The 143,698-nt window shown below is 48.7% G+C and overlaps 2 protein-coding genes across 3 annotated transcripts; both read right to left on the bottom strand.

The window, feature by feature from the left end:
- Positions 1-17,578: 17,578 nt before the first annotated feature.
- LOC107544161 (fibroblast growth factor-binding protein 1) lies at positions 17,579-18,322 on the bottom strand. 2 transcript variants are annotated; one of them, XM_087817034.1, is made up of 2 exons: positions 17,792-18,322; positions 17,579-17,758 (listed from the first exon to the last, which is right to left on the bottom strand). In XM_087817034.1, the coding sequence occupies exons 1-2, from the start codon at positions 18,320-18,322 to the stop codon at positions 17,579-17,581; spliced, it is 711 nt and encodes a 236-aa protein (XP_087673160.1). The 2 variants fall into 2 exon arrangements, with proteins under 2 accessions (XP_087673160.1, XP_016077431.1); XM_016221945.2 differs by having other exon boundaries at positions 17,579-18,322.
- A 10,027-nt stretch (positions 18,323-28,349) lies between these two features.
- PROM1 (prominin 1) lies at positions 28,350-108,320 on the bottom strand. The gene is made up of 25 exons (XM_016221946.2): positions 108,266-108,320; positions 103,119-103,536; positions 80,462-80,517; positions 72,402-72,607; positions 63,740-63,860; positions 61,474-61,537; positions 60,517-60,606; positions 55,957-56,171; positions 53,991-54,065; positions 51,034-51,097; positions 48,062-48,221; positions 45,499-45,651; positions 44,275-44,398; positions 42,871-42,974; positions 41,201-41,285; positions 39,512-39,658; positions 38,833-38,904; positions 37,817-37,909; positions 36,094-36,147; positions 33,779-33,859; positions 33,591-33,659; positions 32,576-32,668; positions 29,678-29,793; positions 29,193-29,216; positions 28,350-28,705 (listed from the first exon to the last, which is right to left on the bottom strand). Exons 2-25 carry the CDS (start codon positions 103,333-103,335, stop codon positions 28,660-28,662), a joined length of 2,529 nt encoding a protein of 842 aa, XP_016077432.2. The 5' UTR covers positions 103,336-103,536; positions 108,266-108,320; the 3' UTR covers positions 28,350-28,659.
- Positions 108,321-143,698: the final 35,378 nt, after the last annotated feature.

Below are 143,698 nucleotides of genomic sequence, written 5' to 3'. Positions count from 1 at the left end.
TCAAATATCACTTTCCCACTGAGGCCTACCCTGAAAACTCTTTCTAGAATTGCAACCCAAGTCCTCGCCTCCCTTACCCAATTACTCAATGCTTTATTTTTTATGTACTTACCGGGACAGTATAATTTGTTTATTTTTATGTTATTTATTGTCAGCCCTCCTGCACTGGAATGCAAGCTCTTCAAAGGCTTTGGTGTGACTCTTGTCTGTTTAGTTGTCTAATGTACCCCAACTTCTGAAACAGGGCAGAGCACATAGTAGGGGCTCAGTCAGCCCTGGCTGAGTGGATAAATGAAGTCCATTGCCGGTGTTATCAGTTGTACTCCCTGTAGTAAGTATTGAGTCCTAGTCTCCTCATCTCCAGCATGCTTCCACTTTTCACTTTGTCACAGTGCTCACAGTTCAGCTTGCTAAGGCCCAGGCAGTATTGAAAGCACGTTCTATATACTGTCTCATTTGATCCTAAAAATAATTCTGTAAGGTAGATACTAATATTCTTGATATTTCGATTTATGACACAGGGCTAGAACATAGGTTATGACACAAGGCTTCTATTTGATTTTTAAATTTTAGTTTGTGGTTGGGTGATGGTATTTTCTCCCCTGCAACAGTTAGGGCATTTACATTGTTCAGTAGTCAAAACAATTCAGAAAGATCAACATAGGAAAGCCTTGTTTCCTAGTTATGTACCTTAGGGCATATTCAGCCACTCACAGCCGATTTCCTCACCGCAAAATGGGAATAAATTTTCTCTCTCATAGAATCGTTGCTTGGATTAAATGAAGAGACCTGGCCCAGCTGGGCGTGGCTCAGCCGTTGAGCGTCGACCTAGGATCCAGGCGATCGGGGTTCGATTCCCGGTCAGGGCACATGCCCGGGTTGTGGGCTGCAGCCGATCAATGACTCTCCCATCATTGATGTTTCTCTCTCTCCCTCTCCTTTCCTCTCTCTGAAATCAATAAAGATATATTTATAAAAAAAAAAAGAAGAGACCTGTGTAAAATGCCGAGCTTGGTGCGGTTCCAGTGCTCATATTCAATAGGCAATAGCAGTTTAAACCATTTCAGTATAGCTTCCACCACCGGGGCATCCGTATATTCTAACAGGCTTTTTCCTCTGGGCCCAAAACATCTAAATGGGCCTGGTGGGGTAAAAGGAAGGTCTCATATACAGACCGCCTGAGATGGACTTGGGCTCATGTCAGATCCCAGGAATTCAAGAGCGTTCTCCCGGGTTATTCTGCTTGAGCAATGCGGCCAGACGTAAGGAAAGAAGCGTGGGACCCTTAGACCCACTCCTGCAAAGCCTCCAGTCTAGTTAGTGCTGCATGAAGCAAAGTGGGAATGAGGCAGAGAATGCCAGGATAAGGTCTGCGCCTTGGAAAAGGGCTTCAGGGAATTACCTGGGCTAGTCTTCTGCTTTAGGTAAGCGGGACATCCATGGCCTCCGTTATACAGGCGTCACGGTCCATTTTGGCTAAATGACTTGGCCTCGTAGGGTAACGCAGTGCCCAGGGGATAAAGCCCAGGTTTCTGTGGGCACTCGAGGCAGCGGACCCACTGTCACACGTTCGGATGCCTACCGGGGTGGGTGGTAGGCGTGATGACACAGGCAGTGGGGACTGTGGCGAAGTGGGGCAGCCACATCTGCTTCAGCCCACTGTTGCCATGTCCCTGTGGCATTGCTTCATCTTCAAGTTTTTAAAGAGAATTGGAAATTTTTTAGAGATTTTGAAATGGGAGCAAACAGATTTGGCTGTGGTATTTACCTAAGAGTGGGGTTGTATTTATTGTAGAGGGATTTTTTAACAATAATGACAACAATGACACTTGAAAATAATTACTATTGTATGCCAACTATAATAAAAATTTTTAAAAAATAATGTCCCGTGTCTCCTTTTGCTCAGCTGGCAAAGGGTTGGTTCTGGAAAGCACACAGCACATTCATCATCAGAACATCCAGTGTTGAAAGGACATTGAACGACGCTCCAGGTAGATGAACAAACTAATTCCCTTAATCACAGCAGTTGCTCAGTTGGCCACAGGAAAAGTGATGAAAGCAAGTGAGTCACTCCTGGGTCCAGGGAGAAGTTGTGTCAACCCTGCCCTGAAGGCCTGGTGGGCAGAGAGGGTGGATGTCCTCACAGATGTCTTCAGGCTCAAACATTAGCAGTACAAGTTTGATCACTTAGTGTCCCCTCTCGATTCCGTAAGCAGGGAAGCTCTTCTAATCCAAGAACGCTCTGTGGAACAGTGGGCCACCAGTGGGTTATCTTTAAATGGCATAGCACTTTGATTCTTATTGAAGAAAAAGCAGTGATTAGCTCCAGATTCAAAAGTGTTGATGGATGGATCTATGAGCCTGACTTCAGAAACACTACTCTGAAGCAGTTACCAACCAATGCCAGTGATGTCGGACTAAAATAGGAAGAGCAAACCTTGAATCCATAACTCAGATGGAGCTGCCAGCTTGATTTCTCCAACTTCAAACAATCGGGATTGGTTGAGGGGAAATCATCTGCTAGTAAAACCTTTTTACAGTTGTTTTAAGAATATGCTATTATTGTAAAATGATTTTCTTGCTCAAAAAACTAACAGGTTGGGAATTCATTGTATAACTCTGTGAAAATGCTTTTGTTCTAGTATCTATCTGACAACTGTAATTGAAAAATAAAAATTATTTAAAAAAAGAAAGAAACCAAAACCAAACGAATAAACAAACAAAGTCTTTTTTTGTGTGTAGGAGACAGAGCATCTCCACCATGTCCCTGCCAATAGCATGAGCTGTGAAAGGAAGGGACCCTGTCTTCCCTCTCTCTACATTCCTGAGGCTTGGGCCAGCTCCTGGGTCTACCAGATGTTCAATAACTGTTTCAATGAGATGGCATTTATCACCCATATGTTGGGTGCCTCTGACTGCAGATCTTGTTTCTGCTCTGCAGCAATGTTGAAGCACAACTCAGCACTTTTTACTGAGAGGTTTTTAGGGAAAATAGGGAAAAAGTTTACCTTACAGAGCATTCAGCATTTCACACCTTAATTCCCCAACAAACAGCCCTCATCCTGAAGATTTAGGGACCCTCCAAGGGGCACCTCATTAGCACAAACCCAGTTATGGAGAACAGGGGCTTCTTATGAATAACAAAGATGTTCCTTTCACCTCTATCAGTGAGAAATTCCAAAAACTTTAGGAGCTCTGTGCCAGGAACCAAGAACAAAGACCAAGTTATTATTATTATTATTATTATTATTATTATTATTATTATTATTATATTACTATCATTATGATTATATCACAGCCTCTTTCTACCATCTCCCTTCCAGCCACATTGCATCAGAGACTCTGCTCCTGCTCTGTCTTTTCCCGGAGGTCCACAGGCCACTTCACTCTGGTCTCTGCTCCAAGATCAACTGCTCAGGAGGCCATTCTGACCACCCAGGCTCTCTAGCCCTTCACTCTCCTTGTTCGTCTTTGTAGCAATTATCACTGACTGACATTTTCATAGTCAGTTTTTCATTGGTTTATCCCTCATCTCCATCCTCACAAAGAATATAAATTCCATGAAGGCTGATGTTCACCACTGTGGACCCATTGCATCTGGATCGGTTCCCGACACAGGGTAGGAGTTCAAGAAACATGAGTTGAACGGGAGAGTAGATATTTTCCCAGCTCTGACAGATGGGCAGTCTTTGGATCAGATGACCTGTTTGATGCTACTGGGGTTGAGGCAAAAGGCAACTTTCCAGCTTTGCATTTCAGTTGCGGGGATAAGGGTGCGGAGGCCTTTCTCATTCCCTTCCTTTCTCACTTGCTAGGGGAGGCAAAACTGCAAAGATCTCTTTTTTTGCCTCTCTCAAAAATGGGTCTTTCTCACTCCAGGCTGGCCAATTGCTGAGCTCAGCAGGGAATTTCAACCCCAGCATTCCCTTCCCCCAGGAGGAGTTCTCTTCCTGTGATCTCTTGTGCCTTAAATCAGGACCTAAAAAGAGGAGACACTTAATGCTTGATAATATGTAAATGGAAAAATAAACAGGTGAATGACCACATGAGTAGACAACACCGCAAAACCCTACACACAGGGATCAATCCGTCGACAGTATTTGCGGGAACAGGTGATTCAGGATCCACTTCTCTGCCTTCAAATTCTCCACCAGCTCAGGTTTCTCCTCCCCTCAAGTTTTGCTATGAGCGTTTTCAAATATGAGAAAAACTGAAAGAATGTACGATAAACTCATTGTATACAGACACCCTCCATCCAGGTTGAACAAGAGCTGGCATTTTGTCATTTACATTATTTCTTTCTCTTTTCTTACGTTCTATCTCCTCTTGCCTTTCCCTTATGCCTTCGGTTCTTTTCTCTGTTCTTTTTTTTCCAGAACTATTTGAAATTAAGCTGCAGACCCTCTGATTTTACCCCTAAACATTCAGGCAAGTGTTTCCCAGTAATAGTAATGTTCTCCTACTAACCACAATTCCACAATCACATCTGAGAATATTAACAATAATTCTATAATCCAATTTAATACATGACCTGTAATAAAACTTCTCTGGAGATTTCTCTCAAGAACATCTTTTATAGCTTATCCCCACATCTTCTTTTGAATCAAGATCTAATCAAGTATGAGACATTGCTTTTGGTTACATCTTCTTCCTCTATTTTAATCCAAAGCAGTCCCTCCTAGATATTTTGTCCTTACTATTTATTTTGAAATAACCTAGGCCAGTTGTCTTCAAGAAAATGCTACATTTGAAGTTTGGTATTTCCTCCTGATGCCATTTATGCTGTTCCTTTAGCCCCTGTATTTCCTGCAAACTAAATGAAATACAGCTGTACTGGGCAGTCAGACAGACATGAGCAGAGTAGGAATGATAAGCCAGGTACGGAAGGCCATCAGGGTGGAAAGTCTGGGTGACCATCAGTGGACAAGCGTAGGTTGGGACCTCCCCCCTAGGGTGACCTTTCCTCCTCTAGTATATTGATGGTCATGCAGTTTAACCCCCCTGGCCTTTCATATCAATGGCCATATGGTTCAAGACCCTCCCTCCAACCTTTTCTCCCTTAGCATGTTGTTAGTCATATGGTAGACCCCCTTAGAGGAGGAACAAGGGGGGCAGAGAGTAGCCTCACAGGACTCCCAAACAAGCCCTTGCAAGACCACCACTCCCTTAAATATTAAGCCCTCAGGACAATGAGGTTCTGACCTGCATCAAATAATCTTAGAAGCAAAGCCTCAGGTCTGTTGATCATAGAGACAGAGTTTTGGTCAAACCAGAGATAACATCTAGGCTTCAGTTGTATCTCAGCTCCAGGCCCAGAAAAGCAGCAAGGTCAGGACCAGCTGCAATGACTGATGACACCCTGCCCTGACTCTGACCAATCAGTGGAGACCCCGACCCTGAGGAGACACACCTGGAAAGCTGATGAATAGTCTATTGAGATCCTCCCTTGAGACCTCCAGATAAAAGCCCTTAAGACAAAGGACCCAGAGGGCATGCTCTCTCTATCTCTCTTGAGCATGCCTATGCCTCTCCTCCCCCTTTCTACCCTCAAGGGATGTACCTTGGCTTTCTTTCTTCTAAGCTCCAAGGGCCGTTCTTTTGCTTCTGTAACTTGTTTCCTGAGCCCACGCAGCCCAGCTGGCTCACTTCTTCCATGGCTCACTTCTTCTATCCCTGTGACTCTAAATAAACTTTTGCTTGTATTCAAGTCATGGCTCTGAACTCAAGGACCAAGGTCTAACATCTGGTGCTGTTTGCCGTTAACATAGCCACTTGATTAGATTCATATTAAATACTTTATGTCTTAGTCTCCTATTGCTGCTATAACTAATTACCACAAATTTAGTGGCTTATAACAACACAGATTTATTATCTTACCTTTCTAGAAGTCAGAAGTCCAACACAGGTCTCACTGATCTAAAATCAAGGTGTTGGCAGGGCTGTGTTCCTTTCTGGAAGCTCTAGGGTAGAATCTGGTTTTGTTTTCATCTTCTAGAGGACAACCCCTTTCCTTGGCTGGGACCCCTCATCCGTTCTCAAAGTCAGCAACATTGCACTCCCTGACCAGTCTTCTGTAGTCCATCTCTCTCAGAAGGTTCTCCTCTTTTCAAAGGTCATATGGTTAGATTAGGCTCACATGGGTGCTCAGGGTACCATCCCCATCTCAAATTACTTCATTTAATTCTACCAAATCCCTTTTGCCATGGAAGATAACATATGTACAGATTCTAGGAATTGTAACATGGACTTGGCGGGGGGAAGCATTCTGACTACTACAACTTCATAGGTGATACTGTGTATGTCATCATATGAAGGGTCCCTTCAGGAAATTGTCCCTCTAATAGTAAATCTACATTTCAGGGAGGTTAAATGTGAATTTGAGAGAGAAGCAGTTAGCAAAGCTATGTGCCTCAGAACTACCTGGGTGTGTTGGGGACTGGGGTGTACCTGTCAGAGCCTCTTCCCATAGATTCTGATTCATTAGGTGGGAACTGGTGGCTGCCATATTAGGTCTCCTTTCTTCATGGAGAAGTGGGTGAGTCACACTTGCCCAAGTCTGGGACCAATCCTTCAGGAAACAGCTGAAAGGCAGCAGGTGGAAGCTAGTCTTCTTCATCCCCTTCTGAGGTCTGGCCTCTCAAGGACACCTCGATGGCGGAGTCATTTCCCTATTTGTCAACAGTCACCGGCAAGAATGAACATGCAGGTGACAGAATGGGTGAGCTTCCTCAGAGAAGTGGTCCCTGCCAGATTTCCTTCCTTGGGACACAGCAGACTTATTCATCCAGGCCATCTGCATGAAAAAGGGTGTAACGAGACCTCCTTGCAACTTTTTTGCAATATTTAGTGTTGGCTAATACTGTTAATTAAAAAGTAATAGAAAAAGATTCCAATATGTATACATACATAGGCCTCCCCCCCAGTTTTCTCCTCAGATATAATTGCTGTTATTATTTTCTTGTGTGTCCTTCCAGAGATATATTATGTATATATAAATATATTTATGTAGACATGCTCATTTTTTTCTTATACAAACGAGACCATCTTGTGCACACATTGTTGCACAGTGGCCTTTCTTCCTTGCACTTGATTTCACATCAGCACACAAGACCTATTGCATTCCTTTTCCCAATGCACACCTTGCACGGTGACTATGATTTATTTTGTCTCTTCCTTATTCATGGTCTTTCAGGTTGCTTCCAGATTTTGCTACAACAGTGATCATTCATTACCTTGATGTAATTGACTAATCTTGGATAAATGTTGTTTCCCACACACCTGAGTCTATTATAAGGCAAATATCTAGAAACTGATTTTCGGGGTTAAAGGGTTTGTTCATTGACCAGTTTGATTGGATATTGCCGAATTGCTGTGGCAATGATACTACCAGTAACAGAGTTCGAGACTGTCTGTTTCAAAACACCTTCTTTTGTATCCACTCTTAAGCAATTAGAGTCTCATTTGGAGTCGGTTTTAGGAGATGCCAGTTGCCCAAGGCCCATTTATGAGAGTGAGGGAAAGATCACCAGTCTAAAAATCGGAGCTATGATGTCCTAGTTCTCTATCTCTAATTCCTTAAAAGACCTTGGACTAGTTACTTCCCCTCTGTGGGACCCAAGTTTCACATCTGATGACAAGACTTCTGAACTAGAGGAGCGCTGACTCCAGGATCCTGAATCTGTGATTCCCATCTGGTATGACTATGGTCAGTTACCCCAGTGTATAAGAGCAACTCAATCAACAAGCTCTGATGAAGTCCCACTCAGAGCCAAGCTCCTTGTGTTAGGTACGAAGGATTAAAGCCTGAGCCGTGACCTTTTTTTAAATTAATCCTCACCTGAAGACAAGCTTTTTACTGAGAGACAGAGAGAGAGAAAGAGAGAGAGAGAGAGAGAGAAACACCAATGTGAGAGTGAAACATCAATGGGTTGCCTCCTGTATGTGCCCTGACCAGTGATTGAACCCGATACCTTTCAGTGTATGAGACAACATCCCAACCAACTGAGTCACACCAGCCAGGGCAAAACTTGACCTTTTAAGAACAGTAGCTAACAAGCCTCAAGGAAGTATTGAACCACAAGTGTCACATTGGGTGGCACAAACCATAGGGGCTGAGATTGTCCAGAGGAAGAAGGCCTGACACTATGCACTTGGTATCATCAGTGGACTCATAGAAAGGAGCCATTTACCTAAGATTTTTAAAGGTAAGTAGAAATTCTCCAGGAGGTGGTGCTAGGAAGAAAGCTGGGGGCATACGGTATTGTGCAAGTCCAACGAAAATAACAAAACAGAGCTCTGGGACACGGGGAAGCCCCCGCAGCAAATGCAACTGTGTCTTGTCACTTGTTTGCACAATTGCTGAGAAACAAAAGTGAACCACTAATCCCCACCACCAACATTCCTTTCCTGTCTCAGGTAATGGAGACTCTATTCTTTCAGTTTAACCTTCGAATCGCCTTTGACACCCCTTGTTCATGACCCATATCCAGTTCGTCACCAAATCCTATAGAGTCTATCTTCAAAAGTGATCCGAAATCCAAGTCCTTTTTCCCACCTTCACTGCTCTCACTTCGGTCCTTGGTCACCATCATCCATCAACTGGATTGCCATGAACATCTCTTACATGGTCTCCTGCTTCCACCCATGACCCCCGAGTGCTGTTCTCAGCATAGGGGTAGAGTGATTCTGATAAAATGAAAGTTTGATCAGGTCTGTCCTCCAATGGTTTCCCTTGGCACCCAGAGTGAAAGTCAGTCTTTACAATGACCTGCGAGGTCCTATAGAATATGACCTGACCCTCCTCTTTCAGACCGAATATCTTGTCATTCTTCCCTCTTCACTCACTCCCTCTCTTCTCTCCAGCCTACTGGCTTCCTACTGCTCCAGGTATACTCCAGCCTCAGAACCATTGCACTGGCCATTTCCTCTCCCTAGAAAATTCTTTCCTGAGAGAGCAACAAGCTCATACTAATACCATGGTAATTAACCTAGTTGTTCATAACAGAAAAGAAGCAAAGGGAAGGCCAAACATTATAGGCATGTACAGTGGTACCTTGGTTTTCGAATGTGATCCGTTCTGGAAGACCTTTCGAGTTCTGAAACCTTAGAAAACCGAGGGATCTACAGCCAACAGCTAGGCCTCAGGATCTTGCCCTCAGTGGAAGCCGTGTAGAATGTTTGACTTCCGAGGCGTGTTTGAAAACCAAAGCATCGACTTCCAGGTTTACAGTGTTCGTAAACCGAAATGTTCGTCTACGGAGACTTTCAAAAACCAAGGTACCACTGTATTTGGGCAACTTTGCCAGGAAGCTGCAGCTTTGCAGTCCCCAGGGAGCCACTGGTCCATTCCCTACAGATCACTGGGGGAAGGGACCCGACAAGGGGGAGATAGACACATGCCCAGTAAAGTTTGAGGGGCTAGCGAACCTGCTTGCTGTCAGTCTCACCTGGGAACAGGTCATTGGTCAGAATAGGTGTGGCCACTGTAGGCTCAGGAAGTTATGAGATATTTAATCCCCTAAATAAAGGAGTTCGCTCTCTTGGCTCTTGTGTTCTTGTGTTCTTGGTCGACTCCTGGTTTGCTGGGCTCTCATGCTCCTGCTCTCTTGCATTCGCCCACATGTCCCACAGCCATGTGGACCCCACACACAATGGACTAATGGACTGAACTAGCCTGATGCTGAACTGGACCCAGTTGCAACATGGAATGGAAACTCTGGACACTGGCTTTGCTTTTAGCTCTTCTGAAACCCCAATTACACTACTTCCAGAACTGGATTAAGGGAAATGGGACTTTGGAAACCTAGGAGTGTAATTCCACACAAATAAATATCACTCATCCTCCCATGAGAGTCTCAGAAAATTCTTTTTCTCGAGATATTGTACGGACTCTACCCCTAGCACTCAGTAGGGAAAGAAATACCCCACCCATAACAATACGCTTGCTGTCTTCTCAATGACCTACCCTGAAAACCCTATTATAATCGCAACCTGCTTTCACCTCCCCTGCACTCTCAACCCCTCTTATCACGCTCTATGTTTTCTCATAGCACTTATTTTACTATATAATTAGATTGTTATTTTCCTACATTTATTGTTCGTTGCCTGTTTCCCCCAACCCCACCCCACTAGAATGTCAGTTCGATGAAAGCATGAACTTATGTCTGATCATTGCATCTTAATATAGTGCCCAACTCATAGATGGACTCAACACGTGTTTGTTGAATGATTGAATAAATCATGGAATTTTCTGATGAGCTGCTATGAAGATAAAATGGGCTAGACAGTTATCATCAAACTGGATATTTTCTCCTGTCTTCTTTTGTCCTCTGTCAAGGCAACTAGAATGTTCCATTTGACTCTCAGCTGATGTAAATTGGCCTGTTACGGAGTAAGAGAAGTGGGAGAGCAGAGTGGTTACACCAAGAGCTTTGCTCCCCACCTCTGTTGCTTACCATTTGTGTAAATCACTCTCCTTAAACCTAACTTTTCTCTTTTGAAAATTAGGGGCAATGATACAAACTTCCCAGGAGAGAAGATTGAATGTGACAACAATGTGAAAAGCATTTTAGCAGGATGCCTACCATTTTGTAAATACTCAAGACATTGTAATTAATTACTGATACTACTTAACCAAGACATCAGGTCTTCTCTTAGGATCATCTTAAGTGAGGGCCTCAAGGTCAGATGGAGCTCCGGGCTCTAAGGAAACCAGTGGTGGAATTGGTGGGGGTTGCCTGGCAGCCACTCTGGAGGTTCTTGCCCAGACATGCTCCTTCCACTATCTTCACGCCAAACCAGCAATTTTCCCTGGGTTTCCATTTTCTCTTCTGTGCAGTTGCCTCCCTGTGACAACCTTTGCCAGCACAGCAGAGAAAGCCAGTTTGGGTCTTAGGGGAAAAAAATAAAAAGCTGGGCTCAAGGCCAACCTTGTAAGACATGCCCTCTCGCCTGGTGACTCCCTTCCCCTCCCCTTCCCCGCCCCCCTTAGAAATTAAGGTACCTGCCTTTTAAGAGGAGGAGGCCCTCAAAAGAAATGAGATGGGTGAGATGAAAGCAAAGATAGGGTCAAGAGTCAACGAAAGCTGGTAGCGGGGACAGGTAGAGCGGGGGCCAGAAGAGAGCCCTCCTGCACCCTCAGGCCGGCTGGGCTCCCTGCAGCAGGTGGGAACCAGGCACCTGGCGAGGTCAGCGGCTGCGCTGATTGGCCGAAGCCAATGGGGCAACATCAGGCTAGAAGTGGAGCGAGGCCTGGGCATGGGAGGGGCAGGGCAGGCTGCCTTCCTTTCCCCTGCTTTAGGCAACCAAGCCCCGGCTGATGCCAAGTGGGTGACTAAAGCAGCCCCAGGCAGGAGAGGGAAAGGGAATTTAGAAGGGATGATAAAGGTTTCCCAGTCCCGCACCCCTACCCCATTCTCACAATAGCTTTAAGAAATAGGGGCTGTTCGTCTTACCATTTTATAGGTGAGAAACTGAGGCCCAGAGAGGTCAAGAACTGCCAGCCCACTACAGCCAGCAAGTGGCAACGTCAGACTCCCAGTCCACAGCATTTTGCCTCCAGAGGGACTGAACCACTATACTATATATTTTTCAAGGACTATGAGTTTCCATTAATGAAGCACTTTTTAAATGGAAATATAATTGACATATAACATTGTATTAGTTTCAGGTGTACAACACGATTCGATATTTGTTTGTATTATGAAATGATCACAATAAGTCCACTTAACATCCATCACCGCACACAATTACAATTTTTTTCTAGTGGTGAGAACTTTTAAGATCTACTCTCTTAAGCATCTTTTCATTTATCCCAGATTTGCTGAGGGACCTGAAACCAATTTCCCTCATTGTAGGTAGTGACAAGGAAGCCACCCCACACATCACCTCCACCTCGACTTTGGGTCCTTCTTCCCAGAGCTGCTTCCTTATGTCACTGAATCAGCAAGTCAGAAATTTAGGAAGAGCCCGCACACCCACCGCCTCCAGACTTCTGGGGGGCAGAGAGAGTGGTGTCTATAAAACCCTTCTCCAAAATGCCCTGGAGGCATTTCTTGGTGGGCTGGAGGACCCCTCTGCCTCCTCTGCCCCCTGGTCACCGCTGACCCCTGCCGCTCCCCTGAGTCCCAACTCCAGCCCCTCTGAACAAGCCAGGACCGGCCCGTCCTCGCCAGGGCCCTCTGAGTGGGATGTCACCCTGCCCTCTTGACTGCCAGGCTCAGTGGACTCAAGCATTTGGCCTCAGGACCCCTTTACGCTCTTAAAAATTATTGAGAACTCCAAGAACATCTTGTTTCTGTGAGTTATAGCTACTAATAGTTATTGTAGTGGAAACTAAAACGGAGATAATTTAAAGTGATTATTTTAAAACAATAATAAACCCATGAGATGTTAACAGAAGAATTTTTATGAAAACAACTGTAATTTCCAAAACAAAGTAATGAGAAGAGTGCCATTGCTCTTCATTTTTGCAGATCTCTTTCCATCTGGCTAGGTGGATGCCTGCAGGGGCCCCTCTCTGCTGCTCCGTCCAGTCACCTCAAAACTTCCATTGGTCTCCAGGAGCGAGTGAAAAGGCAAATGGCTTCTTAGTGCGTCAGGACAATAGTTTTGACTTTATGGGCCCCTAAACGGGCCTCAGGGACCTCCCAGAAGTCCCCAGATGGGGCCTGGTTTTGCTCTGTCTGGCCATAGCATCCAGCAGCTGCAGCTCGACTCCCTGCTCCCCTCTAAAGTTCCCACGTGCCACTTTATTTCAGCAGCATTTTGGATGAGCCCAGCTTTAGGTAAAACTCAGTAACACAAGTCACCACAAGCCACTGGCCTGACTTAAGAAAGTGGGGGCCATGCGACAAAGAAGTGAGCAGGCTGTGGTCCAAGCACTAGACAGAGGAAGGGAATGGAAATGAGTGTGTCACTGGGTGGAAACTTTAAAAAGCCTGGCCTCTGAAATACATCAGTCTGTTGCATGTTTCAATGTCTCTGGGTCTGTTTTGTTCATCAGTTTATTTTAGATTCCATATACACATGAGGGAGTCAACGGGGGAGAAAAGGGGACATCTGTAATACTTTCAATAATAAAGATAAACACACACACACACAAAGCTAGGCCTGATTTGCCATGCTCCTTTTTTTTTCATGAGTACAGTGACAATGGCACTTCATCAACCCATTCCCTGGGTGAGAACCCCACAGAGGGAGGCCCCTGGACTGGTCTGAGATAGTTGCATGTAGAAGCTTCTGTTCCCATCACCACGTCATAGGACAGAGGAGGCAAGGAGGCTGAGAGGCCAGATCATTTGCTCGAGTGATTCCGCTATTTAGGGGTGGGACCAAGGTCTCCCCAGCTCGGAAAGCTGTCTCATTCATGAGCGAGAGGTGAATTAATTCAACTGCCAACAGGAAGTCACCAGTGAGAACTGGTTGGGTTTCCCGAGCACTCTGTGGACCTGGCATTGTGTCCAGTGCCTGGCATTTTCTCCAGGTGTCAGACCCTAGGACACGGGTGTCTGCAGAGAAAGAACATCAGCTCTGGAGAGATCCAGCAGCTTAATCGGCAGTGATTTCTCAATAACCACATATTTGTGCGTGAGGGACTGTGCTAGGGATTCAGAGGTAAGGCAGACGTGGTCCCTGGTTGCACAGAGCTCACCGCCCAGCCTACATGAGGGACATTCAGCGACCATTCTGTCAACCTTCCTCCTCTCAGCACATTCTCGCATCATTGTTTCCCACGTACATACGAGAAACACCATCATCGCTGCAGGTACCTCTGATTCGGCACCTTGCACGGAATATCCCCAGGTAATTGCACACATATTATCTCATTCACTTCTTCAAACAGTCTGAAGAAGGGGTGTTATCATTGCTCACCGATCCCTTGGGTTTAAACCTGATCCTGCCTCGATTTTCCTCCTCTGAGCAACAGAAGCCCCTACCTGTAGGACGGCAGCCTCGGTTGAGGGAAGTGATGTGCGTTCCTGGGGAATGGGAACAAGTCCAGTCCTCTGTCCAAGGACCTCTCGTCCTTGGCTGGCTCTGGGCTGGGAAGGGCCTTGGGGTGACTTTTGTTGGAAGCTGTCAAGGTTGCTTAAGTGGCTTTTTATCTTGCAAAGTGAGGAAATTTGTACTTAAGCTCTAGAAACAGGTAGCTACACAGCTCCTCAAAGGATAATTTGCTTCCCAGTGTGGTTTGCCCTGCACCTCGCCTAGGGCAGCCCTCAGAGCTGACGGAGCAGCGTGCACAGCCCACGCTGCCTCCCAACTTGCCTTCATCTGAAGCCTCTTAAAGAGTCGATATTGTCTTGAGAATCAAGGAGCCTTTCTCATCAACTCTCCTGCAAGATTCGAGCTCATGAGATGTCGCTCTGGCTTTTCTCACTTAATTCTGAGAAGACATGAAATCACCCTGACCCTGGGCAGGTGGCATATCATGGGTCACCTTCTTACTCTCCTGAAAATGCCAACTCCAAGTTCACATCCCAATGGAATAGCTCCCTGGTTGATCTTTTAAAAATTAGTTACTGCTTTTGTTGATAAAGAAATGTAGGTGAGGAGGTAGCTGGGTGGAGGGCGGTAAAGGGGGAATGGGGGACATCCATGATACTGTCAACAATAAAAAATAAATTACAGAAAAGAAATGTTACTTTGGAACATATGAAATTTCTGTTTTGTGGGTCAAAAGTGGCACCATGTTGGCAATTTCATATGGTTCACCCTAACACAAAGCATAGAGAACAAATATAAGAAATACAAAGAGTACATAGGTCTCCATCCTATTCCAATCTTCTGTCTTCTCTCCCCAAGGCAATAGCTCTGCCAGAGATTTGAAAAACAATTGTATACAATCTGAGACATATTCTATACATATATTAATATATAAACCTATGAAAGTGTGCTATACACACTGTGTTTTTTGTTCTGTTTTTTAGCATTTATTTCTTTAGCCGCATCTCTTAGAATCAATCCCACTAACCCCTCCATGGTTTTCAGCTAGTCCCTGTGGGTAGGCCTGTTGTTTCCAGTGCTTTGCTGTTATAAATAATGCCACAACCAGCACTCTCACCAGATTTAGGTAATTGTACCTAAATCTCTCAAAGGGAAGTGATGAGGCTGAAGGGCTTGTGATTTTAAATTCTGAGACATATCGACAAGTTCCACTCAAAATGGGCTCCACTAATTTACATTCTCTCAACAACATGTTCTTTTTGCTCCTTAGTCTGCACTTTATATTTGTCAATCTCATGTCTTTGCTCATGATTTGCAGACATTTGGGGCCATAAATAGCTCAGATTACTTAACAAAGTTGACCAAAGTGGCAGTGCCCAGGGTGCTTCCACGGGCCTGCTGGCTCTCAGACCCTCCTCCATCCATCCACTCCAGCACAGCCTCCGTATGTGTGGGGTGAGGGTGGGGGGACAGATGCAAACTCGTTTCCCGGACTCCCTCCATCATTGGCTTCAGGTTAGGATCGACCAGTGGAACAGAGGAGGGAAGAAGTTGGGACATTGTCTCTCTGCTTCTGGTGGCATTTCTAGCAGCCTTGACGCTAGTTCCCCTGAGAGGGTTCCTCCCTCCAGTGTCCCAGCCCCAGCTGCGTGCCCTGGCCCCGGGCTCGGTCCCTACCTGCTCCCTGTGTCTCTCCAGCCCTGGGGCTGAGAGTAGGAAGCTCCTGGCTATGGGGCTGCCTCATGGTGCCTTGTTTGTCCTTTTAGCTTTTCTACAGTTATTGTAACTGGTTCCCCGTCTTCAACCACCTCTGTTAACCCTGTGCTTTAGCTTTGTGAACTTATTCCCACCCCCACCCTCTGACCTGGACACTGAACTGGTTCACCTGGCTTGACAGAAATGAGGAGACAGGTCATGTTCTTAAACTGTTGGCAGGAATAGAAGTTTTGCAACATTTTCTTGGCAGGCAGTTTGGCAATACGTTCCAAGGGGTTTTAAAATGTGCGTGCTCTCGCCCTATCTTTTAGAGGTACAAGTTGAAATGTTTATGAATGAAATGCTGTGTGTCCGGGGTTTGTTTCAAAATAATCCAAGGGAGGGGATAATGGGAGCCTTTTATAGGTGAAAGGAGACCGGCCACGAGCTGACCGCTGTCTAAACTGGGTGAAGGAAACTTAGACATTTATTACACTTGTCCCTTTACTTACAAATGTTTGAGTTTTAAGATGATAAAAATCCTCTTTCAGAAGCACAGTGATGGACCTTACAGTCTACTTTCTAGGAATTTTCCCTAAAGAAAAACATTCTAATGTTAAAAAACACAAAGATTTATTTTGAAGGATGGTTCCTAACAGCATTGTTTATCATAACAAACAACTAACAACAATCTAATTTTCCAACAGTGGGGTCTTACCATAACTGATGTTGCTCCCTTCACATCTGCCAGTATCAGCTGTGGAACCATTTTTGGCCACATGGTTTAATAATAAAGATAAGTAACCAAGCACTGAACTATGGTCCAGAAACCCTGTAAAAAGCTTCATGGGCCCGGCCAGGTGATCAGAGTTCGATTCCCAGTCAGGGCACATGCCCGGGTTGCAGGCTAGCTGATCAATGACTCTCTCATCATTAATGTTTCTATCTCTCCCTCTCCTTTCCTCTCTCTGAAATCAATAAAGATATATTAAAAAAAAAAAAAAAGCTTCATGGACAGCATCACATTGAATCCTCCCAACACTCTGCAAAGATGGTAAGATCCCCCCAATTCTGCAGTCAAGGGCTGGGAGGATCAGAGGAATGAAATGACTTGCCTGGGCCCCTCAGACACTGGCGAGGGGCGGGAGAGCAATGGTTTCAAACCCAGGTCCTTGCTTTTTCTGCTGCATGGTTAGTGCCTTCAAGTCATTATTTATGCCTGGAGTATGGGCTCTGGAGGCAGGCTGCCTGGGGAGATGCCAGACTCTGCCTCTTACTCACCCTGACCTGGCAAATCTCATACCTCCCTGCACCCCCAGTTCCTTATCTGTAGGATGGTCTCTAGGATGGGCTTGAGGATGCGAGGAGACCATGCTGGGATCTCAACCTTGGCTGCACATTGTGATCACCTGTGGAGCTTGAACCACTTGCGTGGTTCTGGATTTGGAGTGGGTCACCTTGTGGGATTGACTTGGGATGGGTGGGGAACAGGAAGTCATCCCTTAGATATTTTTTGCACTGATATATGGGAGCCTGCTTATGAATTCACTGGAACTAGACATAGAGAAGCCAAACAATGGTTGAACAGATTTTTGAAAAATGCACAGAACTTTATTATTTTCATTAATTCAGCAGAAAGTGCATTGCACTGAAATCATCCCCTGGCTCACTCAGCTCAAAGAGTGGCCATTACTGCTCAGATATACTAGCTTTGTGGGCTGTGGAAACAATGCATTCAACAACCTCTGAAAATCACACCTAAGGCAATGAATGGAAAGCAACTTCCAAAACTCAAAAACAAAAATTACAAAATCTGTTTAAACAATCCCCTGCACACTCATAGAAGTGTTCATCTTGCAGAGAACTTGGAGAGCTTTACAGCATCCTGGAGGGCTTGGATATGACACTTAATAGACTCTGCTCTCTTTTTACCTCATTAGCATGAATCACCCTGCACCATGGTGATGAAGAACTTGCACCAAGAGCTCCAGGACTCCCCACAGTATTCCAGGGCTACCTTCTTCTGGTTCGCCATGTCTTGGCCCTCTATACACTCAAGATCATTCAAGTCCATGGTCTTGGACTCTTCTGGGCCAGAGAGGGTGTTCTCTTTGACCTTGTTAGGCTCCATGATGGAGGCCTCATTGACCGAGCTCTGCTCCCTGGGAGAGGGCTCCATTGACTCCTGGCTGGGTTTCTTCTTAATGAGAGTAGAGTTTACCAGCTTCAGATTGGATTCTGGAAACTTTTTCCTGCACACTCTGGTCTTCAGGATGCTCTTGGAGTCCCTACACAGGGCCTTCTGAGAGCGCAGGCTCCGGCCAATTTGTTTCCAATAGACGCCCTTTTTGCTCGACTCCAGGCATGCGGTTGGGTTGCCAGTAAAGGAACAGGAAAACTTGTCATCCTGTCGTGTGCAATCGACCTTCAGAACAATGTCCTCCTCCTTCTGGGTGACCACCCATCTGCAGTCGGCTTGGTCTTGGGTGACAAACTTGCCTTTGGTCAGGTGCTTGGGTGGCTGGCTTCTCTGCTCAGTCTGGGGTTTGCCTGGAGTATACGTTTTATCTGTGGTGGCTCTGTGGACACCTCTATTCTTTGCTTCCTTTTTGCCTTCCACCAAGAGCACCTGAGTGGCCAGAAGGAGGAAGGCCAGCAGGATGAGGCTGTGGATCCTCATGTCTTCAGTTTGGTAGGAACCTGTTTGACAAAAGGCAGGTGAGTCAATGCCAAGCAGCATTCCAGCAGTGCAGGGCTGCAAGCTGATCCCCGGCCACCCCACCACATGCTACCCGCTTAGGAGTGAGTTCAAGAATCCTCTGGTTCCTGGAATTACTAGACAAGCAGCCCATCTATTCACATTTCTGCTTGACTGGTGTCTTGAATGTCAAAAACGTCCTACCCTTCCTTCCTTCACCACTCTCTGAACCTCGTTAACTCTCACTCCCTCATTCAGTCACTCATTTGCTCACTCAGGCCTTTATTCACTCATTCAACAAGCATTTGTGGAGAACCCACTATATGCCATGCTCTAGACTAGATGTTGAATGCATCAAGGTAGATAAGAAAGTCTCACATCTTAAAAACTTAGAGGCAAATCATTGGGGATTCTCAATAGCATTGACCAGGATTCTGTCCCAGCTGTGTCCCCAGCTTGATCTTGGGCAGCTCACTCTCCGCCTCTGGGTCTCAGTTGTTTTATCTGGAAATCAAGGCATTGGATGCCATAACTGCCCACTCTTCTCTAGCTCCGGTGTGCTGGATTTCTACCTCACAGTTCTACATGGACTCAGATGATCACACTATGAGAAAGGACATGGTAAATGCCATAAAAGAGATGTTTGATCTAAGGTTAAACACGCATGAGATTTGTACACTCTGAGATGGGTGGGTTTGTGAGGAAGGGCATTTGGGATGAAGTAAGAGCACAAGGAAAGGCATGAAGGAGGGGAGATAATCCCATTTGACTGGGCCAAAGGAACCAGGGTGGGTAGGGGTGAATTTCCACCTGAGCATTTAGACCGTTTTGTAGCACAGTGCTGGGCATGTAGAATGCCCTTTATCAATGCTTTCAAAAACAAATCATTGAATAAACAAGATGACCTTAACTGCTACACTAACCTACGTAGATTTGGTCAGGTGGGCAACAAAACCACACTTAAAAGGAGACGAGAAATAGCATTTCTACACACCTGACCAGTGTCTGATTCTCACCTTGTTAATCCACACAGGAGCCCTCCCAGGCAGGTAATAATAAACCTCTCCAGGTAACAGATGTGACAGTTAAGGCTCAGACTGGCAAATAAATTGCTCAAGATCCCATGAAGGGCAAGTGGCAAAGCTGGGACAGGCAGGCAGAACTTGTCTCTCTGGTCCTTTATACCACTCTTCTTGCCTTCACCTTGCTCTGCCCTTCAAAAATATTGGCAAGAAATAAGAAAGCAATCACGAACAACTCAGCATTGGGTTTGGCTTAATTCACGATGACAAGATGATTCATATCATCAGTGCTCCACTTTAAAAGAAAATACTGATTTTTTTCAAAAAGAGGCTGGCCTGGGAAATGGCTCCGATCTCATTTCCACCCTCAGGATTTGACCTGCTATTGGAATTGAGACAGTGATGGCACATGGGCTCCCAAATGAAGGCGGGTGGGAGGCCAGGTATACCAGATGACCCACTCATTCCTCACGGCATGGGGACTCAGCCCCCGCATGTCTCCATGGGATCCAGACCCCAGGAGCCTGAGGTCCTCGGGGAAGCTGGAAGTGGGGCAGGCAATCACAGGCTTAAGAGAGCCAGGCTCTTACCTTGTTCTGCGTATGCAGGTGCAGGGCAATCCCAGATGCCAGAGCGAGCTTGCAGGCTTACAGCTGTCTCATCTGCAGTGCGAGGCAGGGAAGGCCCCTTTTATAGGAGCCCAGGCAGACAGGGCCTTCAGGAGGCGCACACCTGAGAACCTCTATTCACACTGCTCCCGGCCCCGCCCCTTCGGAGGGAGCCAGCTCCTGCAGGGAAAGTGGCTGGTGTAATCCCATGGGCTTGGGCGGCGGGTTACACTCAGGACACTAGACTGTGTCCTCCAAGCCCTTCCCTCTCCCCCAGCGGCCAGCCTGGGAGCACAGCTCAGACTTGCAAAGACCCTCCTTGATGGGACAGGGACCCCAGCAGCAATATCTCTGGGGAAAGTTATAAACAACAAAAATAATCATAGCTGCCAAATACTATGCTAGGTCCATTTTGCCCAAAGCTCTCTGTTTGTTCTGGTCACATCCACTCTATGATACTGGAAGGTGTGATGCACCCATTTTACAGATGGAAAACTGAAGCATGGAGATATTCAGGGGTTGTCCAAGGTCACACAGCTAAGAGCATGAGGGGCTCAGAGTTGAAACCTGGGACTCCCACATCCATTGGCTGATCTTTTCCTACCAGCCACTCTCAGTAAATCTTTGGTGAGTGAGTGGGTGAGCTGGGGGAAGCCATCTCAGTTTCTGAGGTCCTCTTTTGCTGAGGCGCCTGAAGTTAATGTGTGGGCAGAGGAGCCCCTGGGCTCCCAACAGCTGGTGGACAGCGAGTTCCTCACCTGGACTCTCTGCTGAAAATACTGACCTTCAGGTCACATGTGGGAACTTCATTCTGGTCAACTTTGGTAGGCAGCCCCCTCCCAGAAGTACATAGGTGAAGCCCCGGACACAGCATTCACCCAGCCCCTGTCACAGTTGTCACGCAACCTCTCTGAACCTCTCTTTGTTCATCTACAGTTTGCAGACAATAACAGTACCTCCTTTAGGGTTTCCTACTAAATTACTTATGGGGCTGAGCTACTAACATAAAGTGAAGGGGGGCAGATTTGGTTCATAATGGGAAGTTGAGTTGTATTCTTTAAAAACAGACATAATTTGTTTTCATGTTAAACAAAGAGGAGACTCAGTTCCTCAAAGAAGATGTGGACTTCTCTATATTTTGTCACCTCCCTTTTCATATCTGGGCACAAGAGATTGTACTTTTCTTCATAACTCAGCCATAAAGAAAGCACTACTACATGAATGGTAATAAATGAAAACCAACCTTGCCTTTGGGACCGAGAAAGTAAAGGAGCAGGGGGGACTGGGGCAACCTGGGGGGGAATGGGGCAATCTGGGCAGGGTCTGGCATCTCAGGGTCAGCACTCAGCCCACCTGATTGAGAACGTGTGGCATTGGGGCCGGTATTTTCAGACATCATGATATTTTTTTTGTACATACATTTTTTTTTTTTTTTACATAACAATTGAGACTTCTTGAACTTTTAAGAAATGCCTCAACATCCAGATGTGTGTATGTGGAACTGGGTTGGCATCTAATTAAAATTTTCTAAAAGTGCTGTCCTGGCCCCCAATAAAGACACTAAAAGCCCTAACTGAGGCTGGATTCCGCTCAAGACCCACCTGTTGAGAATTCCAAGGTCACAGAGCTTTGGATGTTGACTGGTTTACTCAGTGGTTCAAAGAGTCTTTTGGTAAATGCCATTGGAGGTGGCCATTCCCCCAAGCTCCAAGCCTCTTATAAAACTGGCTCGTGAAGAGATCCATCCTCATCGTCCTGACCGCCACCTTATAGGACCGTGACCGCCCCAGATAGGCACTGACAGTGCGGAGTTTTAGGAAGTTATTATATGCAGGCAAGATAAGGCAGCTTTGTCCCGCGGGGGGATAGAGATCAGGGTGGCCTCTGAAATAATGAGAAATTCAGCTTGATCATCAGGACACAGCCAGGTTTTGTTTTTTCTGAAGGAAGATGGCAGGTCAGAACCAAAGCCTATTTAGAGGAAACACATGGACTCCGGGGCCTTTTCCGAGAACTGTTTATCTATCTAAGCTTCAGCAGGGAACCCAGAACTTCCCCCACTGGCTTCCCACCTTCAGCTTTCCTGTGATCCCATCCCAACCTCGGCCTTGATCTTTCTATTTCAAGCAAGGGCACACAATTTTAGACCAGGCTATGCAGACCTTTCCCTATTGTCTCAGCCTGTTATTCCAAACTCATTTGCGCGCACACACACACGCTCCAATCTGCCCCGCCCAGAGCTGGTTAATTCAGCATGGTAGTAAATAACTTTACGCCTCTCAAATGCAATTTAAGCACCTCTTTTATTGAACTCTCACACATCAAACCAATATTCCCCCTGCCCAGGGCCAGGTACCAGACAGCTAGGGATGTCCCTATGCCCCAAAGCCCAGTGCAATTATTCAGACCTGTCAATCCCAAACTGTTCACTCTGTCTTTCCTCACCTCTCCCTTGGAAACCCCAATAAGGGCCGTGGCCTCAGCTCACCCCTCCCTTGTGATTCTGCCTCCTCCTCACCAAACTAGATGCTTCCCTCGTGGCCCCGCATGGCATGGCATGCCCCCTTCTCTTGGGAAACGTAAGTGATAAGGTTTTCTTTCCACGGCATTCGCCTCTCCTATAGTCCCTCAGTCACCTCCATGAATTAAAATCTCAAAGGTACATTTTTGAGACAGTGATCCTACACAACCCTCGCCTCCTGGAAGTCAAAATATCATAAGATACAGAATATTAAAACATGATCAATCTGTCCTCTGATGTTTTCGCATCTTATAAAGAGTAGTTGGTGTGATCATGGAGACTTTTAGGGAACAGGGCATAAGCTGCCCCAAACAGCAAAGAAAACATTTTATTACGAAAGTAGCACTGAGGAACACAAGTAGAGATGTGTGGAGTCCTTATAGGCCAGGGCATAAATAGATTTTCTATTTGTAAGGCATAATCCAAGAAAATAGAGCTGGGATTTTGGGAGGTCTCTACTATTAAAAGTATAAGTTTGACAATAGTGTTTTGGTGTATTTCTTGGGTCAAGGTGGCAGGTATGGCAGTTTTGTTATTAACTTATGAACTGATAAGTTAATAAAGTATATGTAAAGATTGGTGGTATGTGTGTAATTAAGGGGAAGAGCTGCCTGTGGTGGTGAAGATCAGAGATGCAAGGCAGGAGGTGGCGGTGGCTGCAGGAGGTGGTGGCTGCAGGAGGTGGTGGCTGCAGGAGGTGGTGGCTGCAGCAGGTGGTGGCTGCAGGAGGTGGTGGCTGCAGGAGGTGGTGGCTGCAGCAGGTGGTGGCTGCAGGAGGTGGTGGCTGCAGGAGGTGGTGGCTGCAGGAGGTGGTGGCTGCTGGAGGTGGTGGCTGCAGGAGGTGGTGGCTGCAGGAGGTGGTGGCTGCAGGAGGTGGTGGCTGCAGGAGGTGGTGGCTGCTGGAGGTGACAGTGGCTGCAGGAGGTGGTGGCTGCAGGAGGTGGTGGCTGCAGGAGGTGGTGGCTGCAGGAGGTGGTGGTGGCTGCTGGAGGTGGTGGCTGCAGGAGGTGGTGGCTGCTGGAGGTGGTGGCTGCAGGAGGTGGTGGCTGCAGGAGGTGGCGGTGGCTGCAGGAGGTGGTGGCTGCAGGAGGTGGTGGCTGCAGGAGGTGGTGGCTGCTGGAGGTGACGGTGGCTGCTGGAGGTGACGGTGGCTGCAGGAGGTGGTGGCTGCAGGAGGTGGTGGCTGCAGGAGGCGGTGGCTGCAGGTGGCAGTGGCTGCTGGAGGTGGTCGCTGCAGGAGGTGGTGGCTGCTGGAGGTGGCGGTGGCTGCTGGAGGTGGGTAGGAGGGGAAGACACTGAGGAGTGGGAGCTCTCTGCCCCGGGGGCCGAGGGAGTTGACTGATGTGAGGCAGGGTGTCCCGGGCTAGCAATAATCTTCATTGATTTCTAGGGTGGCACAGCAGTAGTAACTTCTACCAGGTTTCCTTTAGCCATCGGAGGGGGGGGGGGTACATTTTGGAAGAGAGCAAAGAGTAGACCGGGATCATGGGCCAAGCAGACAGTGAGCTCCGAAACCCACTAGGAGTCCTAATTTCAAAGGAAGAAAAGCCAAAATATGTCCTGGGTCCAGTTCGTGCCTTAGGAGAGGCAGTCCACGGGCACTGCGAGGGCAAAGATTTGAAATCAGGGTGAAGCTGTCTCTAGCGCAGGGCTTGGGGTCTAAGGCGAGGTCTTGGGCAGCTGCCATCTGAGGTGATACAGTCTCCACGGTGAGCTCCTGGGCCAGGTGGTGTCGTCCGGGCCGTGGGACCAGAGTATCCTTTCCAAGAGGGCCCCACTCGAACTGATGTGGGTCTAAGCATTTGCCTTAACTGAAACTGGCTTATTTGGAGGGTTCAGGCCTCTGGATTGTACCCCAGAGAAAGCACTTAAACCAGGAGTAATAAGACCCATGGTCTACTGAATGGTGTCCAGCTGCTCCTGATTAGTTTTTATTTTTGATGGAAGGGTAGGCTTTGAATCAGTCCCAAGTCACATGAGCAGCTAGCTTGCCTGGCTCTGAGACAAGGTACAGCTAATGGGTTTCAGAAGATTCTGTGCCTTTCAATCTGCCCTCTAAACAATATTGGGTGGCAACAAGATAGAAAGTTTATAAAAACAGGTTAAGGCCTGGGGCAAAATAGAAATCTATATAGAGGTTTATTTGCCAGGCTAGAATATTAAAACAAGCTGTTGAGGAGACCATTGTGTCTCTCAGTGACACCAGTTCTCTGGGAACGCTCAGGGCCATGACAGCTCCATTGAAAACTTCCCTCTTCCAAGAGCCCAGCACTGCGCCCTGTGGAAGCCCCTGCCTGCAGCATAATCAGTCCCTCTCCCCTCCTCCTTAAACAAAATCTTTTCAAATCCATATTTCCAGGAGGCTAACCTCCCCCCCCCCCCCCCCCGTCTCCTGTGTGCACCAATTTTTTTTCTTTGTGTATCTTCCACATTAGCTCCTGGTGATCCAGAGTGGCCTTTGACATGAGTCGCCGCCTCCTTTTCTGGGGTGTCCCAATCAACCTCAGAGGGGCTGGGGTCTACCTCCATGAGAGCAATGTAGGCAGCTCCTGACTTTCCAACAATTTTGTTCTAAGGGGAGGATGTTAGCATGTTGATAAGCAGGGGTACTCAGGAAGCCCAAGCACACTGGCCAGAGATTTCCAACCACTCATAAGCTCAGGGGTTTCAGGGGTTTCAGGAGCCAAATGTTATCCCTTCCTTTCTTTATTCATTAAGCATTGGGCCACCAGTCTTTAGGGATGTGATCCCTCATGCCACACTGAGTCCTGGGACGAGTCATGGGATCATCAAGGCAAGCAGCAGCAAAGAGATTTGTCCTTGAAGCAACCTTAACATCTGGGAAGTCACAGCTTTCCAAAAGGAGGGCACCTTACACCTAGCTTCTGACCAGGAAGGTGGGCCTGCCTGGATTTGAAATCAACTGGGTGTCTCCAGAGGGTGGTAATTGCCAGGGGACCGATAGTCAATGTCAGCCTCCAATGGACTGGTGAAGGGGACCCTCACTTGCCAGAGATGGTTGGTCCACCAGAGTAAGAGAAGGGAGCAGACCTGGGGCTCACTGCCCAGCGCCATGCCCAGCATGGTGGCTCCTGCTGGTGCTGCCAGGCGAGATGACCCTCAAAGCACTCAGAGGGGAACCCTCCCTGCTACCCACTCCCTCCAGGAAGCCTCATGAGGCTGTGACCTCTCCTAGGGGCCTCTCATTGCCCCGAGAGCCAGGTTTGGTTTAATAACCTGTTCCTCCCTCTTCTTTGGACTTCAGATTACCTGAAAGCAGGAAAAAGCTCACTCACCTTTTCTCAGTAATCTATTTTCCTAATCTATTTTCCTAATCTAATAACTGCCATTCTCCATTAAGACCTGAAACTTCTGCCCGGCTGGGCGTGGCTCAGCGATTAAGCGTCGACCTAGGATCCAGGCTATCAGGGTTTGATTCCCCGTCAGGGCACATGCCCGGGTCGCGGGCTGCAGCCGATCAATGACTCATCACTGATGTTTCTATCTCTCTCTCTCCCTCTCCTTTACTCTCTCTGAAATCAATAAATACATATTAAAAAATAATAAATAAATAATAAATAAATAAATAAATAAATAAATAAAACAATCCTCTGAGTGATTCAATGATTTAATGTCTTACACACTAACTTGCACTCCCCAACTTTTAGGACAGATTCTTCACAGTTGAGGATTTTGCTCAGGGAGGTTCAGCACCTTGTCGTTGTCCCAGGTGTGTATGATTGGGAGACTTCTGTTCCCCATTTTCAGGGGCATTGTTGACTCCATATCGCCACCATGTGGCGATCTTATCCCGAAGACCTGATCAGAATACGAAGTGTTTTTCTTCCCCTTTGAATATTCCCATTTCTTTTCTACTCAATCGATCATGTTGCTGGTCTGATGGCTGGATAGACCGTGTTAGCAGCATTGTGGACTATCTACATAGCTAGACACGTGAGATGTGAGCATTAATGCAGCTGGTCCCCAGCGGTGCTGCGACAATGGCCGCCCACTTCTCTGCCTGCTCCTCTGTGATCAGAGCAGCAATCAGTGATCCGAACACAAATCTCTCATATGTGAACAAAGGGTCCTCACTGCCCACCCTGCCACTGCAAGTCTGTGTACAAGGTACTCTGGGAACACAAGGACCAGGGTGGGGCACGGTGGGGGGCTGCAGAGCTAAGAGCTGAACTTGACCAGTTTACGATTTTCCGCCCAAGCCTTCCCTTGGAATTTGCAACCCTTCAGTAGACACCAGAGCTCCAAAAAGGGTCACATCAGAGTTTCTGCCAGCGCTATTCCTGTTCAAGGGGCAGACAGTGATGCTTCCTTCTCTACCGTCCTCCCTGCCCTTTCCTCTTGGACCCGAATGGAGACTCTTCCCAGGACATCACATATATAGACTGACTAGCCTTTGCTTGAAGCCCCACTGACAAGGAGGTCCCCGCCTCACAGAGAATCCTGACCCGCTGTTTACTGGAAGCCTACAATGGTGTGGCACTGGCTCCACTCTGAGCCTGCCAGGGCCAGGCATCATGCTGATCATCACACCCACCGATGAGGTGGGGGCAACCCCCTCCCCATTCAGCAGAGGGGCTGAGGCTAAGGGAGCTCGTGTTCCTTCTCAAGGGGGAGCCACACTGGCACTGAGGTCCACACTTCCTCTAAAGCATGGTGGGGAACCAAAGGAGCTTAAGACGTGAGCTCTGCTCACAAGTGTTTGAGATCTTGCTGGGAGAGAGCAATGAAATAAATAAATGCTCATTTAGAAGAGAACTGAGAAGTGGTGGAAATCACCGATCGGACCCAGGGGGTGGTGGCGGCAGTTCGGGGAAGGCATGAGGGCCTACAGAAGGCCCTACGAGGGGAAGACAGGAGTGGAGACGGACATTTCAGGCTGATGGTGGGCATCGGGGCTGGTGGTTAGCCCTGGAAAACTCCACCACAAACACACTCTTGGCACCGGCTCTGCCTTCGCCCTTCCCTCTTGCACAGGTTACGTAGGCACAAGCTGCTTTGCCAACAACCTGTGGTTTGCAGTGGGGTACAGCTGCATTCCTTGAGCAAAAGCTATTTTCTAAATCGACTAAGGCTTTTCCTTTCCGGTGATTTGCAATATTGCTTGGCCAAGTTTACTGTGTTTTGGACTCATCTGGAAGGCTTGTTAAAGTACACATTCCTGGGCCTCACCCTTGGTGTGTCTGGGTTGGAGTCTGAGAGTTAGCATTTCTAGAGCTCCCCAGGCGATCCAGTTGCTTTGGGCCTTCAGGCCACACTCTGAGCAGTGCTGACTCACATTGCATTTCATCATCAGAAAACACTGGGCACCTGTCTGGTGGTTTTAGATTGAAATGTTAGGAAACGGTCTGTGCCAAGCCCACCCTGGCCTCTGCTGCCCACGTGCTGAGAACCAGGAGCTGTAGGACTGGGGGACCTGGACCCGGCCGGCCTGAGCACGTAGGAGCTGCGTGACGTTGGATCACTCGCCTCTGTCAGCTTCAGGCCATTCGGTTTATATTAGGAGTAAAACTGCTGACCTCATAGGGATGTGGGAGGACTCTATGAGGGGCAAGTGATAGGCACGGAGCCTTCATAAGAAACAAATGTGAAGGCAGAGGCAGAAACTGGAGTGCTAAGTCTACAAGCCAAGGAACCCCACGGACAGCCGGCGGTCATCGGACTCGAGGGGACAGGCATGGGACAGACTCCCCCGCAGGCCCCCTCGGGGAAGCCAGCTCTGGTCACATGTTGATTTCAGACTCCCGGTCTCCGGAACGGTGAGAGAATAGAATCCTGTTGCTTAAGCCATTCGGTTTGTGTACTTTGTCACAACCACCCTAAGAAAATAATACAGTGCCTTACGTGGTAACTACAGCATAGATATATTTTCCAAGAAGATCAGAGTCAGGTTTCGGGAATCATTCTTTTACTGTTCACACACACCTGCCATTTGCTGAACTTCCTCCGACTAAAAGTCTAACTTCCAGTGCAATGAAATGCGACACAATTTGTGTCTGGTTCCAAAGGCTAAACCGAAAATGAAGGAAGGGGCTACATATTTAAACTTTTATGGAAGGTTCAGATGATTAAAGCCAGGCTTCCAAAGGTGGGACACAGGCTCTTCCTTCTTGGGCCCACGAGTGTGTGTTTCTTAGGGCGTCGCCAGACCTACAAGCTCCTGGAGGACAGGCTTCTCGTCCAAAGTTTGGAGACGCTGTAGGTCAAGAACAGTGCGGTTGGATCTGTTTACCAACTTTGTTCATAGAGGCTGAGCGGCGTAACACCTATGCAAACCAATATTACCCTTCTGCGTATTTAACAAAAATAAATACACCGAAAACAGCGCGTTAACTCTAAGAGGAAATACTGACATCGTAGGTTAGAAAGACAGATGCAAATGGTCATGTGAACACTTGTTAAACCTACAAAGGGAGCAAAAAGTGTGCCCTTTAAAAGCCAAATCTCAGAACAGCTGTTCCATATATTAATACAGCTAACATACCCAATCTGCATGACTTCAGCAAGTATTTCTTCAGCACCCATGTGCCAGTTCTCAGCATTTATTCTTACGGCGATGTATCTCTTGTTGTTATGTGATTTTAAGATGTTACTCATTTACTTTAAAGTCCAGCGCATAATAATAAATGCCCCCCCCCCCAGTCTCACAGTATGAACATGGTTTAAAAAAAGAAAAGGCTTACTTTTTCATGGATATCGTTTCAACACTATAAAATACAAAAAAAAAAGAAGAAGATACAATTATTATTTTTTTAATTACCATCCTAGCTCAACAGCTGCATCCCCTCACATTTTCACCCTAATACGACGCTGACAGAAGCAGTTCAGGAGAAGTACAGGTTGAGGAGGAGAGTGACATAAACACGGAGCGTGCAGCAGGGCGGGGGGTGGGCCGCGGGGTGACAGCGCAAATGAGCCAAAGCAGTTATAAGGTCAAGTGCCGAGTCTCCGCGACAGAACTGCAAATAAGAAATAAGAAGGCTGGTTAGGAAGCTGAGATTAGGCAAGAGGGGAAAATAGTTGAAACAAGCCTGGGAAAATGGGTACAAAGAAAACGTCTGAACAGACACGACTCAGTAGTTTTACCCGCCCCCCCCAAAACCCCACCAGCGAGTTTCATCCCAGCAGCGAGCAGGCCCCGGCCCCAGAGCCGCCTGCGTGTACTCACTCCTCGTACACGTCCTCCGAGTCCATCCGCCGAAAGTACTTGGCCAGCTTCACGGCAAAAATTATAGCTGGAAGCAAAAGTATGGTAGCCTTCCCCATGCCGAACCAAAACAGATTCTAGAGGCAAAAAGAAAACCCCGAGGAGTAAATGCATGAAGGTGGAAAATGGGAAACGGCAGTTGCTTAGGGAGAATAAGTCCATTTTGCAAGTTTTTTAAATGAGCTCTAATTTCGTTCATCAAAACCGCTGATAAACTTGCTAGGAGCCAGTCACTGGGTGAAATGCTACAAATTATTATAACTCATTCACTCTTTTTAAAAACCTTGAAGAGATCCATTGTGCTTATTTATAAACGAGTAACAGAGGTGGCAGGCGGGGGAGCCGGGGTTGTTTCCAGGGCATCTAAAATAGCTGCAGACCAGCCCCCTTTGGTGCCAGCCGCGAGGGCATGGACAGCCGGCCGGCTGAGCTCCCGTCCACTTCGTGAGTTCTTGGATGTTACGGTGACTATGAACCTCTCCTGGCTTTGTTCTGCCTCTGAACACTGGACAGCAGCTTCTTCACTCCGTGACATTATTGTGTGAGGAAGACACAGCAACGCTTGGTGCGTACTTAGCCCTCAACAAACGTTCCATGTTTAATTTTTTTTTAACTTTTATTTTATTTTATTGATTCGAGAGAGAGAGAAACATCCATTTGTTGTTCCACCTATCCACCCACCCATTGGTTGATTCTTATATATGCCCTGACCAAGGATCGAACCCGAAATGTTGGCATGTCAGGACGACACTCTAACCAACTGAGCTACTCGGCCAGGGCAACAAACATTCCGTTTAATTTAACCAATCTTTAAGGTAGCTTGTAGGCTGGATTCGATCCTGTTTGTCTAAAAAGCAATGTTACAGACGACAGACAGGTGGGGGCCTGGGGTGGGGTGGGAGATAGGGGAAGGGGGGTAAGGAGTAAAATCAGGGACATCTGTAATACTCTCAACAATAAAAATAAATAAATACAGTATTTATAAAAAAATAGTTGCCAGTATCCCCAAGTCAGATTTCATCTAGAAACCTGAATTTATGTCTTTTCTTGAAAAGTCTGAAGCTGGATCTCATAACACTGAACCTTTCTCCCCATAAGGCATCAGCTGGAGCTAAGGGGTGGTTCTTCCTTCCAGAGGGGTGTTGCCTTCAGTTTGCCACGACCACACCACTGACTTTTGCAGGGGTGACTGCCAACATTACATAAACTTGTTTACCAATCAGAACGGACACAGCTGTGCACCTCCAGGGTGACCCTGTGCGTGCCCTACACCAGCCAGGGTCTGACACTTCTCCTGCTTTGTGGATCTACAACCGCCAGGTCCCAGGAGGGTTCCAGTCTTCATGCCATGCCCTAGGCTGATGCTGAGTAACCCTAGAGCAGCCCTGCCCAGCAGGACAGAGCGGGTAAGAAGTTGAAGGAGGGAAGCACCTAGGAAGCCAAGGATCAGGGTCTGCATGACTGGGAATGTCAGGATCAGCTCCATCCGGGTGCAAAAGTCCACCCCCAGACAGATGGACATGTGGACAGGGAGATGGACAAATAGAGCAATGCGGATGCACAGTGACAGGCAGCTGTCAGTTACCCTTCATTCATTCAATTGCCTGTGCCAGCAGCACACCAGATGACAGAGACACACCAGTGAACACACAGGCTCTGTGTGCATGGAGTGCAGAGGCTAGTTTGTGTGTTGCGGGGGACAAGTCTTCATCATAGAACCACACAAACGCACAACTCAAACAGCAATAATGACTCTAAAGGAAAAGCATGGAGGTCTACGTGAGTGTAGAAGAGGGAGTTCAGTCTAGGTGGGGAAACCAGAAAAGGCTTCCTGGGAAAAAAAGACATGCTTGAGCTCAGTCCTGAGCTAAGACAACAGCTAACAGTAGTGAATTTATTGAGCGTGTACTGTACCAGAATCGTGTCAAGGGCTTTACACGTAACCTCTCACTAAACCATCACAAAAACAACATTTAGGTGATAAAGCTCAGAAAGCTTTAATCGTTTTTTCAAAGTCACAGAGTTCAGAAAGCGTAGACGTGACATTTGAAACATGAGAAACATAGTCCGTTCTCAACCATTATATTATACGACCTAGAGGAGTTAGCTGGGCGGAGTGTGGGTGTGAAGGGAAGGATGAGAGAGAGATGAAGAGCATGTGTCATCTCTAGTCCAGGCAGATGTCATGGCATGTGCAAAGGCCCTGAGGTGGGGAACTCAAGATCTATTTAAAGAAGTGAAAAAACCAAGTATGTCTAGAGCATAGCAAGAAGGGTGATCAGAGTGGCCTAGATGGGCAGGGACCCAGTCACACAGGGCCCAGAGCATTCTATGAAGGACCCTGATCTTTATCTTGACAGCAACTGGAAGCAATAAGGAAGTGAGAGGACTGGCTCATGGAGACAGTCAGTGTAGACTGCAGAGTGAATAAACTTGGTTAATTGGAACTGACCATCCCAATAGTAGCATCTCAATGGGCTTTTAAATCACAAACAAAATTAAGTTCGCTGTAGCTATGGGCTCATATACATATAGTGGCACTAAGAATACTTTTGAATATTGGCCATCTGCACACCAATGGCTATTCTTTTCCAATTATTCTGGACAAGTAGTTTTCTTCATGAGGGTCTCCTGCCTCCTGTAAATATAATTCTAGGAAGGAGCAAAGCTATGCAGTTAGGTCTTTGGCTTTTCTGGTGAATTAGGTATCAGAACACATTCATTTACATTTTAGATCTAAACATAACACACCCAAGCAGAAAACTATTTTATGTTACAGCGTGTAGTACAATCTCAGCGGGGAAAAATAAAAAATGATGAGTTTGTTGTTTGTCCCTATTTTGAAAGGTGAATTCTTACCATGGGTTCGACAATGTAGTTGCACAGGAAGACGTCAACAGTGGAATCTAAAGCGGTGGCCACGGGTTTGCAGGTTGCAATTTTCTCTGTGATCTAAGGGGGAAAGAAACACAGGCAAACTGAGCCAGAGCCACAGAATCCACGAGAACCAGACACACTGTGTTCCTTCCGCCTGTTTTCACGGGAAGGATCTCTCTCTCCGCCGAGGTACAGAGCTGGCAGCAGATTGCTGTGGGTGAGATCCACGATGTATAAAAGTACGTGTTTGAAAGCAAGCCCCTGGTTCTTGCTGAGCCCTGGTTTCCAGTTTCCTCCCTTGTCATTTGAAACAACAGGACCCATCCTACTGGACTCCTAAGGGAATATAAAAAGCACACCTGCCCAGCAAAGTGTCTCAGTCTGAGTCTCTCACCTGACCCCTTTGTGGTCTGACAAAGGATGTGGGAAGAAAATGGAAAGTTGGTTAACTAATAAGTGCCCACTGTCGAACAGGGGCCAGCACGCTTTCTCTATACAGGGACAGGGAGGGAACATTTTAGACCTTGCAGGTGAGACTAAGGTGTACTTGTCCCACGGGCCCGACTCTGACATGGCAAAAAAAGCCACAGACAATACACACAGAAATGGGTGCGGCTGTGTGCCACTGAAGTTTTATTTATAAAAACAGCAGTACCTGCTGGCCCTGTTTTAGAAGGCAGAAAACAATGCACTCCTTAAGGAGGCGAAAATAAACAAGTTTAATGAATCCCAGACAGATGCTCCAATCCCATTGACGTAAGAGAGCTACTTTTGTTCGTTCAAAAAACCTTGGCGTATGGACAATAAGATGCGCCATTTCTTTCCTGCATTGGTTGGCTCACCTGTACCTTACAAGGCAAGTCATGTTAATAACCTTGTGTCTGTCCAAGTTCAAACTACATTACACAGTCCCTTTATAGGCGTCACTGTTACTTTTACAGAAAGCGGGGAAGGGGTCACATATTATCCTTATGTTCATAAAAGATAAACTACTTACAGCGATCTTGAGCCACTGCAGATAATATTTAAAATATCCAATGATTGTATTCCCATACTTCTTACTTTCCTGGAAAGAAATCAGAGTAGGAAAACTGTTAGGACGACCATACCCTGCTCCACCGAGTCATGTAGTTACGGTCACACTCCCACTCATTGGTATATTGATTTTTTTTCAAAAAATCTTACTTGAACAACAACAAAGGAAAGGTTGTTTTTGATGAAGTCCTGAGCAGAATCCAAAGAGGCAATGATATTTTTCACTTTTACCTGGAAAACACAGCAACAATTGACATGGTATCAAGGAATGAAAGGGTTTCACTGGACAGTTTGTGTGTCGATGTGAATGCTAGCAGCTCAGTCCCACACACCACAGCTTGCTAGTTAAGGAGGCGACAGAAGCAGCCCGGCGCTCTGGGGCCAGGGGGCAGGGGGCAGGGGGCAGGGGGCAGGGGCCAGGGGGCAGGGGCCGGGTGCAGAGCCAGCACTTCCTTCGTGCCAGACTCTGGGCCAGGTCCATTATCTGATCCGCATCGCCACAGGCCCACGGGACTGAAAGGAAGGGACCGCTATGCCCCTTCACAGGTGCGGGAGCTGACTCGGACTCTGCTTCTCGCCAAGCGGACAAGCTAAAGACCTGGAATCGGAACCCAGTTTTTTTTAAAGGATGGTTGCATTGGATTTTTTTTAAATGTTTTTATTGACTTTTAGAGACAGGGAGGGAGAAGAAGAGAGAGAGAAAAACACACATGAGAAACATTGATCGGCTGCCTCCTGCACGCCCCCTACTGGGGATGGAGCCCGCAACCCGGGCATGTGTCCTGACCAGGAATCGAACCTGGGACCTCTTGGTTCATGGGTCCACCCTCAACCACTGAGCCACACCAGCTGGGCTGAACCCATCTTTTTTCACTCCAAAGTCCACACTCCTTGCACTGTCACACAAATAAGGAAAAGGCCACTGCCAACCCACATGGCAGCTTGGTGCAAATTAGAAGAGGCGCCCAGAGACCCCAGGGCACACAGCCTGGCCAGTGGGTCAAGGGCTAATCTCCGCCCCCACTGGCCCCCCATCCCCCCGTAGCTGCACATGGCCGCCCTGAATGTCGAGGTGCACTGGGGTGGCACAGGACCTGCACACAGTCACCAGTCTGTCTCCAGGTTCCCTTGGCATGGGACATACTCTTGTGAAATGGCAACAGTGACTAAAGGTACAGGGATGGCCCCGGAGCAGAGGAAGCCTAATAGTCTTCAGAGGAACTGAGTCAGGACCTTGGCACATCAACAAAGAGGCAGGCTCAGTGCTGCCCAGGGAGAGGCCCGACTGGCAACCTAAGGCGCTCACAGCTTACGGGGGCGGGGTGGGGGGGGGAGACCCGGTCAAACGCGGCAAGAATCCTGTGAGGAAGGTGAGCATGGGAGCCCCGAGGAAAGCTCAGGGGAGGACAGGTAGTTTTCTGTTGTGGGGCTGACCTCCAAAACCTTCTTGCGTAGCCCAGGCCATTCAATGAGAAGCATTTCCTGAGCTGCCTGCTGGTATTGCGGGCACAGCCCCGGGAGCCCGGTTTCCGTTGCGGGAGTGTTTCCAGCCCGGGCCCCTGCGGTGGGTTGTATTAGCTGCCCGTGATTATCGACACCTTCCCAGGCCTGGCTGCCAGCGACGGGTATATACCTCCCCACCCTGCTGATGGGCTTGTTTGTGGGCCATGCTTTGGCCAGTGGGAGGTAGAGGAAGGGGCCTTGTGCTGGTTCCAAGAGGTGGCTTCAAGGGCCACCTGTGTCCCATTCATCCCTAGATTCCTGTCCTGCACTAGGAGGACATGAGGTGACCCCGGCAGAAACCGCTCCTCCAGTCTGGGTCTCCAGGGAGGGCGATGTGTGGAGAAGCCTGCACTCCGCCCAGCAGCGAGAGTGACCGTCTATGGTCTGAAGGCGCCGAGGCCGGAGGCTGTCTGTTAAGCAGCGCTCTCGGTAAAAGTGACGGGCGCATCCTCTAAGCCTGCATCCCGCACGCCAACGCACAGCTTTCCTTTGCCCTAACCGCGTGCCGAGACGGGGTCTGCATTGGTGCATGTACTTATGGAGAGATAATGGTAGGAAAACCCAGTGTGGCATTGAAAATAAGTGGATAGCCCGAATGGCATGGCTCAGTGGTTGAACATCGACCTATGAACCCGGAGATCGCGGTTCGATTCCCAGTCAGGGAATATGCCCGGGTTGTGGGCTCGATCCCCAGTGGGGGGCGTGCAGGAGGCAGCCGATCAATGACTGTCTCTCATCATTGATGTTTCTCTCTCTCTCTCCCTCTCCCTTCTGCTCTCTGAAATCAATAAAGATACATATATATTTTATAAATAAATAAATAAAAATAAAAAATAAAATAAGTGGATAACTGGGATTTTTCAAAAAAATATCCCAGTAGAGTACCTGGAAAACCAACATCTCTGAAAGTCTGTGAGCTTTTACAATAAGACACATGGTAGAAAAAGAAAACAAATTCTTACCACCAATCCACTGCTTTTGTGTTGAAGGTCCTGAATGCGTTGGTGTAGAGCTTTCTGGTAAATAAACAGAGATAACATTCTCCAGCTTATTACATGAAGCAGCAAAGCACATGCTCTGTGTCCCCCATCCCCCAAGTCGGCCATCAGATTCAACTTCACTCTGTAATGGTGTCATTCCGGAAAAAACACCAGCCTCCAGCAACCATGTGCCCCTCGCATACCTCTGGCGTGGGAAAACTAGAAAATCAGGATACATATTCTAGAGCCTCAAGGGGCAGCACATCACAGGCAAGGCCATTCTTTAAAATAAAGCCGCCCAACAAGAGTGGCTTGATTTGTATGGTTTAGATCAGAGACTGACAAACTTGACCAGCGTGGACCAGATAGTAAAGAGTGTAGGCTCTGTGGGCCATACCCTGTCCAAACCACTCAACTTTGCCCTTGTAGCCAGGAACAGCTACAGATCATCTGTGAATAAGTGAGCACGGCTATGTTCCAATAAAACTTTATTTGTAACAACCGGCAGCAGGCCAGCTTTGGCCCACAGGCTGTTGTTTTCGGGGCCAGAGTTTGCCTACCCCTGGTTTACACTGTGGGTCACGTGCACAGGACAACTCGCCTATTTGCAGACGGGTTGCTCCTGCTCTGAAAAGGCCAAGGAGCCATGTCTACTGGAAGGAAGGCGTTTAAGGAACACGCAAAACCCAGCTTCAAATGTTAACAAATTGGGGCCGGCATAAACAAGTGAGGCAGAAACCTGTGGTGAGCACAGCACAAATGTTAAGAAGATTCAATAGGAGGATTTGTGAATACAGGGATGAATTAAAAAGTTAGAAGAGAAAGAAGAGCGATGTAAAAACTAGATCTGGAAGCTTCTGAAGTTGAGGTCAAGTGAGCTAATACGCTTCTGCAAACCTGAGAGGCTGGTTCTGTAACCCTGTTTCCACACAGTCCTCCCGACAGCTGCAAATGTGACCCCCCAGGTGTAATAATAATCCCTCCTCTTTACAGAGTACCCCCGGCGTGTGAAATCCTTCATCTCCAGGAACCGGTAGCAGCGAGGCAGGAACCGGTCCCACCGTTTCTAGACGGGGAGACTGGAAGCTACATGACTGTAAAGAGGCAGAAGCAGGATTTGAAACCAGATCTGCCTGACGCCAGAGCCCCTGTTCTTTCTCTGCTACAAACGGCCTTTCCAGCACCCGGGGAAGCAGCCCGAAGACGGTGAGAAGAGCAGGCCCGGGAAAGTCAGGCAGCAAGGCGGCCAGAAGGGAGGCGAACAGAGCTAGATGGAGGCGGAGGGGAAAGGGCCTACCCCTGACCTCACATGTTTCTTGGCAGGTGTTGGAGGAAAAGAATTTGAGAACAAGTGAGGGTAAGTCCAGAACGGAAGCCTCTGCAGGGCAGCCAAGCGCGTGGCTTGGGGCAGGCGGGCCAAAGCGCTGGCAGTCAGCACACAGGGCCTAGCACCCCAGATTTCCTCTAACCCTCCGCACTCAGAGGGACACGGGAAACAAGCAGAAGGGGAGGCTGAAACTGAAAACGTGTCTTCTGGAAAGCCCGGGGAGTATCATTTCTTTTTATAAAATAGCTCAACTTCTCAGCCTGAGGCCAGTCGCATCGGACCCGGGACATGCCCACGCGTTGTCAGGCTAAAGGAAAGCCAGCCGGGTGAAACGGGCCGCGCTCGGGTCACAGTGAGATGCCAGAGGTTGACCGTTACCATTGGCGACTCCAAAGGCAGGACTTGGCCGTGGTAAATCGTTTTAATCTTCTGCACATTAGTTAGCATGGTCTTTTTGAGGTTTCCTTCGGGCTACAAAGAGAATAAAATAAACAAAGATCAACAGCATTTTTCCAGATGGCAGAGCCCTCTCACTCCCGGCCCTGCTGGTGCCAGGGCAGCTATGGGCGTGGGGGCTGCGGGAAGGCCGCGCCCACACCAAGTCACGAACCGCAAATTGTCAAACAACCCGCGCTCGGCCCTTCCTGAGCGCCGGCTGTGTTCCCGCATGCCCACGGCCCGCAAGCGCGCGGCTATGGAGTCACTGCAGTGCCAACGTCCCCCTTTTGGAAAGAGGAAAGCAAGGCTTGACGGGGCAAGCTTTCCTTAACCCCCCCGCCGGCGGTGTCAGCACGTGGATGCGGGACAGTCCCACCGCCCCGCCCTGCAGGTGAGGAGGCGAGGGCACAGGGGGGCGTGTCTTGCACCCAGCTGTCAGTGGCTGAGTGGGCATTTGCATCCGGTCTTCCTCCGGAGCCCAGGTGCCCCATCGCCACGTTCTGCTGCTTCTCCAAAGGGACCTTCTAATCGGCAGCAGCCGGCGGAGCAGCTGGTGAAGGGGAAGTCAATGGAGGCTCGGATGGTGCGTTTGCCTTCCCTCAGCCACCTCTGGTTGGTGATGCCAAGGACCGCAGGGAACCCCCCTCCGTGCCCCCAGTCACCATCCCCGACACGGCAAGGAAAAGGTGGGCACGTGTGTTCGGCAGAGGAGGGGTTGATGAGGTGAGAGCAGAGCCAGCGCTAAAGCAGTCACGGGGAGAGCTGCGTGCACCCTGAGGCCGCCCTGGAAACCTTCCCCAGCCATGTGGCCACGGCTGCTGGCGGGGACTCGGGGCGCTGCTTGTAAAGAAGGGGTTCCTTGTGGTGTGAGGAACCTCTTCAGTCCCTCCCGAGAGTCACACTGACATTTGCCCTCTAGAGCGATTACAGAATTTAACCGGATGCTCTGAACTCACCACCTTGTCGGCTTTTGCTTTCAGACCATCCGCAAATGTTAAAAGATTCACTTTTGTGAGCGGTTTAGCTGTCTGGAAGAGAGATGAAAAACGGTGTCATGGCTGTGGGATTTTTAAATCTTAACGACGTCTAACAGGCAGCAGGGTGAGCGTGGTCCATGAAGTCCGGCGGGGAACGCTTGCACAGGCGACACCCGCATTGTCCTTTAGACACATCGAACCATGCTATTCAACCGCACAGACACGTGAAGTCTGAATGGCAGGCGCTGTCACAGAGACGAATCTCAGGAACTTTGGGCCACGTGAAAGGGACCAGTAAGGCCATTAAACACAAAGGTGTTAATAAACTGCCTGATCCCATTCATGTAAAACGCCCAGAATAGGTAAACCCATGGAAACAGAACACAGATGGGCGGTTGCCAGGGGCTGGGAGGGGGGAAGAAGGGCAACTGCTTCGGGGAAGCGGGGCTTTGTTTGAGGGCGACGAAGGTGCCCTGGAGCGAGACAGGTGGTGGTTGTGTCCCACTGTGATTACACTGAACGCTCGTGAAATTGCTCACTTAAAAACAGCTGCTTTTATGTTACGTGAATTTCATCTCAGTAAAAAAATAAATAAATAACAACATACTTGCGCTCTAATGTTCCCCCCAAAGATCAAGCGTGAACACATGGGTCATACCTCAGTCAAGTAAGTGTTGAAATCTATTTTGTCTACTCCCGAGTGGCTGAAGTCCAGGAGGTTTCTTCTTCCTGAATCGTCCAGCAGGACCATGTTGTCAAGCTTCACCTCCCATTCTTCAAGGCTATTGCTGATGTTCCCAGTATTCTGGGGGATTAAAAATCAGGAAAGTCATGCCCTGGCCGGTCTGGCTCAGTGGTTAGAGCATCGGTCCGCAGACTGAAGGATCCCGGGTTCGATTCCGGCCAAGGGCATATCCCTTGTTTGCAGGCTCAACTCCCCAGTCAAGGTCAGGGCACATGCGGGAGGCAACCAGTCGATGTGTCTCTCTCACATCGATGTTTCTCTCTCTTTCTGGTTCCCTTCCACTCTCTCTGAAAAAGCAATGGAAAAAATATCCTCGGGTGAGAATTAAAAAAAAAAAAAAAAAAATTAGTAAGTCCATTCTTCTCCAATGATATCACAAAAGAGCAATAAAATTGCCCGGGACAGCCCTGGCCGGTGTGGCTCAGTGGGTCGGGCGTAGTCCCTTGCACCTAAAGGTTGCCAGTTCGATTCCCAGCCAGGGCACACGCCTGGGTTTCAGGCTCGATCACCAGTAGGGGGCATGCAGGAGGCAGCTGATCAATGTTCACTCTCACATCGACGTTTCTCTCTCTCCCTCTCCCTTCCTCTCTCTCAAAAAATCTTTAAAAAAAAAAGTTACAGCAGACAAAAAACCCACCAAGTGCAATTGACTGGCCTTTCTTCCCGACTCTTCTCTCCCTCCCGCCCCTTCCCTGCCTCATTCCTTACGCCTTGTGCGGAGCACTACGTGAGGAGGTGGGGTGCGAAACAACATCCTCAGCCTCCAAGACCTCGAAGGGAAGAGGCAGTGTCACAATAAAGGCACAGGGACTGCACCAGGACGCCGAGAGGAGGTGGCTTCTGCTTGAGCCTTGAGGAGCAGAGATGCCACAAGGGGCCAGGCAGGCTGCATCCCAGGACTCAGGGGGCCAGAGGCTTGCGTTTGGGAACAGGGAGGATGCGCTGGGGTTGTCCTAAGAGCCAGTCAGTATTTTCAGGCAGCGAGTGGTGCCCAAGTGTCCTGGGTCCTCTCCACCCTACTCGTCCTGGCGCACGGCCTGATGGGCAAATGTGTGGAGGGCATTTATTCTGGGCTTAGTTATAAAATTACATTTTTATTGTATGTACATATGCAAGGAATATTTAGGGAAGATAATCGATGTAAAATTTGTATACCACTTTCAAATAAACTCCTCACATGTGAAAACTGTTGGGCCATGGTGACGTCCTGGGGCCACTGGGAGCCTTCTGTGACACCTCAGTAGACAAGCTGCGGGGCTTGGGGAACAGCCTCTTTCCTGGTGTCCCTTGCTCTCTGCTTGCACTCGGGGCGTGCAGAAGAAGGCAGGCTCCTTGGACTCGCTCCCGCACGCCTGGAAAGGCTGGGGGGAGCGGGGATGGCCTAGGCTAATGCCCCCCCACGAAAGATAACCGGTCGAGGGAAGGGGCTGAGCGGAAGTGTTTTGGAATGAGACAGAGGTGAGGTCGCACAGCCTTGTGACTGTGGGAAATGTCACTCCGAAGTGGTCGATTTTATGTGAATTTCACCTCGATTTGAAAGAACAAAGAATTGGATTCAGTAAAAAGCTGTGCTGAATTTCAAGGTCGGTTCTAATTACTTACCTTTTGGACGTTGAGGTAGTCGCTGACATTGTAGCTGTTCTCCACCTTGAGCGCGGCGTAAATGCCTCTCTCGTCTTTGCAGTCACTGTGGGGATAAACCGGGCCAGCATGAGCCAGGGAGGCAGTGTGGCTGCCGTCCACTGCCAGTGACGAAGGGAACGGGGGGCTGTTCATGTGCTGAGCCTGTGGGCACGGTGGCTGCTGGGTGTCGGCGCAGGAGGCAGTCGCCGATGGCCACATGAACCCCCCCCGATGCCCACCGTTCCTGACTTCACTCCCACTTTACAAAATGTCTTATTTGGGAACAGATTCAGTAGGGTTGGTGCGTTCTTCTATCTGTCTCTGTGTTCTTGCCAGTGCTGTGAGGCATAACATATTTACACATTGGGAAGAAATAAATTCTCATTTTAAAAACCCCAAAACAACACTTGCTAGAAAACAGGGTGTTACAAGGCATATCACGGGCTTTATAGAAAGGTTCTATCGACCCTCTGCCAGACCATCTCCCTCCATATCCCCAGGGCTGAGCTGCATTTACTAAACACACAGTTGGATGCATATTCTAATGGCAGGATGGAGACATGGAGGGGCTACTAATATCCAGACGGTCAGGGTACTTTGGCTAGAACCTGACTTGGCCTCACCTCTTTGTGCTCCCTTAAAATGGGAAAAATGCCTCCTCTGAGCTAAGAAGGGTCAGCTTCATCTGATGCATATCTCTGCAACCCAAACAGCCACCTCCTGAGGGCATGTCCTTCATGTCCTGTAGCCAGAGCCCTCTAGCCCTGAGAGGTGCCTGAGAGAAGAAATATTCCCATATCCCTAGGAGGTGTGATAGTCTTCTCCAGGGAACCCCAAGTAGGCTGTTGCTGTTGGAACAGAGAGCCTGATGGACTAACAGTCGGAAGGAAGACTAGAGAGTTCTGCAGGAGCCAGAAACACAGAGAGCTTGGTCTTGTCCTCTCAGCATAGGGATAGTTAATCATGCATAGAAATTCCAATGGATTGATAACGTCTGCCTAGAACATTTGCTGTTGAGAGAAATCCTGAGAAGTCTCTGGGCTGAGCAGAAGACCACAACTGATCAGCAGTGTCTGCCATTAGGACGAGGGGCCAGGATGGTGGACGCCTGTGCCACTCGTTTGCTGTCTCTTCTAGAGGAGACAAGAGGCACTGGAATTTAATTCCTCTTGCACAGAGAGGAAGTGGAACTGCCCAAGGTCACAGAGCCGCTGTGGCAGAGCCAGGACTGGAACCCAGGCAGCCCCCTTGCACGCCCAGCCCTCGAGCTGCATGCCATTAGCATGTCTGTGATTTGGACCCATCCACTGAGTTCTTCCTACATGGCATTTACTTGGGGCAGGGTGATCCTTGAACAAATTTCCACAGGGTCCCGTTATGCATTTTAAGGTCCCTTCGCCACTGTGACCTAGTGATCACTAGACAGAGGGACCTGAAGACATCACCATTCCAAGGTGTAAAAGGTTTTCAAGGGAAAGGTCATCTTTTTGGTCTTGTTTCTACTATTTCTTTGCTAAGACTAGAGAATAGCTTAATTCTGAAACTGGAAAATGTTACCATTAACATTAAAGACACTTTGAAAGTAAAATTCTCATTCTGGAAAAACAACATTTGAACTAGCAAAGAACACATAATGCAATTATTTATACCTGTAAACTTGTTCAAAAGTGAGATTAATATCCGATTTGTTAAGAAACATGCCAGAGAGATAGTATTTCCAATTCTCATTTAGTAAATACGGTGTGTCCAAAATCTAGAACAAATTTTAAAAGTTTTTTTAAAACAAAAGACAGTTTTACACTGACATATACACATATAATAAAATGAGTATTCTGTTAAATATATTTTGGGGATTTCCATGTCATGCCTCTTTCCTCATTGATTTTCCATTTAAAACGAGAAAATAACAGTGTCACTGGAATAAATTAAACCACCACTGGGTAGCATCAACAGGAATTACTGAAACTACTTTGGAAAACACTACTTTTTAGTAAAACAAACACATTAGGAATGAGAGCACAGACGATTATCAGAGTAGCTAAGAGGAAGCCACGGAGCGGCTGAGCCAGCTCCTCACCCTCCCCTCCAGACACAGCGAACCAACACTCGCAGGTCTCCTGACCTGCGCCTCACACGGGCCAACTAGGTCACGGCTGCGTATGTTTCAAAATATGCCCTACTTTTTAAGAATTCTTTTTTAACGATTTAACACAACATGGAAGATAATAAAGTCTGGCTTGATGTGCTGTTGCTATTTTTTATCAAGAGCCCAAGTGGGGATAATTGGACAAATCAATGCTCTCAATTTAATTTTCTGCAACCAACTGAATACCTAAAGGACCAGGACGACAACTGGTTAGTTTAATAGTCATTCGCCTGATTTTATGGCAGATCCAAGGTGGGAAATATATACAATAAAACAGGAAAAGAAAAATACGTTTAAGAAATTAGAACCTGGGGAAGAACGTTGGAGAGCCAACGTTAGAGGACAGGCACGGGAAGCCAAGTGTCCCTCTTACCTAACAAAGGTAACTGGGACGTGGCCCCGGCCCGCAGTGGTCGGTGTAGCGGGAGGGAGGCTTGAGCTCCGCGTCTGTCCCGCAGACTTCTGCGGGGCAAGCAGCCAGGAGGCGTGCAGTCTAGCCTTCCTTTCGCTTCAGACCTATGGCCTGGAGCCACCCGTGGGGGCAGCTGTCACCTGGGAAACTCTTTACAGTTCAGACACTGGCTTCCTGGAGTACGGAGGAGCCACGATTGATCTTCTGACATTTCCAGTCACATTTGAGAACTGCCACTCAGGAAAATTTTCTTCTCCCAAAATATTACCATCCCCGTTGGTACACATGCCTTAACTCCTGTACTGATTTCCCTTACAAAATAAATAATACTAATGCCAGATATTTTGCTCTGACAAATAGCAGGAATATCAACTTACTGAATGAAGACCAAACTGCTCCTCTTTTTGCATGGCTCTTGGAGAGACCCACAAGATATGGGGAAACCCAAGTTTTGGCTCAAGCTGTCCCATCATGGTCACACAAAAGCACCCTTACCTGGAATAACTCCTTGTTTCGGTAAGGTTCACAGACCAATTTTTGCACATTTCCACCAACGACAAAAGAAAAAACCACAATGATCATCACTATCCAACAGACGAGGAAACTGATTCCGACCCCTCTGCGAAAAAGAGAAAGTTAAGACTTCTACAAGGAGTTATTCAATATTCACTATTACTGACCAGTAATTACCGACTGCATATTCGCTGCACCTTCGGCTGTGTGCAGGTTAGGCGGGTTAGCCTACCCAAGAGTGAAGACAGAAAGGGGTAAGCACTGTGGTCGTTCAGTCCTAGGCACACACCTATTTAGGGAACTCATGGCTTATTCCTGGTCCACCTGCAGCCAGCACCATGGTTCAGTCATGGGCTCTGAGTTAGTTGAGCGAACCAAGGCTTTCTGCAGAGGACACAGTGAGTGGGAAGGTTCTGAGGCAGCAGATGTGCCCTTAGGAGTCAGAAAGGGGCCAACACAGCTCTGTATCCAGAGAGAGGGCACAGAGCGTGGTGAACGGCAGCTTGAGAGGCAGGTAAGGGTGTACTGGATAGGGGCTGGTGGACCCAGAGAAGGGGGGCTACTGAGGGGCTTTAAGCCCAGGAGAAACGCGACCCTATTTCTCTCTGAAGAAGAACACTCTTGGCAAAGCATGAAGGATGGGATGGACAGGCAACCTCTGTTCTAAGTCAAGTTTCTGGAGTTTCAAAGGGAACAAGCTGGATGACTGTACAGAACAGTGTCTGATAACAGATCAGTCTTTAACAAGTATCTGGTGAGTGAACAGATGGATGGATGGATGGATGGATGGATGGATGGATGGATGGATGGATGGATGGATGGATGGATAAATGGATGGATGGATGGATGGATGGATGGATGGATGGATGGATAAATGGATGGATAAATGAATGGATCGATGGATATGAATATAGGAAAAACACAACGGGAATAAATAAAGGAAACTTGGAAATAGCATTCATGATAGCTGCAAACCATAAGCAAACTGCGTGTTTAAGCTTGTCTAGCAAAGTGCAGCTAATTTAGAATTGTATTTTACATTTTTACTCTTGACGAAATTTCCCAAAATTGATAAATGTATGATCACACCACACACCACTGGAACCCAGTGCTCAGCTCAGAGGCCACAGGCTCCGTGGACCACCAGGACCACCTGACCTCCTCCGAGTCCCACCCCTCCACGTGGCAAGGCAGAACAACACTCACACCATGAGGAAGATGCCTCCAGTGTTTGAGACGCAGCCTCGTCTGGTTGGGGTGGCATTCGGGTCATAGCCAAACGTGCCACACACTAGGCCCAGGTAATAGAAAAGTATGATGAGTGTCAGCAAACAGCAGACAATCAGGCTACCGAGCCACCTGGCGAAGCAAGCACAGTGCTGTTATAGGTGAAAGAGGTGACATCGTAACGCAAAGCTGTCGCACCAGGGCAGGGGCAACTGAGGATAATACTTGTCAATGAAACATCAGATGCCTCCGTTAATTCCTCAGAGGCGATGAGAAACGGTGCCTTCCCACCGCTAGTCTTCCAGCCCGCCCGACAAAAAACCTTAATTTTTATCTTGGCTTAGAAGTGTGCTCACTCCAAGGTCATGGGATTATTTTCTTCTTTGCTTAACTTCCGTGGAACTCCTAAGTGGGGTTTACTCAGCTTCTCCTGGGCCACTGGGAGCCGTGAGCCCTAAGGCTTTTATGTTCTCTCAAGGTTCCTAATGCTGTATGTGCTCATTAAAAGATCACAGTTAGTCAACAATTAAGGAAACACTGAGCTCTTTCCCCAAGTCTTTCTCTAAAATATCTTGTGGCTGCAGGAATAGTAGGGGGGAGAGGCACTGTGTTCTGTACAGAACCAGAAATTCTCTACATGGTGAGTGCATTGAATATTTTAGAATTTTGCCAGCATTATAAATCAAATGCCTGCAGAATGCAAATCTCAATTTTGTAATGGTCCTGTTTGACATTTTAGGATAATGGATCCTCAATTAGGTCTTACTGGCAGTCCTGGAATGTACACAGTAAGCTTTCCCAGCAGCTGAGGGTAAAAATGCTTTCCAACCTCTAAAGCACTAAAAAATAAAGAATTTACTTGTGAGACAAAAGCCTGCTGCTAAAGCTTTTCATTCAATTAAGAGCAATCTTGATAATTATACTAATAGCCACCTGCATTCATTCTGCGGTGTTTTGTTCCAGATCCTTAGGGACACATAATTCAATAAGCCATGGAACGTGGCCTCAGAAATCTTTTACCGTTAATGTGTGTCTCATCTGCCGAGTCAAATTTCTTTTAAAAATGAGCTGATGGTCTCTGGGCAGGGGGAGCTGACATGTAAACAGATGACTGTACCCCTTTCCATTTGTGAAACTCTATGAAAATTGTAAGTTCACTGAGAAAGGGTCTATCTTATGTTTGTCCTGATACCCACTGGGGTGGCCTAGCCCCACGGTAGGAAAGTTGTTTATTGATTCCAGGGAGATAATGAAGAGAACAGTTAGATGGGGGTCAAAAATGCACCTCTGCCATGTTGTTGCTCCCTTAAGGGAGTCGCTCCACTCCCCTGAGCCTCAATTTCCTACAAGACGAAGCTATAAAGAGCGCACAACCCAGGGGATATTTGTGTGTATTGTAGGAGAAGTCACCCGTGCACCGCTTGGTGGGAACGCTGTAACTGTTCCCTCAAGGCTAGTGATTGCTGTTATGATTGACCCTGTGCCCTTGCATAATAAATGACCCGAGTAGGAATGAATGTCTCTGGAATGTCCTTGAGTCTGGGCACTAAGAACAGTGCCAGGGGCAGGTCCTGGGGCTGAGCCTTTGGGAGGGGGGAGTGCTTCTCAACATCTCTCCTGATGTTCTAAATACCTCAAGTCTCCAAGTCCTTTCCTCCCTCGCACTCGATCTGAGATGTCCACCGGCACCTCCCGGGGCCACACCCCACCTCTAGCACTTTCTAGTGGGTCAAAAAGCTGCTTGCCTGTGCTCTTTGAACAACTGACCAGGTTCAGGGATGCTCTTTCTGTAAGTGCCAGCCTCTCCATATTTTTATTTAAACCAATGATGGGAAGAATATTACCCAAATGCCCTTGTCCTTCTTAACTTTTTTTAAGTTTTAAAATCCTGATACACGTCTTAGATAATCATAACTAAGATTCTGGAAGCCACTAATGACATCAAAATTGCAACTAATTAAAAATTTGGCTCAAGAACTTCCAGCCCTCAAATTAAATAAAAATATGGAATGCTTCCTGAATTTGCAGGTCATCTCTGCAGCGACTATGCTCGTGTCCTTCCTAACGCTTCAATTTCATTTTCTTTTTTTAATTTCCATAATATATTTACTAATAAGGTTTAATGAGCTGTGATTTTTTTCAGTTACAGTCTATATCCAATAGTGTTCTCTATTTGTTGCAGATGTAGAACATAGTGGGTAAACAGTCACATACTTTATAGAGTGGCCCCCCCAACGAAGGGATTAAGAAGTGCAAACTGGTAGTTACGGAACAGTCACAGAGATATAAATTACAGCACAGGGAACACTGTCAACAATATCGTAATAACCATGCCTGGGGCCAGGGGGGCGCTTGAAATGTTGTGTAGTTTCAATTTTAGCGCGTGTCCTGACGAAGGGGACACTTCAGCTTTCCTAACGAGCGTAAACTGGGGTGAACACATCAGGCCGTGGCCCCGTGGTCCCACTTGCCCTCTTACGATTCCCCTTGCTGTAGTGTCCCCCTTCACCGCGGCCGGCCGGCGCGGTGGCCTGGCGCTCACCTGTACGAGTCGTACTCCTCCAGCGTGGGCAGCCTGCGGCGCACGTAGGCCTCAGCGGAATCGATGGGCTTCATGTACTGCGACACCATGTCCTCGATCGCAATCTCTTCCTTTATAGTTTCGATATTTGAACCAAAGGTATTCAAGGTACTTTTGACATCTGGAAACAAAAATCCTTCAGTCATGCATTTTCAAACCCGGGGGAAACAGAGCCTTTGTTTGGGGACCCAAACAGAAGAGCCTGAACCACTTCTCCTTCCCGCACGGGCCATATGCTTCCAACACGAGGTTCAGTACCGAGCGCTGAGCAGCCAAGTCCATCCAAAAGCAATCACTTAATGCAGCAGCAAGCTGTGAGCGCGGACCCTGACGGCATGGTGCTCACATCAAGCCAGAGTTTTCTTCTGTTTATTTTTTCAAAGGTCAGGTGATTAAGACACACTGTGCGCCTACCCGGGGCCAGGCACTTTCATGGGTGTTGGCCTAGTTATTCCGCCGAGGCACATATTCCTGTTCCCACTTAATCACAGCGACCCTGGGGCGCATAGAGGAAATACTAGCCCATATGTCTCTTTCTCAGAAAGCACGAGAAATAGAGTTTATCTAACTCTAATGCTTCTGTTAAGGGATTTCAGGAAAATAATTTAATAGCATAATAATTCCTCCTTCTAAGAGGTGGCGTTCAGAATTCTCCAGGGCCCATGTTTTGAACAAGTGGCTCCCGGGGGTATCGTAGTTAAATTTGTGTGTGGCTCATACAAACTGAGACTCGTTAAAGTGCATCTGTGTTTCCTACATGCAAACAGCAAGGGGTCAAGCAGTTCTCACTAACATCCACCCTGATCTTTCAGAGACGGGGGAAATGCTAGCTTTCTGGAAAGTGTCCACAACGACAGGTCCTGAGATAAAGGCAACCTGGGGTGCGGGGTGTTACCCCGTCCAACACTCACACAAGGTCCGAAGCTGGTTTCTTGACGTGGGCATACCGAGGACATACAAGTCGGTTAACAGTCCCGATCCTGAAATCTCCCTGTGGCAGCCTAGCCAGGATTCACAGCCCTCACAGTGCCCTCCTGGCGAATTCTGGGTGGGGCGGGCAGTGTGGTCCAAAACGGAGCTACATAAAAATGGCAGGAACCTTTCTCAAAGTGTGTTGTTCACAAATATACTCAGTCTCAACAGCTCGTAGGAGGAGACTATCACTGTGCAGGGGCTCAGTGCATCCTCCAAATGGCTTTTGTGCCAAAAGCCCCCAGGATCCTCGAAGCGGTGACTCCATGGGCCTCTTTTTTACCTCTGGGATTTCTGGGAGTCTGAGTAATGAGGTCTGTGGACTCCCCCTCTCTTATGGACAGGTTCCTAAGCCCAGGATCAGGCCCCATCTGCTTCTCAAGCTGTCCTGCCCTGTCACACAATACAGCTCCCCAGCCTTGTAAGTTCCAGGGACTCTGTACCTGCTGGTGCCCTCTCTTAGCTAATGCCTTCTTCAGGCCTCAGAAGTTGCTTCCTCCAGGAAGCCTTCCATCACCCTTGCCCACCTTGGATCCCTTGCAAGTACCTCGACAGGTTACCAGAGTGTAACAAATGGCACCTGTACCCATGTCGAGCCAAGGGGGAAGCAGGGGTGATGCCTTATTCATCTTCCATCCCAGAGGCCAGCAGAACCTGGCACACAGTAGGTGCTTGAAATGTGTGTGCAAGACAGGACTGAATGAGTGATCAAAACATGGGAGCTAAGAGTTTCTATTTGTTTTGGAAGGACATGAAAATAAGCAGTTAATATTCCGGCTGATGGGGTGGCACCTGCCCGGACCTGGGAAAACTCTGGCTTGCGTTTGGGCAATGATGGTGCGTGCAATGGGCCTCACTCACGCACTCACACTCGCTCTCCGCACACCTCGCTGTGCCAGACTTACAAGGGAGGGCTGCACGACTGGCAGAAGAGGTCCAGGAAGGGGAGACAGAAAAAGTAAACACAGATTAGTGAGCACGTGGCTATCAGACGTGCGGCCTGTGTCAGCGCTCAGGGCTAGCGTAGGAGAGCGGGGACTTGGCCTTTACCATTGGGATACTTTCAGGTGGCACCCTAGATGGAACAAAAGGGAACCCACAAGACATCCAAAGCACTCTGTAGTAGGAAAAACTTTTTTTACCAAGTCTTAGTGGGTTGAAAGAATACTATTACCAAAAAAAAAAAAATCAAGTACCTCTAACAATATTTTACACCACTCTGTCACCTGCTGAAAAGGAGCACTGAGAAAATGATTTGTTTAAAAGAGAAGCTGGTTTTACACAGCTTCAGAGGTTTCTTCTCTTAGCAAGTCGCCCAGGTTTATTCCATTCCTGCACCAAGAACTGTTTACACCGCATGCTTTCTCTGCAACACCCTAACCTCAATACAACATGATTCAATCACTCGAGACTGGTAGAATTTGCTCAATATCAGTCTGTCTCCAAAATTGTGAGCAACCTTCAGAGCCTAAAATACCCTTCCGTCAGCATCAGAGGGCAAATAAACGTCTTCTGCTAAGACAAAAAAAATCCTCATACATAGGATTCCTAAAAAAAAATTAAAAAATTTAAAAAAAAATCAGTTTTAAGCTCTTTTAGGAAATACAGTAATCTTTAGCTTTTTCCCCATGTGGCCTCCAAGCTCTGGCTGTTGTCGGCTCTGACAGCTCACACCGAGGGCTCGTCACCACCCCGTGGCCCAAGCCAGGCAGCTTCCCGCCAGCAGGGTGACTAATGTTAATCCAAGGTCAATAGGGGGATTATTATTTTTTAAATCGATGTCAGTTGTGAAGGTAGCACTATTGAAAAGTTCTGATATTTGTTTAATTTTCTAGGTTTTAGTGAGAGAATATTTTTTAAGAGGGAAAAAGAACAATATAATTCTTAATACATTTCTTTGTGCTAACTGTCCAATTCTTAACAAGGAGGGATACAAAATTATTTCAGACTGTGACTCTCACCTGATACCATGTCCGTGGTTTGTTTTTCCATCGCCTCAGGTATACTGTTAAAGGATTTATAGCCCTGAAAAATTGTTCAAAATAAATTGATGTGCAGAGTAAACAGAACAGTTAACCAGTAGTTTATTTAGTACAGAGTAAAGAAGCAAAATTAAAATATAACATTTACCTTAAGGCAGAAATTATCATTACATGGTTGTTTAAAGTCTTTAAAAATTCCCTCTAGCTGGGACTTTTAAATTGTATCGATCAAAGATCACGCTAAAAGTTTTAGTTTTTAACTTTTAACCATGTTAAAAGTTTACACGCATCTGTACTATACATACCAGTGTTTCTCAAGTGGGGGCAGTTTTGTCCCCCAAGGACAATTACAGAGTGAAACTGGCGACCTAGTCTCACAGAAGTGCCCCAAAATGCAGCTTCTAGAGAATACAAACTGTCGTGAGGCTAAAACAAAGATGAGGACAGCCGTGCCCGGCTAACTCACTGTGGGGCTCTCTGGGACTCTTCCTAGTCACTCACCGAAATCTCCAGCCTTTTCTCTGGAAGCGGTTTAGTTTGTGCTTGTTTATGTCAGCTGGTGCATTTAGCTACCTGCCTGGGGACACTGTAGCGACTGTAACCTGTTCAGACTGAACGTCTGTGTCCCCCTAAAATGCAAATGTTGAAATCCCAACCCCCAAAGTGATGGTATTAGGAGGCGGGGCCTCTGGGCGGTGGTTAAGTCAGGAGAGAGGAGCCTCGTGAATGGGATCGGTGCCTTATACAGGACCCCAGAGAGCCCTCTCGGCCAGGTGGGGGAAAAGATCACGCTAAAAGGACACCGTGTCCCTGGACAGGTTGGCTCAGGGTTAGAGCGTTGGCCTACTGGACCAAAGGGCCGTGGGTTCGATTCCCGGTCAAGGGCACGTACCTCAGTTGCATGTTCGATCCTTGGCCCCGGTCTAGGCTCATGTGGGAGGCAACCAATTAATGTGTCTCTCTCTCACATCGATGTTTCTCTCTCTCGCCCCCTCCTCCCTCCCTTCCACTCTCTCTGAAAAAATCAATGGGAAAAATATCCTCGGTGAGGATTTCCAAAAAGAAAAAAAAAAAAAGAGCCCAGCCGGGTGTGGCTTGCGGTTGAGCATCGACCGAGGATCCAGGCGATCGGGGTTCGATTCTTTGTCAGGGCACATGCCCGGGTTGTGGGCTTGATCAATGACTCTCTCATCATTGATGTTTCTGTCTCTCTCTCCCTCTCCTTTCCTCTCTCTGAAATCAATAAAGATATATTTAAAAATAAATAAATAAATAAATAAAATAAAATGAAATGAAATAAAATAAAATTAAATAAATAAAATAAATAAATAAATAAATAAATAAATAAATAAATAGATAAATATAAAGACACAGTGAGAAATGACTGCCCGCAACCTGGACAGGGTCTCTCACCAGGACCCGGACATTTTGGCCCCTGAGCTCAGAATTCCAGCCACCAGGTTGTGAGAAACACGTCTGCTGTTTACAGCAGCCAGCCTACGATGCTCTTCACAGCAGTCCCGTCCAAGTTACCAACTTTGTAAGATTTATGGGGCCGGCCAGGTCCCGCTTTAGCCTGGCAACACTGAAGACATAAAAGAGTGCCGACTGTCCCCACAAGGATGACTGGGCTGCCCAGCGCCCTGGGGCTTGTGTTGCTTCGCTGCGCTCCTGACCCCGCCGTGTGTATCTGCGTGCGGGCTCGCGGAGGTCACCCGTTGTAAGAGGTTTAACGGCAGGAAGGAGCCTTACAGATCAATTCCTTTGATCTAACAAACCAAGTGAAACCAAAGACGAAGTGTTTCAATGACTTGTTTAAGGGGATATGCACTTGGTTTATATGTAGATGAGTTTAATAGATATGTGATGATATTTTTATACCCTACTAAAAGATGTATGGTCAAGAAAAAAACTGTTCTCTCCCTTTCCTATAGCCCAGGACAGTGCCTCTGAATCCTAACCTACAAAGAAATACCCCAGTGCACTCAAGATCTTGGTGGAATGAAGAGCCGCCACTGGCAGGCTCTCTTTCTGGAAATTGAGGCCATAGTGGTCCCCGCCTTTCTTAGGGCCTACAGTCCAGTGGGAACACCTGAAAGCAGTAATTATCATCATGAAGAACTTCACAAAGAATACTTGCAATGCTGTAAGAATGTACTAAAAAGGGTTTTGACCTGGTCAAGACATCCGAGAAAGGCCTCATCAAGAAAGTGAAGTATCACCCGGCCCACATGGCTCAGCAGTTAAGCATCAACCTATGTAGGATCCAGGAGATCACAGTTCGATTCCCGGTCAGGGCACATGCCCGGGTTGCGGGCTCGATCCCCAACGGGAGGCGTGCAGGAGGCAGCCGATCAATGACTCTCTCATCATTGATGTTTCTATCTCTATCTTTCTCTCCCTCTCCCTTCCTCTCTCTGAAATCAACAAAGATATATTGAAAAATATATATATTTAAAAGAAAAAGTGAAATATCAACCTTAAAGTAGGCAGCGCTTAGCAGTCCAAGTACCTAGGCAAAGGAGAGGGAGAAAGATGCTGGTGCTGGGCATAGTGACAGCCTGTGCAGCAGGCGTTGCGGGGGGTGGGACACGCACCACCACTGTGGCAGACCCATGGGTAGAGGGTGGCGCAGCTGGTATCAGAGTCAGCAAGGGGTCCAGCACTGACCATCAAATTCTGAGCCCTGGGAAGGTGAGGGCGTGTGTTTCTTTTTACCTCCTTGGTCCTAGCATGGTGCTTTGCACATAAGAGATGCTCAGTAAAAATTTCTTGAGCTGGAATTATGAGCAAAATTACCAGGAAGCCAACAGTCATCACTCACCCTTCTTGGTAATCGCTCTGCAGAATCCCGCTGCTTTCTTGCTGTTACCTGTTTTCTTATGCATTCGTCTACGCTTTAAAATAAGCTCCTGTATATTTCCAAAAAAACATACCTCTTGGGCCAGGCTGTATAAATTTGTTTGAAGAACTTTATCAATATTCTCAATTGGCTTATTCAACGGTGGGAGCTGGAATGTGTAAAATGAAACAAGGCAAGGTGGTTACCCTCCAAATCATTTGTCATCTTATACCCAAGCTCCAAGACCTCTGTATTATAGGGTGTGATCTAAATTTCTTTTGCACAATAGAGTATTGTTTGGGGAAAACACATTCAGCTCAGAATAGCCTGTGTTAAGCATCAATTTTAGATGTTGGGGGGTCTCTTGCTGCAGTCAGGTGAAAATGAGGGACAGAGATTTAACACAGATTGGGCAGATGTGACCTCACAATGTCAGGTACTGAATATTGTTGGATAAAGTGGTAAACTAACTTTTAAAAAACACATTTAAAAGTAATACAGGCAGTGGTTACGCTGGTGCATGGTCTGGAATAAAGTTTTCATTTTATATCAGACATGGACTTAAAGTGTTCTCTCTCTTACCAATAAGGGGGACAAGTGTCACGGGCCTACCAACACGATGCACCAAGAACACACTATCATTTTTGTAATGTGCTGACAAATACGCATATTTTAAATCTAACCATGAGGGAACATCAGACTAACACAAATCGAAGGCCGTTCTATATAGTAAATGGCCTGTAATCTTCAAATAAGTGAATGTCATAAGGAAAAGGCAGACTCAGAAACCATTCCACACTGAAGAAACTAAAGAGACGTGACAGGCAAAGACCACGTGTGACCCGGGACTGGGCCTTAGACTGGATCGAGGTAAAAAAACAAACACAGTTGTAAAGGGCATTTTTAGAAAAACTGGCAAAATATGAATCTACACTGTGGTTTAGAGGGTGGGATTAGGTCCGTGTTATATGCCCTAACTTTGGTAATTGTGTTCATTGCTATATAAAGTTAGGAAACATTTAGGGGTAAAGGGGCATAATGCCTGCACCTCACCGCCAAGCAATTAAGAAAAGGGCAAAATGCATATTACTTTATGCACTTATGTGATAATACGGACAGAGGGACGGGAGGAACATGACGCATAAACGGGTGAAATGAGATGATCGAGCATGTGGAGCCAAACGTTGGCGACTGGTGGGTCTGCGTAAAGGGCGCAGGCGGCGGTTCCTCGCACCGTTCTCGCAGGTTTTCTGCATGCTTGAAAGTAGACCAGAATAACACGTTACCTAAGAAGGACTAGGTCTCAATTAAAACGCAAGTGTAGATCCTGGGCTCTAAAAAACTGTCTAGTGATGACAAAAGTGACTGTACTAGATACGCAGACACAGATGCTGGATGCGAAGAGTCTGAGTAAAACTGGTTCATGAAATGTGAAAGTGAGAAAAACAGAGCTAAATTAAAATCTTGTTCTATATCAGTGTGAGCTATATCTATATCTATATCTATATATCTATATATAGATATAGATACACACACACATATATATCACAATCTCGATCAATTAAAAACCATAAGGAGACATGATTATTTTGTCTGTATCATCTTATACCCAAGTCCTGGAATATATAAAGTTCCAGAACTTTATATATTCAAGTTGCTCCAATTTTTTTTTTTCCTTCCTAATTTTCTCTTTGGGAATATGAGAAATTACTTTATATTTAAGCATATACTATTTAAGCCCATATACTTTATAGGTGGCCAATGTACTAGGACCATCATTTCAAAATGTATTTTAACTTTAAAGGTCTACACAAATGCATTCTGCTTCTTTTTTTAATTTTTATTTGAATTTACTCTATGCTGGGTCAAATCAATGGCAGACGGCTCTCAAGGGGAGGTCTCCGGCTCCGCCTTCCCGCGGCCGGGGCCATCGCGGCGTGGCAGCTGGCTCACCGGGAAGGCGCGGAGACCCGGCCCAAGCACCCGCGAGGGGCACCCGCGCGCCGCCCCGCCCGCCGTCCCAAAGACGCTGCCCGGCGAGCAGCGGGTCGCCTCCTCACCCGAGCCGGGTCGGTGCTGTTGTCCAGCTGGCCCAGGGTCGCTCTGATGTCCTCGCACTTGTCCTGGGGTGGTAAGGAGCACACAGGGTCGCTGAGCGCCTGCTCCAGGTCCTTTTTCACCTCCTGCAGGTCGGTGTTGATTTTTGCAGTCGCCTTTTTCGCCTCCCCTAAGCTCTTGCTGGTCTTCAACAGGTCGCCTTTGGTCTCAACGATTTCTGTGGGCACATAGTCCGCTTCAGAACAGAGGCATCCGCGGGCTCATCTACAGAGTCCCCACAAAGGACCTTGGGGTGACGTTGTAAGTGCCACTGGGGGGCTCCCAGAGGAGCCTGCTGTGAGGGTCGGTCTGAGAGGGGCACACAGGGACGTTGCTGGCCTCCTCTGCCAGCCACGCCGACCAGCTCCCAGCCTTCCCACTTGGGGAACGTGATGGGGACATATGGGTGTGGCATGAACGGGCCACCATTCGGGCAGCAGCCTCAGGAGAAGGTGTCGCCACCCCAGCATCGCCCGGCCTTGAAGACGCCAGCCCAGACCAGCTGGCATCTTCACGCCCATGTAGTTTTAACCCACATTAAAAACAGATCCTGCCCACGCACATGGTGGCTGTGGCGATTTGAAGAGCCGGACTTAAACACAGAGGGACAGCGACGAGCGCGGGCTGGGGCTCAGGCGGGTCGAGGTGCAGGCCCGAGCTTCCCCGAGCGCCGCGTCCCCAAAGCCAGCTCCTGAGTGTGCTCAGGCAAATTCCTCATCTGCAAATGGTGGGACCGCCCCATGCTCCTCGTGAAACGTGGGGATCAGAACGATCAGACTGAACCTCCTCGGTGGCAGTGAGTTCATGTTTTATTTTGGGGGCCCCGCAGTCTGGGGCACGTTCTTCTACTAGGAAATCCCTAAAAATTGTTTGCTCCCCCAGTTTCCCTGGGGCGCAGAGCTCCGCATGCATGATTAGGGAGGAAGCAAATTACAACTCTTTTCTGCTGTGACTTTCGGCCCCAAGTAGCCCCAGCAGGAAGAGACGGGAGATTTAAATTACAGGGCCTTGCTCTCCCGAGTGACTAAGTCCTCCAGGCTCACAAATCAGACGGCAGAGCTGCATTTGGGTGTTGCTAGGAAAGGGCGAATGTCCTTAAAAACTCATTCCCCCAACTTTCCTGGGCTCCCACGTAAATTTGATTGCTAAAACAACAACAGCACCACCACCACACACACACACACACACACACACACACGCACACACTTTAATGCTTCCATGTTGTGGAATCAAAAGTAGTTTGGTGCCCTGGCTGCTGCGGCTCAGTTGTTTGAGCATCGGTCATGCACCAGAAAGAAGGTCACTGGTTCGATTCCAGGTCAGGGCACATGCCCGGTTGTGGATTCAGTCCCTTTATGGGGGGTGGGGGCGTGCAGGAGGCAACCAATTGGTGTTTCTCTTTCTCTCTCACTCTCCCTTCCTCTCTCTCTAAAATCAATAAAAACATATTTTTAAAAAAAAGTAATTTGAGGTCTTACCCCCCAGTTCTGTTACTACCTTGTAAGTGCACCCCTGGAAAACTCCTTCACCTTTCTCAACCTTGGTTTCCTCATCTGTCGTTAGGAAGCTGGTCAGGCCATCTCCCGGTTACTAGGAGAGTCTGTAGTTATAGCAGGTTTGCCCTTAGGAGATGGCATTGCCCATTCCCCAGGTTGGCACCTCAGCACCTTGCTTTGATGAGAGTTGGGAAGGCTTCCAGGATTGGACTATATGACCATGGGGCCCAAATTCTATCTCCTCATCTGAAGAGCAAATCTTTTCTTTTAAATTATCTTTATTATTGAAAGTATTACAGATGTCCCCTCCTATCCCCATGGATCCCCTGCTTCAAACTATCTCTTCTCTTAAATATGCTCCAGTTGTATCATAACAGTGTTAGAGACTATAACAATATTTAAGATTTTATCAAAGAGTCACTCTGGGCCTCAGTTTCTCATCTCTTCCACCTACTTCCCAGAACTATGGGCAAAGAATGGAGCTGGCACACACTCACATCAGAGGCTAAATAAACGTATACCATAGCAAAGCAAGGAACAAAGGACACAGCTGCGACTAGAAACACACCACAGAGAGCAAAAGGGCATACGAGACACTTCACATCACACAGCACACACCTCGCATCTTCACGCCGTGTGGTTTACCACTTTCCACTCTGACTTCAAGGTAAGTTATTTTATAGCAAGAAACAAACAACAACAACAACAGATGATGGATGATAACATAAATGGATGCCTGGGGAATGTGTCCAGCTGGGACCGTCTACAGGCGTTCTGGGCTACGGGCACATTCTGTTATGTCCCAAGGACTAGAGGTATAAATATATATATATGTATTTTCCAAGGGCTTCAAAGCATTTTATGTCTATAAAATAACTAATGGGTTATAACTCTGGGAGTCATGTCAGGCCTGTCAAGATCACCTGTATTATGTATCTAAAGTCAGTGAAGAGAGATTTCAGATTCTCCACTTTAGTTAACATTATACCAGCTCACAGCACATTTCCTTCACAGATCCTGGCATGCAGCTCAAATATGATTTGCACAAATAAATGTGCATGTTTTTGCTCTCCCAAAAGGCTACTAAACACATAAGCCTGCAGAGAATTTTTAGAAAAAATATGGCTGAAGCAGTTTATTAAGCACATTTTAAAAAGCCCTGGAAACACCCGAGGCTAAATGTTCACTTATTTGGCCTGACTTAAAAATAATAGAACTTTAACACTAATGCATGAGGCACTGAAGAGAAAAATAAATGTGTTTTCATTGCTTTTAATCCAGAGAGAATTATAATTCAAACATGAATACTTGGGTTAACCATAGGGCAAAAAGTCAGGGTCCACGCCAACCACATGGCATCTTTCATGCACTTTTTTTTTGACATACAGATGGCCAATAGACATACGAAAAAATGCTCAAAGTCACTAATCGTCAGAAAAGTGCAAATTAAAACCACAGTGAGATACAACCTCACACCTGTCAGAATGGCTCCATCAACAAATCAACAAATGACATGTGCTGGCAAGAGTGTGGAGAAAGAGGAACCCTAGTGCACAGTTTGTGGGAATGGAAACTGGTGCCGCCACTATGGAAAAGAGTATGAGTTTTCTCAAAAAATTAAAAATGGAGCTGCCATTTGACCCAGTGATCCCACTTCTAAGAATATATCCTAAGAATCCTGAAACACTAATCAGAAAGAATATATGCACCCCTATGTTCATAGCAGCGCAATTTACAATAGCTAAGATCTGGAAGCAGCCCAAGTGCCCAGCAGTAGATGAGTGGATGAAAAAGCTGTGGGACATTCACACCATGGAAGACTACGCAGCTGTAAAGGAGAAGGATCTCGTACCCTTTGGGACAGCATGGATGGACCTGGAGAGTATTATGCTAAGTGAAATAAGCCAGGCAGAGAAATAAGCCGGTCACGTGATCTCACTTATACATGGAATCTTACAAACAAAATGAGTTGACCATCCATGAACTCTGTCCAGCCCCTTCCTTCACAGAGTTTGGGAGCTGGACCTTGGCTGACCAATATCCCAAAGGCACAGTGCATGAGTGGTGGGGGGGGCAGGGCCTCTTGCTGTGGCCACACCGGCTCTTGAGTCCACAACCCTAACTCTTCCCCCAGAGCGGCACTGTGGTCTTGCTGCGGACGGCACGGAGCACCCTACATCTTCACGCTCCCGAGCGGACCCAAACGCCATCTAGGCTGGTCCAGGCAACACAGGCTTCAGAGCCAGGCCGGGGTCTGAATCCCACCTCCACCGCGGCCCAGCTCCCTGCTCTTGGACTAGACACACCGTCTCGGGGCTGTACTTTCTTGAGTTGGTAAAATGCGGGGGACTGCACCAGCCCACGGAGTTGTGGCCACCTGGTACACAGCATCTGGAAGGGCCTGGGAGGTCTTTTTTATTATTCATATTGCAGTCAAATATTTCGTTTATTAAGTATATTCGTTCACTTATTCCATCGACTGTGGTGATTTCGAATATATTATACATATTTCCATTTTACAGAACTTGTTCTTTTGGGGAAAAGGAAAGAGTACTCAGTAGACCCTGAAGCGTAAAATCCCACAGGCTACTAGTCTTGCTGTAGGACAAGCCAACAGGCTTTCCCGGAGGGCCTAGAGAGTAAACATTTCAGGCTCTGTGGGCCACCGGGTCCCTGCTGTAACCAACTCTGCCACCCTAGTGTGAGAGCAGCTGCTGATGACAGCCAAACAGATGAGCTTGTCTGAGTCCCAGTAACTTTATCAACAGAAATGGGGGGCGGGCCCCTAAAACTCCACCATTATTATTTCAAATGGCTGGTAGACCACCAGTATGACAACTATGACACAACTATAAAAAACACCGTTATGACACCAGGTGCCTTCGCCTGGCCTGCTTGCAGGAGCACAGGCTGTGGCTGTCGCCCTGGCCGCCTCTAAGGGAAGCCACGGGGAGGGACCGTGAGCCTGGAAAGCCGAGACTTCCCGACGGGACACTGTCCGCCGTTTCTGTCTGTCACAGCACTCACCTTCTGCCATGGCCTTGACGCTATCAAGAACGGGGATCACTTTAGGCCGCAGTTGTTCCTGAATTCTGCCTCCAAGTAATGACTTAACATCTAAATCAAAGAGCACAGGGAGCGTGAGGGTCCGTCCACGCGCTTCTCCCCTCCTCCCACTCCTGCTCTGCGCAACGCAGGGGGTCACGCCTGGGCCTCTAGGCTCTCCCGCCGTGAAACCCCATTTTTATTCTAGACCCTGGTTGGGCGTTGACGCTTCGCAAGGTGCCCGCCTGCTGTGCCCCAGTGAGGAGTTAATCAGCAGAGACTCGTCTTTCATGTACTAGGAACACGGCATTTATCATGAGCTGTGACTGCCTGTGGCCCTAGTGTCTCCAGCCAGACCAGGGTCTCAACAGTGGCACTGTCACTATTAGGGGTGGACAATTCTTTGCTGTGGAGGCTGCTTGTCTTGAGCATTGTGGGTTCCTAGTGGCATCCTTGGTCTCTGCCTGCGGATGCCGGTAGCCCACCCCCCCCCCCACCTGGTTGGGACAACGAAAAATGCCTCCAGGTGTTACCAGTTGTTGCCTCGAGGGCGGAACAGCCCCAGGTTGAGCACCCTGAGCAAGGCTGTGGGCCGCAGGGCCGGGCGCACCACCCTCTATTTCTGAAGCCCCTGGGCTTCTCCGGGGCCTGGCTCTGTCTTTAACAATGAACCTGACAGACGTGCATTTGCTCCCTCACGTGGGACACGAGGTACAAGCCCCTGTGACTGCAGGAAAGCAAAGCACTGTCACCATAAATGCCAGGTGCTCATCCCGAGTCACACGCTGCAGTGTCACAGACTCTAGCGGATCACTTTTCTGTTTTTCCCTCTTTCACACAGAAATTGTAGAAACAGCAGATTTTACCTGGGAGGTGGCCGTAGCGACTTCTGGCCAAAACAGACAAAAAAAATTCGAGGCAACTTTAAATTTTACTCACTGTCTAGATCTGAGAATGCCTTTTCCTTAGTGGTGGTGTACTGGTCCAGCGCATAATTGACTTGCTAAAATAAAGTAAAATAAAATAGTAAAATAAAATAAAATAGAATATACAGATGATGTATTATAGAATTGTGCCCCTGAAACCTATATAATTTTATTAACCAATGTCATCCCAATAAATTCAATAAATAAAATAAAATAAATAAATAAAATAACATGTATCTTTCTCTTCTAAAGTCCAAAGCCACAATAAAAAGAGATATATTGTACAAAAATTATTCCAAACCAGAACATTTTAATAAGAAAGCAGGCTCTTAGAGATGTTTACATTTTCTGACACCCAGACTTCTTAAGAATACTCCAAAGCTTATTGGCTTAAGACACATGATTTGTTATTTCTGAGGATTCCGTGCATTGGTCGTGTGGCTGGTCTGGTTGGGGCCGGCATGGCTGGGGACACAGGGACCCCTCTCTCTCTCTCTGTGGCCTCTCGCCTCCCAAGCATGCAGCCTGGCTGTTTTCACACTGTGGTCCTGGCAGTGAGAAAACAGGGCTGGAGGCTGCGGGGCCTCAGGAAGCTTAAGGTCAACGTCTGCTGAGTTCTTTTGGTCAATGCAAGTCACAGAGCCGGCCCGGGTTTGAGGGGTGTAGACGGATCCAGCTCTGGAAGGGAGGCTAGGAAGAATTGGAGGCCGGCTATAACCTCCCTCACTAGGACCTCTTTCCTGGGCTGCTCCGAGCTGCCTCGAGGGGCTGCTAACTCGTCCGTCTTTGCAGCAGCTTCCCCACGCCCTGCACGACGCTGCTGTTATTTTAAAAAACTGTGGCCAATCTCTTCGGTGAAAACGTGTGTCATTACCTAACTTTTCATTTCTCCAATGACTTGTGTAAGGAGAAACATCATACTGTGCTTGGGGCCAGGTATGTTTCCTCTGTAAAACAACGATACACACTCTCGGCCTTGTTTTTCACCGACTTCTTAAAAGCTCTGCATATATTCTGAAGTAGACATGTTTCCCCAAAAGTCAGAACAATTTACTATCCTTCCAAGTCTATGAAAGCAACCCTGACGTTCACCAGCCATGATCGCTATGTATTTAATTTTGCCAACATTTTAGGGAAAAAAGGTTTCACTTTGGAGTTTTTACAGTGACAGATAAAAATACTATGAACTTTTATTCACAGATTGGAGAAATGGAACACCTCCCTCTCTGTATTGCTATAAAATTAGCTTCTCTAGTCTCAGTATTAAAAGAAAGCCTGCATTCTTTGCTGTTTCAGTTCTGACCACATATTTAAAAACTAGCACAGTACTTAATGCGTCAGTACTTTTCAGACTGCACACGCTGTGTGAGGAGCGCCGTAGACCCCGACGGGCCCGTTGCTAGATCATAGGAGCGCACGTCCTCCCCGGGTGGGTCCCCTCAGCTCAGCCACCTATGCTCGCGCTGGCTTCTGCTCGGTCATTTTTAAAACAACGTTCTGAGCAGGCAAGACATCAACATGCTACTGGGACACAGGGAAAAGGTGCCTTCAGGCCGTCATGTTCCTGTCCCCCAAAGACAACCTGTGTGTGTGTGCGAGCTGTGTGCCCACTCCCCAGTCTACACAGACATTAGCAAACGGATGTTTGTAAAGAACAAAGGCTTCATTACAAAAGTACCTTCATGCCAACTGCAGAGAGTTAACTGTCCCGCCAAACAGAAGCGGACAATGGCACCCAAAGGGTTTTCTTTTGAAAAAGAAATCACGAGACCCTTAAAACGCTTAAGCACGTTGACAATATGTCCCATATTTTATGTCACGCTTAATAAAATAATATAAAATAACACCAATTTTGAATCATGTTTTTGTACTCTTTCGGAAATCACTTGCTAGGCCTTTGACTACATCTAGGATAAAAAAAACTTCTGCTATTTTGCCTCTTGAAGTACTGAAATCTTTAAACATAGAAAAGATTTAAAGGGTTGTACAATCCCTTTATTATCACATAAAAAGCATTATTTTTTTTTATTATGAACATATTGCTCCCTGTAGCTCAGTAAGAAACGTTCAAGTAACTGACAGTAGAATTAAATTATCTTCATTAGATCAAATAACATTAAAACCAATAAATAAATAAATAAATAAATATTAAAAGATAACACCTGTCTACATTTATTCACTGGGTTTCCAGAAGGTCCCAGTGAAATTTCACATATATACAGGAACTCGGACAGGCCCCAAGCTCCACGCATCAGGGGCACACAGACAGGGGTTCTCACCGATGAAATTTGGTTCAGGAGAGTTCTCAGGTCCTTGAAATTGCTGTCTGCCAGTTCCCGAGTCTTCCCGATGTGGGTCCTGAGGTGGTGGTTGGCTGCAAAACCATACAGGATACCGATGCTGCAAGAAAAGCCAGAGAGGGGGAAGAGCATCTACCGTGTGCCCGCAGAGGACTGGCCGGGGGCAGGGAAGAGGCAGGGCTCCTGAGCAGGGACCCCAGAGGGACAGGCCCTTCCTCCCCCCCCCCAGACCCAGCCACTGCTGCAGCCTCTCCTTTGGCCCAATACCCCCTAATCCACCCACCAACACGTGGGCCACAGAACAGGACCCAGTCTGCCCCGAGAAGACACACTGCTCTGTTAAACCCTGGACCGTATAAATGGAACAATGCTCGAGATAAACTGCGAAGGTCCTTAGTAACGGACAAAGCTTACAAGGCAGTGTGTGCACCAGTCTCGCTCTGTACAGATGTGACTGCAGGTACACAGCCTCCTGTGCAGCACACACACACGCACACACACGCACACACACGCACACACACACGCACACACACACATGCACACACACCCCTCTGCCCCTCAAAGAAGACTGTCGGAAAAAATACCAAAATGATAAGGCTGCTTTGGCCTACCAGCTTTGGTTTCTCTAACTCTTTTTGTTAGTTTTCTTATAGTCCGGGTTGAAAAGCAACATGAGTCACCTCAGCCTTAAGATGCTGCATAAAAGCTGCAAACAATGAGGTCCTGCCACGCCATTCCATTTTACATACGGCACAAAATCAGTAAAGACTCAAAATCACTGTACGAAAGGCTCTCCTACATAAAAACACATAACATTTTTCAAGCTAAAAAATGTATACATTTAATCATTCTGAGGGCTTTTAATGATGACTAGTTACTAACAATCTCCTGACAAATTAATTTGACCCGTCGGTTCGTTTTGATTAGGTTCGTCCAAGCCTTAATTAGAAATGTTACATTTAAAGTTGCTCATTACCAAGGCTTTGTGGGATCGAGCCACTAGGTGGCAGTGAAGAATTACGTAAACTCACAGCAACGGACCATTTTACCTACAGAGGCAATAACAAAATAGTTTGCAACCATTCAAAATAGAAGGTATGGATAGAACCAAGCTTCGATAGAACAGAGTTTTGCAAATAATGGGCAAACTCTGGGGGGGACATTCTGAGGTAGCATCTCAATACCTGGCTTCTGTACCAGAAGCAATGTCTTAGGCTTTATGCATTCATATATTTACAGGTTGGGTAGCCAAGTGTCCATCTTTGCATCAGAAGTTCCGTGTTCCCAGGAAACCATGTTCCCTGGGTAAAGGGAGACAGTCATTCACCCCATTTACAGTCATCATTCATTCCAAGGAGCATGAGCTCGTTACTGGTCTCACCTAAAACATTTCCCCACAGCAGTATCACATGGGACCATGAGGCCTCCCAAACTAATCCAAAAAGTCTGCAACACACAATAGTGAACAATATTTCTCATGTTTAATGAGTTCCAGTGGAATGTGTACTAGAGTAGAAATAGGATTTTGCCACTATTGCCATTAACTCGTACTGTGTGAGCTTGAGGCCACTCTCCTCCTGTGAGCTTCAGGTGGTATCACAAAATGGAAAATCAGATTAAACAAGTGCTTCTCAAGCTACAAAGGAGAGGGGTATTGGATGCCTAAGATTTTTTATTTTTTTTTAAGTGTGGGTCCATGCTGATGGTCCTCTTTAAAAAATAAATGTTGCCCGGCTGAAGCGGCTCAGCGGTTGAGCATCAGCCTAGGATCCAGGAGATCGCAGTTCGAATCCCAGTCAGGGCACATGCCCGGGTTGTGGGCTCGATCCCCAGTGATGGCGTGCAGGAGGCAGCCGATCGATGGCTCTCTCTCATCATTGATGTTTCTATCTCTCTCTCCCTCTCCCTTCCTTTCTCTGAAATCAGTAAGATATATATATTTTAAAATGTTAACAATATTTTGTGCCATTTGGAGCACCTTATAATCCATTTCTGTCACTCTTAAGTCTGCATCAGTATTTATGGGGCCAACTTATACCACAGCAATAATAGTTAAGTGAGGCACTCATGCCATCTAAAGCCAGATGACCCAAAATAATGACTTTGGAGCAGTGTGGACAGAGGGAAAATAGTTGAGTCATTACAATGTATTTGGAGCTTTATCATGGTAAGTTTCAGACATCCATGATACATCAGGATCACCACTGTAATACACCTGCCCACGACACCATTCCATAGTGGGGGCCCCTGCTCTCTCTCCCCAGCATGTCCAAGTTATCTGTCATTCATCATTGCTCCAGACCCGTTGTGTCATATAAGAAGTCAAAGTGAATTTGGGAAACAAACAGCAAGTCCAACTTCTCTTGGCCTTCACTGACCACCCCTTCCTCTGCCCCATGGAACCTCCTTGCCTTGAATTCCTAGAGGGCTCTCCCGAAATCCGGATTGTCTATTTCTCACTTCACACTCTATTTTGTCTTTATTTTTTCCTGTTTAATTTCCCTAAAAAGAGATGGAAACTGCTTCTTTGTCAGTTTTGCATAATGCAGGGTCTCTTACCTGTGGTGGGTGCTCAATGAAGGTGGTTTTAAAGACTAGACTTTGTTTCGTTTGGTCCATTTAGAAGATTAGCCATATGTTTGGAGTGTCCAAGTCAGAAACTGTCTTTGTTCCTTTATTGAATAAATGCCTTTACTCACAAGATCATCAATCAGTAAAATGAGTTGCAATACGACACTGAATTTCAATGCCACGTACGGTATTTGAAAAGACCCACATTTCTGCTCATCAACTATGGATCCAATTAAAATGAAAGCATTGGTCATTTTTTTTAAAAATTGTATTAAACAGAATTCTGGAATAGAATTCAGCAACTGTCAAAGCTGATTTTCAGGCCCAAACCACATTGTAAATTTTATATTTTAATTAAGCATGGAAGATTCAGACGCCTGCATGGGCAAGCAGGGAGCAGGAAGGGCAGAGTGTGGCAGAGACATGGGAGCTGAAGGGGGAAGGGGGGGGCAGCTGCTCTGCAATCGGGGCTCATGCTCCCAGGACGGCAGACTGGTACTGCAAGGTCGCCACAAAAACCAGGAAATCTGCATTCTCCCAGTTTCTAAATACTAGCAACTAATCAAAGAAAAAAAAGAAACTTTAAATATCAGGGAAACCAACACCTCCGTTTGTAATCTCTAATTTGAAACTTCTATTTAAACACAAAAGCTATCAAAAATGCACTTTTTTAATGCAGTACAATAAAATCTCTTGAAATTCCTAACAGGAGATGGGCACTTTAATTTTTATGGCGTGTTAGTAGTATATCTTCTGTATCTTATAATGGGCAGGCTGCTACCATTGTGATGAGCCCAGTTACTCATAACTGGAAAGGAGCAAAGGGAAGGTCAGATAGCACAGGCACGTGGTTTGTGCAGCTTTGCCAGGAAGCTGCAGTTTAACACTCCCCGGGCCTGTTCCCCACAGGTCCCTAAGGGAAGGGACTGGACAGGGGAAGGATGCTTGCCCAGGAAAGTCTGGGTGACAGGGGAAGGTGCTTGCCTGCCCGCCAGACCTGGGAACAGGTCATTGGCCAGGTACGACACAGGCGTGGCCACCGCGGGGGCATGAAATTTGAGATTCTTAATCTCCTGAACAGAGGAGCTCTCGCTTGCCTCTTGCGCTCTGGGCTGCGGGACTCTCACGCTCCCGCACTCGCCCACACGGCTCATGGCCATGGGGACCCCACACAACGGACTGATGGACGACAACTAGCCTGATGCTGAACAGGACCCGGCTCGGCCATGGAACGGAAACTTTGGACACTGCCTTTGCCTCTGGCTCTGCTGACCCCAGCTGCACCTCTTCCAGGACTGGGTTAAGGGAAATGGGACTTTGGAAACCCAGGGATGTGATTCCACACAAATAAAGCTTCCTACCGCACCTCACCCTCCCGTGGGGGCCTCGGGAACGCTTGCTCCGGGGTGGCCCAAGAACCCCACTCCCGCTAGCAACAAAGAAAGACCACCCACGCATTATTCCAATAACAAGACCAATTTTCTCACATAGACACTTAAGAGCAAATACTTAAAGCTTTTAAAGTGTAAGGCTAAACCTTTAAAATTTGTAGCAATTTTTTTTCTACCAATTTCTACTGGCTTAATGAAATTAGCCAATGAAAGCCAAATAAATGCTTCCAGTCTGTAACTGATCCCTTATTTTTTAAAGATAATTGTTAAACTTTGGATAACTAGCCTTCTCGTTCAAATTAAGAGAGTCTTGTGATTTTCAGGCATGCTAGCTCAGTTTCTTTTCTGGAGCCTTGTGGCCTCCGAGCCAGGAATTGACAATCACCTCCTTATGAAAAACGAACTTGGAAAAATAGCCACCTTCCTGAGAATGACTGGGATTCCATTTTCACCATGGTAATTGGCAAGAGCTGATTTATCGACTCAGGAACTTAGAAATATGCTGGAGAAACAGAGGCATGGGTGTTCCTTTTTGCTGTTTATAACCTTTTATGAAATTCTGAAAAATTTAGTGATGACAAGTACAGAGGAAAGAAAGAAAGAAGAGGAAACTTGGCTCTTTCTGGAGCAGGGCACATCTGCTGAAACCGTCTGCAGCGAGAGGTGGAAATTCCATCTTCACCGACGGCCACAGACTTAGGCACACACGTGGCCGCGCCTGGAATTCCGACACGCGGCTGCCTCTGGAAGAGCTCACACAGACGCTGAACACATATATTCCACATGTGCTAGGGGGCCTTTCTCCCTAACATCTATGTCTTTCTCAATTAAAAAAGAAAAAGATCTAATTGTTTTTAAATAAAAAAGGGTGGATGAAAAGTCAGAGCACCCAAGGCCAATTTCAAAACCAACTTCATTGTAACACTTCCTGTAGAGACACAAAATAGAACGGAGCCTGATAAAGGGCCAGTGAACAACCGTGCCTGGGTTTCTGAATTAAAAAAAAAAAAAAATCGTATATAAAGATTATTGATCAACAGTACCCAGTCCCTGCTGAGGTCACTGCAGGCCAGAGGCTAAGAGCCCCCCTCTCTTTCCGCGCCCTAGTTTTGTTCCCACACGTTCCCATCATCTCGCCTGCCGACTCTGTGGACATACTCCCTCCTCCCCTCTATCTAATCATATCACAGAAATGTTTGTGCTCCCCCCAGTCTTCACTCTTCTGGGCTGATTTTGATTACTTCTAAATAACACATAGCCGTTATTCAACCCATGATGTTGAAGAGACTTACAAACTACAAGGGGGTTTTAAAAGGAAGACATCAATTCAGGGTGAACTATGACACATAATTAATTATACGTAATGCAAATAAAAGTCCAATTTAAAAACAGAAACCCAATACAGAATCAATTCTTCATTCAGAAAAAAAAAAAGAAAGCGTATTATTACATACGTAAACATTTATTCTGAAAACCTAACCCTAACCTTAACCCTAATCCTAAATTCAGCCCTAACACTGAGCCTAGCAGTATACCAAAGCTCAACTCTCAACCTAACCCTAACAAAGAACAAACAGAAACCAAAGCCATTTAATCAGGTGAATGAGTAACTACATGCTATAAAAAATATCCCTCAATTACATCATACGTATTTGTATCAAATGAAAACTATTCAATTGTTCTTCAGTGATCACAGGAAGGGCAAGTATTTCCAAATGACATGTTCTCATCTGAGCGTCATGTTTGCCCTCCAGGGTGTGCTAAGGGGGAGAAGCTCGGCTGCCCAAGTCTTTGCATGAATAAGGGCCGCAGGTTGCAGCCCTATAGGCCTGGCACAGGGTCGGACAGGCCTGTGGACTATAACTGACATTTTTCTGGTAGCTGGGGAGGAGGTAACAGCTGCAGGGCCCGCACATTCCTGAAAATACTTCAAATGCAAAGCAGACAGACAGGGACACCTGGAATTAAGTTTGTCTTGATCCTGACTTGCCTTATAGAATTACATGTGAGTAAACAGATTCAAATTATTTATAGAGACAGAGACAAACAGGGAGAGAGAGGAGGGAGGGAGGAGGGAGGGAGGGAGGGAGGGAGGGAGGGAGGGAGGGAGGGAGGGAGGGAGGGAGGGAGGGAGGGAGGGAGGGAGGGAGATGCCCACAACCCTCATCTTGCAGAGAGAACACAGAATAACCCTGGTGGCCAAATAAGGGTGCATGAATCAGCTAACGCCTGTGCTTGGATCTAGTTCACAAGTATATTGTTAAAGTCTATTATTTCACTATTTTCAGCAAAAGTATGTCTTTGTTAAAAAATATTGCTGCCCTGGGATACATGGTCATGCGCTGGCTTTTGGTCTTTGTGGGGCTGTTTTGATTGCTCGGGTTTAATTTTTAGAGTAACTCGTACAGCAGGTAATGACTGAGCACAGCAGGGCATTCAGAGGGGGCAAAAAGTCTCACCTGCAGGAAAAGCGAGTTTCCTTCCTTCCCTTTCACAGCCGCCAATTTCTGCCCCACAGGCAGGTGCGGTCGCCGGGCCGCGGCAATCCGCCCGCACGTGCTCTACGCAGACATAACCAGGGGCTTGTGCCTCCCTCCTTTCCGGCTTTCATTGCAGCTGCCCTGCTCTGCCCGTGGCCTGCAACCTGCTCTTTCACTTCATCTCACTTGGGGACTGTTGTATCAGCACGTGACGAGCTGCCCGGTCCTTTCCGAAGGGCGTATTCATTTCAATAAATGGACACCCCAAAGCGTACATCACACCCTACTGATGGCCAACTCAAGGAGCATTTCTTCTTGAATATGCATCTAGAACTCCAGCTGATAAGCCAGCTTAAATTGTTTTTTTTTTAATTTTGTTTAATTCTGTTTTCTGCTAACATTCCCAAATACTGGTTACTTAGAAAAACTTGGGGAAAAAATTAATTTTTAAAAAATTCTCACCGGAGGGTATATTTTCACTGATTTTTAGAGAGAAAAGAAGAGAGAGGGGAGAGGGGAGAGGGGGGAGAGGGGAGAGGGGGGAGAGGGGAGAGAGGGGGGAGGGGAGAGGGGGGAGAGGGGGAGAGGGGAGAGAAGGGAGAGAGGGAAGAGAGGGGAGAGGGGAGAGGGGAGAGGGGGGAGAGGGGGAGGGGGGAGAGGGGGGAGGGGGAGAGGGGGGAGAGGGGGGAGAGGAGAGAGGGGGGAGGGGGAAGAGGGGAGAGGGGAGAGGGGGAGAGGGGGGAGAGGGGGAGAGGGGGGAGAGGGGAGAGGGGGGAGGGGGGAGAGGGGAGAGGGGGAGAGGGGGGAGAGTGGGGAGGGGAGAGGGGGAGGGGGGAGGGGGGAGAGGGGAGAGGGGGAGAGGGGGGAGAGGGGAGAGGGGAGAGGGGGAGGGGTGGAGGGGGGAGAGGGGAGAGGGGGAGAGGGGGGAGAGTGGGGAGGGGAGGGGGGAGGGGGAGAGGGGGGAGAGGGGAGAGGGGGAGAGGGGGGAGAGTGGGGAGGGGAGAGGGGGAGGGGGGGAGGGGGGAGAGGGGAGAGGGGGAGGGGGGGAGGGGGGAGAGGGGAGAGGGGGAGAGGGGGGAGAGTGGGGAGGGGAGAGGGGAGAGGGGGAGAGGGGGGAGAGGGGAGAGGGGGAGAGGGGGGAGAGGGGAGAGGGGAGAGAGGGGAGGGGGAGGGGGAGGGGAGGGGGGAGAGGGGGAGAGGGGAGAGGGGGGAGAGGGGGGAGAGGGGGGAGGAGGGAGGGGGAGAGAGGGGAGAGGGGGGAGGGGGGAGGAGGGAGGGGGAGAGAGGGGAGAGGGGGGAGGGGGGAGGGGGAATTGAACCCAAAACCTGGGTTTGTGCCCTGACTAGGAACCGAACCTATGACCCCTTGGAGCACAGGAGGATGCTCCAACCAACTGAGCCACACCAGCGAGGGCAAACCTTGAAAAACCTTAATCAGGGCTGTTGAGCGAATGCAGCACTTAGAGAAACGGCCGCGAGGATGCCCACTGCTGATCCTCACTGTCTCTGAGCAAAGTCCCTTGAGGCCTTGCATTAGGCATGACGTCAGTGCTTGACTTCTGTGGCTAAAGGACAGCGGGCTGAGCGAATGAGGAAATGAGGAATGATGACCGACTGTCATGAGCAGGGGCCAGTGTCACAGAGCACAGTCCTCAGCCGAGGAATGTGATTTGGACTCTTAACAAAACGCCACCATCCTGAAATAAAGCAGGGCACCTCACGTGGCCAGCCAGCTGGAAAACTTTTGCAGCAGGAGCCACAGGAGAAACATCCTAAATGGTGACCTGTGTCCCAGACCTCAAGAGAGGGTAGCAGCTTAACTGCAAATTTAAGAAACTTAGACACATTGTCAGGAAGCTAATTCCATTCTACAATAGTCTCCAATTCCCAAATTCGGGAACGGTGCCCATCCTTTAAGATCCCTTTGGGCGTACCCGGCAACTAGCAAATGCTTTTCAAGATGAACACACAGCGGAGGGCTGGCTCAGCACGTAGGTCAGGAAAGCTCGGGTCCAGGGCCGACGTCTGCTGTGCTGACGGCTTCCTCGGCACCCTGGACAAGCCTTTTTGTTCTCTCTTTTTCTTCTTTTTTGGGGGGGAGGGAGGGTTGCTTTTGTGTAACCTCATTGGTTTAATAGTAAAACACGAGCCATTCCTGACCCGCCAGGGCCCAGCCAGCGGCCGTCGGGTCCTACTCGCCTCATGAGCACGCACAGCGCCAGCAGGGAGGCCGCGTAGCACTTCCTCAGGAAGGCCCCGTTTCTCCTCTGCCGCTGGTGCATCTCTCCGCCGCACTTCCTGCGGCAGCGGCACACGCCGAAGCAGAGCCCCACCAGGGGCATGACAGCAATGAAGAGGAGCCCCACGGCAGCGCAGAAGAGAATCCCCATCTCATAGTGGATGACCTGAAAGCCAAGCAAAGGAGACAGCGTGTGCGTCACAGGGCAGGTGGAACACCCCACGGCGCCCACGGCCCTTCCTTCGCCTGTCTGCCCAAGCGCAGGCCCCAGAGGCCTCTGCGCACATTCCCACCGAAGCTCCTTCTTGAAACAGAGGGAGCAGAGATCTGAGTGATCGGAACACGGGACCAAGCGGTTACTGTCCTCTTTCCACTCCCAAGGAAACGTCTAAATGCAGGGCCAAGCTGCAAATGGGTCTAGTCCAACCCCAGGACGTATTGGGTTTACTTTTAAGTGGTGTAACAGATGTTGGCAGAAATACTTGCATAAGGAAGAATCTACGCAGAGGGTGCTTTTCACCAGAAAAATGACCAGTAGAAGTTATCAAGAATGCAAAGCAGTTTGGATTGCGTCGGTTAACGGCAAGTTCATGGTCAGTTACAAAAGAATCTGGGATACATTGAAATTTAGAAAAAAGGCTCAGACTTCCTGAGCCGGGCACGGCCACTCATTGTGCCATCCGCATACTGGGAATAATAATACATACCTTGTAAGGTCATTGTGACCATTGCAGATAACGTAGAATTAGCAATAATGTGCCAAGTAAAGTACCAGGCAGGGGGTAGACACTTAATAAGTGGCATCACGCATTTCCCATGAGTCTGAGCCTGGCTGCCCACACCTCAGACAGCTCCTAGATTCCTAGCAACCGGCACAACATGGTCCCAGATACAATCATGGGGCCAAAATATGTTTTCATCATCTCTCCTGACCTTATTCTGGGATAAATAAAAACCAATGCAACTGTTTAACTAAACTTCATCTCATTGCAATTCACAGGCAGTTACTTCATGTTTCCACAAAGCAAGACATTTTCAAAGAGTGGCAGAAAATTAATTACAGGTTGGCAGTTTGCCACTAATGGGCCAGCTAGTTAGCAACAGATCCTGAAGCCAAGCTGAGCAAAGCGAAACAAAACACAAGCGTCGGTCTGAGGACCAAAGGTGATGTTTGGGAGAGAAGGCTGAGCTTGAATTCAGAGACGGGCTTTCAACACCGGTAGGGGCTTCTGGTTCCCTGAACTGGAAAATGTTACAGTAGCACCAACCTCATAAGCATATTGCGAGGGACACATGGTAAAATGAATTAATGGGAAAACAACTAGCCAAGAGCCCAGCACACAGCAGATACTCAGTCCCTATCAGTTAACTCTGCGGGCAAATGCTTAAGAGTATTCAGTGGGGGCACATGGCATTTCAATATTATCTTATCTATTTGATATAAAGGTTAAGATGCTAAAAAGAAAAAAAGTGGTTGAATGTTGCTGTGTTCAGCAAATACATGGTCCTGCTTAAACTAAGGCCCACCCGCAGGCAGGAAGAGTCTTTATTTGGGGGCGCTTTTAACACTCCCTTGAGGTTTTCATGTCGTTGGCCGACTGAGAAACCAGCTCTAGACACCCCGGGCTCTCATTTATACATTTTGCTATCATTTCCCAGCAAATAGTCTAAATTATTTACTGTTTCTCAAGGAATTTAAAATCCTTTCTGCATCTTAAGAAACACTGAACCCAAACCCAGGAGAGAATGTGTACTGAAATGTTTTAAATATCCTCTCCTTAGCTCCAAACACAAATTTTATCTTTGATATACAAGCTTTCCAATGTGACTAAATATCAGGTCAGACGGCATAAGCACAAGAGGTCATTTAAAGGACCTAAATGACATTCTGAAACACCAGGATTGCTGGAGCACTCCACGGATTGCGTTGAAAGAAAACCAGGACCTGAATTTGCCGAGATGGGCCACTTTTCTTCCGTGAACTACTCCAACTGAAGGAAGACTAAAGACGATGGCAGAAGCAAACGGAGACTCATGATTTAGAGACCATCAGGGTGCACGTGACAACAAAGGATAGAAAGTTCTGGCAAAAGCGCTGCATCGTCACGACTCGCTGGCGTTAGAGCGACAGGGAAGAGCGGACAGGGACTGTACCTTCAGAGCCAGCACCACGCTCTCCGGCTGTGGAAGCCAAGGCGGTTGCGGATTTGCGGAAAGCATCGGCAGCGTGCAGCGAGAAAACAGAAAAGTTAGCTGCAGAGAAAGTCACGCGAGAGGGCGATCGGCACACGCAGGGATGCAGAACTGAGCGTTTATCAGGGGAAGGGTGTCTGGGGTAGAATCAGGCTCTGGGCCTTGCTCGTGAATTCGCATTTGGATTTCTGGAGAGGCCTTTCGTCGGTAGGCTAGTCAGCTAAGGGCAGGGGAGCGGAGGGGAAAGGCACAGATGCCCAGCACGCCAGCCACGCGGACTTCGTGAGACAGAGAAGCAGCGCTGCCGCGGACCCGGGGCCAGAGGCAGCGCCCCCCAGCGTGTCCTTTCTGAAATGAAGTTCGGATGGCGCCATTGCCTTGCTTAATAGCATTGCACGGGCCTCCGCCACAATTAGCTCGGACTCTTTTCTCGGTCCAACCTCATTTAACCCTGGCATCGTTCCCCCTCTTCCTGACCACTGCCGTCTCCAGAAAGCAACTGCTCTCTCCCCTTCCTCGCTCTGGGCTCCCTCATGATGCCTCCTTGTCCAGGATATTGTTCCCATCACGCTTCCCCTTCCTCCAGGAAGTCCGCCTTGATAGACTGGGCCTGTGTACCTCCCTCCTTCGCGCTGCCTTAGTCCTACACGTGCCCTTTCACAGCGCTTACCCCACTTAGGGCCACTGGCTGTCCTGCACGCCCCAGGGGACTGAGAACAATGACAGTCACACCCACCATTCTCTCCCAAGTGCCCAGCCGGGGACCTGGCACCCAATACTTGCCCTTTCAGAACCAGATAAACTGATAAGCTGAGGGAATAGGAGCCACTGCCTCAGGCCAACACTCCTAAGCAGTGGTCCAGCGACAGGGACTGGTCAGCGATGAGGAAAGACCAACCCGCAGTGAAGCAGAAATTTGTTCAATTTTTAAGACGATCCTTTTTGGGGGGAGGGAGGCAAAATGCGTGTGAAGTGAAGCAAAGTTATTATGATTGACTTAATAAATGTCCTTATGTAGCAAAATAAAATTAGGTGGCTCTATGTCGTTCCCCAGATTATCTTTTTGAAACTGTCTGGCCCAAGAAATCCAACTCCAGAAACGATCCTTTCAGATGGCAGATTTTCAGAGATGGCAAAGAAAAATGTTTGTGATACTAACTTTTAAGTGAGGTATCCAAAATGTTGGCGTGGGCAGTTTAGATACCTTTGCCCTCTGGGTCACATGGGGCATGTTGAGTGACCCCAGCCCCCCCTTTCCTGGGTGAGGGCCCCACAGGCTGGATTCCCCCCAAGCTCACTACCACGAGCACTACCCAGTGGATGTTAAAAACACTGACTTCAGGCTCCTCCCCTGAAGTGGGTGTCAGGAGACTCGGATGAGAGCACAAATCTGTCTTTAAAATGGCCCTGCCCGGCCAGGTGTGGTTCAGCGGTTGAGCATCGACCTGGGACCCGGGTTCGATTCCCAGTCAGGGCACATGCCCGGGTTGCAGGCTCGATCAATGACTCTCTCATCATTGATGTTTCTATCTCTCTCTCTCTCTCTCCCTCTCCTTTCCTCTCTCTGAAATCAATAAAGATATATTTAAAAATAAAAATAATAATAATAAAATAAAATAAAATAAAATGGCCCCGGTCATGCTACGAGTAGGTAGGTCTGGAAGCCGGCTCTTGGCTCCCGGGGCTGGTGACGCTGGGCTGCAGACGGCGCAGAAGAGCCCGTGAGCTGCACCCGTCAGCTGGCTGCTCCTGTTTAATTCCCGCTCCCGCAGCGGCCTGGTCTGATGCCTGACGGGGAGCCAACAGCCCTCAGCAGCGCCGGGTGCCCTCCTACCCTCTCCCTGCCCCTGCTGGCTGTCACCGATGTGCGATGGAGCAGTTTGCATCCTGGCTCCACCGCTGAGAGTCGGTGCTTCCCTGCTCCAATTAGTTGCCACAACCGTCACCCAGGGATCTTTTGAAAAATATCAATAACCAGGCACCCTGGACCAACTACTCAGAGTCTCTGGGGTTGGGTCTCGGCGCGGGTACAATGCTACTCAGCCGTGGTTACCTTAGCGACAGGACAGGGACAAGCAGAGACCCTATTTATACAGTTATTTCAATGTAAACCTGAGAAACAGTGAGGAGCAGCCTGTGTTGTGCATCATTCGGTTCTAAGTGCTTTGCGTGCACTAGTTAACGCACGTGAAGCGGGTTAATTCATGGGGAGCCCTTGGACCAGAGCCTGTCCGAGTAATGCTCAGTGGGTAACAACGAGAAAACGTAATAATCGATGCGCGTCAGCACTGTTCTCGGCTCTGCCCCCCGAGCTTCAGATGATCCCCAGCCGAGGGCTCTCCGCTTTCTCGCCAGACGCCTCGGAGCCGCTACAGGACACTCTCCTTCCTTGGGAGGGAGGGCGTCTTCCTACAGGCAGCGCTCCAGGGCGCTCGGAGGCCGGGAGATATGGAAGCTCACCTGCCAGAGCATGTAGGGTGGCTTTCAAACATCAAACCCACCCGAAGGGTCGCCTGATGCCCAGCAAGTGTCAAGTCGATATCCCAGGCCGGTAGCACTAGTGAGGTCGTGAGAAGCGCCGCCCAGGGAGCGTCAAGGAGGGGCGAGGCAGTGGCTGAGGGACGATGGCTGAGGAAGACACAGCCAGGAGGCGGGAGCGGGGATGCACCATGAGCACCGGGAAGGGGACTCGGGAAGTCGCCCGGAGGACACTCGCATGCCTGCCAACAGGGATGCGCAGAATAGAAAAGATGGCAGGGGGTGGGCTTGCCGGCACAACCATCCTCTGTGAAGGTTCTAGACCCGGGAACCACATCTGGGTCACTGGTGGGAAGCGACAGTAAGTCATCTACTTAAACTGCCCCAAGCCGAGCGCTCTCTGAGCACTGGAGCTGCGCTCTTTCGTTTAACTGAGCGGCCCCCACTTGACAAGCGCGAGGCCGAGACGCTATCTGCAGACACCCCACATGAGCCCGGGGGTGGGCGATGCTGTTTTTCCCCTTTGTTTACGGTCAGCCAGCATGTGGGCAATATGGAAAGGGCTCGCCCACCCTCTCTGAGCCCCGGGGATGGATTCAGCTCTGCAACGCCGGCTGTGCTCGGCAGGGCTCGTTGCTGAATCCTGAGCACAGCGCTGGGGCGCTGCAGGCCCAACGCCCCACTGAATGGCCCAGCGAGTTGCCGTGTGATCTCCGCTCAACGCCCCTGCACATGTCTTACCCCACAGCCGCCCTTCCCCGGCTGCCAGCTCCCGGGGGAAAGGGCATCCTGGCCCTGTCTGCACCCCTCCCACGCACTGCTCCTAGGGAGTGCTCTAAATGGCAATTAAACGAATACATGAAACAAGAGAGAGAAAGTATTAAAAAAAATGTCATGGAGGAGAAGGGGCCAAGGGTCATAACGAACTGCTTTTAACTTTCAGCTGACGTCCAGAAGGGAGGCAGTTAAGTGGAACAAACGGTCTGCGCTGCGGAGTGCCCTTGAGTCCCGCACTCGGGGTCTGCTCCGGGGGAACCCACCCAGCTTCCATCAGACTAAAGCCAACCAGAAGCTTGCCTCCCAAAGTGCCCTCGCTTCTGTGGTGTCTCTGCTCAACTACATCCCTCTTCCTTGGAAAGCTGTGGCCACTGTGACCCAATCCACATCTAGGGTAGGATTCGGTTCATTCATGTGGGCAGTTCAGTCTCCTCTCTCCACTCTGCCCCCACTCCGATGCTTTTTATCAGTTTGCAAAGGTACCTGATGTGGAGAGAAAAATAAAAACACAAAAAACCGAAGAGCAGCAGTTTTACAGGAGCCCCAAATGGGATACGAACCAACCAAGGACTTGCCCCACCAAGAGTCCCGCCGTGGACGGTGGTGGCCCAGCTCCAGGGCTTTCACTGCTGTCTCGATAGCCAGCTTTGCACCAGGAAAGGAGAGAGCGAGGTGCCTGACCCTGCAGGACCGAGAACCTGACAAACGGATTTCACTATTTTTTATTTTCATAGCATTCAATGCAACAAGTACTTGTTTGTTTGTCTTGCTGGCAACCTATAGTCGTCATAGACCAAAATCAAAAGAATGCATCCCTCTGTTCAGGTAGTTAATCGTAGAAGCCGTGGAGTAAGTTAGCGATACCCTGGCATTAAGTAGAGGCGTGCAAGGTGCTTGGATAGTTTCTGAAATATGTCCACCGACCACGGCGAGGTGCCCAAGGCCCTCCCGTGATCCGGCCCCAGCTCACCTTTCCTTCCTCCCCCTCCTCACCCACCCGCTCTGTCCACGAACTTCCTTCTTTCACACCTTGTCCTCATGCCCATGTGGCCCGAGCCTGGAGTGCCAGCAAAGCCACCTCCCCAACTACTCCAGCCTTGCTTGTTCTTTTCGCAACAAGCCCCAAAGGCACCTCCTCACGGGAGAACTTCTGGTCATCATGAATTATATTTTTCTATATGTTGCTCTGTATGTTACGTGTAAATCTACTATTTCCTTCTTCTGCTACAGAATTAGACAGTCCCTGGCATCTGGCTCTTATCTTTTCTTTATATTTCCATTGTCCAGTGTCTGAGATGGAGCCATCGACAATGACGGACTGGATCTTAGAATCCCACAGCATCTTAGCCTCTTGAGACCAAGGGCTGTCTTCCTCACCTCCATCTCCCTTCCAGTCCTAGGCAGGTACACACAGACGGCTCGAAACACATTGTTCAAGTAGGAAGACACTGCCTGACAAACTATCTCTTGAAACAAAGCACCCGTCCCTATTTCTAGGGATGTTCAAAAAATTCTACAGTTGGCCCTCAAACATGGGTTTTCCAATAAATACACGAAGTACCGTAATGTAGTTTTTTGTCCTCATGATTTTCTTAATAACACTTTTTCTAACTTACCTCACTGCAAGAACACAGTATAAATACACATAACGTACAGCATATGTGTCAATTGACTGTATGTCATCTGCACGGCCAATGTGGGCCACGGGGAAGAGAGGGAAGGTGAGAATGGTCGGGCTGTTCAGTGACTGAGATGACGTAGGTTGTGGTGCGAGGAGACAATTCTATTTGTGTTGTAAGTAGCCTGGGAACTTAAACTTCTGGCCTTTCAAGCCCTGTGTCAATGCCTAGATATCCATCAAACCTCTGGTGACTCCCTGACGGGCTAAGGAGAGAAGGTTCATGCACCCAGACCACCTGACATCTAGTACCCAGGCCACCAGGTCACCTAGGAGATCACCACTCAGACCAGTCCAGAGGCCACGAATGCAGGGCGGGCTGGTCTCAAGAATGGGACTTGACTATAACAACTCAACTCTGCACTTTGCTTTCTCCTTTGCAGCACTTCTGGGTTTGGTCTAGCTGTGTTCCAGTTTGCAGACTCTAAAATCCATGGGTATATCTTTGTCATTTATTTCTAGCAAAGCCTCCAGACTGTTTCTGAGTTTGTTCAGCAGCTATTAGTAATTAAGGTTTCAGGGAGTCAAAAGTTATACCTGAATTTTCGGGTGCATGGGGGTTATGCCCCAACCCCCACGTTGTTCAAGGTCACCTTTACTTAGGGAATTCTCCTCCCTTAGCTAAAAAAGTAGCATAATATTTCCTTTAAGGAAATTTCAGTTTTTACATAACCTACTACTTGAAAGGCGAACGTTTCTTTAAACGCTCCTTTTGTCATTTCTGCTGTAGTTCAAATGAGATTTATAAGGTGCGTCAATATTCCATAAAATGTCTTAGTCAAAAACACTTACTAAATTTGCAGATTAAATAATGGGTTGTTTAAAGATTTACTTTCAAGTCAGTCAAAATTTGCTCATGCTTATTTTAATAACAAACACATCGATAAAAATTACCTTCTCATAATCAGTGGAGAGGTCAAACTTCCTTTGTATTATTTTTCTTAAAATACCTGGGGGAAAAGCCACAAAACAATAGTAAATTACTTTTTCAGTAAAAGTTCAAAATGTTTATTTAGAAAATAAAAGTACATATATATACTTTTATATATATATATACACTCTATATATATAATATAGAGAGGTACAATAATTTGTGAATATATTCACAAATTATTGTACCTCTCTATATTACTGTATTCTTAGAATGTTATTGCCATTTCTTTCTTTCTTTTTTTTTTGTTTTTTTGGTTAATCCTGACCCGAGGATATTTTTCCGTAGATTTTTAGAGAGAGTAGAAGGGGGTGGGGAGAGAGAAAGAGAGAAACATTGCTGTGGGAGAGACATATCGATTGGTTGTCTCCACATGCGACCTGCGGGACAGGGATCGGGCCTGCAACCCATGTGTGTGGCCTTGACCAGGAATCAGCCAGGACACTGACCCCTCTCAGAAAAGTGCTCCGGGGAAATGTGCAGGAAGCTATTCGTGTGCAAACATCTGGCAGCAGCCTGGTCCCCGTAGCTTTCCCCCGGCCGGGCCACGTGTCCACACCTACCCCTGCGCTGGGATTTTATTTTACCTTTACAGCAGGTAATCGAGTCTGTTGCTGCTGAGTTTGCCCTTAAATCATTTCAGATTCTTTCAGAGGAACCAGGGGCTCGGGTTGCACAGGGAAGAGAGACTTCGGGTCTCGTGGAGCTCGGTGTCTTTGACACTGCGTGTCTCATGAGGGCTCAGGGCCGAAGGGCCTCCCTAGGAATGGGAGGGGTTGGGGAGCCCCCCCAGGACCTGGCACGGGCATGGCAGCCTTGTGACCACTGGCAAATCCAGGGAGGGAGCAAGGAAGAAGGCAAAAAGTGCCTTCCCGTGGTATTTGGTTTCACCCCTAAGACAGCCCTGGAAAGTTGGCCTGGAGGGTCTTTACAAGGAACGTGGTTTGAATCACATTTTCTGGTCTGTCCTAGGTCCATGAGATGTCACGCACACGCCTGAACCTTGCTCTGTTCTTTGTGTGACAGAAAGCTCAGCAATTGACAGTCACCTCCCCCCAACAGGGGGCAGAAAGTGGGACTAGAAGCAGGGGGACATTTTTTTCTGTGTACACTTTGAGCTCACTTTTAATTTTTAAAAATTAAAGTTTTTTTAAAAAGGAACTTTTAATGACATAGTTTTCTACTCCTCCCCCACCAAAAACAAAACAAAACAACAAACCCATAAAGAAGATATAGTTCTTAACATTATTAAGTTAAAAATTCCACTTCCTATAAATGTTAATCTGATTTTATAATGTCTGGTGTAGGATATGTGACCCGAAGCCATTTTTAGAGTATTTCAGCTTTTAGTATTTGTCATTTAAAAAGGGAAAAAAATTGAAAAGAAATGAGACTGAAATCTGCAGAAATTTAGATGCTGCCCAATAAATAATCATTAGAAAAGAATTAATGAAGTATTCGAGATCTGGAAAAGCCCAGTTTTGTCCCAAAAAGCATTTGGTTTGGATAAAATACACTCCTCCGGTGGTTTGTTAATGCCCCAGAATCAGCTTCCCTGCTGCTGTGTGTCCATCCCTCTCCCTTGGCCAGCTCAGCTCTGTGTCTCCAGACTGCTTTTTACCCTTGTTGATGTCATTATATAATTTATGTAAAGATTACGCAAGCAGATAAAACATGACTATGCAAGGCAAAAATTGTTTACATAAATTCTACGTTGAATGCTTTGAAAAACTCAGTAAACAGGCATTGTTTTAAAGAGATAAAAAGAGCTGTCAAATTCCACGTAGGGGAGGAAACCTGAGAAGCTCAGAGAGAACCTTCACCGGTTTGGTTCAGTGGTTAGAGCTGAGGACTGAAGGGTCCCAGGTTCGATTCCTGCCTGTACCTCCGTTGCAGGCTTGATCCCTGGCCCAGATCGAGCTCATGTGGGAGGCAACCAATCAATGCTTTTCTCTCTCTCATCAATGCTTCTCACTCTCTCTCTCTCCCCCGCCCCTTCCGCTCTCTCTGAAAAAGCAATAGAAAAAAATACCCTCGTCTGAGGATTTAAAAAAAAGCAGCAGCAGCTCAGGGGGAAAACTATAAAAAAACCAGCCTCAGTTTACACCACAAATCCCTGTTAGGTGAATAAAACCCTGCCTGGAAATCATGAAAGTGTGTTGCTGGGAAATTCCTATGAGGAGACTCACACCCGCCAACATTAAGGATGTCAGGGAGGAATCAGGAGGTAAGATTCTCCTTCACTAGCGAGGGGAGCCATCCAGGTGACAGGGGACATTGCTTTTCCCGGGCCACCCGAGAGCTGAGGCTGAGGAGCAGCTACTTCCAAAGAGTGCCAAGCAGGAAAGAAGAAATCGCCAAAAATGTTCACAAGCGCTTAAAGGGCAACTGTGGGCTGACATGTCCATGTGGAAGGCTCTGGAAGGCCCAGAACAATGGGTTTACCTTTGCGTGCAAGCCTCCACTGGGTGCTCATGAGAGGGACCGGGCAGAGGCCTGTAGAACACAGGGGAAGCCCCACTGCTGCTGGGGAACAGGGGGGAGGCAGTCCCTGAGCACCTGGGGAAGGGAAGCCGTCGAGGGCCTGCCAACGTTCCCCGTAAGCTTTCCCCCTCTGCTCCCAGCACCCACTTGGCCAGGTAAACGACTGTCCTGCTTATTAAGCTCAAAACTTCTGGACTCAGTTTTACGGAGTCACAATGTTTTATGGTTTCTTCCTTCTTTACTGGGATTCTAACTCAAGGGAAGAAAAAGATTAGTAAAACAAAACAAAACTGGGAAGATATGGATATTAACCTCCATAATGAGCATTAAGAGTAAAAAGTTAGAACTCCTATTAATTTGGTAGCTTGGTAATGATGCTGTGGATGGTAAGAAATGCCCATATTCCATAGAAATTCACACTGAGGTGAAAGGTGAAATGATATTGTGTCCGAGTTTGTTTTAAGTGTCCCAGCGAAGAAAAACGTCAAGAAAGAAGTAACAAGAGGGTGAAACAAGACAAAATCAGATCATTTTTTTCATCTGGGCAACTGGCACAGAGAGATTCACTATATATTTTTTTCCAGTTTGGGGTAGGTTTGAAGTTTTTCATTGTAAACAATTTATAGGAAGTCTTACTCCCCCAGCACTCTACCACCTAATTCTGATCTTCATCACATCTAACCTACTTTTAATGAAGTCACCAAGTAATTGTTCCTTTGGCCTCTTATGTCTCTTCTACTCCATTCCATTGTATTCAGCACTGTCAGGTTAATTATCTTACAACACCTTTTACTTCTTTCTCCACTGATTATCTGTAAAACCATCTATAACGTCGCCCTATCCTTCCCATTCAAATCAAAGCAAGGCCTGGCTTTGAGTCAGGGTGACCAAATATATATGTAGGGTTTGCCCAGACAGTCTTGATTGTCCAGACAGAACCTGTTGTTCTGGCTTAATCATTACCAGTGTTCCCTTTTACTGTTAAAATGTCCTGTTTAGATGATAAATTAAATGTCACCTTAAATCAGGTGATTCAAGTTCAGATTCCAGATCTGATACTAAATGCTGTGACCTTGGCAATTTATTTAACATCCCTGGGCCTCGATTTTCCCATCTGTAAAATGAAGATAATAATACCCATCATTAAGAAATAATATGTGAAAAGCCTTGAACAAGAGGCCCAGCACACACTAAGCAATAGGCAGTTGCCATAATGGTATCTCCCTCCAAACAAGATCCCTTCAATCAGCCAGATCTCTTTCCTGGTCCCACAAATAGAACCTGACTTGCTCATGACCCCCCTGAGACTTGCCAATGCTATTCACCCACCTACCAAACCCTCACTTTATCCTTCTAAGTTAAATAAAACTTAAGGTCCTCAGCTGACTTCCCTCTTCGCTAAACCCTTCCAACTCATCTCTCTTGTGTGACATTTAATGGTCCTCTGGCGTACGAGTTCCCTGGACTCTTTATTCTCTGTAAACATGTTTTGTTTCCTCATCTGGAGGCTGTCTTTTCCTTAAGGGAGAAAATGTTCTCTCCGCCACGTAAATCTCATCATCTCTAACCAGTTTTATGCATCTGTGGCAAGCGTGCATGCCCTAAACACAACAGCTAAATGTGACCCCAAAAATACCAACCCTCTAGGCCAGAATATTTTCCCTGGAAAAAAAAATCTAGAAATACAAACATGGTAGTGTTCTTAGGGAGTTTCATCTTTGGCTCTGGCTGGGTAGCTCAGTTGTTAGAGTGTCGTCCCAATACACCAAGGTTTTGAGTTCGATCCGTCAGGGCACATACAAGAATCACCCAATGAATGCATGAACAAGTGGAACAAGAAATCAATGTTCCTTTCTCTCTCTCTCACACACACACTTGCTCTCTCTCTCCCCCCTTCTTCTCTATCTAAAAATTGATCAATAAATTAAAAAAAAGATTTTTTTTTTTTTAAAAAGGAGTTTTATCTTCTTTGTTTTTTGTTTTGTTTGGTTTTGTTTTGAACCCTCACCTGAGGATACTGTTTCCATTGCTTTTCAGAAAGAGTGGAGAGGACAGAGAGAGAGAGGAACATCTAGGTGAGAGAGAAACACTGATTGGTTGCCTCCTGCATGCTCCCCGACCGGGGCCAGGGGATCAAGCCTGCAACCGAGGTACATGCCCTTGGCTGGAATCGAACCCAAACCCTTTAGTCCACAGTCCAACGTCCTAACCACTGAGCCAAACTGGCTCGGGCTCCTCTTCTTTGTTTTAAGAAGTTCTGGCACGTCCTTCACCTCAGCTTCTTTATTAAGCCCCAATAGGGATGTAGCTGAGAGATCAAACTCTTACAAACTAAAGCAGAATCTGAAATCACCATTATAGCTGAATTTGGAAACCCCAGCTATTCCAGTGGTACATTAAACATCAGACAAAATGTGATTTTCTTATAGCTCTAAGTCTTTAATTCTGTCTGGTTTTTAAAAGAGCAACCTTTTATTTATTTTTTTTAAGTCTCATTTAGAATAATAAAAAAATCATTAAATCCTCAGCACAGTCAGTCTTAGATAATCTGCATACACAGACCTGTTTTTCTTCTGGCCATGCCTTTATGCTTACATTCTATACGGGGACATAGAGTGATTTTTAACTGCATAAAACCAATACCAAAAATAACCTTGGCCTGGGGGGAAAATCTGAAAAGCAATAGACCAAAATGTAAACACAGGTTATTTCTGGGTAGAGAATGGACCTTTTTCTATTTGTTTCTGTGCACTTTGCATTAACACATACTGCTTGTAAACTGGAAATAAATAAAGGTGTGTCTGTTGTGTTTGTAATAAATGACATTACAAAAAATTATTAAATAGTTTGTTTACTTAGTCATCAAGAGTGTAGTTATTCAACAAAAGCTCCTACTATGCTCCAAGCAGCAGGGACCTAATTTCAGTCAGCAAAGGAGACCACGCTGTGTGCTGAGAAACCTCCCAGGCCACACCCCCCTCCTCCCCTTTCATGCTTCTAACCCTACCAGCTCTTACTTGGCTGTAGGTCTTTAAGGAGCAAGCTGCCCATCTCTGGGCCTTAGTGTTCTCATCTGTAAAATGGAAGTATGAAATTGGATGACCAGATGACCTTCCAAAAATGACAAATTCTCTAAAACCAAACCTAATGCCAATTCACAGTAAACAGATTAGGCAAAGGGTTTCTGTGTAAAGAGCTAATGTCACAGAACCGATACCAAACAGAATGAGACTTTGCTACATAACCAGACAAAAGGCATTTTTCAGAAACAAACGCCTCAAAAAGGAAAAAACAGATGGGAAACAATCAATCTCACAAGTAACCAAAATGTATATTAAAATATGAAGTATGTTCCTTGCAAAGGATTCTGTTTTTAAAATATCCAACACATAACTGGTAGTGGCATAAACCACTCCCTTCTGGAAAGTTGACAATTCTTTTAAAAACTCTGAAAAGGACCTTATCTTTTGATTAATAACTGTATCTGGGGTAAAGAATTCTAAACTCATGACTAGCCCTAGGAAACAGGAAATAAAAACAGGGAAAGGTGAGTCCGCTTCCACGGGTTTCCATCCAACCCCTCGTGAAGGTGGAGGTCAGGGCTGGCAGGGGAGGGTTCGGGGTAGAAGAAAGAAGGGAATGAATGAAGCAAGACGTGGGAACGGATTTACTGCAAGGCCAGGACCGTCCGGAGCGGGAGTGTCTGGAGATCTGTGGGGACACTTTTAAAGAGTCCCGCGGGCACAACAGCAATCTTTTCTGGGAGCGTTCAGTCCTCCCAGAGAGAAAGGAGACAAGGCAGTGCCCAGAAAACGGGGCAAAGAGATTTGGGATTTTGCCAGACGAGAATCACAGTGGGGAAGGGGGGGAGGGGGGCAGGACTGTGGGTGCCCACAGAGGGAAGTCGCGGGGCTGTGGGAGTGCGATGGGGGGGCGCTGAGTCGGAGAAGAGAAAGCGATGAGGGGGCCGGCGGGCCGTGCACTTTGCTGGGGAGGCGGCCTGGGCGGAGGCCTGCAGGGATCTGTAGGTGAAGGAGCAGCCGCCCGCTGAGAGGATGCGGGGCCCCGGGAGGGGGTGCGGCGCCCGCAGAGGCGCCAGGGTCCGGGGAGCTTGGAGATTCTCGGAGCTAGAAGGCCCGCGAGCACTTGCGGTGTCCGAGCGTCTCCACCAATGCATGCGACGATATCCACGGAGCATCGCACTGCTTCAGGCTACGGGACGGTACTGAGCAGGACGACTAACTGCAGTCCCACCCCTCGAGACGTTTAGAGTCCAATAAGCAAGCCAAAGAAATATTTACTATAAAACCAAGATATGGGCTACAAAGAAAAATGAAGCAAGGTCAGGGAGCGGGGACAGGGGTCCTGAATTAGAGAGTGGCCAGAGACGCTTCCTCTGATATCACATTCGAGCAAAGGCTCAAACCACATGAAAAAGAAGCCACGCAGAAGAAGGGTCTGAGCACAGGGAACAGTCAGACGCTAAGGGTCTGAGGCAGGACATCGCGTGGCAGGTTCCAGAAGAGCAGGGAGGCCAGCTGGCGTCACCGTTACGGCCCTTAGGTGGCTGCTATGTACACCGCGCCCCGCCGGCTGTGTCAGTTAGGAAGCCGCTGCAATGGTGCGGGTGATGGGCAGCCTCAGCTGGGGGGACAGTCCTGACCGAGAGCAGCGGGCACATCTGATAGACACCTCACCGCGGCACATCTGGGTTTACCTGCGAGCAAACTGGTCTGTAAGAAGACTGGCCCGCTCCCAGTTAGTGCCATGCAGTACGTGGGAAGCGCTCATTTCCGAAATCGCTATTTATTTCTGTTGCACGAGCTGTATGTGGAATGGCTCTCCGCAGGCGTGCGGCTCCCTGCAACGCGGGGATCCGCTCATTCCGCACCACCGCAGACCTGGCTGCACTAAGCACGGCGTGTCGCCATCAGTCTCCTTCTTGGAAGCCTGCTGCCCAAATCTCATTAGGCTGGGTTTCTGGGTCAGCGGATTTCCAAGAGGATATAAAAACAGATGCAGTGCAGCCTCTCTTCCCGGGGACACAAGGCCAGTCACCTCCGGTCAGGTTTGGAGAGAGCTCTCATCTCAATCAATAAACGTGTCCTATTGAATCAGTGACACCATCAACTTAAAATAGTTAAAAATGACAATTCAGGGATTTATAGATCTCCACACGATGTCATAAATGGTAAAGAAATGCCAAACACCAATAAACAGTTGTCCCACCACCTTTTGGCTCCCGGCGTTGACTAAGGTTTGCGCCCCACGGAATCACTGCACGGAAGCCTGTGCCGAGCGGCTCTCTGTAGACTAGTCACCCTCCTGTCCTGGCGAGGCCGACGAGACTTCCACCTGGACTGCCGCCCTGGGAGCCCTCTCCCTCCCCCTCACCTAGTTTAAATTAATTTTTCAATCCTACTCAATACAAATTTGGCCTTTAGGATTTTAAATTCTTATTCCTATTCTACCTACACTAACAAGGATACGTATAAAATTAAGACAACACAGATAAGAAAGAAGAAAAAAGAAAACCAAGCCCAGGGACAGAAGACGAAGCTCCTGGGCCTGGTTCCATGCCCACAGCGCCGGCTTGGTAGCAGAGGGACATGGGACGCAGGGCCAGTCCTGCGCCTGCTGGCTCCCACGGGAGGCATTGTTCTCAAGTTCCCCAGAAGCCACAGAGAGATCATCGCTCAGGCCAACGGTTCAGGAAAAACGTTAAGATTAGAAAGAAGGGTTTTTTCCACGGGCTCTCACCCAAGGCAAACAGGCGTAATCGACAACCGCTCCAGCAGCATCCCAACAGGGCAGCAGAGGGAAGTTTCAGAAAGCGGGGAGCCGGGACGCGGAGGAGGCTCCCTGGGGATCTCTCTGGGGACAGCTCACAGCTCAGGACAGAGCCCGGGGGATGCGGGACGTACAGCTGAAGACTGGAAAGTGCTAAATAAACAAGCTGTAAGGGCCCACGCTTAGTCTTTATCATTCAGTCCTTCTCGAAGAGGCAAAATTGACTAAGTTGATGGTGGTCCAACTATGTAAGAGGGGAAATCAAAATTGAAATGATAAACTATTAGAAAACACCACATTTCAAAATCTACAGGATGACAAATTGTTCTCAGACGAAATTTTATAGACAAATGCATTTATTAGGAAATGGAAATAAAAACAAGTACTGGCAATATCGGGAGGAACACTCTGTAAGGTATATGATTGTCTAACCACTATGCTGTACACCTGAAGCCAATACAAAATAATATCGAAAGTAAGAAAAATAAAAAAGAAATCACTTGATATTTCTGAGATAAATACAGACTGTAACCAAAATTTCTGGGACTTAACTTCACAAATGCCCTAAGAAGAGAAGTCCATCAGTAAGTTATAAGCCAAACTTTATACAGGAAAAAGAAAAAAAAAAAAAATTTAATGAGATAACCAAATGTTTAACTCAAAAAGTTAAGAAAGAAAATTAAATAGACTTCTAGGTGTAGAAGGGAAGAAATACTAAAAATAGATTGAACAAAATGAACATAATTTTTCTTTTAAAGAGGCACATTAGGAGCTGGTAAAGGCCAGCCCTTAATCCTGAGCCCATTCCTGTTCCAGTGGGAGGACTTATTTATAAAACAAGCAGAACAATGTCTGAAAAGTCACCTTGGAAATGGCCTGAGATCCACTGAGCAATACCTGGACTGAACCTTTATAGCAAACCTTTAATCACTCTCCTTTTTTTCCTTTCTGGACTTCTAGAAAGTAGAGGAACTTATAAAACATCTTCTGTGCCCGGCTGGGCTTGGCTCAGCGGTTAAGCGTCAACCTAGGATCCAGGCGATCGGGGTTCGATTCCCGGTCAGGGCACATGCCCGGGTTGTGGGCTCGATCAATGACTCTCTCATCATTGATGTTTCTATCTCTCTCTCTCCCTCTCCTTTCCTCTCTCTGAAATCAATAAAGATATATTTTAAAAAAAAAACAAAAAAAAACACCATTTTCCGTGAGGTGCAGTGCCCAGTCCCACTACAAGGTGTTGTGCAACAGCCTGGTCTAAATGAGAACGATGCTGAAATCAGACAGATCTGAATTCAAATCCCTGCTCTGCCCACTCACAAGCTGTGTGAGCTCCTCTCTCTGAGCCTCTGTTTCCAGGCATGTAATAGAGAGGTGATGTCCCCCTCACAAGACACAGGACAAGGTTCGGTGAGATATTTCTGCACTGCTGTTGGAGGGTTAAACTGGTATAATCCTTACGGAGTACAATGAGGCAATATCTATTAAACATGCAAATTCACAAAATTACAGATTGACCTAGCAATTCTGTGTCTAGGAATTTATCCTACATACATACTTTCATGTGTATGAAATAGCTAGTTTCTTATAACAGCGCTTGTAACAGCAAAATGGGGAACACTAATTAGTAAGTAATGAACTACCATGCAGCAATAAGAAAAAAAGATCAAGGAAGCTCCTTATGCACTAATTCAAAATAAGGACCAATTTGTATGTTTAAAAAGAAAGTCATGTGTCAAATAATATAGACAACATATTGTCATTTGTGGAGAAAAGACCGTATACACACACATATAGCTGAAAGCGGTGGTTGGGTGGCTGAGAATCAGAAAGAGAACAGACGACGTGTGGTCCTGGGTGTCACTCTGCACCTTTGCATTCTTCGTAGTGTCAGTATTTAAAATTTGGTGAGATACTTTTACAAATAAAAGTGGAAAACACCAATAATTCAACTGAGAAACGAGCAAAGACAAGAACAGGAAGTTTCTTTGAAAAAGAAATACAAAGGAAAGAAGGGTGTGACTCACTTGTGATCACAGTTACCCAAATTAAAACATGACTTTTTTCCTATCACATGTCAACACTAAAATGTCTTAATCACCAGCGTTGGGAAAAGTGTGGGGAAAACAAGCATTCTCAACACTAGGAGTATGAATTGGTACACAAATTAGAGAGCAATTTGGTGAACCGATCAAAACTCCGACCGCACACGCCACGTGCCAGTGACCCCTTTTCCAGGACTCGCCCGTTGGCTGCACTTGCAAAGCTAGTGCATGCGAAGCTACGCGTTCGAGACTGGTCTTTGTCACAGCGTTTGAAAAAACCTGGAAACCCAAGGATCCACTGATACACCAGTGAAATGCGTTGTCTGACCAACAGAACAGCCTTTAGCAGCAACAAAGATGAGGGGAAAGACTAACACCCTACTGCTAGGGAGTGGGGTACACATGTCCCTCTCTTACGCGATGGAAAACCGAGCGCAGCTAGACGAGTGGATTGGAATCCGCGGCCTTCAACATGCATAGAAACCAAACACATAACGGGGAGTTAAATTTCAAAAAGCAGACACAAAGCAATGCTCTCTCCTTACACGGCGAGCACACAAAAACGTGCATGAGAGAGCTCACGCTTCTGCGGCCGCGGGAAGGAGGGGAGGCAGGGGAGAAAACAGGAGCCGGGAAACTGGAATGGGGACTCCAGTTTCATCACTAACGTTTTCTTTCTTTGCTTTCAAACGCTCTCACCACATGTTCATTCTGGAGAATAAATACACGTGGAGGTTTTTTTCCTCTGTACTTCCCTGCATTTTGTGAAGTTAAAAAGAAATAAAACGGATATCTAGAATAATCTATCAGATATGTTAAGTCTTAAAAGCAAGAGGCAGAAGAGCATGTCAAGTAATCCCTTTTGGGAAAAAAGTGTTTGTGTGTGTGTGTGTATATGTGTGTGTGTGTGCGCGCACGTGCACTCACGTGTATATAAAACATCTGTGAGTATCTATTCCCCAGAGCCCAGAACACAGCGTGGCACTTGGAAAGCACTCGCTAAACATCCATTGAGTGAATGAGTCAATAAATGGCTATGTAAAGATCTTGTTCGCAGTCATTACCTTTAAATGTGATTTGCCTTTTATGTACATATATTGCTTTTATATTTAAAAAACCAACTTAGCTTCAAATTATTTTAATAACTACTGAGATGAAAGCAATGGATGTCATCGGACTCATTTGATGATTTGAACTAAATTCAGCACTTACTCCTCTCAGTTCAGGCATCCCCAGGAGCCCTCGTCCCCTTTCGGGTGATGACCCACAAGATGGTCCTCACATCACAGCTGTTCCCTGCCCCTGAGCTCTTCACAGACACTTAACTAGTATTAAGTCCCAGAATCTTGTTGGCTAAAATATTATAATCTTGAGTTTTGCCATGAAAGTAAAAAAGGCAGTAATCCTGGAAATAAAGTTTCAAGTCTCTGAAACATAAATAGCTATCACAAAATCCACGCACTCTGAATTCTACAGGAGAAATGGAGCCACCTGCGACAACTCCCCAGATAGTTGTATAAAGTGAATTTGTAACATGAAGCACTGGGATTTGAAGAAAGCAGAGATGCACTGGCAGCTGACCACAGGGGAATTAACAGAAGTCATTAAAGCCCTGACAATAGGAAGTTTTAGAAGAAGATGTAAAAGCAGAACAACACGCTCTAGAAAGGCTCATGGCCCTGACGGTGTTACTGTCTGATAGCTCAGTGGGATCATCAGGACACCAGTATTTCAGGAGAGTGCACACAGCAAATACTAAACCTTCGCTGAGTGAACTGGGAAGTCGATCTCTATAAAAGTTCAAAAATACTAAAATAAAAGCCAGCAATTATGAAGGATCGCTGGTGTGCCAGGCACAGCTGGCACCGGTAAGTTTACAGGCTGAGAGTGCAATTCAAAGGCAGTGTTAAGCACGCAGGAGTAAAACTGTCTGACTGCAACAGGGAACAGTACAGACAAAGCAATGAGACGGAGGGACCAGATTTCAGAATGGTACCAACTGAGGGATGTTTTCAGAAGTAACTGCTTGTCGGGGGCCCATGGAGGCCAAAAGGCAGCAGAATGAGTTGTCTGATCCTGAGAAGTTAGGTCCTCAAGTCCGGCAGGGGCCGCAGTGAACAAAAACCAGGAACGGTCCGTGAAAACCCCTTAGATCTGTCTCCACAAGCAGTGGCCGTTTTTCTTTTAGGCGCTAATGAAGGTGAGTGCTACATGTAAAAAGGTGAGCGATCATGTGTACTCTGCAAGTCATTTCTCATTTTTTTACTCTTCAGCACATGCGGGTGAATCCGTCCTTAAATGAATGGATGAGGCGACTCGGGGGTGTAAATGTGCAGCAGAGGCTCTGGGATCTAACCCCCACTTCCCAGCTGACCAGGTTACCTGGCCATCAGTTCTCTCCCTCAGAAGACACGGCTGCATACAGTCCCTCCTGGGGCGAGGTGACCACCTGCCGGGTGCCCCCGGCCGTCTGCACGTGTCTTCTCTTCACTGGGCACTTACTGGATGGATTCGCTTGCTGAGTCTGTTGCGATGAAGCACCACAAATAGAGTGGCTCAAACAACAGAAATTCATTGTCTCACAGTTCTGAGGACATGAAGTCCGAGATCAAGGCATGGGCAGAGTCATGTTCCTTTTGAAGGCCCTAGGGAAGGACAGTTCTAGATCTCGCCTGGCTCCTGGTAGTTCCTTGGCTTGAAGCAGCATAACTCCAGTCTTCCCATGTCATTCTCCCTGTGTCTGCATTGCCTCCAAATTCCCCCTTTAATACGGATATTATTCATGTCAGATTAGGGGCCCACCCTTCGCCAGTATGACCTCATCTTAACTAACTGCATTTGCAACAATCCTGTCTCCAAATATAGTCACATTCAGAGGTACCGGGGGTTAGGACTTCAATGTGTGAATTTCTGGTAGCGGGGGAAACAGTTCAACCCATAACACTGGGTTTATTCCCAGGCTTCTTTCTGCCTGTTTATGTAATTAAGTAATTAAATATTATACAAACTGAAGAAATAAGAACATAAAAAAGAATGAGCATTGAAAACTAAGTCAAAGGTTCTATTAAGACTTGATAAAAGCCAGTCAGTGAGATGAAATTACATGTGGGTAAACCATAAAAGCCCAGGGAGAAAGCAACAAACTACAAATCTAGAACACTGAACTCCAAGCGTCTTGTTCCACTTCAAAGAAATCAGAAGAAAGAAACCAAAAATAGAGAGGATGCATTTTGGGTGTGTGCTGTTTATATCAGAAACATTAATCGTAAAACTTCAAACAATTAATTCATAATAAAAATAATTTTAAGCCCTTGGCCCTACATCAAAAGATTGGCGAAAGAATGCTTTAATTTCATTGTTAAAAACATATTTATTTTAGTCAACATCCTTATGGGAACAGACAAGGGGAAATATCCAAAATATATTGCTAAGTAAAAGATTTAAGTTACAGAATATGCAGAGTATCCCATTTTTTCTTAAGAGTTTCACTATATTTGAAAGCATGTTTGCAAATGATTTTGATCAGATTGGACCTATTATGAATGAATGAATGAATGAATGAATGAATGAATGAGTGAATGAATTAATGGATATACAGTGATCATCAGTGCTGCTGCATTACAAAAAGAGAGAAAACCAGACATATGTCTCCTGACACAAATGTGCGATACCATCTATAAACTGTTTGGACTCAAAATGAACGTGCACCTGATCTTTATAAGTACTAGTTTTCAGGAAATGCAGAGGACAGAGGGACATGTTAGGAACATCATGGTGATACAGTAGGCAAACTTCAGTCTATAGAAAATGCCACAGGAAAAGCACCTAGGTTCTTCAACAAATAAATTGCAAGGGGGAAAAAAGACATGGAGGAGCATCCTATAAATTCAAAAGAGACATAAGGAAACATGTCAATCAATTGCAAAGTATGGGTGTTATTTGGATCTTGATTCAAACAAACTGTTTAAATATTGCGTTTATGAAACAATTAAAAAATGTGAACATTTTCTGAATATTTATTATATTGAAGAACTATTGCTAAGTTTCTAGAGTATAATATAGTATTGTGTCTTTATTTTTAGAGACACATACTGAAATATTTACAGATAAATGATAGAAAGACTGGGATTTGCTTCCGAATGAAGGGGGTAAGTAGGAAGAATGGGTAGAGGTAGGAACAGCAAGACTGGTCTTGAGTTGAAAGTTGCTGCAGCTTGAGGAATAGGTAAGTGAGGATGCATCAGACTCAATAATAAAAAACATGTTTAAAAGACTTGGTTGATATATATAGTCCCCAAAAGTCTTCATAGCAGCACTGTGCATAATGGCCCTTCTATGGAGTGAACGTCTGTGTCTCTCCCAAATCCACGTTAAAGCCCCAGCCGCCTGTGATGGCATTTGGAGGTGAGTGGCAGAGAAGTCCTCCAATCTGCACCCTTTTGATTGGCCCATCGTGATTAATCCCCCCTCTGAACGGCCACGAGCTCACTCTTCAGACCTGGCAGTGAGTGTGACCAGCTGCCCTGCACCACAGCCCACTGTGGAGGTGGCGGTCTCCTCACTCAATGTCAGCCTTTGGCGAACAGAGAAACCCAGTCGACGCCATCTCTGCCAACAGCACCGGGCTGCTGGGTAGGAGCTCAGTGCATATTTACAAGACTAAAATACAAGCACTGGAATCGGTCAGGGTTGAGTCTGGTTTCATTGTTTTTCAGAAATATGACCTTGGGCACATTACTTAGCATCTCTGAGCTGCTGGCGAAGACTAAAGAACTATGTAATAGGTTTGCTGGGTGGAATCATGACTCCCAAAATGAAGTGTCTAAGTCCTGACCCTGGGAACTTGTGAATGTGACCTGATTTGGAAAAACAGTCTTTGCAGATGTAATTAAGGACCTTGAGATCATCCTGGACACAGGAAAGGTCCTAAATCCAATGACAGCTGTCCCTATAGGAGAAAGGCAGAGGGAGACGTGAGACACAGATGGTGGCCCTGTGGAGACAGGCAGAGACTAAAACACCTGGAGCTACCAGGAGCTGGGAGAAGCAAGGAAGGATTCTACGCTAGAGCCTTCAGAGGGAGCATGGCCCTGCCAGTGCCTTGACCCTGGGCTCTGGCCCTCGGAACTGTGAGAGAGCAAATTTCTGGGGTTTTTTAAGCCACCCAGGTTGTGATCATTTGTCAGGCAGCCCTAGGAAAACAATACAGTGAGGGTCAAATACAAGATCAGTGCTCTAATCACTGACCTATAGAGACTGGGGTCAAATAAATACTTATTCTTTAGTCCATATGATCACCCAGACCTGAGGTTAATTTAAAAGCTTCTAAATGAATATAGATTGTATACATTTGTATTTTATTTAACAAGCACTAATATAGTACTTCATCTATATCAGACATCGTTGAAATTATTTTATAAATATTATTTATGTAAATATTATGATGACCCAAGAAGTATGATTATTATTATTTCCACTTTAGAGAGGGAAAACTAAGAGTTTAAGTAACTTGCCCAAGGTCACAGAGCTGGTAAACATCAGAGCCAGGACTCAAACCCAGCCGCGGCTGCTGAACAGGAGCTCCGCCCCACTGCTCAGGTGCGAGGCTCATTCCCAGGCCTAGACCCCAGCCAAGCAGAGCGTGCCAGGCCGCCCGGGGCCATCTCTCCGGGAGCTGTCCATCCTCTGTGGCACTGACCCACAGCTGCCCTGTGCAGACCACACTGTACAGCTACCTCTCCAGGTGCAAATTTTCAGATTTCTCAACCACTCAACTCCAACGGACAAGCCATACTTAATACCACGCTGACTTCATCCAGCAGCTGCTGGGGTAGCCTCTTTTTATTTGCATTTGTACTAATCTTTCATTTCCTGCATGTATTTGAAGTCCTCCTAATCGCTGGAGACCAAGAAAGCAGGACGTTTTCCTTCTTATGTCTTTTTCAGGACAGGCACGCATTTCCCAGAAGGGCACACCTGCCTCCTTGTTTGCTTATGGGAAAGGCAGGAGCCCATTTCAGCAGGACTTTGCAGACAGGCTTCTGGGAATGTAGCCGACAGGACCAGGTTTTTACTTTAGCTGAAAGAGCTGGACTGTGAGGAGGCAGGTATACAAAGGAGGATCAGAGGAGTCCCCGTTACAATCTGCAGACACCTCTGTCACCTCCCAGCCAACTCCCCCCCACACTCACAGTTCCCTGGGGACGTGTAAAAGCAGGTTGTACAGCAGGTCTCCATGGAGGCACCGAGGAGCACTGGGGAAGGGCCCCAGTGTGGCCATCGCAGGGCCCTGGGTCAATCCCCAGCTCAGCCATTTACTCAGCCAGCAGCGTGTGTAACTTTGGAACAGTCCCTTCACCTCCTGAGTCTTACTTTCCTTACCAGAAAAATATTAAGTGGCAACTGTGAGCCTGGACTCTAAGCCAGTCTGCCTGGATTCAGACCCTGCCTCTGCCAATGAGCAGCATGGGATCCTGGTCTGGTTAGCTGGCTCTCTGCCTGAACTTCCCCTTCTGTAAAATGGGAACAGCACCCAGCACATAGAGGGTAGAGTTGTTCAGATCCCTGAACGTAGGCACATTATAGCTGTTTGCTGCTATAATCGGTAGGATGAAAAGAGATGGCAGCTATGTATGGCCCAGCATGGCGGGGGGGGGGGGGGGAGAGGAAGGGGTGCACACAATAGATATTAGCTCTTTCCCTCCATGACTTTATATGACCAGGCCCATTGCCAGTATGAGTCACATGATCTAAGAGACAGAGCTGGCTTTGTCTGAATTAAGAACATGCAGGTGTTGGATATAATATCATATCCTGATTCTACGTGGATATTGGCCTAGGCACACTCACTGGGCTGTTGGCCTGGCCACGCTTCCTGGGAACCACCCCGTGAGTAATGCTATGAGGACAGTGATGGTTGACAGCGTCCCGGTACTCATGGGCCCGTGGTTGGTGGTTGGCTCAGGAAGGGCTGGAATTGGGACTTGGGACAGAAAGAGAAAAAATGCCCAGCCACTGTCCAGGAAGCTGTCCTGAAACTTTTAATTTTAGCAGCTTGGTTCCCTACCTTGAGATTCCAGGAGTGGGGGGACCCAGAAAGTGGGGTAGGGGAGGAATGAAGTGGCTACGTGCAGAGAGGAGCCAGGTGGGAGGGGGAGCATCCGAGAGCATGAGGTCCAGTCCCTGGAGGCTCACCCCTTCACTGAGTGATGAGATCGCCCGGAGTCCTGAGGATAAACTCCTCTTTTGACTGCCCCAGCCAATAGGTTTCCATTACCTGCAGCAGAGAGGGCTCCCAAGTAACCTAAGCCCCTCATGGCATCTCAAACTCCACAAAAACCAAGCTCCCCTCTGCCCTCTTCCCACTCGACCACTTACTCAGCTCCACTCTCACACCCTCAGTCCCAGGAGCAAGTCAGATTAGCTGAAACGCTGTTAGAAGCAGGTCAACCATCCTATAATCTAATTTAAAAATATACCAAAACAAGGCGGAGAATAACTTTAGGGAATCTCTATAAAAAGAAAAGCAGAGGGGACATTTCCGTTGCTTGTTCCATCACAAGGGCTCTCATCTGGGGCACAATTTCTGCCAAATTCATCACAGACGCATCAAACTGAGAAGGGCATTGGCTGTCACCCATGCCAGTAATCTTCTGCAATGCATACTTTTAATGTGTAAAAATTACTCTTTTTTCATAGGAACCCACAGTCAGTTTGCAAGCACTACGATAAAATAAAAGGGAAATAAATGACCCACAAGGTGAGCTGTGGGATACAGGAGAGACAGCCAGCCCTGGAGGCGGGTTTCTCAGTCTGCCACTAGCTAGCCGCATGCCTGAAACATGTAATCTCGTCCTGACTTAGTTTTCCAATCTGTAAAGGGGGAATACAATAAGTAGAAAGAAGACCACCCTCGACCACCATCAGCTACCTCTCAAAGATGCTGGAAGAGTCAATGAGCTACCACTGAACAAAGCACATCTTTCAGCAGATACGGGGGACAGCAGGAGAGGAGAGCTCCTTAGATGTAGCTCCCCTTGCGGACGAGCAAAGACCACTCAGGAAACGCACTGCACCCGAGCCCCGGCTCCTTCACCGGTCCCACTGCTGCGGGGCTCGCCAGGGACAGAGCGCCTCAGAAAGGAACCGCTTCTTGGACCAGGCAACTCCGGGTGGAATGTTCCCGAGGGAGCAGCTGCAAGGAAGCTTGAACGATCCTCCTGGAGACACCTTCGTGTTCCCAGGTCCCCTCCTGACACTAATCTTGCATCAGATTTGGCCAATGTCTCCTCTCTAATAATAATATTAATAGCAGCCCTTTGAGCCTCACAGATCAACACTGTGAGGTGCATTATGATTATAGTCATAGTGCATCTACGAGGGCAGAGTCTCTGAAAATTACAGTGTGGCCAAGATCACCCAGCAGGTAACAGGCAAGAGCTAGGATTTGAACCAAGTCCTTTGGACATAAAGTAGCTCCGCCTCCGCTTCCTCCATTACCTTTACCTCGTTTAGCTGGTTCGCTACCAGCTCCCTCTGGACCCACCGCAGGAGCGTCTCCCTCCCCGTGACTGATGCTACCAGCTGCTATCAGGTTCTTTTCCCCGAACCCGATTCCGCTTCCACCCTGTTTCAACAGGTGCCTGTCGAATGAACGAAACCTCTGCTCGTGCTCCCTTAGCTTCCTTCCCTCCCGAAGCTCCCTGGCCTGCCGTCAGGGTCCTCCAGCTCTGGCCCCCACCTCGGCAGTCTTACTCCATGCACCCCCACCTCACGGGTCCACCGTGAACCACAGTCTCCTCCACCCTCCAGAATGCCGTGTGCCCCCTGGAACACCCTTTCCTCAACACCCCGGGTCATCCTGCCGTCAATACCCTTCCTACGTTGAATGAGTGGACAAAAGACTCCCTTCCTAGGGAGCCCACGCCCTGGACGTGTATCTCTCTCACAGCTTCAGACCCAGGCCGGTCTTTATAAAATCCCCGCACCAGGTTCTAGAGCACATTCCGCCTCTGCGCATAGACCTCCTGGTCTAACCTCAGCCAATCTTTCTTCTCCCGGGAAGTTAACAGGCCTTTGTCTCAAGTCCCAGCTAAACAAGACTTTCCATCTGATATTTTAAGGATACAACATGCACTTCTATTGGAGTTCCAAATGAGAGGAAAAAAAATTTGGTATAACCTTTTGATTGGACACAGGATATAAACCCCCCAGTCTGATGGCATGAAAAGAGGGAGCCCAGTGTCCAGGGCCTTCTTCCTTTCTGCTCCTGCCCTGGGACTTTGCATTCAAACGCCTATTCTCTTTCAAATGAAAGAGTGTACCTGCGGGATATCTTCTGTGACGATGTTACTCCATACAGGACTCATCCTAAAGACTTCTATTTCGGCGAGTGTATAAAGTTAGTTAATAAATAAGAATCCATCTCTTTTTAATTGTTTTTCCATCGTCAATTACGCAGACACCTACCTATGACCTGGCAATCATGAAACGCAATGGCCCGAGGGGGAAAGCCACGCTTGTCTCGTGTGTGTGTGTCCTTTACATTGTAAAGCCCCTGATGGGCACTTTGAGACTATTACAAAATTTAGTAACTGGGTGAAATAACAGACATAACGAGAGTGGGGCAGGGAACCAGCACTCCAGGACATGGACGGCTAATTTCAAGATTACATGCTCCAAGCAGCGCTTCTGAAAGGCGCAGGGCTGCCTGCTCTGTGTGCTGCTGAAACGTTTGAGAACTTCTTTCTCTGAAGTAACAAGTACTGAAGGAGGTCAAGGGACGAGCAAGACTAACCCCCTCAGATTACACGAGGATTTAAATGCTTCAGAGGCCTGCTTCTAGGCTAATAATGATGTTGGAGTTCAAACCTTTAGAATGTACTGGAAATAGGATATCTTTTAACCTTTTAAAATGAAAGGTACTGGTCATTTAAATGAAGACTTTTTAAAATACTGCTTTCCCTGGTAAAATATGTATGAGGAAGCCTTTCTCTGAAATCCAAAGGAAATGAAATAAAACAACATCTGGGGAGAGATTATGGGATTAACTTATTATATGATATGCCTTACACAGGGATCCTCACAATCTTTTTAAGAAGTCGTTGTAAATTCATAATAAACAACTGAATTCTATGTCTTTTACATAAAAAAGGAAGCCAGTAGAAACACTAGTAGGCATGTGTTTATTCAGTAATGTTTACATCAAGCCTACAAATGAAGAGGTATCTACTGAAAATAGTGAATCTGTATTCAAAGTAAATCAATAAACACAGCTTATTTTCTACTTCTGCCTTTCGGATCTCCAAATTAAGTATTTGAAGCAATGACATAAACAGTAAGCAGCTTCCAGGACTTCCTTCAGTGGCAATAGGCTCAAAGTGAAGTTTCATTAAACTGAAATTTAAACTTAACAAAAAATTGGGAACTACACTTAAAATGTTTCAGTTGCTTAATCTAAGACAAATAAATGTAAAATAATCTCAATATAAATGTGTTTTAATGAAAATCCACAAACTGCTCATAATGTAAACAAGTGCTGAAGTTTACTAAATACATTCTCTCTCCTGCCGTTTCTCTCTCTCTCTCTCTCTCTCTCTCTCACACACACACACTAACACTCACAGACACTCACTCACACACTCACACTCACTCACACTCACACACACACTCACTCACACACTCACTCACACACACTCACTCACACACTCACACACACTCACACACACTCACACACACTCACTCACACACACACACTCACTCACACACTCACACATACACTCACTCACACACACTCACACATACACTCACACATACTCACACACTCACACACACTCACACACACACTCACACACACTCACTCACACATACACTCACACATACACACACACTCACACACACTCACACACACACACTCACACACACACACTCACACACACTCACACACTCTCACACACACACACTCACACACTCACACACTCACTCACACACACACTCACACACACACTCACTCACACACACACTCACACATACACTCACACATACACACACACTCACACACACTCACACACACACACTCACACACACACTCACACACATGCCTCTTACAAGGGGACCAGCCAAGGGAAAGGATAAAGAGCACTACGGATTTTATAATGTTAGTAAGCACGACGGTGGTGAAACCTTGGTGGCTTGAAGAACAAGCTTGGGGTGGCCCTGGCATTAAGCCAACGTGAGGTGCCAGTTTAGGCCGAGCGGGGCAGACCCTGCCGCAGGCCTGGTGAGCTTCACAACCCCATTGCTGGGACACGGGCCCCAGGGCACCGAGTGCGGCCAGGAGGGCAGCGGTGGTGAGAAGGCCAAGGTCACCGGAACAAAGAGGGAGAGTGGGGAGGCCGATGCCCTCCTTCCTCACCAGCCCTGCAGGGAGGCACTGCACTCAGGTAGAGGCTGGGCCGGGCTGGAGCAATGTCAAAATTGAAATGTGGTGGGCGGAGAATTAAATGTTTAAGCCATGAGGTAGTTATGAACTTCTCATTTGATGACAAAGAATTTGCATTTTTACCCCAATTTTTACTTATACTTGAGAATAATTCATTGCGGGGAAGGGAAGGGGAGGGGAGGGGAGGGGAGGGGAGGGGAGGGGAGGGGAGGGGAGGGGAGGGGAGGGGAGGGGAGGGGAGGGGAGGGGAGGGGAGGGGAGGGGAGGGGAGGGGAAGGAGAAAGGGGAAGGGGAAGGAGAAAAGGGGAAGGGGAGGGGAGGGGGAGGGGGAGGGGGAAGGGGAGGGGAGGGGAAGGAGAAGGGGAAGGAGAAGGGAGGGGAGGGGGAAGGGGGAAGGGGAAGGGGAGGAGAGAGAGAAGGAGGGTAAAGAACTGTAAAACCAGCCCGGCCGGGCGTGGCTCAGCGGCTGAGCATCGACCTGGGGTCCAGGAGATCAGGGTTCGATTCCTGGTCAGGGCACATGCCCAGGTTGTGGGTTCGATCAATGACTCTCTCATCATTGTTGCTTTTATCTCTTTCTCCCTCTCTTTTCCTCTCTCTGAAATCAATAAAGATATATTAAAAAAAAAAATGAACTGTAAAACCAATATATCCGCAGTTTGACTTCATCTCTTGCCCTCGCACTCCTGACAGCCTATTTAACCTGGGACAAGTTTTCTTCACTTCTCACTACTTCCTGCTCTTGTGCAAATCAGTCACCCCGAACCTCCCGCTTCAGAACCCGACTGCACTCTCTAGGGGCCGGTCGCCTGGTCACTAGCACCAGGCTGAGCGCCCCACCGATCGCTTCACGAGGTCACTTACCCTCTGGGAAAGGGTTGGGCTGCACCACGTACAGGAAGAGGTGGACCATCGGGAAGAGAAGGCCAATGGGCCCAGGGCTGTAGGAGTCCTTGGTCTCATAGTTTGCTTTGGGCAATTCAAAGTCCAGGCCCTCGGGACGGCCTGGGGACGAGGGCCCCTGGGAAGCGGCTCTCGGGCAAAGTCCCAGCAGCAGCAGGATGCTGAGCAGCAGGGCCATGGCTAGCGAAATGCCCCACGCATGAGGCAGAATCGCCGGCCCCCCGCCTCAGAGGCCCTGGCAGCCGCGGGGAAGCCTGCAGCCCGCGGTTCTGTGCAGAAGGGGTGCCGGCCGGGACGACTGGGTCTGCGGGGTCCTCCGTTTTCTGGCAGGGCTGGCATGTGCAATCTGCAGCGGGGTCAGTTGCTCAAGGCAGCATCCCTGGCAGAGAGAAAAGGGGCGACGGTCACTGACAGCAGCCTGCCTGCCCCAGGAGCTGCCCCAGAGGAGTCTGCGAGGTTTAGAGCAAGCCCATCAGCCTAATCCGGGTGGGGGCGGGGAGCAAAGTGAGGCTGCCTCAGGGCCCAGGGCATGAAAGGTGCGAAGGTCCCTCCTCCATAAGAGACCACACTCCTTATGGGTTCAAGAAGCGCCAGACACTAAAGTTTATTGAGTACTTACTGCATGCTTTATAGGTAGGACCTTGCTTAAGGCATTATCCCATTTTACAGATAAGGACACTGGCGGAGGATTTCTGTGGCTTGCCCAGCATCACAGCTGATTAAAGGTGAGGCCAGAATTCCTAGCCCAAGTCTCTCCCTCCAGAGCCCTCCCTCCAGGGCTCCAGTCAGAGGCTCAGGGGCTCAGAGGCTCAGAGGCCCTAAGCAACAGACTGCAGCCTTTTTCCTCCAAGCCTGGGCTGTTTTCCCTGTCTCTGGAGACAAATCTTACTCTCCCTTTGTGTCTACTTATTTGCTCACTGATCTCAGTTCAAACACCCCCGCCCCATTCACCCCAACCCAAACTGGAAGAGCATGGTCTCAAGGGCAAGGACCAAACTCATCAAGGCTGGACGACATTAGAATTTATCTGTCTCACACGCTCACCAGATAGTCTTGATGGAAACCTTGGTTCCCAAGTCACCACCTGATCAATGAGGGAGAGGGCAGAGGGTGACTGCCCCCCCCCCCAGGGAAAGGAAGACAGAAAACAGGAATCCTAAAAGCAGCTATCAACTCAGCGTCTACTGAGAATGCCCAGTGTGGCCCCTGTTCTCTTTGTGTTTCCACCCCCAGAACTGAACACAAGGCAGGGCACACAGTAGGGGCTCAGAAAGTGCCGTTGAATGTAAAAATAAATAAGCCAAACCAGCTGACTTGTTTGTGCTATTGTACGACGCCAGTGAACAAAACAGAATGTACCAGAGGAACTGGGGTGCTCTGCTGGTTCCCTCCATCCTGGTGTCAGGAACCCAGGATTTTATGTATATAGTAGACATTAACTTTCAAAACAAAGACAAAGTGCTCTTAAAACACACACTGTGAGCGGGAGCATCAAGAAAGTAAGACACTGTACAAGGGGCCAGTGGACTCATTCCCTGCATTCCACCAAGTCAAAGAAGGGGGTAGGACTGTGTGAGCTATTTGAATGATGTGAACTCCTATGGAATCCCCTTAGGTGTTGCCTGTCCTCTAAGTCCTGTCCCACTCCAATTACTGCTGCAAAGAGGCACCAATAGAATGGCCCTAAACTCTTCCTTCATCAGCTCGAGGCTGCTCAGGTCCCCTAGTGGCTCCCAGTACCGGCCTCATTAACCCCAAGCTTCCATGTGTGCTCTCCACCTCACCCACAGACACACCAGGACCCAGTAACTGTTTCCCAAAGGCGATCTCCCTGCAAACAGCTGTCCTCAGGCTCCACAGCGCCCGAGCCCTCACTGCTTCCAGCAGGAAACCAGCGCTCTGCTCAGTCCTCAACCCCTTTCCAGAAAGAGCAAGAGAACAGAGCGGCAGCTTTTGCAGGACCCCTCGTCTGGAACTCTCCAGGGCTGCACAGGGCAGGAGGAAGGTATGAAACGGCGTGTGTGTGGTTGTTTAGGTGGGATAGAGCTACTCTAAGCAGGCAGGCAGGTGTGCACACACACATCACACACACTGCACACGCACACACACACCATGTACATATACAACACAATGACATACTACACATCCCGCACAAACACACCATACACACATCACACACTAATACACAACACACATATGTACACATGTGGGCACACACACAATATACACACCACACACGCATTCCCACACACACACTCACATATTGTTTTCTGCTAAAGGACAGGCGGGGAGCAGAGCAGCTGGAAGGATTAAAGGCTCAGCTGCTAAGAAAGGCTGACTTCCGGGGAATGCCACCAAGCCCCCGCCGGGAGTAGTGAGAAACACAGCAGGAGAGAAGTGGCAGGAGGCCCCTGGGAGAGATGGGAATAAACAGACTTTCAGACTCCGTCCTGAAACAGCAGGAGTGGGAAGTCCCAAAGGAGGTGCTGGGGAGGCCAGAGTGTCAGTGGGTGAGAGAGCACCTGGGCCCCAGGCCAGACATCTTTACACCTTGCTCCAAAGTACAGGTCCCTCTTAAAGTTCAGAATACATTTGAAGAAAATGTTAAAATTTCACTTCGTCTGAAACACTAGACAACTGATAAAAGTCAAGTCCAAAAGGAGACTTTTTTACCCCAGTTTTAACCAACTTTGCCAAAAGAGGCCCGGGCGCTGGCCTATTAAACCACACACACGTAGCAAGTGTGCCTGAGAGCGATTCCCAGAACTGCCAGCATAACCCAGGAAAACCCTCCTGGACCAGCAGCTGCATCCGCCTCAAAGGGGCTGTTTATTCAAAATGCAGATGATCAGAACTAATTTCTAGAGATGAGGGCCCTGAATCTGCATGTTTAACAAGCTCCCCTGGTGAGTGCTTCTTAAGACATCTAAGATTTGAAAACTAGCTCTGTTCCTGGCAGCTGCCTGGCTCATTCAGGCGGCTGTCCCGAGGCACCTCAGGCTTCCCAAACACAACCACAGGACAACAGAAGTAATGCAAACACTGCCCTGCCGCCCTTCTTATAGTGCCTTGGGGGGTGTCTGACTTACTTATCCCTGTGCTCACCTGCGGAGTCAGGCACACAGTAGGCACTCAGTAAGGACTGCTGAAACCAAATGGTGGAGGGTCGAGGGTAGGCTCACAGATGGCCATTTTACCTCTTTTGAAATTGTATTAAGCATTTGTTTATGAGCAGTCCTGTGGCCTCTGGAAGGGGGCTGCTGGCTGGCTTGTGGCTTCTTCCTCCAACACAGGCAGTGACTATCTCCTCACTGGAGTCACGGAGGGAAGAAGTGTTCTACCCTTTTGGAGGCCATAGTTTCTGCTGGGACCCTCACCCAGCAGGCTTTGGAAACTGTTCTGTCAGGTGCTATGTCCTTGCCTAGGTGCTAGGCTGATCAATAAAGTTTTCTCACCATTTGCCTGGTGTATGGGGTGTAGATTCCTGGTTTGCACTCCAAATGTACTGAGTTCAAACTGGGGAAGGGGCCCAAGAGTGTGAATTTGAAGCAAATACCTCCCATGATCCTAAGCCTGAAGTCCAGAGTCAGGCACTTCCACAAACTCTGGTTTAAAAGCAAGCATGGTGACCATCCAGCTTCATTTCTGATCTTCTCTTTTTGATGGAATCTTTTAAAAGGATCTTTGTATGGATGTTTGTCATCTGGGGCTTGGGAGTAGGAGTGGGCGTGATGGAAGCTGCCCAACTTCTGAGCCCACCCGTGTGAGTCTGTGGTGGGCAAGCCCTGCCTCTCATTGTGAGGCCAAACTGTGCCCTGGCAGGTGACTCGGGCTCAGCCAATCAAAGGTTTGCTCCTGGGCTTACGCATGGAGCAGCACATTGAGGCAGAGGCTGTTTCTCATTCATTCTGCGCTGCCAGCAGCCACATTCAGTCCCATCATGGTGACAACCATAGTCATACACAAATCAGGGGCTCTTTTGCATGTCCTGAGGCCTGCTTCCCTGGGCTCCTGTCACTTCTCTGAGCCACCCAATACAATTATCCAGAGTTGGCATCTATCATTTGGAACAAAACATCCCGATCTTTAACAAATCTCAGAGGTAGCTCTAGGTCCCCCTGCAAAACTTATTTCCTTCATATTTTAAACAGTCAACAAAACAGTGGTTTAAAGTTTTACTATTTAACCTGTCTTCTCATGCACTTCTTTACATCATTGTCTGAGACTCACAGAAACAGTCCAGCATGGAATCATAAGGAAGTCCATAAAAAATATTATGAGACACACTAAGAAAATAAAACAAAACTACAGGGCACCACTGTGGAGACAGCGGGGCTGGAGCCTGGAGTCCGGCTTACTGAGCCTGACAGTTGCTTACCTTCTCCACGGTTTCCTGTGCTCCCCTGTGATACGGGGCTTGGAATGGTGGTGCAGGCTTAGGGACAGAATAGGTTCAGCACCTGGCACACAGCTGGCAGCCAATAGAGGCTCTGTACCCCTCCTGTGAGCAGCAGTGCTCTCACCCTGACGAGACAGGGCAGCTCCAAGGATATTGAAAGAAAACTCACAGTGGGGGAGAAAAGTAAGTAGCTGAAGCATCTGAAGTTACCGATAGTCAAGTCTGCCAACCACACACAAAAAATGCTATTTCATATAGTTCATCCTAACACAGGACCGCAGTTGTCGGTTGCAGTGCCGGGCGGGGGTGCATTTAAGGACCCCAGCCACACACCTGATCCTACAAGGGCACCCAGCGCCGCAGGACCCGGGTGGGCGCTGAGCGAGGACCGGGCAGCAGCCCTGGGGCTGCAGGCGCCACCAGTTGCCGCAGGAAGCGGCCGCTCCCCAGCCTTTCCCGCTAACCCGCCGCCGCCCTCGCCCGCTCCCCTCCGGGCCTCTCCAGGCTGCGGGACACAAAAGAACCGCGGCGCCGGTCGGCGGGAAGACTCCCCGGCTCAGCCCCCGGCGGGGGGGCGCCGAGAAACTTGGCTGCCCGCGCGCGGGCTCCGCAGCCCGGGTTGGCGCTGACCCGGGTCTACGGGGAGAAGGGGGCCCCCCACCCAGCGACGGATCCCTCGCCCCTCGGAGAGAGCTTTCGGGAAACTGACCTCGCCGACTCCCCCTCGCCGCCAAGCTCTTCCTCTGGCCACGCTTCCCTTTGTTGTCCCGCCGGCTCCGTACCGCCGGGGGCGCCCCAGCGCCGAGTTCTGGATCCCGAAATCGCCGAAGGTCCCCGCGCGGTGCGCCCACGGGGGCAGGGGGCTGCTCCTCGCGGGGTAGCGAGTCCCTCGCGGAGGCGGGGGCGCCCTTGCGCTGCGCCCCAGAGCCCCCCGCTGAGGTCGCTGGCACAGCGCACTCCATTGGGCAAACCGCAGAATGGTGGCCCCTTCCCACGCCCACCGGGAGGCTCGGTGCCCAGCGTGCGCCCGTCCGGCGCCACACCAGCACCCCCTCACCGCGGAACAGTTCCCGAGCCCCTGATGCGCCCCCCTTGGTCTGCTGCCCTTCCGAGACCGAGCCCACGGCCTTGGGGTCTGGGTTCCGATCACGTTCCTGCTCCCACCGCCTGCTCGCGCCCAGGACCTGGGGACCACAGCGGCGGGGTCCCCTCCAGTGGATGGAGAGACGACTCCCCAGGCAGCCCGCAAAGTTTGCGCGCCTACGCGCCCTAGCGGGGCGCCCAGACCACAGTCGCCCACCTTGTTGCAGCCCCTCTGGCTCCCCGGCTGCTCTGGGGGTTCCCATCACCTGCAGGGGTGTCGGGGCGGGGTCTCGGGGCGCTGGGAGGCAAGGGGTGCAGAAAGAGCCGCTCAGTTCCCCGTTCCCCGCCCCCAGCTTTCTAGACGGGACGCGCTCACCGCCGCAGACGGTTCCGCAGATGGTTCCGGGCTCCGGCCCCGGGCTCCTCCGGGCGAGGGGCGGCCACTCGCTGCGCGCCCCTGTCCAGCTCCCGCTTTGGCCAGCGCTGCCCTCACCCCTCGCGGGCCTGCTCTCCGCCCCGGCTCATGAATGATTTATGTGGGGACCACCGGGAAGGCTTCCGGAAGGCTCTGGGAGGAGACAGCAGGAAAGGCGTCTGCCCTGGAGGCGGAGAAGGCCAGGGACCCGGGGACCTCTGCTCCCCCAGGACGGGACCTGCGGGGAGCCGCCTGTATGTCTAAGTTTCCTTAAACGTTCTCACCTGCCCCTGGACAGCTGCGTGGGCCAGGTACCTGGTGGGGACTGGGCTGGGTGTTTCAACAATAGCTAAGCCCGGGGTTCCCTATGCACTTCCATTGGTCCAGAAGGCAGTGTCGCAGAGATGCCCCCGGGCACCTCTGGCACTGGGACTGCAACCCTTTCCTGAGGCAGGAGCCCTGCTCACCCGCTCCCTTTCTCACAGCCCCCACCCTCCTGCACCCAGGCAGAGCCCTCTGCTTGGAGTGCCACTGCCCTTCTAGGGACTCCCCCTCTACCTGCTTCCAACTCAGGCCTGCCTGGGTGGACTCGCCCCAGCCGCTGCAGACGCTTTCACTGCCAGCTCCCAACAGGCTTTTAAAAACGATTTACCAAAACAAAACCCAAATCATTTGGTTCCTTAGTCTGTACCAATCACAATGCTAGTGGCTGGAGCTATAACATGGCATAAAGCAATATTCTTCCACATATGCATACAGGCATCCGCTGACCAGGGAACACACCTGCCTTAATCAATCAGTTCGCATCGGCCCCTCCCGGCTGTGAGTTGCCGGCCATCCCAACAGTCCTCACTGCTGCCAGGCTGGCCTTGCAAACCTTCTGCCAGGAGGAATCGTTCCCTCTTCTAACTGCACTCACCCATGTGCATCTCACGTCTCACACATCACCCCTATCTTGAACTGAGAGCACTGTCTGAGAGGAAAAATAAGATGTGTAAAGGAAAGTGCCTTCAAGATGTAGCTAGTTCACAGTAGGTGTTTAACGTCTGTAACATAGATAGGCAGATGGATGAACAGACGGACCGTAGAATGACGGACAGAAACATTAGCTCTTTCACTTATCCCAGAATCTATCAAAACAGGTGCAGGCAGAAGCATCGTTTGATTTAAAGTTTAAAGTCATCCTGAATGTGCATATTTCCAGGACAACAGATACAAGGTTCAGGAAGCTTCTGAAAGTTACACTACAGGCACGGCAAGGGTAGGCGGCACCCAGAGGCTTCTCGGCAGGCCTGAGGTTTCCCCCCCTGAAGCCCCGCGGGCCAGGGGCCTCTGCTTGAACACTCCCGGAGGCCCAGTGCTCCGGCTCAGAGGCGGCCCCGCCGGGTGGGGCCCGCAGGTGAGCTCTCCCTCCTGAGAGCAGCCAGCTCCCACCTGCCTCAAGGCTTGGTCCAGAGCCTTTCATCAGTGGGATGCTGGCTGCTTTATCTCTCTGAGCCTCAGTTTCCTCGTCTGCAAAATGAAGAGGATTATTAAGCCTCACAGGGCTCATTTTTATTTCTGATAATACTAATACCGACAACAGTAGCAGCGGAGAGCACTAATGTTTAATGGGTTAGCTCTGAAGGAGGCACTGTGCTGAGTGCTTTACGTGTGTTATTTTATGTAGTATTAGCAACAGCAGCGTCATATTCTCTCTCCATCTTAAAGAGGCAGCTAAAATAATTTACCATTTGTCCAAGGTCACAGAGCTAGTAAGTGAAGCACCGAATTCGAACCCAGATCTGGCCTCCAGAGCGCTAACACACCAGGACACCCAAAGATAGGCAGAACCCTCATGGCCTGTGCTCCCCCGTAGACAGTGGAGTGTGGCCCTGAACGCCTCACCTATTTTTATCCATTTTCATTTCCCCCAACACCCACTCTACCTAGACCATCGTAGGCATTCAATCAGTGAATGGAGAAATAAACCCAGAACACAACATTAAGATCTGGTCCGGGCCGTCTTGGGCAGACAGTGACGGGACCCCATGATTTGTTCGGTTCAATTTGGCTTGGAGCCTGAATCCCTCAGTCCTGCATTTTTGGCACAACTGCATTTCTATGTCATTTGTTATACGCAAGGATAGAGGGGTGATGTTATTTCCATACACACACAGTCATTAGATACAAAAATCTTGTCTCCCTTTCTGAAACTGCTCCTCATTTTTCCTGCCCAAATGAAACACAGATATGAGGCACCGTGGCATCCCAGCTAGAGGCAGGAGATTCACTCAGGCTCCGTCACTAACTGCCAATGTCGCTCAGGGGCCCGGTAGGCGGCTCAGTGACCACCTGGGGCAGTGACAGAGGACACTGCTGTCATCACAGGGAAGTCTGTTGGGTGGTGCTGGGTCAAACAGTGAACCACAGTAAAGAAAATTACACTATGACTGGGGTAAGAAGACTGAGTTTCAGCAAAGTCACCAGGGTTCTGTGACATTCGAAATGAAGTGCCGATGGAGACAAACTATCGCCAGAGTGCCCAACACTCGGTGCTCCAACAACCCGAAGTCTTTGACAAGATGTTCCTTATGCAGGACTTCGGGCATTTTTCTCTGAGTCACTAAGACTAAAACAAAGTAAGTCAGCGAGTATGCTGCTCTGGTTAACCTGACAACCTCCTCCACAAACAACTACGTTTCCAAAAACTGACCGACAAAGACGGCAGTAAATGACCCTTCGGAAAAACGGGCCTGGGGGCTTCGGGTCAAGACGGCACGCGGGGAGATGTGGTGCTCGCGCGTTCCCGCAGCCACATCGAAATCGCGACTAAACCGCAGAGCCGCCATCCAGGGCCTTTCAGTCACCTGCCCTCTGGCTGAGTGGAAGGCCCACAGCTGAGGACGGGACAAAGCCACCTGGGGACTGGGGGGAGGGGCTGGTCCCACACCCACAGGGGGTGGGTAAAAACTGGGCGGGACATCTTGGCTTAGAAGGCCCCCCTGAGTGAGGAGCCCCAGCCCAGGGTTCCAATGCCAGGAAGGGGGGTCCCCACAACTGCTGCCAGTAAAAACCAGCAGGAGGGGGGCTGAGGCTGGGAGGGTCCCAGTAGCTCCTCTTAAAGGGCCAGCGCACAGACTTACTGGGACTCACTTGCTCTGAGCTCCAGCACTGAGGCAGCAGCTTGAATGGCACCTGGGACATATGAGAAGGAACTGGATTGCCTGGCATCGGGGCGAGGGAGAAGGGGAGGTTTTGTCCCAGACAGAAGTGCTGGCAGAGGCCCTTGTCCCTTTTCTGAGCCCTCCCGCCGCAGAGCCCACAGGCAGGTGCCACGTCTGAGTCTCCACCAGCCTGGGTCCCACTGCCGGGCCCGCCCTGGTGACTCCCTGAGACCCCTCCCCTCCCAACTTGTGGGCCCATCCAAGCTGTTTCCAGTGGCTTTTCCATACAAATAGCTTGTCTTGGCTCATGCTTCAGGGTTTCCTAAAGTCTCTCAAACAAGCAGCATCTGGACTTGGCATGCCTAGTACCTACCTCTCGCTAAGCGGCCCCAGGCCTGGCACTAGCGGCAGCCAGCCTTGGTTCACAGCTTGGCCTCTCCTGGGCACCTCCAAGCCCAGCACAAGTAGCAGCCATCTGCAGATTGCTTTGTAGCTCATGTATGGTGTCAGATGGGTCTGAGATTATCAGGATAATCACTTAGTAAGTTATATAAATGTCTAATCACTGGGAGGTACACCTGAAACTAATATAATACTGTATGTCAACTGCAATTGAAAAATAAAAAGTGATTAAAAAAAAAAAAAAAGAATATGGAACTAAAAAGCGTGTGCATTATTGCCTTAATTTTAAGGGACCCTCCACTTAATACTTCTATCTGCAGTATGTTGGGATTCCTGCTTTCCTTCACACTCATCCACAGGCTACATCATCAAACTTGGATTTTTGACCACCTGAGAAGTAAAAATACTATTGCCTAATTCTGATTTGCATTTCTCTTAGAGCAAGATTGAACGTTTTAGAGATATAACAGCAATGAGATTTTACCTTTTCTGTGAACTTCACACATGTTACTTTATGTGAAAAAGCTTTTCAAAGTGCATGCTCTCCAGGAGAGATCATTTCATTTCTAGCCTGCAGAAAAGATGATTCCAAACATAAAATTTTGTTGCCCTACAGGATAGTGACAAATTTTGCATTAGCAAAAATCCATGCCTGGCTGGTGTGGCTCAGTTGGCTGAGTGCTGTCCCATGCACTGGGAGGTCACAGGTTCCATTCCCGGTCAGGGCACATGCCCACGTTGCAGCCTCAGTTCCCAGTAGGGGACGTGCAGGAGGGTCAATGTTACTCTCTCATCCATGTTTCTTTCTCTCCCTCTCCCTTCCTTTCTCCAAAATCAATAATAATAAAAAAATCATGCCAGCATTCCTGATTCTCTACACAAATGTCTGTTCTTCAAAGGATCCTTTGAACCAGTCATAACATCTTACTGGTACCCTCATTAACTAATGAATTGAGTAAAATCTTTGACATGTGTTCACTATACGCTTGCATGGGAATCGTGTTTTTCATTCTTTGAAAATCATAGAGTAGAAGCCCTAATGGAGCTTATGATCTCTAGGAAGGCAAAGAGCAAATTTTAAACATTATTTTTTAAATTAAAATGCAAGTGCGTGAAGTAGGAAGTGCATAGCTACCTCTGAAACCTTTGAGTAGAGTATAATATTGTAATAACCGCCCTTCCCCAGGACTGAGATGCTGCAAGCCTCACACCAAAGGTTCCTGTCAACTTTCCTTTCAATCCTCTCCCCACGGCAACCGCATTTAGAACAATCTGTGACTAGAGGCTCCAAGGAACTGCCAAGCACAAAGGGAGATATTTCAAAAGTTAGATTACAATCAACTCCTTTGACAGCTGGGAACACACACAGTGATTTGTTATTTTTAATTAACAGTCTTAAGGGTCTTAAAACCAAGCAAAGAGGCTGGAAGGAAGGTTCAAATGTTTACAAAGTGTGGCTCTCGCCGCCGTCCTGAGAATTTACCAGGACCAACCTCACTAGGAAGGATCAGGGAGCGTCGAGGAAGGGCGGGCGGGTGGAGTATTTGTGCATGAACTGTGCTTGGAGATGGGATAAAATAGAGAGACTGACTAATTTCTTTCTTCCAATTATCTGGGCAAATCTAAAGGAGATTTCCAGAACAGTTTTCATTATGGAAGGAAGGAAAATTACAAGCAAAGTGAGACAATTGTTCTAGTTCAGGGCATTTTAACCTTAGCACTCTTGACATTTTGGGCTGGATAATTCTTTGTGGGGTGCCTTGTAAGCTGTTCAACAGCATCCCTGTCTTCTACCTACCAGATATAAGCAGCACCCCCTCCCAAACTGTGACAACCAAAAATGTTCAAAATCCAGAGTTTGATTTTTTTTTTTTTAACTCACAGGAGAAATGACTGAGTTTGGGCAGCATGTTGTAAGATATATTAAAGAGGGAGTCCCTGGGGTCAGCTTCGGCAAGGGCTAAGGACTGTGGTCATGATCTGAAGCAGGTTGGTGCCCCTTGGCCAACTGACCTACTTATGTTGCCTGCCTGGCACTGGGGAGCCTGCCCCCACATGGTTTCCACATCGCCTCAGTGACAGCTGCCCTGGAAGAACTGCAAAAGGAGTTGTTTGGGGAATGTAGCTCACCTACCTGTGTGCCCCAGTGGGACACTCGGGAGCACCCAGTGGGTGCTTGTTCTCAGGATAGCCTAGCACAGGGCTGTTTGAGCACCGAGGCACTCAGAAAACAGAACAGGAGGGCTGGCAGTTGTACCTCCCGTGGCCTCATGAGAAAGTGCCTGGCACATAATAGGGCTTCAATAAATCTCCGAAAAACAGAGGAATAAAGTGAAACTAAGTTTAGAAGAAGACATAAATGTGCTAACAGCGAGAGAGTGCTGGAAGGTGGAGTGCACACCCGGGGCAGCCCTGTGTGCCGGTTGTTGGCTGTCTACGCTCCTTCAGGCTGTGCGTGGAGGACTTTCCATACATTCTCTTACTTAATTAAACCCTGCTAATGGAGTATTGCTACCCCATTTCCCAGAGAAGGAAACTGAGGTTCACAGACCCAGGCTGTACTTTATTAGTCCCATAATAAGAATAACAGTTGCCATTTATCAAGGCCACCATTACTCTAAATATTGCATTTACTAGTTAAGACAATCCCCTCTGATCAGAAGGACTTAAACCCTTACACGTCTCATGCAGGCATTCAGGGGAGAGGCTCCGTGCCTCCTCCTCTGCCACCTTCGAGACCCCCAGTCCCCTGCCCCATGTGGTGAAACGTGAGACAGACACACACACAGAGTGTGCAGCTCAGCCCACGACGGCAACCTCGGAAGGCCTGCCTGCCCTTTCCTGTTAGACGTCACTGGAATTTTAGATTCCCACAGACTTAAGTTCTGCAAGGGCAGGGTCTTCATCTGCTTTGCTCATTGCAGCATCCCATAAGCCTAGCACTGTGCCTGGCACAGAGCAGGCACTCAATCGATACACACTGAATGAATAATATGGTATAAGCACCCTGACCTGGGTTCAAATCCTGCTTTGATAAGGAGAGTAAGAGGCTGTGAGGATGGAAGACAAATTCCAAATCCGGGGCTGGACAAACCACTTCTTCCCTGCCATTCATTTGTCTGTTCTTTCACTGAACAGATTTTGCCAGGCCCCATGCAGTTTCTCATCTAATCCTCACCAACAACACAACGATGGAGGCATCACCCCATTTCCCAGATGAGGAAACTGAGGTAGGAGAGTCACAGCATGAGACTCTGTCTGCCTCCCTTGACCCTGCGATGATGATTTTTAAGTTGCCCAACACGCTTCTGCTTCATCAGCGGGGCTCGTCTGAGGTATCCCATACCGGGCAGAGGACGGAGTCATCTGAGAGGTGCCCTGTCCCCAGGTCAGGGTGATGGGAGTGGGGCTGCCAAGCAGCTAGCCCCTGCCTACTGCGTGCCTACTGTGTGCCACGCACTGTTCACTGACGCGATGCTTCTGGGGCACCTTTTGCTCTGCGGTGTGGGAGTCACAGTTTCTGTGCAGAACCCGCATTGCCTTGGCACACTCCTGTGGTTCAGAAGAAAAATGCCAGCCAGGGGCACAGAGAGCTGGATCTGGCTCATCTCTACCGCCCACGAGCTCTAAGCCCCCAGGTAAGTTGGTTAACCTCTCTCTGGGCTTCCGCCTCTTCTTGGGGCTGTGAGAGCCTCCTTGCCTTTGCGTATGCTCCCTGTGAGTGCTCCTTCATTCAGGCCTGGTCACCGCTCTTTGACTATGTGCTATTTAGAGTTGTCCAGGAAACTGCACTCTCAGTGGAAATTCAGGAACCTTCTATTAGGACCCCAAAATAATTCACACAAGTAAATATCAGGCTTTAGTTGCAGAGTTTCTATAAAAGAAAGGAGGCATTCAAGAAGCACCTATTGGAGTTGAAACAGTCATTGCAATCACGTCTTTAACTCCTGCCTGACCTTCTCATTTGGGAGCCTCCTATGAGAAGAAGCCCCATTGAAATGTGTTTCTAACCCTTCTTTAGTGTTAAGAACTGGGGCTCTTGATTAAGCCAAAGAACAGAAGCATGATCCCAGGCTGATCTTCTGGGGTTGTCATTCTGCAGGTTGGAGCGAGACCAGGAATCAGTACTTTTAAGAAGCCCCACGGCCTGGAAGGTTCTTGTGGTCAAATGAATTTGGAGGGCCCCTCCAGGGCATGTAACTCAGGACAGCGACTCAGTGTTCAACTTTCTCTTTTTATAGCTGGAAAAACTGAGGCCCAGAGAAACAAAATAGCTCTTTCATGAGCCATCACTAGCTGGGGCTGAGCCAAGACTTGAGTTCAAGTCCTGAGGCAACAGGGAAGTTGGAATCAGAAGTCTGAACCCTGGTCTTCCCATGTATTAGCTGTGTGACCTTGGGGCAAGTGTTCCATTCAACTCTCAAGTATTTTTATCTCTTGCCATGGTATGTACCAGATCACGCACCTGGCTGGGGTGACCGAGACAGGAGCCAGCCTGCCCTGGGTATCCTGGAGGCCAGGGAGGGACTGTCAAGGAGCAGGAATTTCCAAAGGTGGAGAATGCAGCCACTTTGGAAGGAGACCCTACAGAGGTACCCAGCACACCTGGCCTGGTCAGTGGGAATAGGGGTGGCTTCCCTAAGAAAAGGTGTTTAAGGACATGGAGGAAGACCAGGACTTAGCGGTTGAACAGGTGGGAAGAGGGGAAGAGGGCATTGCAGGTCTCAGGAGAGATGCCCAAAGGCCAGTTAAGTAGCAGAATGTGAGCCTCTTGAGGAGTAAGGAGAGAGAAGCCCCAAGGCAGTGGGGTAGCTGGGGATCTTGGGGAGGGAGGCCGATGCAGACACAGAGCATGTGGGATCTAGTCCGCGATGCTCGATCCTAACAGTGAAGGGAATTCACTCGAAGATTCGGGTGGTCATGGCGCTCTCAGATTTTCGAGGTTTATTCCTGAGCCTCCAGATCTTCATCTATAATCAGGAGGTCATAACGTGGCCCCTCCTCTCTCTCCTGCCACCTGTGGTCTAACTCTCCTCCCAGAGGCCACAGTGATACTTTCACATTGGAGGCCAGAGCCTGGTCACCATCTCAGCCCCCACTCAAAACAACATCCTAAGTGCCCAGCATGGCCGGTGATACTGTGCCACCCCTCCTTGGGCTGAGCACACTTCCCCTGGGCTGTGCCTGCCTGTGCCCTCGGCCTGGGGCCTCAGCCCCCCGACATGGCACAGGTCGGGAGGCCCCACCTGACCCCACCCCCCACTGTCCCCTGAGGCCCCTTGCACCTGTCATCTCAGGCTTTTCACCTCATTTGCTCTTGTCTGCTCCCCACTAGAAGGTGAGCTCCAGGGGTGTGGAGCTTAGCGTTTGTTTGCTGCTGTCCCCCAGCATCTGGCCCAGTGTCGCTAGCCCATAATATCTGTTAGGCAAATAGCTGAACAATGTGTACTGAGAAGACAGAACAAGAGCATTGCGGTATACGTGGAATTAGGGTCAGTAAATACTCAGTGAGAGGAAGCTTCCTTTCTACCCCATCTCCCTTTCTTCCAGACTCTCAGATATTCACCCCCGGCCCCCAAATACCCCACTAGGCCCTCTGCCCTGCCTGCTAGCACCTGGCTGTCCCCGGCGGACGACCTTCCCGTTCTGCACTGCCCCCGAGCTGGCTTGGCTGTGTCCCCGGGGAGGAGACCGGCTGTGCCACTGTCGCCATGCATTGTGACTGAGGAGATCAGCAGGTCTTGGATCCAGTCACTGTCCTGCTGGCCCTGGACCCAGTGTGGTCAGGGCCTGGGTGTGGCCTTCACGCCCAGGTGGCACCGAATGCACGCCAGGGCATGTAATGAATCCAGACCGTTTTCCAGGGCCAGAGAAAACAAAATCCTTCCTTCAGCCTTGACTAATGGCTTCTCTTCTCCTGACCCTGACACAGGCACAGTCATATGCTGCTCAGTGACAAGGGTACGTTCTGAGAAATGCAACATTAGGCGATTCTGCCATTGTGTGAACATCGCAGGGTGAGCTCACACCCCCCTACTGCACACCCAGGCCGCGTGATGTATTGTGGCCTATTGCTCTGGGTTTCTGGCCTTTATGGCAGTTACTGCACTGAACACTGTAGGCCGCACTAACCCAATGGTAAGTATTCATTTATCTACACGTAGACAAGGTGCAGTAAAAATGCGGTGTAAAACATAAAAAATGTACACCTGTACAGGGCAGCTTCCACGAACGGAGCTCGCAGGATTGGAGCTTGCTCTGGGTGAGTGGCGATTGATTTGAGGGCCTTGGACACACTGTTCACCACTGTGGCCTTTCTGAACCCTGCCCCACAAGCCTCCCCTGCTCCCTCGCACGGGGCCAGGAGCAGAACACGAAGCTGGGGGCGAGGGCTGCACTGATCGAAATTATCTAGAGGAACCGGCTGGGCGAGGCGTGGATCACCCTAACGGTGGCAGTCACGAGGGCGGGAAAGGAGGTCAGAGAGTCAGTAGGAATGAGAAATGAAGATGGAGAGATAAAGGAACATAGGGGTTGTCATGGCAATGTGGTTTTGGCTATTGCCTGTCAAAGCAGTGATCAGATTAAGAAACTTTGTGGTAGTCAATTAAAAAATCGGGTTCTTAACATGGAGAGAGTTTATAAACCTGAGGACTCAATGATTTTGGAAATTTGGTTTTCGTCTGTTGACCCTGGCTGTCTGGCCCATAGGGCTCTTTCTGGCATTGAGCTGATGGCAGAAATAAAACTTATCTGCGCTTTATATAATTATAACTTGAAAATATTTCCAAGTACAAGGAGAGACTGGCTCCACACTCCCACAGAAAGCGTTCACTAACGTGGTCCTCGCCCTTATTTCCTGTTAAGGGGGCTCCTGTGGACCTGTGTCCTTGCACAGAACCTTATGTCCTCAACAAAGGATTTACAGCAATGTGCTCTGAAGACCATGAGCTGGATCGGGGAGGGCTGTGGCGCCCTCTGAATACATAGCACTGGGGGACAAGCTCCTCGGTGCTGAACCAGGTCAGTGGCCGACGGACTGGGGTGTAACCTGTGCACTCAAAACTGAGGTGCTGTGAGAGGGAATCTACTTCCAAGCCCCAGAGATATTACTCCAATCAGAAAAAAAAAAATTCCTCCTGAACCACATATCCTTCTGTGGTAGGCAGTTAGACAGACATGAGCAGAGCAAGGACAATGGGCCAGGTACAGCAGGTCACCAGGGTAGAAAGCCCAGATGACCAGCAATGGACAATTGTAGGGGAGGGGGACCTTGCCCCCAGGGTGACCTATCCTTCCTTAGCACATCACTGGTCATGCGGTTTGGGCCCCCTGACCTTTCCTCCCTAGAGATAACATCTAGGCCTCAGTTGTGTTTCAGCTCCAGGCCCAGAAAAGCAGCAAAACCAGACAAGTGACCCCACAGCTGACCTTAGGATGAGCTGCATTAGATAATGACCCCCTGCCCTGGCGACAACCAATCAGTGGAGACCTAGACCCTGAAAGGACACACCTGGAAAGCTGCTGAATGTTGTATTGAGATCTTCCCCTGGGGCCTCCCCTAAAATCTCCACCCTTAAAACCCTTAGGACAGAGGACCCAGTGGCTCTCCCTCCTGGGAGCACCCCTGTGCCTTTCCCTTTCCCTTCCCCCTCCTTTCCCTCCCACCCCCCAGGCCAATTACCATTACCTTCCTCATTCCCAAGCTCCTAGGACCATTGCTTTGCCTCTGTAACTTGTCTCCTAAGCCCACATCATCTACAAAGTACTTCTTCTACCTCTGTAACTTTATAAATAAATGCTCTCTTATAGTTTGAGTCTTGGCTATGAATTTTTTCCTAGCCAGGCCTCAAGTACTACGGTTGCTGAACCCAGGTCCAGTCTGACCCCATCAGTCTAACATCTGGTCCAGCCTACAGTATTTCCATTTCTGTCTTTTTTTGTTGTTGAATCCTCACCTGAGGATATGTTTTTTATTGATTCTAGAGAGAGAGGAAGGAAGGCAGAGAGAGAAATATCCATCGGTTGCCTCCCGTATGAACCCTGACAGGGGATCAAACCTGCAACCTGGGTATGTGGCCTGATGGGAATTGAACCCGCAACCCTTTGGTGTACAGGACGATGCTCTGACCAACTGAGCACACCAGCCAGGGCTCCTTCCATTTCTTACAGGAAACTCAACTCCTCTGTAATCTTATGGGACCACCATCGTCTATGTGGTCTGTCATTGACCAAAATGTCGTTATGCAGCTGGTGACTGTAGGCTGCTTTAATCTGAGTGTCCCCAGCAGTGCGGACTGGGATCATGCAGAAAGCCTGCTGACCTCCCTCTGCTGGCAGCCTGCCTGCGAGAGTCACAGAGGAAACCGGTTGCAGGGCGGTGCAGGCGGTGAGAGAAGGCTCTTTGCTCCTTGCTTCCTACTCAGAAGGGACAGGGGCTTGTGACAGCCTCCCTGAGACGGCAGGGCTGTCAGCTGCCCTGGGGTCTGTGAAAGCACCTTGCTCCGGGGCCTTGAACCTGAGGCTCCTGGCTGCTTAAGGGGCTTGGACATGGTGCTGAACTTGTTTGCAGGGTGCTGTGGGTCTCTGTGCAGTTTTGGACAGAGGTTTTCTTTCTGTTCTTTTTTTCTTTTTTTCAGATTCTCAGAACCAACCTGTAAACATTAGGCCTGGAGATGAGAAATGACTCACCTGGGATCACAGCGATCTCAGCGTGGACCACAGCTCAGCCTCCTGCCCTTCCCTTGACCTCCATTTGCCACGTCTGGATACTGTTGAGAGCAAAACAAGGGCCAGGTAACTATGGGCAAACTGGGAAACAAAAAAGCCAAGCTCACACGAAGCAAAACAGAGCGAAGGAAGCACACCCGTATGTCAGCTGTGACTGTCTCCTGGTGCAATGAGACAAATTCTTTTACTTTTCTGTTCTTTTTAACATTTTTCTGTAATTCCAGACTGTCTATAAAAAAAAGAGAAGCCTTTGCTCCTTTATCATTAAAAGGAAAAAAATTACTGTAGTTATATATAAAGGTATTTCCATCTAACCCCTCTTATAATATATATAAATCTTTTTAGGTTTTTGAAAGCTTTTCCATTGTTCAGGTTTGTAGGTAATGCGTTTTGCTAACCAACTTTTTTCTGGAAAAAAGCATGTAAGTTTAAGAATGCATTTACTTTCACTCTGGAAGTATGTAGTTTAAGGAGTTCATGGAAAGGCTTTAAAAAGCAATTTTCATGCCTGATAAGTTCCATTAAATGGCAGAGAGTACATTATTATTTGGAAAGATGCTTTTTATGGATAGTTTTTTAAAATTTCATTTAAACTGTTGTTAAAGTTTTATTTCTTCGGGAACTGAACTAAATTTACCCTAAGATACAACTCCAAGGCAATTCTCTTATTTTTCTATTCTTAACTTCAATGGAGATTTTAAAAATACAAACTTTAAACAGCAGCTTCAGCTGACGAGCTACCAAACTTGGTAATTTGAAGATTTCCTAGAATAAATTTAATTGGCATACAAATACTTGTAATCAGCTATTACTGTTGCTATAAATCCGTCTCTTGCCCTTTTAAGCCCTAGGTAAGCTACACCAGTTGCTCCAGCCTCCAAAAATATGTTAATCGGGCATCAGCAATTTATGGGATCTCATTGTGGCCAATGGTTCTGATTCATTGGAGGCAGATGTCTCCGTAGTTCAGCAACTCCTCAAACAAAAAGAACATGATATAGTTATGCTCTTCCTTGTGGGAAAGTACATATTTTAATTTACTCATCGGCATATTAGAATCAGGTTTACAAATCCATGCCTGTTTCTATCTAGCTGTGTCATGTTCTAGAATTTCATACTGAGTTTATAGAGATAAAAATAATTTAACTGAATAGAAGCCATTTAACTGACGATAAGTCATTTTGTCTTTAAATATAAGTCGGACTTTTAACCCTGGCTCTGCCTCTAACTAGCTGTGTGACCCTGGGCAACTCACACAACTTCTCTGAGCCTCATTTGTAAAACAGGGGTGGCGATATACACCCTGTAAGGTTACTGTTTTTTGGAAATAAGGATTTGGGGAGATAAAGTGCTGGCATTATGAGCACAGTATGTAACACTGTCCATTTCAATCACTTCCTTTGTCCCAGCTAAACTCAGAGAACAATGTCAATTTTATTCAATTAAGCGAACATTAATTGAGCACCTAGTATATGCAAAATCCTATAGATATCAAGCCTCCATTCACACCTTTAAGAATCTCACCTGCCTTCTAAGGTGGACAGAGCCCTGTTAAGCCCTTAATCAGGCCAGATTTGTAAAAACTGCCTTACAGGCTATATAAAGAAATGCTGAGTTCCCAGGGAAAGGATTATTCCTTTTTGTGGGCACAAAAGGGTTTTTACAAGAAGGTTTAAGGGCCTCAAGCTAGCCCTGGAAGGATGGATAGCTCTCACCTGAAAAAGGAGAGACTGGGAAAGCAGAGAAGGGGGAAAGAACATTGTGAGGGGCAACAGGGGCACAGGCAAGGAGGGGAAAACGTGCGAGGCACGGTCGAGGCGCCCCGCAGAGGACTGGGTCTCAGGGAGGGTGCCACGTAACAGAGAGGGATGGGAGACAGTCACTAAAGGCCTTGGTGGAAAGAACTGTGGCTCGTCAGTGTTGCCTCCGCCACATGCCTGCCCCTTTAAGCCGGCTGATACTCCAAGCCTTGGGACTCTAGTAGGAGCCCAGTAGACACCCATTGCCTTTGATCTTCAGCTCAACAAATATTCACTGATCCCTACTATGTGCCAGGTCCTGTCCGAGGCCCTTGGGAGTCAATAGCGAGCAGAACACAGTTCCTGCCCTCCCGAGTCTAACAGATAATCAGATAAACACACAGACGTCCTGCTGCAGAATGTAACTTTAGGAAGCCAGTGTTGGAACGAAAGAGTCGGGGATAGACAAGAGCTGCTGTTTTCCCTGGGGTGGTCAGAGCCATCTCTCTGAGGTGACGCCTGAGTGAAGGGAATACCTCTGGGACGAGGGTCCAGGGAGAAGTGCAGCAGGTGCAAAGGCCTGGATCCGGGGGCCCTCCCCATGCTCACAGGGCAGCAAGGGGCCTGGCCGATTGAGCGCAGTGCTGGGAAGTGAGGTCAGGGGGGTCTGAAGACACAGATGAAGGTTTTTAAAACCTAAACTCTACAGCCGGCTGCCTGATTCTGCTCTGACCCTACAAGCCTGGGCCTCCTGGAGTTTGAACTTGGGCTCTCCGGGACGGGTTCTCTTGGCCCTCAAGGCACCCCTGACCCAGGTGCAGCCCACGGCGCAGTCTGTGGGCGGGAAAGCCACAGAGGAGGGATTCGGTCACTTGGGTGGCTGTGCCTCTCCCAGCAGCGTCATTAAATTCTCACCTCCACCTCCGATTCCCCGGGATGGGCAGTGGGGAGGGGACTCCCCGCTAGATGCGGGCAGGCCTCCCTGTGTCCTCGCACCTCTGGTGTCACAGACCCTGGCTGTCCTTTATGCTCCCCGGCCTAACCCTGAACGCTGACTCCCTCCCTCAGTTTGGCCCAGCTCCGCTGAGACCAGGCCGGACTGTTAAGCAAGATTTTACAGGGGACCTTGGAAGCACCAAAGGGACATAAACAGAATAACTGACAACTGCCACCAACACGACCGCTCTCAGAACCCTCAAGGCCACCCTAGACTGCCCTCTGCCTGGCTCAGCTTCCTCCTGGGCAGTGGCCACTGCCTGACAACACCTGGCACCCATCCTTGCTACTCACTCCCTGGGGCCAGGTCCCCACAGAGGGGTCCTCAGGAACGAAGGTGGCAACCACTCATCAGTTTAGGGCCCGCCTTCCAAACTACTTCCTGTCCCAGCATCCTGCCTGATTGACACTGGGAATGTCCACTCACATGGGAGACTCTGCCCAGCATCTCTGGGCATTGGAGCTCCCCTTAGTCACATCAGAGCACTGTCCTCCCAATGTCATTCAGAGGTCACAGATCCTGCTGGGGGAGGGGTCCTCACACCCCCACCTGGTGTACCTGGGCCAGGTCTGTCCCTGGGCCCGGAAGCTCATCCCTGCTCACCAGCTGCAGCAGGGGGCTGGGGGCCTGGCAGGGCTGCCTCCTGAGCCCGCCCAGGGCAGAAGCTCACTGGGGATGTCCTGGACACCCACTAGTCAGTCACAGGGTGGGGACATGGCTCCTTTACCCATCATGCCTTGGGCTAAGGGACTCTTACCCTGTTTACAAAATAGATACTAAAGCAAATGGTACAGGGCAGTGTCCAAATTCAAAAGATATACAACAGAAGCAGAGCCTGGGCAAGCTGCCAGGAAGACAGAGGCTGAGAGAGAACATGCCCTAGGACAGAGGACAGATGGTGAATATACGTTCACTTGATAGATATGATTCAAGATTATACTACATCCGGGACACAAAGTATGCGATTCATTTTCCCGATTCCCAAGGTTATTGGCGTTGGCAGAGGGCTATAGCCGAGGGATGGGGGCGGGGCACCGGGAGGCGGATGGGCCTGAGTCGGCCTGGGAGGCCTGGAGTTTGGCTGCCACACCAGACTGCTTGTCGAGGGAAGAGGCCTGGGGCTTGGGGAGGAAAAAATGGCCTGGAAGAACTCACTGAACCAGGTTTCTGTTCCCCGAGGACATTTTATGCTGAGCTCTTGGCCCATGTCCATCACAGGTGTATGGTGGAATCGTCTGGAATATGCTGGGAACCGTCCAATGAGAGTCTTACAAGAGTTGTTTCTTCTGCTCAGGGAAGATGAGGACAGTAGAAATGTCCCCAAGAGGAAGGCTCCCCCTGCCTCCAGGAGAGCAGAGGGGACATGTTTCTGAACGCTTCCTCAGCCCTGATCTCCTGTCGCCATCACAGCCACCTGGTTATGGGTTGAGCTGTGTCCCCCTCAAAATTCATGTTGAAGTCCTAACCCCTGGTAATGTACCTTATTTGGAGAGAGGTCTTTATGGACAGAATTAGATAAGATGAGGTCATTAAGGTGCGCCCTAATCCAGTATGACCGGTGTCCTTACAGAAAGGGGACATGTGGACACAGAGACAGACACACACAGAGGAAAGACAATGTGGAGAGACACAGGGAGAAGGTGGCCATCTACAAGCCAAGGAGAGAGGCCTTGGACGGATCCTTCCCGCCATGGTCCTCGGGGGGAACCAGCCCTGACAACACCTCAGTTTTGGACTCCGAGCCTCCAGAACTATGAGACAATGAATTTCGGTCCTCTGAGCCACCTGCCGTGTGGTGCTTTGTTACAGCAGCTCTAGCAAACTAATCCACACCCCACATGAGGAAAGTGAGGCTAGGGGCCCTCATTTTCAGTAAGAGGCAGAGATTCTGGCTCCCAAGCTTTTTCCCACTGCACTGAACTGCTTCTCCCAGGGGAGTGGGGGTTCAGGGGCTCTGTGGTTTCCCCACACCCGGAACTAGCTGCGCCCTGAGCCGTAAGCAGAGAAGGTTCCATGTGTAGCTACGATCACCCGCTGCCCTTGTGCGGGTATCAACGTTGCCAATGAGCTCCTGGGCCCACACGTGGGGCAGAAAACTTCCTGCTTCTCTGATCTGATTTCTGGCGGCCAGGAGGAAGAATGGCCCAGGAGCACTTTTTTTTTTTTTAACCCCCCTGAGGTTATTTTTCCATTGCTTTTCAGAGAGAGTGGAAGGGAGAGAGCGAGAGAAACATCAATGTGAGAGAGACACATCGATTGCAACCTCGGTATGTGCCCTTGGCCGGGATTGAACCCGGGACCCCTCAGTCCCGAGGCCTACGCTCTAGCCACTGAGCCAAACCAGCCAGGGCCTATATTTTCTTATCTACATCACAAAGTCAGCAAAAGACTTGTTGGGAGGTTCGAGCTCTTTAAACCCAGGGAGCTCTTGTTGGGAGGTTCAAGCTCTTTAAACCCTGAGAAAATAAATAAGGCGACTGCAGAAAATTTTTAAAGTGAAAATGCTTGGCTCTCGGTGGCTGTCCACTTTCCCATGCCGGTGTCACCACAACATGGCTCTGGGTTGACTGACCCCTCTCCCAGGGGCCTGCTGGGTTATGCCTGCCCACAGATCCCAGCCTCTCTCTGCCTCAGGGGGCGGCACTGCTCTTATTTCTTCCTTTTACAGCCAAGGAAGCCCAAGTTCAAGGAAGCGGAGGACCCAGCCCTGAGTCACCCAGCTAGTTAGTGGCAGAGCTGAGATTCAGACTTGACCCTCAGTTGTTTCTCCATAGGGTTCTTCTGGAGACATTACTGAGCGCTGTTTGTAGGAAAGAAAAAAGGGGGCAAATGAAAACTGGGCCAGCCCTTCCCTTCTAGATTGTCTGGAGCTGGCCTCTGATCTCTCTTTCTTAGCAACTTGGTTTCTCAAAAGTGTTGTTGAAATCAGGAATCACAATGGGTCCCCCAACCGAGGCTCCTCGGCCACAATGTGGGTCCAGCATGATCAGCACACTCTGCCACCTTTTGTGGCACAGGCTTCTCCCCAGGGACCACAGAGCAGGGAGAAAATCCCAGGCCATGAGTTTGCTGCGGAGCTTCCAAGTTCTGCCACCTAATTTCCATCCTGTTACTCCTAGGGGATCAACTTTCCAGTTTATGCTCAGGGAGACGCAGGAGGTCAGATTTGAAGGGCAGAGGGGGCTTGAAGGGGAAAATAATTCACCTTTGTTACAGCATAGTAAGTAAAAGCTAGGAAAATTCCAGGACAAGGGAACAGGGAAACTGAGACAGAGTTAAACAGCAGTTTGCAGCCACTAGTAAATCCTGTCTTCCCTAAACCAAGGACACTTAAGGGTAAATGGTTTTCATTTCTCCTCCCCAGCCTGAGGGTAGATAGTTTAAATCAGCCTATTCATGGAGACAGATAACAGCAATTCAATTGGTGCCATTTGCTAACGACACTCAAGGACAGACAAATTAAGAATAAACTTTGCCCAGCCAGCGCGGCCCAGCCCGGCTCTCCCGTTGCTCCCAGGCACCTGCCTTGTTTCACCGCCCTAAGTGTATCTCTGCGGCGGCCAAGAAATTCTTCCTTGCTTTCCTACACTTTGTCTCTTGATTGAAACCCTTCCCTCAAGAGGAGACCAAGGTCCCCTCGTCGTCTCCCTGGTAACACCTTGAAGGACCTCATCGCATCACAGTGGTTAAGTCCAGAAAAGGCCCAGCACTCCTTCCCGGGCCGCGCTCCCTCGTCCGCTGGGCCCTGGGTCGGGGGGGGGGGGGGGGGGGGGGGGGGTGCTGCACCACAACGCATCTGGGCGGCACCGTGGAGCGAGCATGGCAGGGGCCAAGCTTGTCATCCAGAAAAGGCCCTCGAGGCTCCAAGGGCCTGATAATGCTTCCTCCTCAGGGCTGTGGGGCCCACACTGGGGTCCCCCCCAGGGGCCAGGCGAATTTCAGGAGGCTTCTCAAGTGAGGCTCCCGCCCTGAGGAGGAGAGGAGGGGGGCCATTCCAGCGGACAGAGCTGCTGATCAGGAGTAAGCGAGGGGTACCACCCTATTCTCCTGTTTTTTAAAAATTAAAGTAAATTTACATATCACAAAATTAACCTAAAATTAACCATCTTAAAATGAGCAACTTGCTAGCATTTAGTGCATCTACAGTGTTGCACAACTACGCCCTCGGTCTAACACCAGAGCATCTTTCCCATGGAGCTCCTGTCCCTTACTCCGCTCCCAGTCCCTGGCAGCCACCATCTGCCCGTCTCCGTGGATTCTGAGTGCATTTTGTGCCAGGTCATTATCATCACTGTATTTTACAAGAAGGAAGCCGAGACACTGAGAGGTGACGTGTGTCCAAGGTCACCCAGATGGGGCAGGGCTGGTTGTCGCGCAGGCCCGGTGTGTTTCCCCACCCTGCCCCTCACCTGGGATCTAGAATCACGTGGCCAGGGCCCCTCACCGTGGAGCTGCGGATTCTGCCTCCCGGTCGCCCAGGGCTGCTGTTTGCTTCCTCCCTGGCTCGCTGCTCTGGCCATCTCCTTGCTGGACCCGCAGCCTCTCACAAGGTGCTTCCAAAACCAGAGCAGGGCAAACCGGCCGTGGAAGCAGGCTTGTCGTTGGTCCCTGGGTCTCTGCTGCCAGAGCCACTCAGGTCCCGCTTGGAGACTGTACAGGGCCCCAGGCGATGCCTCGCCAGGATAGCCTGTCAGCTGCCAGCCCGGTGCCAGACATCTGGTCTACCCTTACATGGCCATCTCAACTCCAAAATGCAGGGAAGCACCCCAGGCCTGATGAAGCCAGGAGGCCTCTGGGCCTGGCTTCTTACTGTCCAGCGGTGCCGCCTACTCACCGGGGTCAGTATTTGATCCTGTTACCAAAACAATTCCGTGGGCCTCTAGAGCTTTCCTTGAGATTCCACAGGAGGGCTGAGGCTGCAGTCTTTTCCCAGGATGCTAATTAAAACCACACCCCGACCAATCTAGCCTCATAAATAATTCAACTTGGAGGACCACAGGGGCCCAGGTTCACACTGCTGCTCAGATCCCTCCGGGGTACACTTGTTCTTGCTATTCTCAGTCTTTCTGGAAATCTCCCAGAGATGAGCTGCTTCCCGGCATGAGCTGCTCTCTCATCACTGGGAAACCTGGGACTAGAGGCCCACACAGGTGCCTTGGCCCTGGCAGCTCCTGGGACATGGGGATGCCCACTGACCAAGCCGCTCCTGGGGGCGGCTGCCTGACTGGCCTATAGGTGAGGCTGCAGGGCTTGTCAAATGGGAGCTGAGCCTGGAAGCGGGATGCTCCTCCCCTCAAAGTTCCCAAATGTCCTCCAGCTGGAGGCTTGGCCTGGACTCAGGGTGGCCTTCTGGTTTCTGAGCAATCCTTGTTCATAAAGCTAGAAATTACAGATGCTTTGGAACCTATCCCTTGAGAATGTCCTGCACCTACCAGGTGATGAGATGACTAAGCACGTGTCACACTGTTATGATGTGCCGCACTGGTAAGGGAACACTGTCGGTGCTGTGGGCATGGCCTTGACAATGGGGAGGCGCAGAATGTCCACACCTGTGGCTGCCCCTCCTGGTTGCATTCCGCAGCTGTCCCCGCCTTCCTTCCTTGCTGGCAAAGCCCTGACCGGGTCTGGGTAGTCACTCTACCACATGCTCAGGGGAGCTGGTCCCTTTGGAGCCACAGGCGATGAAGGTGGTTTAGTCTAAGCTACTTAGGGCCACTTTATGCCCATGACCATGATTGTGTAGACAGCATGGGGTGCAACCCTAGCTTCTGAGGTGAAAGGAGAGGCCCTTTGGGGCCTTGGGGGAAAGGATTTCCCCCCTAGTGAAAAGAATATGTGAGAAGAAATTGCCCCCCCCATTCCTGCATGTGATTCTATGCAGATATGCTACACACTCAGCTATAGGCTGAAGCTGCCACCTTGCAACCATGAGATAAACCCGAGGAAAAGCCAGTAAACCAAGCAGCAGCGTAGAATGCACCCAGGCCCTTGATAAAATGAAACCACCTGCTCTCACCACCTTTGTACTGTTTGTTATATGAGATAGGAAATCTTTTATTGCTTAAGTCATTGACTTCCAGACTTTAGTGTACAGAAAGATCACTCGGGGAGCTTGTTATAACACAGATTCAAACTCATCAGGTCCGGGGTGAGGCCCATGAATGTGCATTCCTAACAGACCAGCACATGATGCTGTTGTTGGTCCACGGACCACACGTTTGAGTAGCCACGGCTTCAACTAACTTAGGTTACATGCTCTATTTCTTTTTAAAAAATATATGTTTTTAATGATTTTAGGTGGAGAGGAAAGGAGAGGGAGAGAGAGAAACATCTATCAGCTGCCTCCTGCACCCCCCCCACTGGGGATCAAGACCACAACCCAGGCATGTCCCCTGACCGGGAACCAAACCTTGACCTCTTGGTTTATGGGTCGATGCTCAACCAACTGAGCCACATGGGCCAGGGCATATGCTCTATTTCGTGCAAACAAAAAACACCCTGGCTCATTAACTGCTTTTGGAGGGTACATGACAATGAATAAGTTTACTTTATATTTACAAAGCTCTGACGCAATATTAGTTCATTTGACCCTCACAACAGGCCAAGGAGATAGCTTATTTTACAAAAGAGGAAACAGAAAATTACACTTGTCAGAACCCTTTTGTTCACAAGTGACAGAAACCTGGCTCCAAAGGCATTAAAGCACAAAAGGGAAGTTGGTGACCTAGGTACCCAGAAAGAACAGGGGCCAGCCCGGGCACAAGCTAAATCCAGTGGCTCAGATTATATCGACAGGGCTTCGCACATGTAATTCTCACTGACTCTCTTCAGGTAGCAGAGAACCTGACTACCAGCCCTCAAGGCTCCCATCCCATCACACTGGCTTGGGGACCTCGAGGAAAGTGTTTCTCTCACCCAGTGTCCACTGATGAAACCCCTGAACCACCTACAGGGAGCTCAGAATGGAAACAGTGAGAAGAGTCAGGGAGCAACCACAACAGCCAGGCATGAGACTGTGTGGCTCTTGTTAGGATGAAAGGTGTGGAAGTTGTTAGAAAGAAACACAAACAGTGGATATGTTTAAATACCTTTGTAAGATTTTCATTTAAATATATGTAAACATCAGAAAAAGAAAACTTGATCAGAATTGTTCTTGCAGGGTTTGATCCTGAGAATGTGATCCCCATGGATATGGGACTCCTTTGATCCTACAGCTTCTAAATGTTAATCATTACCCCCTCCACTAGGACGTAGGGGCCCTGACAGCAGGAAACATTTCACCCATTCATTCCCTCGACAAATATTTGTTGGCCCTGCTGTGGGCCTGCCTGGGAACCGGTAACTCTGAGTCTGTTCTAGCTGGGAGATAGCAGTTAGTTAGGAGACAGCTGGCCTCCCCCTGGACCAGGCCGCCTCGTGGCGGAACTTCATGGCACTCTCCTAAATCTTCATCCTATGACTGTAATATCCAGCACTGCCGTGGTTTTGACCACAGACTGATTTTACCATCTGCCAATTTAGAATTTGGTCAGTCTATATTGAGCGCACTTCCAGATTGTACACACACCTGAACAGACACACACACGGGTAGTTCACGCACAAGTATACAGGCACACACGCACATACCACACACACTCACACACATGCACTCACACGCACTCACACGCACTCACACACACCTTGTTATCCCAATGTCTCTGAGCCTCACCAGGCTGTGGTTGTAATTATATTGACAATAATTTTATGTCTTGCAAGTAGTTTCAGGCCTTTCTTGTCCCCAAATGTGTATTAACCGGGTCAGAATGGATCTCAAATACCAGCTTCCGAACAATTTTCAGATCCCCAGTACTCCACTCTGGACCCTAAGACTTCAATCTGCTTGTTTTGTCAAATTCTCACCTTCTCTTTTGAACTCTCCTGCAGGGTCCCCTAGCATTTTTGGTGGCTGTGTAAATTCATCCACCTCTTGGTTCATGGAAAGACAGGAAAGTCATAATTAGAGTTTGCCTGCAATGTCTAGGGCTCATTTTACATCTGTGTCACTTAGGCCTTAGGATTAGCTTTCTGGCACACGACTAAACAACACATTGACAGTAGCTTAACCAAGACAGGTAGTCATTTCTTTCCCATGTAATGGAGACTGGAGGCAGACTGTTCAGGTACAGTGATGACTCCAAGGTCATCCTGGCCTAGGCTCTTTCTACCTCTTTGCTTTTCCCATCCTGATACACCCTCAAGGCCACCCCCTGATCCAAGAAGGCTGTTGGAGCTCCGATACATAGCATCTGAGCTGGAGGCCAGAAGGGGGGACAGTGGAAGAAGCAAAAAGGTGCACTCCTTGCCTTGCAATGGGCCTTCCTGGACGTTCCCACAGGACTTTTGTTTGGCTGTGATAGAGGTGCTATTTGTCCACTAACACTAACTCCTTAGAAATAGAACATTCCACCTTTAACTGGGGTCATAACTGTGGAATAAAGACTATCTCTTGCATTTCAGATATCTGGCCAATGGAAAGGAGAGAGTGTCACAGCCAACTTCTAAGGGGACACGCCCTTCTCCCTTTCTCCCCCTCCTGCTGCCTGGAAGGCAGAAGTAACTGCTGGAGCTCAGAGGACATTTCGGACTGTGGAATGGAAGCCACGCCTGAGGGTGGGAAACAGCAAGGCAGAAGGAGCCGAGGCCCTTGACAGCCGTGGGATGGCTGTAGCAGCCCTGCCTTGCATCCACGCGGACTGCACTGTCAGAGATACTTTAATGTTTATTTCAATTATTATTTTCAAGATTGTTACAGCAGATGAATAAATATCATAACTAACATACAGATGGCCACCTACTCCTGGGCAGTGATTCTAAACTGGAAGTTTAGGGGCTGGAATTGGAGAGAGTCAACGTCTTCTTTGGGTCTGTTAACAGAAGGTCTGGAGAGCGTTTGCTAAGGTACATACTTTCCACCCCGGCCCCCTGCCCAGAGATTCTGATACACCCCCCACCTATTGGAAATAATTATAGGAATGATGTCAGTGGTTGACATGTATTACATATGATAATAATATGGAGGCAGGAAAGTTGAGACCAGTTAAGCTAGAAGGCTCATGGTCACATGGGCAGGATCGGGAGGGGGAGGGGGGAGGTGGCCTGAGCTGATGGCATCAGGCTTGGCCTGTTGTGGCAGCCACGTAGGGACACCCAGCAGCCCGCCAGAGCACTCATCTCGGAAGCCTCTGCAGACAACTCTGCTTGGAGTCTCAAGAGAAAACTGGTGCACGCGGAGAGGAGACACAAGAGGGAACTCGCCCTGGGGCACATCCAGGGCTGAAGGGCAGAGAGGAGGTAGAGCGGATGGAGCCAGTGGAAGAGATGAAGCAGCAGCAGCTGGAGAAAGGGGCAGACCCAGGCGCGGAGGATGGCGAGGGAAGGAGAAATGGAGCGGGACACCAAGAGCTCAGTCTAGTGTGACTGCCCGCAGCAGAGCAGAAAGTCTCTGGTGCCCACAGGGGGTGTTGCTCAGGGGGTTCTTGCAAGTGGGACAGGTGGTACTTTCACTCAGTCTAAGTCAAAATAAATACTGAAAAAACAAGAGGCAGCTGTGAAAATAACGTTGATGGATCCGATGATTTGCCAGTAAAAGAAAGGTTATAACCAGCCTTGCATGACACTTGACGCCTTCCAGGACAGGCTACCTAATGTGCAAAGCTTGGTGCAAAACCAAACATGGGTCCCAGTTGCGGGCTCGATCAATGACTCTCTCATCATTGATGTTTCTATCTCTCTCCCTCTCCTTTCCTCTCTCTGAAATCAATAAAGAGATATTTAAAAAAAAAGAATTTCAAGATGGCGACAGCAGAGCATTAAAGCAAGTTTGGGGCCTATGTGACTGCACTGGTTGCGGGTCCATGAAGCCAGCCTGTGTTCAAGCAGTTGCCTTCCGTTCTTTAACTCGAGGGAAGTCTTTGAGACGGTCTGACCATCCAACTCATTTGGAGCGAGTAGCTTTTTTGGCTGCTCAGCATCAGAACCCCCTCCTATTTAGGGGATGGAGGGATGTCCCATCGTATGGACCCGAGTGGGAGGCATGCTCCCCTCTGCCACACAAGCCCCCCTTCAGCCCCTAGGAAACCAGGAGCGAGCGTGTGATCCAGACTCAGCCAATCAGATGCTCCCTACCAAGATTTTAAGCCTGGAGGAAACGATGCAAAGCACCAGGGCCTTAGGGACACGTCCCTGTGTCGGTGGCAGAAACAAGAGCCTGGGGCAGAGAGGAGGGTGCAGAAGGAGCAGGAGCGAGTATCCAGTGAGAACTGGGGCCGTGGCCATCCCACCTTTCCCTGGGGCCTGCTCCTGCACTCCCCGCCACCCAGCCCTCCTTTATGTTGCCCATTCTCCAAATGTCAGTTCAGCGGGGCCCCAAGACCACCCTTAGGCTCAGCCATTCGTTAGAAGGACTAGCAGAACCAGCAAAGCTGTCACACATTTGTAGTTTATTACAGCAAAAGCTCACAGATTATAATCAGCAACAAGAAGAGGGGCAGAGGGAGGGGCCCGGGAGAGCTCAGGGGCCAGCCTTCTGCTGTCCCCTCCCAGTGGAGTCACGGACAGTGCTCACGTCTCCCAGGCCGCGTCAGACAGTATTGCCAGCCAAGGCACTCACCCGGGCCTCGGCGTTAAGGGGTGGGCCTTGTAGACAGAGCAGATCACCCACATGTCTGACTTCAGGATCCAGCCCCTCTGGAGGGTGAGCAGATGCTACTTGTGGTTACCTTAGCAATCATCATCTCCCTGCAGATGGGACAACAGATCACATTGTTAGGGTAGACTATCTGGCATAGCCCAAGAGCACCCCAGGTAAAGGAGCCACTCTTACCAGGCCAAACATTCCCGGGGCTTAAGGTTACCTCTGGACTAGGGGCACAGTCCACGCCTTTCTTTGGATGACGTTAATCCTTTACTGCCCACCAAGCCTCCTCCAGCGTTTCCATCCACTTCTCTAAGGAAGTCTTTTTTTCTTTTAAAGTATATCTTTATTGATTTCATGGAGAGGAAGAGAGAGGAATAGAGAGAGAAACATCAATGATGAGAGAGTCATTGATCGGCTGCCTCCTGTACGCCCCCAACTGGGGATCGAGCCCTCAACCCGGGCATGTGCCCTGACCAGGAACCGCGATCTCCTGGATCCTAGGTCGATGCTCAACCTCTGAGCCGCACCAGGCCAGGCTCTTAGGAAGTCTTTACAAAGAGCCCTGCTGCCCAAATGCTTCCTGGGGTAGGCGCAGAGGATACTGGGAGCTCTAGTTCCCAAATGAGTCAGCTGAGGCAGAGAGGTCTAGGAACTTCCCCAGGGTCACACAGGTCACTCTAGTGCTCACATGTCCTTGGACCTACCCCATTGACCTTTTGGCTCCACCCAGCTGCCAAGGGCAATAATCACTCCAAGGGGCAGCAGCTGCCCAAGAAGAAGCAGACACTGGAAAGGTCAGAAGATTGAGGTCAGCTGAACCACCATTCCAATATTTGGGGCTCTGAATTCTGTCAAAACCCATGGACGCCTGCTGAAATTAACCAAGACTTGGCTGTGCCACAGTATTCTCAGGAGAAGAGAGGCAGAGCTTGTGGATGGATTTCTGTAGATCTTTATAAGTTTCCAAAAATAGCCTCCCCTCTCTGTGTTGGGGAAACAGCCAGACTTCCTAGGAGACAGGGCAACACCACCACAGGGCTTCCCTGCATCCACTCCATGAGAAACAAGCCTTCAGCACTGAGGTGACTTCCCTGAGCCACTTGTCCCCAACCCTAACCTAGAAATGAAGCCCTTGGAGACGCACAAGCTTGGTCTCCCAGCTGGGTGACAATTCACCCAACCCTGTGCCAGCTGGTCCCATCTGCTGGAGGGAGCCCTAGGAGAGAGGTTATTGCTAAGGGAACCGCAAGGCCCCGGAGGTGGGCAGACGCAGACACACAGCACCTGCCACTGCTGGGCATGCAGCCTTGCCCTCATCTGAAGGAAGTCCTAGGGCCCTCTGCCAGCTGAGGCTTCAGATCTGGGCGTGCAGGGCTGCCCGGAGAGAGCTGCTTGGAGAGGCTTCTTGGTCTCTGCAGCGCTCTTGTTGGATCATGGAGACCCCAGGGACTTGAAGACCATTTCTTCCAAATGGGGAGACTGAGGCCAGGAGCAGGAACTGACAGCAGCAGAGCTGGGACTTCAATTCAATGGTCTTGACACCTACTCTTCCTTTAGGGGTGACCTCTAGGTGCAATGGGCTCCCTGGGATACCACAGAAAGGAGCTGATTATTGCTGCAGCGGATGATGCATTCATTCATTCAGAAAACATTTATTGAATGTGCACTGTATTAGTTTCCCAGGGCTTCATAAAAAATTACCACAAACTTGGTAGCTTAGAATGACAGAGATTTATTCTTATACAGTTCTGGAGGCAAAAAGTCCAAATTCAAAATGTTGACAGGGCTGTGCTCCCTCCGAAGAATCTAGAGGAGAGCCCTTCCCTCTCTCTTCCAGCTTCTGTGGCCCCAGGCATTCCGTGGCCGTGGCTGCATCACTCCAAACTGAGGCCTCAGGGCTTCACGTGGGCTTTTATCTGTGTCTTCTCCCTTCTCTTCCCTTGTAAGGACATGTCATTGCTTTTAGGGCTCACCCTAATCAGGATGATCTCATTCCAAGATCCTTAGTCATATCTGCAAAGAAAAGGTCCCGTACAGGCTCCGGTGGACATATCTTTTAGGGGCCACCACTCAACCCACTCCACCCAGCACATGCCAGGCTTTGCTCTAAATCCTGGATATAGCAGGAAACAGGCAGACAGGGCCCAGCTTCCTAAAGTTTACATGCCAGTGGGGGAGAGGTAAACAAACAAACACACTAGAACTTAATATAAGCTTGGGTAGTGAGAACTGCTCTGAAGCACTGAGGAAGAAGGGCAGGGTGCAGAGGCTGGGCGGGGGTGTGCTCATTAGGGTTAAGTGGGCAGAGACGCCCTCTTGGAGGGTACAATTGCATGAGGGGGTCGTAGTGGCCCATGTGGCTCATATCTGCTCTAATCCCCATCTATCCAAGTCCAGGGTCCGGGAGGCAACAGCACAAGATATGCTGAAGTCCTGACCCCCCCCCCCACTGTCCCTGTAAATGTCACCATATTTGGGGATGGGAGGGGGGAGGGGTTGTTTAACATAGTTAAGATGAGGTCATACTGGAGTAGTGTGTACTATGACTGGTGTCCTTATAAGAAAAGGGAAATTCAGACATAGGCACATAGGAAAAGGCTATGTGAAGACAGACGCAGAGACTGGAGGGATGCTGCCGCAAGCCAAGGAATGCCTGGAGCCACCAGGAGCTGGGAGAAGCAAGGAGAGAGTCACCACCAGAGATTTCAGAGGAAACACGGCCCTGCCAAAACCTTGGTTCTGGATTTCCAGCTCCCAGAACTGCGAAAGGATACATGTCTGTTGATTTAAGCCACCTAGCTTATGGTACTGTGTTACGGCAGCCCTAGGAAATATAAGGGCAAACCTTTGGGCATCCGCCGCATAGCAGGTCTCAGGGGCCAGGTATTCCAACAGGAGCCCAGCAGGACTTCCTTGTCATCTCATCTTCTCTCCCCCTGCCCATGCTTCTCCCCCAACTCCCGAGGAGCCAGACACAGCAAGGCATATGGGGGGGAGGGAAGGAAACAGGTGAACTTAAGGACACACCGTGCTTCCCACCTGAGCTGGGGGTCGGGGCCACTGCTTTGAATGAGATATGAGATGAAAAATAAAGGAAAAAGGAAGTTTGACCTGAGATTGGACTGGAATTTTTTTCACAATCTGAAAATGACCAGAACAAGACTCCACCATCCCCTGGGCTTTCCCATAAATGGCCAGAACACTCAGTTCAGCTTCTCAAAAGTCTTGCATTCCTCTTCTCCAGGGACTGAAACCTAACCTGGAGCCAGGTCACTGCAGGGAAATGATCCAGGTTTCAAGGAATTTCAAAACACTCTTTCAGGCAACAGCTTTGCCTGGAGGCTGGCCAAAATAGGTCACATCATGGCCAGGGCAACATTCTGTGTTTGGGGGAATGCTTTCAGAGAGAGGAAGACTTTTGAGCCTGTGGGCTGTGATCCAGCTGCCAGCTTCAGCAGAACCAGCTTCCTGTTTGAGGGCTTGGGTACCTGAGGCAGATACTGTGGGCCTTTTCCTCTGACCAGTCTGGGGAACGTGGCTCACCACCAGGGTTAACTGCAGGAAACAAAAGCCTAGAGGGAGGGTTACCACCAGGGTTAACTGCAGGAAACAAAAGCCTAGAGGGAGGGTTACCACCAGGGTTAACTGCAGGAAACAAAAGCCTGGTGATCTCTAGAGTTAGTGCTGGGAATTAGGTGCTTACTAAATTACCTGAAGGATGTTGAGGACAGGGGGCTCTGGACTGGGTTTCCAGAAGTGTTTGAAGAGTAGCTGGGATTTATTTAACCAGGTACGGTGAGACACACCAACATGGAATTGACTGTCATGAAGATGTTATCCTCACAGATCCCTGGAAACAGTAGGTGCAGGATGCTATGCAGAGCCACACAGGGCCAAGGTTCATCGGGGGCAGAGGGAGCAATGGGGAAAAGTGGACAAGGGCCTTTACCCTGGTTTCCCCACAGGGTAAATTTGGGGGGTCAAGTGTAATTTCAGTGGGCTCTAGGGCACATGGCCTCTCCCTAGCTGTCTGCTGTCTGGTGCTGCGTGTGAGAGCCTAGAGAAGAAGTGGTTGGGGGTACAGGCTCTGGATTGACAGGCCAGCCATTTGCTAGAATTCGCCAACTCGGGGGGTGGGGGAGGGGAATCCTTCCAGAGTCAACAAGGCACCCAGAGAGATCATTGATGTTTCTGTCTCTCTCTCCCTCTCCCTTCCTCTCTCTGAAATCAATAAAATATATTCTTTTAAAAAATACAAAATAAAAGACATGATTAAGACAGGAGCCGTCTCCTTATTACTACAGAACTGAAAAGCTGGGTGAGAAATGGCTCTGCACCATTCTGGGAGGCAGGGAGACGGGAAGCCACAGGAAGCTACTGAGTGTGACAGGGAGAGGAGAATGGATAGAAACTGCTAGCAGAGGGGAAGGTACTGAGTCCTCTGGTCACGGGGACTGCTGCCATTCTAATTATTGTTTCGAATTCTGTAACTCGGGCTATACAGACAGTGACCGTATCATTGGGTTTGCATTTAAAAAGGAAAAAAGCCCCTGCCACGCGGTTTCCCCTGAGCCACCTGGAGTTCTGGGCCGTGAGGCCCGTACTCCCGGAGCCCAGCCGGGAGCAGGCGCGAGCGCTCCGGCGCTATTGCATCAATATTACACGCACCGAGTTACACGCATCCTGGAGTCTTCGGGGCAAGGGAGTCGTTCTGAACTCATCTTTCCACGCGGGCTCGGGCCTTGCGGGGAGTATGTTGTCTGTAAGAGGCCCCGGCAGAGCTCCAGCGCTGTTTCCAGCATCTTCCTGAAGTACCCGGGAGATCGCCCATATGTGCAGTTTTCTGCTGCCTGCCAGGCAAGGAGCAGAGCGATATGAGGCCCAGAGCAGAGCGATCAGGAGGCAGACGGGGGTGGGGGTGGGGGTGGGTGGGGGTGCGGGGTGAGCCCTCGAACGCATTTCCTGTGGTCGGGGAACATAACGGGCGGAACTGGGCCCCCACAGGCACGGTCTTTGGTGTCAGCCAAGCAGGTTCGGTTCTCTCCACCGCCGGCTGCGTGATCTTAGCGGGAGCAGGGGGCCCCCTCGCCACATGACGCACCTGAGATCAGCCGTCCTCCTTGCTGGGAGGGCTAAGGCAGCGGGTGGCAAGCACCCAGGCCTCTCTCGGGCAGGAAGCAGATCAGCAGAAGCGGGTTCCTTTCCCTGCACCCCTCGGCGCCCTATGCTGGGCCAGCTGATGTCACGCTGCGTGGAGCAGCCCAGAGGGGAGGACGATCCTAAGACCCTGTGTTCTGCGGCCCGTCTGCTCTGTAGACAGGATCCTTGTCCAGCTGGCAAAGGCTCCTCCAGGGCCGCCGGCAGAGTCCGAGCAGCACAGTGGTTCCCAGGAGGGTCCGAACCAGCTGCCGGGTTTGAACTCTGCTTCTGCCGCTTACTGTGTTCCTTCAAACTTGCAGCTCATCCCGGTCTTTTTTTAAATATATCTTTATTGATTTCAGAGAGAGGAAAGGAGAGGGAGAGAGAGAGATGGAAACATCAATGATGAGAGAGTCATTGATCGAGCCCGCAACCCGGGCATGTGCCCTGACTGGGAATCGAACCCGGGTCGCCTGGATCCTAGGTCAACACTCAACCGCTGAGCCACGCCAGCCGGGCTCATCCCCAAGTCTTGAAGTCCTATCTGTGAAAGCTGACAGTGACAGCACTTAGCTCAAAAATATACATGCAGCCCTGGCCGACGTGGCCCGTTGGCCAACTTCCCTTGCACCACGGGGTTGCCGATTCGGTTCCCTGTAGGCAAGTGCCTGGTTGCAGACTCAGTCCCCAGTAGGGCGTGTGCGGGACGCAGCTGATCTATATTTTCCTCACATTAATGCTTCTCTCTCTCCCTCTCCTTTCCTCTCTCCCCCCAAAAAAAAATCAATAAAAATCTTTTAAACCAGGGATGTAAAGGGGGGAAAATCGTATGTGCAGCATGAAGGGCCCGAGCACCTACAGGCCTTCAGCAGAGCCCAGGCGTGCTGAGAAGCCCCCAGGAAACACACTAGTATTACTTGTTACGACCTCACAGGGCCCTCTGAACATGGTGAGCAGCCCCTCGGTGAGCTCTAAATGGCTAGTCAAAAATAAAAGCTTATAGTCCTTTGATCAAAACATCAGAGAGGGAAAATGACCCAGTCCAGGGTGACACCCAGGGGCTGGGAGGCTGCCTTTGTGCGTTGAGACCGAGTGAGCGCATGGACACAGAGAGAGAAGGTTCTAGTCCACGGTTAGGGTCTTACTTCTGCGCTGAGCCGTAGCCTCAGCTTTTCAAACCGGGTCAGGCAAGAGCCAGGGGGCTGTTGTGTGACCTAATTAAATAGTTAAAAGTCAAAGGACTTTTGCAAAGTGGAGAAAGACTACATGAAGAGCAGTCATCTGTGTTAAAATGATGGATCTCATCAGTGTCGGTTTAATTAGGAAATCATAGGAATTTAATTTGCAGCGGCGGTGGGTGCTCTCCTCAGGGGACACAGTGGGACAAACTCAGAGCAGGGAGTTGGGCCAGAGCGCTGAGTGAGTCTTGTCTCCATCTCCAGCCAGGTGTGCAGGGCTGGTCATCCAACCTGCCCAGGTCTTGTTTTCCTCTTTTGAAAAATGAGTCATTAAACCGATTTCCTCGGTAATTGATGAGAACACAGTCCGGAAAGCACAAGGTTTTCTCGTCACATCGTCATCACTTATTTATTTCTTTCAGCTCTCAGTCCAGGGGAGCCCAACTTTGCCCGAGAATGGAGAGTTTGCTTGTTCATTAATTCTTTGTTGACCACCATCTTCCAAGGACTTGAGGGAGCACATAAAGACATATGCACGGCAGAGCGCCCTTCCAGGACATCCGGCAGTGAGTTCTCTCCACAGCACCATCGCCCTGCTCAGTCCTCCAGGGCTCCCACCTTCACTCGATGCTGTCTCCACTGGAACATGAGCCTGCCTTGTCCGCTCTGCCCCTGGCTCCTACAGCAGAGGACGTGCCCATGAGCAGGAAGGAGCCACTTGCAAAGGGTACAGATGCTCAACTGCACCCCTCAGCGGACTGTGTGTCCTTCCCTCTCCTCAACGTCCCTTGGTGATTAGAGCTTTGGAGCATCACATGGTACCTTGACTCCGTGCTCTGTGGTCTCTGCGTGACCAGTTGGAAGGTTCCACGACTGCGGGAGTGGGGGAGCCTTGAGGGTATGGGGGGGCAGAGCACTGAGGTTTGAGGACATCTTGAAGTCCCTGGTTCCTAAACCCTGCTCTGTTCCATCCAGCTGCCTGGCCTTGAGCAAATGACACCAGTCAAATGAAGATTTTTAAAGAAAATGGAGGCATATGCTGAAGAGCTTTGGCCCAGCTTCTATTTTTGTCTCCCCAATCTTTACCTTGGGAGTTGTTTATGGCCCCGTAATTCTCAGGTCCAGATCCTGGAGTGATGGCTCTGGGCCAGCGGCTCTCAAACCTGCACACGCATGCAAATCCCCTGGAGGGCCGTGAACACAGGCGGTGGGCCCCACTCCCAGTTTCTGACTCAACAGGTCTGGGCGGGGGCCAAGAATCTGCATCCCTAACAGGTTCCCGGTGGTGCGCTGCTGCTGGCCCAGGGACCACACTTGAGGACCACTGATCTAGGCTCTGAGGCGTCAGGTGGTGACGGCCAACACAATGTAGATTCGTACAGCGCTGCAGCATTTGTGAACTGAGTTCAGATGCATTATCTGCTCCTCCCCAAACCCTGAGAAGTATTATGCCCAATTTACAGATGACCAGACTGAAGTTTGCTGTGTCACACAGAGCAAGTCCTGGCTCCCGTACCAGCTGGCCTCCCTTGCACTTCCCGGAGGGGTGAACATCTAGACGTCTGATATCCGAAAGGTCACCAGGCCCTACATCTCGAATCTTCATACTCGCAGGAATCCCGGCAGTTGCCTCCGGAGAGGTCTCCTTGCTGTGCTTCTCCCTCTTCTCCCGAGCACCTACAGCTCAGAGGGGGGCACAGGTTTTCCAGCTACGGAAGGGGTTTCACTTCTGCTCCGATATCTGCTGCCTGCGTGATCTTCAACAAGCTATGTAACACTTTATAGTTTACAAAGTAGTTTTTTCCATTTATTCTCTCATTTGGTAGTGACAACCACCCAACTTCAGATTCCACTTAAGCTCCCCCACTGCCCACTGGATCCAGTCCAGGATTCTTGGTAAGGAGTTAGAAGCTCTGCAAGATCCATGCCCGACTAGCGTGGCTCAGCGGTTGAGCACCGACCTAGGGTCCAGGAGATAGGGTTCGATTCCTGGTCAGGGCACATGCCCGGGTTGTGGGCTCCATCCCCAGTAGGGGGCGTGCAGGAGGCAGCCGATCAATGACTCTCTCATCATTGATGTTTCCATCTCTCTCTCCCCCTTCTCTCTGAAATCAATAAAGTCATATTACAAAAACAACAAAAACCCAGCTCTCCAAGATCCAGCCCCTGCCACCTCCTTCTGCAATTCCCCTGAACAAAGCTCTGATGGTTGGCATGTACCGGGCACTCGGCTGCGTACCAGGGAGTGGATGAAGCCCTGTGCTGGGCTCTTCCTCCTTCGCCCGCCCGGCTTGCTCTTCTTTTCCCTTCTTACCCACTTAATTCCTTCTCTTTTTAAAAGGCGGCCCAAGTGCACATGTTCCACAATGGCTCCCGTGTTTATATATCCAGTAAATACTGGCTGCCTCCAAGTGCCAGGAAACGCACAAGATGCTAAGGCTACGCACCAGATGCTAGCAGTGAACACGGTGGGACCGTGTGAATTGGATGTTCTGCTACGATCGGGACCTGTGTTCATGGCAGTGCTTATCCCAGGGAGCTGGAATCGCCTGGTTTGACTGTCGGTCCCCCCACCAGACGATAGATATACCTTGTGAGCAGCTTATTCATTTCTGTGCTTTGCACAGTGACTGCGCAA

This window comes from Miniopterus natalensis, chromosome 1 (genome assembly GCF_054644295.1).
Source record: "Miniopterus natalensis isolate mMinNat1 chromosome 1, mMinNat1.hap1, whole genome shotgun sequence".
Taxonomy (NCBI): domain Eukaryota; kingdom Metazoa; phylum Chordata; class Mammalia; order Chiroptera; family Miniopteridae; genus Miniopterus; species Miniopterus natalensis.
This window is presented reverse-complemented; position numbering and strand designations above follow the sequence as displayed.

Excerpts from the sequence above, each read along its gene's own strand:
- LOC107544161 (XM_016221945.2), bottom strand. The coding sequence starts at position 18,322 with ATGAGGATCCACAGCCTCATCCTGCTGGCCTTCCTCCTTCTGGCCACT.
- PROM1 (XM_016221946.2), bottom strand. The coding sequence starts at position 103,335 with ATGGCCCTGCTGCTCAGCATCCTGCTGCTGCTGGGACTTTGCCCGAGA. Across the intron at positions 61,538-63,739 it reads TCCTGAACCAAATTTCATCG|CAAGTCAATTATGCGCTGGA; the intron begins GTGAGAACCCCT and ends ACTTTATTTTAG. Across the intron at positions 36,148-37,816 it reads TGCCTTTGGAGTCGCCAATG|AAAGCTCTACACCAACGCAT; the intron begins GTAACGGTCAAC and ends TTTATTTACCAG.